The sequence below is a fragment of the Haliotis rubra genome, unplaced genomic scaffold, assembly GCF_003918875.1.
Source record: "Haliotis rubra isolate DU_JTF1 unplaced genomic scaffold, ASM391887v1 Scf396, whole genome shotgun sequence".
Lineage (NCBI taxonomy): Eukaryota > Metazoa > Mollusca > Gastropoda > Lepetellida > Haliotidae > Haliotis > Haliotis rubra.
Genome location: NW_025767075.1, coordinates 510,809 through 634,893, shown reverse-complemented (window position 1 = coordinate 634,893; position 124,085 = coordinate 510,809). Strand labels below are relative to the sequence as shown.

At 40.3% G+C, this 124,085-nt stretch overlaps 4 protein-coding genes across 6 annotated transcripts; 3 read left to right on the top strand and 1 right to left on the bottom strand.

Moving 5' to 3' along the window:
* Positions 1-8,786: 8,786 nt before the first annotated feature.
* Positions 8,787-22,106, top strand: LOC124286937 (ankyrin repeat and KH domain-containing protein mask-like). The gene is made up of 3 exons (XM_046723393.1): positions 8,787-9,179; positions 20,282-20,366; positions 21,328-22,106. Exons 1-3 carry the CDS (start codon positions 8,787-8,789, stop codon positions 22,104-22,106), a joined length of 1,257 nt encoding a protein of 418 aa, XP_046579349.1.
* Positions 22,107-34,048: 11,942 nt separating this feature from the next.
* On the top strand, positions 34,049-46,616 carry LOC124286930 (hemicentin-1-like). Of its 2 annotated transcripts, none has more exons than XM_046723385.1 (11): positions 34,049-34,189; positions 36,884-37,210; positions 39,094-39,369; positions 40,726-40,980; positions 41,504-41,776; positions 42,107-42,403; positions 43,694-43,996; positions 44,375-44,491; positions 44,827-44,857; positions 45,061-45,125; positions 46,012-46,616. In XM_046723385.1, exons 1-11 carry the CDS (start codon positions 34,132-34,134, stop codon positions 46,140-46,142), a joined length of 2,133 nt encoding a protein of 710 aa, XP_046579341.1. In that variant the 5' UTR covers positions 34,049-34,131; the 3' UTR covers positions 46,143-46,616. The 2 variants fall into 2 exon arrangements, with proteins under 2 accessions (XP_046579341.1, XP_046579342.1); XM_046723386.1 differs by lacking the exon at positions 36,884-37,210 and adding an exon at positions 36,516-36,833.
* Positions 46,617-57,111: 10,495 nt separating this feature from the next.
* On the bottom strand, positions 57,112-88,363 carry LOC124286910 (hormone-sensitive lipase-like). The gene is made up of 9 exons (XM_046723355.1): positions 87,666-88,363; positions 80,051-80,206; positions 78,625-78,702; positions 77,705-77,887; positions 71,365-71,496; positions 70,025-70,189; positions 63,230-63,449; positions 61,570-62,717; positions 57,112-59,388 (listed from the first exon to the last, which is right to left on the bottom strand). The coding sequence occupies exons 1-9, from the start codon at positions 88,215-88,217 to the stop codon at positions 59,191-59,193; spliced, it is 2,832 nt and encodes a 943-aa protein (XP_046579311.1). The 5' UTR covers positions 88,218-88,363; the 3' UTR covers positions 57,112-59,190.
* A 288-nt stretch (positions 88,364-88,651) lies between these two features.
* Positions 88,652-123,012, top strand: LOC124286947 (DDB1- and CUL4-associated factor 8-like). 2 transcript variants are annotated; one of them, XM_046723404.1, is made up of 15 exons: positions 88,652-88,743; positions 89,015-89,545; positions 89,660-90,022; positions 96,144-96,253; positions 99,154-99,294; positions 99,663-99,757; positions 107,217-107,324; positions 108,003-108,030; positions 108,783-108,827; positions 109,839-109,896; positions 111,050-111,157; positions 116,724-116,854; positions 117,625-117,744; positions 119,062-119,178; positions 120,598-123,012. In XM_046723404.1, the coding sequence occupies exons 2-15, from the start codon at positions 89,149-89,151 to the stop codon at positions 120,703-120,705; spliced, it is 1,929 nt and encodes a 642-aa protein (XP_046579360.1). In that variant the 5' UTR covers positions 88,652-88,743; positions 89,015-89,148; the 3' UTR covers positions 120,706-123,012. The 2 variants fall into 2 exon arrangements, with proteins under 2 accessions (XP_046579360.1, XP_046579357.1); XM_046723401.1 differs by having other exon boundaries at positions 89,015-90,022.
* The last annotated feature ends 1,073 nt before the right edge of the window (positions 123,013-124,085 follow it).

Below are 124,085 nucleotides of genomic sequence, written 5' to 3'. Positions count from 1 at the left end.
TTCTCAGATCAGTACAGCGTGATACCGCGGTTGGTCAGTTTCATTTAGCCGAAGAATCGGTAAATCAAGGATCCGTTAGGTCATTCAAAGTGGTCAACGGCCTATGACGTTGACGCACACGTCTCCTGATCATGTCCCATACGTTTTCAAAGGGAGAAAGAGCTGGCCACCAGTAAGATACATAGCGATTCCGTACTGTTCAGTAAAAATCTAAAGGGTTTAAAAAATGATAATGTGTCCAAAACAAAAGTAGTAATCTTCGGAAGCAGCCCTGCGAAATCTTCAAAACTTCACTTAACCTATGGAACTGAAACCATCAATATTGTAGGTTCATGCGATTACCATGGAATTGAATTCCACATTAATGGCGACTTGTCCAAGCAATTTAAAGCACTTACAGAAAGCGCTACCAGAGCAATGCATTGCCTTCTAAAGAAATCCAGGAATGTTAATTTACCTTTAGATTGCCATCTACATGCATTTGATGTCATGGTTATTCCAATTCTCTTGTATGGTTCAGAGATATGGGGACACGGGAATTTAGAAAGAATAGAATGAATCCACTTGCAGTTCCTGAAAGTAGCTTCCGGTTTGAAACATAGCATCCCAAATAACATGCTTTACAGTGAATTTCGAAGACAGCCGTTATGCATCCAAATCTATAAGAGATTTATTTTACACTGGAATAAAAGAGCATCTGAGAACACATATTGGAAACAATCCCAGATTATATATTATGGTAAAAATATCTGTGCCAACATCTGTGACCATTGTTAAGTTCTGTGAAGCATATCCTAGATGACTGCGGTTTATCAGTATGTGTTTCTAAATCCGTCCGTATGCTCAAAGCCTTGGCTTGTCTCCGTCAAGTCAGGATGGCGGCCGGTTGGCGCTATTTGTTGCTGGTTACTCTTAGATCTCCGTAAAGTAAATATTTTAACACTTTTTGGGATAGGCTCCATCTGCGATTCGAACCCACGCTCTCAAAGTTAGGCACAAAGTCCGAGATTCTAGCACGATATTGTGTGATACTCGATCAAAACCGTACTTAAATGATAGTTTAAGGACCGCTAATTAACGTGACCGATTCACCGCATATGAAAACAATGAACTCGTTAACACTTTTGTTTGTAAACAAACATGTCGGACATCGGCGATTTCTACCTCGGCAGCATTGATGTTTTTTGAAGTGAAAAGCGAATGGTTTGAAGAATTTCTTCACCCTAACCCCACTGAAGAAACTTCGAAACAGGAAAATTCGTCAGCAGCGCAAAGGCGGCAGTATTCCGCTATACTTCAAACCGAGTCTAGATCTAGCGGGCATGACGACGACAACACACATCGGCCCACACGTCCTAACTTGTCCGCTTCCGACCCGGTCGTAATGCCCAGTCCTTCCACTTCCACTGTCCATGTTTCCCACATAAAAGCTGGCATGTCAGGGCCTAGATTTTCGAAGCTCTCTTAGCGCTAAGGGAGCTTCGAAAATCTAGGCCCTGGTCTTTTCCAAATCTGGCATAGTTGCGTGGTTATTAACATTTTTTTCCGTGAATAAAGTTAGCGGCGACTAAACTTAGCGAGTTGGGGGCGAGTCCATTGTCATACAGTAGGGGAGATTAATGATACGATTGAGAAAAATCAAATAATCAAATAATTATCCCATTCAGCCACTGCTGCTTCCACAACATGGAGTAGTCTAGACCAGTAATCAGGATAACGAGTCAAAATCGGCTTGGCTCATACGGCCGGAAGCTATGAATACAGAGTGTCGCTTAGGAACTGGTCAAATATAACATATGCTATTCTTGGGATTACAGATACATATATCTATTTCATTCAGTATAAAGGCCAAAGGCCCATAATACAATAATACAAATAAATTACAGAGTTGAAATAAGCGCGCATAAAAGTGGCAGGTGTATGTTTTGACAGTTGTAGCTCTAGTTTTATGTATACATTCAAAAATGTCCAAACATTTATGATAACATTTTTATCTTTACTGTTAATTATATGTGTATTAAGTTTTGTTTGCTGACAGTGGTATACAAAAATGGAGTAATAAACCTTTTTCTAGCATCATTATATATTTTACCATCAAAGAGGACATGTGTTTCATCTTGAATACATTGAATATCATCTAGTTTACAGTAAAAACAGACTCTGTCAGCCATTGGTATGTTATTATATGTTCCTACCTCTATACCTAACCCAAAATTGCAACACCTGAACTTTGCTAGAATAGATTTTAAATAGGGAGAGATAGATAATGATAGGCAGGTTTCTATATGCAGTAATGATTTATAGTGTTTGTAAGCAAAGGAATCTAAAAGGTAGTGAATAGTTGCAGACCATGATTGTTTTAGATTATCAGAAAGCCTAAGTTTAAGCTGCAGCATAAATACCTTGCTATCACCGACATCCCAACACCAAATGTAAATACGATATTTTTTATATTTGTAGCCCATGTAGTCCTACCTGAATCATCAAGCGATTTCAACATGTGGTATACCTGAAATGGGAGTCGATGTGATAAATACACCAATATTTAACCGGTCTAGACATTTAATTAAATTGTAATGGAAGCCTGACACATCCCCCTAGAACTATACCACTACCTACATTTCTACCAACTCTGAGGTATTGTCTGCAAATCTTAATCTGAAGGCCTTCAATACTTTCACAATATGATGTGTCCATACCTCAGATCCATAACACACAATATGCAGGATGACATAATCAATCAACTTGAAGAGATCCTGAGCTGACAGATTGCCAAAATGTTTTGAAAAGAATAGACAGATATAAGTGCTTTATTACCTTCAGAGAGCCGACAGTGTTGAACCTTAGCCCATGATAGCCTAGGAATAAAAGGAGCACTATGCCAAGATACAACTTCAATTTGTTTACCTTCGAAGAACCAATTTTCATAATGCCTTAAATATCCTGAGTTTCGAAACACAATAATCTGTGTTTCCTCCAAGTTAATGTGCATAGCATATCTGTAGAGCATTTTGCCTCTTTTGCAACTTAAGTGCAGTATCAGCAACTCCTGACACATCATCAGCAAATATTAATGCATAGAGATTATCAACATTAACACTGATATCAACACTTTTTCCTCAAAAACTTTCTTGAACTGAAAAAAGTTGAGATTACACATAAAGTAGAGATTGTAGTGCCTTGGGGCTACTGCACTTCCTACTTTACCAACAGAAAATGAAACCATGAATCAACAATGTTATTCGCGGTGAAATATGTCATACATCCAACTTCATGTTAACAAATGCAATACAAAATGTTGTGCATTTATTAAAATATCAGTCAAATATCACATTCAAGGATGAGAATAAATTGGGGTTGTGGCTTTCCTATTCTTTGGTAAATACGAAAAATATTTAGACATGGGAGTTAAAAAATACTTTCTTCCACCGTAGCACTTGAGTGAGTAGAGTGATTCCTTAGTTTCAGTGACTGCGAGTATTACAGTACTTATTCGGGTGACTACGGTGATCTATTTGAAGGTGATATTTCTGTTGACGCCGTACATTTACTATAGACACGGGTTTAAACAATAGCAGAATAATCGACTGAATACGGTAACTGAAAACTTGAACATTGAGAGTATAGGTTTATATGAAACATGTGAGAAGGTAGTAAGTGTATTTTAATGACTACGGTAATGAAACTGGCGTCTATGATGTGTAATACTTCACGCAATGTTATATCCGAATATGCAGGATTCATCATTGCTATGGCAGCTTCTGTAGGCGCCTAAAATGTAAATCTACTCATATAGCGTCTGATTGGCGGACCCGTGAAGGTCCGGGTTAGAATGAACCTTCAGCAACCCATGCTTGTCGTAAGAGGCGACTAACGGGATCGGGTGGTCAGGCTCGCTGGTTTGGTTGAGACATGTCATCGGTTCCCAGTTTCGCAGATTGATGCTCATGCTGTTGGTCACTGGATTGTCTGGTCCAGACTCGATTATTTTCAGACCGCCGCCATATAGCTGGAATATTGCTGAGTGCGGCGTAAAACTAAACTCACTCATTCACTCACTCTGTTTGACGGGATGCACAAAAATACAAAATAACTAACTTGACTATGATGAAGTTGATTGAACTACATGAACGTTTATCTGTTTCACGCAACTAGTGAGTGAGTGAGTTTAGTTTTACGCCGCACTCAGCAATATTCCAGCTATATGGCGGCGGTCTGTAAATAATCGAGTCTGGACCAGACAATCCAGTGATCAACAGCATGAGCATCGATCTGCGCAATTGGGAACCGATGACATTTGTCAACCAAGTCAGCGAAACTGACCACCCGATCCCGTTAGTCGCCTCTTACGACAAGATAGTCGCCTTGTTATGGCAAGCACATGGGTTGCTGAAGACCTATTCTACCCCGGATCTTCACGGGTCTTCACGCAACTACTCTGAATACACATCTGATATGCCATGCAAATGACAACAAACAAGGAATGTTAATGGAATCACAGATGTCCAGTAAAAGAATACAGGTTTTGTATATTAAGGAAATATACTGAGTCAAAAAAGAAACTTCACATTCTTTCTTCAGGGCACTAGAAAAGAACAAGAGATAGTAAGATGGTTAAATTGTTATTATTTCATTGCTGAGATCTGTGTGATGTACTCGATACACTGACAGTGCCATAATCAGTTCCATTAGGCTACACCGCCGTTCCAAAACATGGGTATACAGAATGTCAAGTCACAAGAATAAAAATGCGTATATTCTCAGTTCAATATCGTGTATGGCCGCCCCGCGCATTCACCACTGCCAAACACCGTCTCCTCATCGACTGCCTGATGCTTGTGAACACGTGGTTGGGGATTCTGCGCCATTGCTCTTGCAAGGCAGCGCCAAGTTCCTGCAAATTCTGAGGTTGGTTCCTAAGACCACGAAGCCTTCTCCCAAGTGCATCCCAAACGTGCTCTATTGGATTAAGGTCAGGGGACCTCGATGGCCAGTCCATGACGTTGATTCCAGCGTTTTGAAGGAAATTTCGTGTCAACATCGCGGTATGCGGCCGAGCATTATCATGCTGGAACTGTAGACCTGGGCCATGAGCTGCCATGAAAGGAACGAGTTCAGGGGTGAGCACCTGGTCGCGGTAAGCAGCAGCTGTGAGGTTTCCACGGATGACCAGAAGTCGGGAACGGTTGTTCCCACAGAAAGCACCCCACACCATTCAACTTCTTCCCCCGAATCTGTCGACTTCCTGTACACAACATTGGGCATACCGTTCACGACGTCGTCTCCAGACTCTATGCCTGCCGTCCGCGAATCTGAGGGTAAACCTGGATTCATCGCTAAAAACGACTCGATTCCAGTCTCTCTGGGTCCATCGGAGCTGACGTTGGGCCCACAGCAGACGTTGACGTTGATGAAACGGCGTCAATATTGGCCCACGATATGGACCTCGAGAATGGAGATTGGCAGCCCGCAACCGATTTCGAATGGTCTGTGAGGACAGTCGACCTCTAAACATCTCAGCCCTGGTTTGTGTAGCCGGCAGAAATCTGTCACGTAGGTGACGTAGGACGATTTGACGGTCTTCTGCTCGTGACGTCACACGTGGACAACCCGACCTTGGGCGATCAGAAGTGGTGCCAGTTTGTTGTAGACGACCTCGCAAGTCATACACAGTACGACGGCTGCATCTCATTGCTCTTGCGACGTCAATAACTGATCTTCCCGCTTGCAACATGCCAACGGCACGTTGCACGTTGCACATTTGACAATCGTGGCATTTCAAGTACCGTTAGAACTGTGGTTTTAAAGTTTTTTCAATTCTTGAGGCCAATGCAAACACGTGCATATGAAGAAAACTTCGATGCGAAGATCACGTGATCGACTGCACGTGCAAAACCTGATTTGGCACTAACGTCATTTGCACGACGAATGGCTGGGTTTGAGTGGGTTTTGCTAACGTTTTTCTAGAGTCGAAAGATAGGGATCCCATTTTCGGATACATAGATGTATCATCAGAGAAAAATTATTCATTATTTTTCAAGTTACATTCAAGTTTCTTTTTTGACTCAGTATATATACGTTCTGGACGACACAGTACACCTGAGAAACATTGAATGGAGAAAAGTACAAATAATGAATAATAAGTTAATGCCAGCCATTTGATCATAGCGTGTACATATTAAATTAAGCTCCACAATGCCGTAGTATTGATTCAAATACAACTGATCATTTTCTGGACAATAAGGACAATGAAATAGGAAACCTCACAAATAGAAAAAAAGCCGTTCAATTTTTTTTATGAGAGGGGATGCTTTGTCTTTTCAAACATGGTGAACCATACTGAAAAAAGGTCAAATCACTGGGTTGGTTGGAGGTCGAATTAAAATAGGTAGCTTACAGCTACACACTCGTTCTAGGCCAATCATTTTAGCTATACAAAGAGGCGATTCAAAAAGCAAAGAATTTAGCTATACAATGAGGCGATTCCAAAATCAACCAAAGCTATGCGTTTAAAATGTGTGTGTGTGTGAGTGTTTTTTGTTTTGTTTTTAAAAATCCCTGTTTAGACTAACCTGTAATAGCATCCATGAGAAACATGCAAGATGATGATTATCATATATTGGGTACGTTTATATACACACGTATGAAAGACGAATCCTCGTTTAAGATAGTCATTGGAATTTTCCTAAAAGAAGCTTCAAATGCAAATCACATCCTCCCTTGTAGTCCCCGTTGAAGGGGCAGCGACATTTATTTTACGTCAACTGCGTGAACCAATTGAAAGTATTTTCATTTTGCTTCCAGTGTCAGCAAAGTTTTATAATTGTATGGTATCCAAAGAAATTGGAAATCTCCTAAAATAGGCGTCATACCAAACATCCTGTGTAACACCTGATTAAGGTCCAGGAACATTTATTTTGAACCAATTAAAAGTATTTGTATTTATGTTTCTAGTGTCAGCAGAGTTTTCAAAGTGTATGCTGTACCAATCTCCCCCACCATTTCCCCCCATGCGTAAACTGTCACGTGATGTCTTATGAATAATTGAAACATAATACCTCTGAACTTCTGGTCTCCTGACGCAGTACGCCTGATCAGTTTGTGAGTATCATCCTCTGTGAGCGCTTCAAGACGTGCTCAAGTGGCAGTATGCAGCGAGCAGTGACAGCTACTGTTTTCTTCATGTCTGTACTGTCCACATGCAGCACAGAGAAATGTGGACTGCAGATAACAGCGAGGATGAAGAACAGGTCCGTCACGTTAAGAAATATCGACATCAAGTTGTGCCAAACGAAATGCACCCAAGACACCTTCATTTTTGCATCCTGTCGTCAATCGAGTACTGAAACAGGGCAGACAGGAGGATTCAGCGATCACTCTAAGAACACCCCTTACGTAAGTAATTGGAATCGTTTGATGGCAATGTTACATGTTACACATTGTGTTTTAAACAGTGACTGTAAGACATTGTTTCGTTTAGGATTCCGATGATGGGAGTAGTGCGTATGGTGCTGTATGAGTGAGTGAGTGAGTGAGTTTAGTTTTACGCCGCACTCAGCAATATTCCAGCTATATGGCGGCAGTCTGTAAATAATCGAGTCTGGACCAGACAATCAAGTGATCAACAGCATGAGCATCGATCTGCAAAATTGGGAACCGATGACATGTCTCAACCAAGACAGCGAGCCTGACCACCCGATCCCGTTAGTCGCCTCTTACGACAAGCATGGGTTACTGAAGATCAATATTCTAACCCGAACCTTCACGGGTATGCTGTATGAAGTGTGATCGTAAATATCTATAACAGTTGGACCAATCCTGCATACTATGTATGATTTTGAAAGATCATTCAGACTATATAAGAGGGCAAGAACAAGACTCTATCATTTAATTTTTTATCAAAAAGAGCGGTTGTGTGAAGATCATCTAATAACAATAGATAGCCAGTCTTGGCATATGTCGAAAGCCTGACCCTGTTGCTGCCAGGCGAATATATCTATTACTTACTTTGGTATTATTAATGGTATTTTACACTGCAATGTATAGTAAGTTTGATTTCATTTGAGACCGATGAATTGCTCACTAACACATAATCTAATACAATGTACATGCAACAAGATCAAGCTTGGCAGTCACATGAAATCGACAGACCAACTCTTATGATGATTTGTCTTATAATTTTGGACACCCGAATAAAAAGGTTGTTTAGCAAACGATCGTTATTTTGTTGTCACTTTTCACTATTTCTTACGAGAGAGTGCCACTTGCTGGTAGAACAGCCAGTTGTGCGAGTTGCACATGTGAAATTTAAATTTCACTACGCACACTTGTTGATATGAACGTGTTCAGCTCCACGTTGGGAGCCAGCGAACTGGTCCTAAATCGTCTTATCCACATGGCCTAGTCGCTTGACTAGCAGCAGGACACAGGACGTAGATGTCATCATGACTCCAAACCTTATAGTGTGTTGATAAACACACCACAAAACAATACAAGTGCAATACCCTAATTAAGATGCATGTTTGTACAATCACATAAGCCACATTTGTAATTGATATTGAAAACAGAACGTTGTGTCAAATGTTTTGGCATGTTATGTGAACAGAACCATAAATTGTGTTACAGCAGCATTGACTCGCTTACCACGAGATGCACAAGCAGAAGACGATCTACACCAAGCCTGTGAGACCGGGAATCTTTCAGCTGTACGACACATCTTATGTCAGAGGCGGGTGGACATTAACTGCAGGCAGTCTGGGTGGACACCGGTGATGCGTGCAGTACGAATGGGACATCTTGAGGGGATGAAGTTACTTGTGAACAAAGGTGCTGATGCATCACTCCTTGACACAGACGGTGACAACATCCTTCATTTAGCTTGTAACACTGGACTTTTGAAGGAGGTGCATTATGTCCTTTCACTGGACGTGGTGGACATAAACAGTAGAGGATGGAGACTGAAGACACCAGTGATGATGGCGGCGGAAGAAGGATATAGGGACTTGGTTGAGTTACTTATAAATAAAGGAGCTCATGCGTTGCTTGTTGATATAGACGGGAACAACTTCCTTCACTTGGCCTGTGAGAACGGATTTGTGGAAGTGGCGCAATATATCCTGTCTCAGAACCTAGTTAACATTGAGATCAAGAACTCACAAGGACAGACAGCAGTCATGATGGCACGAAAAAACAAGCTAAAAGGCTTATTTGATCATCTTTAGTTGCGTTACGGTACGGGAATTAAATATAATTATTGCCCATACATCTATGGTCTTTACATACATCAAGGCCCTTGTATCCAGAGATCCAGCAGTATGATGACACGCCACCATCAACCAGGATGCATGTCCATTCTGACCTCAACATTCACTTCAGCTCATCCGAAAGTCCGGTATTAAAGGAAAACACCTGCTTCGGCAACCTTGAACTTGACCAAGGACTTAGTCATCTAATGACACCCAATAGCATGGTCCTAAAAGATAGTCAAACGGGCCATCTCAACCTCACACCAGGCAAACCACGAAACGGCCAGACTTCGTCGCCATCAGGATCACCCAAACAGCCATTCAAAAGATCGAGATGAAAAGCTACCACTCATCGAAGTAATCTTAAATGACTACAAGAAAATATGGACAGGGGCCCCGAAGAACATGAAGCTCTAATATATCAGACATGAATGGTGTACATATTTTCAATCTGCTTAATCAAGCATATGACAACGGATGACTTTGTGAAAGCCTTAATCAAATCTATATGTGTGTCTAAAACTCTAGCCACAAACTGGTCTGAAAATATGGACTTCGAATAAATTTGTCAACTAATTTATCAGGGTAAAGTGCCCCAAAATCATTAGCGGTATGTACAATATGTACAATCCTGTGTCAGTCTGTACAACCCTATGTCGTAAAGCCATCATTACTATTCAGTACTTCCCCTGAAGTGAAGGTGTACGTCAGGGGGTTTCTGTTTCTGTTTCTACATTGTTTCCTCTGGAAATCTTTTGTTCTGAACGTGGCTCTCCCATGTAAAGCTTGTTTGCCTTACTTGCCTTACAAGCTAGATGCCTCCGTATGCATCAAATTTTAACCTCGCCCATCGAGTGCACCGTAACTCACCTACCCTCAATCCTGCGTTTATATTGCCATCCCCACAATCATCTGTTACCCGAAATGCCAGACCTGGAAACAACTTGGGCGAGTGTTCAATAAGCCTTTGTCCTTTAGCAAAGGTCCCATTTTGTCTCTTCTCCACTATCGTTCTTTTTCTTTCCTTGAAATCTTACTAACTTCTGCTATTCCCACCAAAAACAGTTTCAATAGAAGAGCGTTTGACTTGTACTAATGATGAAAATCTTTGTATGTCACATGGCCACACGCAACTTCCTCTGGCTGTGGAGAGGGTGAGGTCGTGTGACTTTGTGTGCTGGCGAATGCGTCCCTTAATCTGAGCGTGTTGGTTCGAATGACTGAAGAGACACAATGTTAAAAGATTCTAGAATCTGAGAAAGTGTAATCCCAGGTTATTTATTGTGCTCCGTGTTTCCATGAACGTTTTTTTGTCGATACAAGAGATAATATTTCATCAAAGAACCACGAATGAGGCAATTTCGGAATGTCCCTATTTTGGGACCATTGTTGCAGTGAGAGGAATATCACCATCGTTATTTTTGTTACTATGTTACTATGCTTTTGTATTGCCTTTGAATGTGTACCACTCTATGTATTACTACATTGGCGCCTTTGTTGTGATTTGTACAGATCTATAAGGTTACGTAATTAAAATTCTTCAAACGTATTAAGAAGTTGGTGTAGCAATACAAGACAAATCTTACAACTTCTCTATTTGTTTATCACGACGTTTCTGGGCTATTTCTTGCCCCTTCTTCAGGTGGATAGTGACCATGGTGAATAGACCGCCTTCGTGGTGTAGTGGTTAGAGCATCCGCCCGGAGAGGTCGCGGGTTCAATCCCCAAGAGACGTAAAAATATGGTACTTGTTGTTCCCTTCCTGGCGCTCGGCATTAGAGGGTAAACAAGGCCTGGCCGGTTCGGAGTCAGTATAATGTGTCTGGGAAAGGTATTCATGCTTAACTGCGGCCTGATAACTCACTGAGCTAGCACTATAGAACCAGTTTAAATCTGGGCTAGTACAAGCAGCCACACATACACATGAATGCACGTCGTCATATGATCGAAAGATTTTTTTTTTAGCACGACTTTAAACTCCATTTCACATCACAGTACGGTATACACATACCAATATACATATATGAGCACAACCATCCTATCACTATCACCATCAAGTCAACATTTTCACCACTGACATCACCATGACTTCAAGAGGTACATCAACGGCATGGCGATGAACAGAATAGTGACATCAATGACATCACCATGAACCCATGAATCTAATCACATGCACCACCATCGTCCCGACATTTCCATCAATGACATCACTATAAGCTCAGTTGGTACATAACCAACGTTGTCATGAACTCAAGATTCACCACACCGACAAGTAGATTCAAGATTATGCAACGAGCAAAACGGCTTCCAGAAGAAAAGAAGTACAACTGAGCATATATCTACGTTGACGTCACTTATTGAGACAAGAAAAAGTATGGGAAAACAGACATTTGCCGCCCTCAGCGATCTCAAGAAAGCTTATGACTGTATTGACAAAAATGTTCTGTGGGAAACATGAAGCGACTCGGGTATAGTTAAACAGTAGCGTAGCGGGTGATATGGGCTGGGTTGACCCGGCTGTACGTCAGTGGAAAAGTGTGAGCTGAGTCTACAAGAAGTTGTGTGACATAAATCAAGATAGACTTTGTTTTAAAGTTTTTAAGTGGGCAAATGAGATGGCTTAACAGAAACGGCGTAACTGGAATGTTCGTGTCCATATAGTTACACAGTATGGACCTAGAACATTATATTCCCATAGGCAATTCATTTCATGTTAACCATGTCACATCAGAAGTTACTTGCAGAGTAATGGGAATTTTAAGGAGGAATGGCGGGCGACACTGGAATATCCTAACAGTAAGCACGGCGATGGCGGCAACAAACCTGTATACCTGCAACAAAAACTTCGGCTGTATAACCAGTTTAAACGTTCCTGTGGTGTAGAACGGTATATACAGAGCTCCCTCCCCATGACATATCGTCGTGCGCTAGCCCTCTTCAGATGTGTTGTTGCCTGCCTACGAGCTGAGACTGGGCGGTATTTCTATTTTACCTCTAGCTGAGAGAGTGTGTTTTAACTGCGAGAATTGTGTGGAAGATGAATGTCACGTATTATTGCATTGTCCTGTGTATACTGATATTAGAGAAGTTCTTTTAGTTAAATGTAGCAGTATATGTGATAGTTTTAATCATTGGAGCGCCTGTGATAAAGTGTTTTAGTTTATTGTCTAACCCAGATATTGTATTTTTATCAGCCAAATCCTGCAAATATGTTTGAGATATAGGAAGGGACATTTTATACAACGATATGTAAATCATGTTATGCATTTTATTGTCTATAATGTTCTTACATTCTTTGAGTGTCTTTCGTAACCCTAAATGGGTGGCTCGGCAATGTATGTTTGTACTTAATTGTATTTTTATGTTGTATTGTACGAGGTGGGACCGAAATAAACTATCTGTCTGTCTGTCTGTAAATTACATTAACACAACAAATGAAACATTAAGTAATTAGAAACGCATGTGACAAAATACATACTTGCACATCATATATATCACACCCTAATTGAACGTTTATTATCTATAAGAATAGGACTTTTCAAAGTACAGGCTTAGAATTGAACAATAATAAGGAAATACTAGTATACGTTCTGGAGGAATCTGCGACACAATACACTTAAGGAACATTGAATAGTGCAAAGTACTAAACACTAAATAATAAGTTAATAACAGCTATTTGAACATAGCGTGTTCAAACAAACTGGGTGCCACAAACAAATAACAGAACCCAAATATTATTTGTCTTTTGACCTGATCTTGTATGCTGCCAGCATAGCATTCTCATGATATCAGGATCATTGATGCGTCTTGTCTCATGATAAGCTTTGTCATTGTTGCTGATAATTCGGGAAGCAGGGTTGTGTCTGTCGTCTTTTCGTTTTCCTTTCGAGATGACGCAAAGTATAAACGGTATATATCATTACCCACATCGTCCACTTATTTTGGGCAACTGTACACGTGCTCGTGGACTTTACCGTCAACATGTGTCGATTTCCACCTACACTGAGCTGACATCCCATGTAATAAGTAAACCTTCTATCAGCGTTCAACTCAACTCACTTACAGTTGTATACTTAACACTAATGATTGATAACATTGTTTACAGACACACTGAGAACCTGTACCGCTTTCATAAGAGTTTCATGGCAAAAAACAAATAACAGTTTTGTGAATTAATGTCGTATCAGTTTCAAATTGTATAAGAAATATGTTTCTGGCAATGCGGTCAACGTTCATGCAGGGGTTTTACATGTAATTTTTGGTTAGACAAAATATACGTTCGGCCAGTGTAGAGTGACTGATTTCGATAAAAGATGTATCTGAGTTTCAGTGATTGCAAATATTTCAGTATTTATGCATGTGATTACGGAGATGTTATTGTAGACGATGTTGCTGTTGCTGTTGACGGCATACATTCAAAATAGACATGAAGCTAAAGATGGATATATAAATATGAAGTGAATATGGTAACTGTAAACTTGAACACTATGAAGAAGGCTGTAAGTGTATTTACATGACTACGGTGATGATAATCGGGCGTCGGAGATGCCTAACACTGTACACAATGTTTTCTCCGGATATCCAGATACTTATCCATAGTGATGTTTTGGTGTGTAACACAGATATTGAATTCGTTGTTGCAGTGGCATATTCTGTAGGGGTGTGCTAAATATACTCATATAACGTCTGACTGGCGGACTGTCCGAAAATACGATATAATTGGCACGTGGAGTTCAGCGGTAAACATTGCTTAAATGTATACAATTGTGTGAACTGTATGAAAAGTTTGTGACTAAAGTACATGAATATTTCTCGACACTGAATATACATTTGGCATGTCATACAAAATTCACAACTAACAAAGAATGTGAATGGAATCACAGATGTCCAATCAAAGAACACTGGTTTTGTATATTAAGGAAATATACGTTCTGGAGGAATCTGCGACACAATACACTTAAGGAACATTGAATAGTGCAAAGTACTAAACACTAAATAATAAGTTAATGACAGCCATTTGAACATAGCATGTACATTTTAAATTGAGCACCACAATACCGTAGTATCGATTCAAATACATCTGATCATTTTCTGGACAATATGTACAATGGAATGGGAAAACTCACAAATAAAAATGACGTTTAAAATTTCATACCATGAAACAAGAGAGGGTTAAGCTTTATCTTTGCAAACATAATAAAACGGCTCGAAAGAGGTCAAATCACTGAGTTTCGAGGTCGAATTCAAAACGGTCCTGCATATACTTGTTTACAACTACACACTCGTTTCAAGCCAATCAATATAGCTATATAAAGAGGCAATTCTAAAAACAATCAAAGTCGTTTTGGTGGAGTTTCGAAAATCCCTGTTTAGACTAACCCGTATATGCATCCACCAGACGTGAAAAGATGCTGAGACCTGATGTTGAGCATATAAGTCAGGCCTGTAAGATGGTGTCGGTGATGAAGTTTTGGTTGATAGTCGTTTCTTGTTTTGAAACTCTTTGAGTTCATTGTAATATTATTTATGTACCCCTTGAGGTCATGGTGATGTGATGAAATTATTGGTTTGAGGGTGCTACATGTGATTAGTACCTTGGCTTGATGGTGATGTCGGTGGTGTACCTTTTGAGTTCATGGTGATGTCCGTGGTTTTTATACCCGGTCACAGGTAGGCTCGATCCCGACACCTTATCCAGCGGCATCACTAGCCTGGCGCCTTAGGATCTATAGCCCTTTTTTATACTGTATTGTCCTAATTTAAAATCCAATTTTAGAGAGAGATGCTAGTTTTATTTCTTGATACTGTGATATTCTTGTCGGTTTTACTGCCCTTCGATGATAGGTTTTTATAATTTTACATGTATTTATGGTGAATTCTAAACATGATTTAGTCACGATATGGCTGAAATATTGCCGATGTGACTTTAAATTTTAACTCACTCACTCACCTGGCGCCTTAGATCGCTCGCCCACCGCGCCCACCACGCCCACCGCTGTATCGATTTCTCCAGTCATTGTCTTCATGTGTTAAGGCGGTTGAATGTTATGGTGATGACATGTGAACTGGCGGATACAGGATGTTTAATGCAGCCAGATAGTCTTTGCACAGCACAAACTAAAGGTATTGATTATCAATATTGGTACTTTGATTTTCCGGGATGGAAGACCTGTTCTCGATTTTCAAAAGTCAAAGTAATTGGAATTTTCCTAAAAGAAGCTACAAATGCAAATCCACCCTCCTTTGTAACACCCACAGAAGGGACAGGAACATTAATTTTACTTTAAACAGCGTGAAGTATTTGCATTTTTGTTTCTAGTGTCAGCACAGTTTTAAAATTGTTTTGAATCCAAAGAAATTGAAATGTTCCTTATAGAGGTGTCAAATGCAAATCACACCCTCCTGTGTAACACCTATTAAAGGTGCAGCAACATTTATTTTGAACCTGTTCAAGGTATTAGCATATACGTATATTGTGTCAGCAGAGTTTTTAAAATATACGCTGTATCAATCTCTCTAGTCATTTTCTCCATGGGTAAATTGTCACATGATATCTTATAAATAATTCATATATGAGTTTCATCCACTGTCAGCGCTTCAAGACGTGCTCAAGTGACAGTATGCAGCGAGCAGTGACAGCAACTGTTTTCTTCATGTCTGTACTGTCCACATGTAGCACAGAGAAATGTGGACTGCAGATAACAGCGAGGATGAAGAACAGGTCTGTCACGTTAAGAAATATTGACATCAAGTTGTGCCAAACGAAATGCACCCAAGACTCCTTCATTTTTGCATCCTGTCGTAAATTGAGTAATGAATCAAAGAAGACAGGAGAAGCCAGTATTCGCCCTAAGAATCGTACCAATGTAAGTTCTTTGATTTGTTTATTGACAATGTAGCATGTTACGCATTGTGTATAACATAGTAATTGAAGGGCATTGTTTCCGTTTAGATTCAATAGATGGCCGATGGACCAATTAGCATACAATTTATCCTTCTGGAAGATTATTGAAACTATAAAAGGCGGCAAACACATGACTCTATCATCTCACTTTGTATCAAAACCAGCGGTTGTTTGAAGATCATCTTGGCCAACTGGATATCCAGTCTGGGCATATGACGGAACACTGGTCGCTGTTGCTGCCAAGCAAATATACCTTCTGCTGACTTTAGTGGTATTATCAATGGTGTCTGATATTTCACACTGCTAATTAGTTCTGTTATATAATACTATTACCTTGCAGTGGTTTGTATTTAGTTGTACATTTAGTTATCCTTACACTACAAATGTTTATTGTACAGCAGTTCCGTTTTTGTTGGTTGAGACCAAATCCATTAGCGTACAGATTTCTGGAGGACCGTAATGTTTCAATTTTGAGATCGGCTGTTGCTATTTAGTTCAGTTATGTAGTACGATTACTTTGCGGTGGTTTATATTTAGGTGCCGTGCTCAAGATACGGTTATCTTTAGACTACAGATGTTTATTTGCAAGAGTTTCATTTTTGTTGCTTGAGCCCAAATCCATTTGCGTACAGGTTTCTCGAGGACCGTACTGTTTCAATTTTGAGATCGGCTGTTGCGTGGCTGGTTGTTTATCTACGCTGGTTTGTCGATCTTACCTAGACGCACAGAAATATCAGAGCATACCACTATATTCAGTTCTACACTACGTAGGCCCAAACGTTGCCTAATAATATCTTGAGGGCTGTTTTGTGATAATTCTGTCTATTACAGCTGCAACACTGAATTATATTGTCATTGTTTATGCTCAATCAACTAATATGGCCGGAATCGTACACAGGACATACGTCGTGGGAGATACTTCATATGATTGTAGAAACACTGTGCTGCTTTTGTATATTGCTAATGCCAAGAGATAGCAATAGATCTTCTGATCAGAAAAACCTTTGTCTACATGACTACAGAGCATACCCCGTCAGCAGCATGGTGTCACGGGGAGGACGTCACCTATAGGACGACTCTATGCTCTGCTACATGCGCCCCCGTAGGCAGAAGGCACGTCAAACTGAGGCCCCACTGTTGGGTACTAAGGATTAATTTCCTCAAATATGACATGAACGTACATACATGCATGCATACATACAAATATTTGTATAGCGCCAATATCCAGTACAACTGCTCAAAGGCGCTTTGTTTTCCCTTGATCATTAAATATCCATCAGAACGGCACATCGTTTTTTTCAATCTCAACGCCCTGGGGAGCATACAACTCTTGCTGCCTACTAGGCGCACAGAGTTAGTGTGGCTTTCCCATCCTTACAAGGTACCCATTCACAGCTGGATGGACTGGGACACATAGTCACAGTACTTTGTCCAAGTTTACTGCACGTTGCTGTGCCCGCAACTAGGTGTTTGCACGTATTCATGTGGCCACCATCTGGTCATGTACTAACGGATTAGTGGGTTCTTTTAAGTGCACAGGGTTGTGTACTGTACACTAGGGGTTGTGACAAAACTGAAAGAGTCTGCACACAAAGTTGACTCCAAGGTTTTTTACACTCGGTCACAGGTGGGCTCGATCCCGGCTCGCGGGATTACTAGCCTGGCGCCTTAGACAGCTCCATGTTGGGAGCCATCGAAACACCCCCAAAACAACAACAACCCCAACACACACACACACACCCCAAAAAGAAAATCATCCAAAGGAGTTAATCATGCCAGCAAGCGGACAAGGTGAGGATGTCATTTTTTGACCTAATGCGGCTACTATTATATTGTGTGGTAATCACACCATGAAAAAAAATTACAATTGTGTATTATCCGGTAGCCTACGATGCATGTTTGTGTAACCACTCAAGGCTTTGCTTGTTTGCTTGATTGGGTTTTATTAACTCTGCACTCAGCAACAATCCACCTATATGGCGGCGGTCTGTAACTAATCGAGTCTGGATCACACAATCAAGTGATCAACAGTATGATCATCGATCTATGCCACTGGCATACGACGACATGTGTCAACCAAGTCAGCGAGCCTCACCACCCGATCCCGTTAGTCGCCTCTTACGACAAGCATGGGCTACTGAAGATTCTAATATTAATAATAATAATAATGGCACCATGGGTCAGTGATTATGACCATGCAATTCATGAGAAAGTAACAAGGTCGTTTGTCTGTTACATCTCACCAGATTGCCTGAAAGTGTTATAAAAAAGTCCAAATCTAATACAGCTCCAGGGCCTGATGGCATTGGAAACCAGTACTGGAGACTGTTCCCCTGTGTCCAAACACTATTACTTCACTGTTTCAATTCTCTTGTGGACACAGGTGATGTTCCTCCATGGTTCTGCACAGAACGCACAATACTCCTTCCCAAAAGAGGAGACTTGACTGATCCCAAAAACTTCCGCCCTATCACATGTTTGAATTCACAATACAAATTATTCACAGGGTGTTTGACAAACCTCGTGTCATCATACCGCTCTTTAAATGATATAGTTTACAGAGTGCAGAAGGGAGCGAGAAAGGGGTGTTGGGTGTGCAAGGATCAACTTCTTTTACAGATGGGGGTAAACCAGGTGAATTTATTTACCAAGTCTGCCCAGAGTCCTTTTTTTTGTGGAGAAGGTTTCTGAGAAGCCATTGCATCCTGTGTACATGCAGTGTGTGGAACAGAATAGCAATCCCACCGACTCCTTCGCCTGGATGAAGTCGGCTGGTCTCAAATGTGAAACTGGGGGCTTTCTTTTTGCTGCTCAGGACCAGTCACTTCCCACTCGTAATCGCCAAAATGTGATTATGAAAGAAAATATTAACATGAAATGCCGACTGTGTAATGAATTTACAGAGATTGTCCAACACCTTATCAGTGGATGCCCTTCCTTGGCACTAACAGCATATCTTAAACGACATGATGGCATGGCTCGTTGCTTTTACTACCGTCGCCGCCATGTCTGTGGGTTTGACTCCGATGTCCATCCATGGTACAACCCTGAACATGTCCAAGGCGTCATGGAAAATGATGCTTTCAAACTTCGCTGGAATAGGCCCATATACAGTCTCAGAACAATTCCAGCCAACAAACCTGATCTTGTCCTTTTTGATAAAGCCAATGAATTTATACATATCATTGAATTTTTTCTGTCCCTTTTGACAGCAATGTGATTGGCAATATTCAGGAAAAGCGTGATAAGTATGCGGACCTCGCCTTTGAAATGTCTCGCTTGCATCCCAAGTACACTGTCGTCAGGCTCCCCATTGTTCTCAGTGCCCTTGGTTTGGTACCTCCTGATCTCTTGGCGCAGATCAGGAGAGTGCCCGGGTTCTCCACCAGGAGCACAACCCTTCTGACACTCTGGGCAATGCAGAAGGCTGCAGTGTTGGGGAGCCTTCATATTCTCCGGAAAGTTCTTGGTGGGTTCGACTAGGCAGCGTTTCCTGGGAGAAGTCCCATTCGCTGTCTGGGCTGCGTGTAGAGGGGGCGAGGGCCCTGAGCTGATGATGAACCTTACCAGCCTGACTGTGCCAGGATCACCCAAACCCTCTCTGATGAATTTTCATCTTTAATCTGTAAAACATAATAATAATTCATTTATATAGCGCCTAGTATCCATCTGACTAGTTGCTCACTGGATGCTGTAAGCAGAATCTGATTATTATTATCCTGGATAACCCAAGCTGCCTGTTAGGCGCTAGAGGGTTATAGTCACATGACTTTATCGAACCGGGTACCCATTGTCTGCTGGCAATTTTGAACAAACTCACGTGCCTAAGGTGAGACCACATGTATCACATTTGCTTCGTTGTGGGGCAGTACTGAAGTCCTAGAAACTCTCAGGAGTCAAGCTACCAAACACGGTCACCCATCAAAGGACTGTCCGAGCTTGACGTTGCTTAACTTCAACTGATTCGTGACGTGAGCTCTACGCACAGGACCACACACCACCACCCAGGTCTTCACGGGTGATCACATAAGGCACTTAAGAACCATGTATGAACATTTGGAAATATATCAACCAAAATATTTTATACTAATATATATTTGTCTCTAAGTTATCTTACTATTGGTGTTAACAGATACCAGTTAGTCCATGTCCCCCTAATGACTGCAATCTGACCTCCCGATGCTTGGAAACCGGATGTGGAAACGATTGCGAGCAACGTAAGTGTTTCACGTAGAGTCGTGTTAAGGTTAATCTTCTTCTTTATCGTCTAGTGGAGGGTGTTATCGGTGCAATGAATCAATCTGATAAACTTGGTATCCAACTCTGATAACTATGCAAATTACGTCAATCCACGAACTACTTTCTCAAAACTCCATACATGCCATGCGAATCCTAAAACGTTAACATTTCAGTGTACATTGCGAGTTACATTGTTTGTCAACAAGCCACGCTGTCCCCATTATCAAAATTGGTGATTCTGTAAGAATTAATTACAGAGGTTCTGGAGACTTGGAAACCATGAAACGGAGAACTCCGTTTAAACTGAACGCACGGATTATTAGGCACGAGTGACAGGCCAAAGGCTCGCATAATACAACTTTTATTCCTAATATATGATATTAATGATACGGAAACACACTCGGTTAATAATCTCTATATCAGTGTCATCACTTTGGGCATACACGGCACCTACATTACAAAAATCGAAATGTGTTTGAAGTAAACTTTAATAAACTTGTAATATTTTTTTCTACGTTTTATGAGAAAACAGTGAGGCATAATATGGGTCCTATGGAGAGGCTGTCCAGCAAAGATCCAACATATCTCTCACCATTACATAACATCCTGCACATTCTAGTCCAATTCACATTCATAATTGATACCCGTGAAGGTCCGGGTTAGAATGAACCTTCAGTAACGGGATACGGTAGTCAGGCTCGCGGGCTTGGTTGACACATGTCATCGGTTCCCAATTGTGCAGATCGATGCTCATGCTGTTGATCACTGGATTGTCCGGTCCAGACTCGATTATTTACAGTCCGCCGCCATATAGCTGGAATATTGCTGAGTGCGGCGTAAAACTAAACTCACTCACTCACACATAATTGATATTGAAAACAGAACCTGGTATAAAATGTTTTCTGTGTCTTGTGAATGGAACCATAAATTGTGTTACAGCAACGCTGACTCCCTTACCACGAGATGCACAAGCAGAAGACGATCTACACCAAGCCTGTGAGACCGGGAATCTTTCAGCTGTACGACTTATCTTATGTCAGAGGCGGGTGGACATTAACTGCAGGCAGTCTGGATCGACACCGGTGATGCGAGCAGCACGAATGGGACATCTGGAGGTGATGAAGTTACTTGTGAACAAAGGAGCTAATGTATCACTTGCTAACACACCCGGTAACAATATGCTTCACCTGGCCTGTGTGGATGGCCCTGTGGAGGTAGTGCAATATGTCCTTCCATTGGACGTGGTGGATATAAACAGTAGAGGGTGGAACGAGAGAACGCCACTTATGATTGCAGGTATTACAGGAACGCTAAAAATAGTTGACGTCCTAGTAAGTAAAGGAGGTGATGTGTCACTTGTTGACAAAGACAGTAACAACATCCTTCACCTTGCCTATGAGAGTGGACAAGAAAATGTAGCGCTCTATGTCCTGTCATTGGGCGTGGTGGACATAAACAGCAGAGGTTGGAGACAGAAGACACCAGTGATGCTGGCAGCGGAAGCAGGCTATAACGAATTGGTTGAAAGCCTGGTGAGAAAAGGAGCTAATGTTTCACTCCTGGATACAGACGGCAACAACGTCCTTCACTTGGCCTGTGCGATGGGAAATGTAGAGGTTGTGAGGTATGTCCTTTCACAGGCCTTAATAAACATCGACAGTAGAGGACACGATGGGAAGACACCATTGATGCAGCAGAGGAAAGGCATAGAGCTTTAGTTGAGTTACTTATAAATAAAGGAGCTCATGCGCTGCTTGTGGATACAGACGGGAACAACTTCCTTCACTTGGCCTGTGAGCACGAATATGTGGAAGTGGCGCAATATATCCTGTCTCAGCACCTAGTGAACATTGATGTCAAGAACTTGAGAGGACAGACAGCAGTCATGATAGCAAGCGAAAAGAAGTTACGAGGTTTATTTGATCATCTGTAGGTGAGTGGCAGTGACGACAATTAGGTGAAATCATTGTCCATACATTTATGCAATATAAATACATCAACACCTTTGTATCCAGAGAGCGAGCAGAATGATGAAACTCCACCATCAACCAAGATGCCTGTACCTCACCATTCACTTCAACTCAACCTAAAGCTAAGTCTGAAATTAACCGAACAAAGAACACCTGTTTCAGCAACCAGTAATATGACCATGAACTTACTCATCTACTGACACCCAAAAGAAACGCTATTTAAGAGTAGTTTCTCAACCACACACCAGGCAAACCCCTATACGTCTTGAATTCGCTTCCATCAGGATCACCCGAAAGTCTGTTATCATCAGGGCCAATCGCCACATTCTTTCACTACCAACAGCCATCGACAGGATCGAGATGAAAACCTACCACTCTTAGAAGTTATCTTATGTGAGTGAGTGAGTTAGTATTTAACGTCACATCGGCAATATTGCAGCCATATCGTGACGAGAAATGTTTTATATAAATAATAAATTAGACTTGCTAAAGAATCAGTCAGCGAAGGACTGTAAAATAACTAGAGCATCACAGATGGAGTTTAAAACTAGCATGAACATGTAAAACTATTTTATTTACGAAGACAATACAATATAAAAACGGGCTATAGATCGCCAACAACTGAAGGTAGATCACCATACTAGGAACCATGGGGACTTACATTACCTTTGCTACCTGCATGGGCCCTAGTTGGATTTACACCATCCCTTCAGCCATTGGCGACAGAAGAGAAATCGAGCCATAAATTAAAAACACACTTATTCTACGATTAAAAAGCAGGTACACTTAGATTGACTCAATGTTTTGGGACTTACGTACCCTCTCAGGAGGACAATAATTTTACAATACTTCAACCCCCCTTTGAGGATACAGCCACTAACAATCTCAGTTGCTAATCTAAACTACCAATAATAAAATATATATCTATTTACAAATCACTCAACAAATCTAATTTTTTTTTAAAATGCAAGAATTAAATGAGAACTGACATTATAAAAAGATCCTTCAGAGTTTTGGATTTGAAATAGATATCCCTTTGTGATGGAATATTCAATGCAGTCAAGCAAGACATGCTTGACTGTGATTCTTTCGTCACAAGGGATGCAAAACGGAGGATCTTCGCCTTTAAGCAAATATTCATGGGTATATCTAGTATGGCCAATGCGACATCGCCGCATAATGACCTCTTCAAATCTGGACTGATAACCCAAGTAGGTGTAACCAATGTAGGGTTTTATTCCATGTAATTTATTAATACCTACTTGGGTGTCCCACTTCTTCTGCATTAGATCGCGGATGTATGTTCTAATGCTGGCTTTGTAATCAGAGTATGGAATTAGAAGTGGTGTCACAGATTTGTTGAGGGCTGCCTTAGCAGCAAGATCGGCCATTGTATTCCCAGAAATGCCAACGTGACTGGGTAACCAACAAAAGACGATGTCGCATTGGCCAGTAGCAAGTTCATTGTACAATTCAATAATGTCTAATAAAAGTGGATGTTTGCAAGAAAGATTTTTAATAGCCTGAAGACACGAAAGAGAATCTGAAAAGATGATATATTGTTTATATTTACGATGTTTATTAATATATTTAAGAGCTGTTAAGATGGCGTTTGCTTCTGCTGTGAAAATAGAGCTGTTTTTTGGTAGTCGAGAAGATATTGTTTTGGATCCAATGACAGTGGCACATGCCACCGCGCCACCATCCTTGGACCCATCTGTAAATAAGGATTTATATGTTTTGTATTGATTTCTTAATTGACTAAATTCTTGTTTATACTGTAATTCATTTGTTTCTGATTTTTTAAATGTAGTTAATGTAAGGTCAACTTCAAACCTAACCAACTGCCAAGGCGGAGAAGAAAGAAAACGGGAAGGAGCTATATATTCTAGCTCAATGCCAGCAGCAGAAAGGAAAGGTTTCAATCTTATACCAAGAGGCGGAACAAGAGAAGGCTTCTTGTGATACAGATCTTCATATAGTGGATTAAAGACACAGTTATATGCAGGGTTTGACTCATTGGAATAAAGTTTTGTAATATACTGTAAAGTTAATTTTATACGGCGTTGTGTTAGAGAGGGCTCATCTGCTTCAACATATAGACTATCAATAGGAGAGGTTCTAAAGGACCCAAGACAAAGTCTTAGGCCTTGGTTGTGGACAGAATCAAGTAGTTTTAGGTTGCTTGTGCAGGCTCCACCATATACGATGGAGCCATAATCAAGTTTCGAGCGGACCAATGATCGATACAGGTGGAGGAGGGTAGCTTGATCCCCCTCCCCACTTTGAGTTGGAAACAACTTTCAACAAATCGAGTGCCTTCAGGCATTTGGCTTTAAGTGATTTAATATGTGGCAAAAAAAGTTAAATGGGAGTCGAAAATTAGACCCAAGAATTTGGCCTCCTTAACAACTTTGATAGGAGTGCCATTTAAAGATAGTTCTGGATCTTTATGCGGTTTATATTTTCTACAAAAGTGTAGACAATTAGTTTTGGATTTGGAAAATTTAAAACCGTTTTCAAGACACCATTTATTTATTTTATTTAAACACAACTGCAATTGCCGTTCAATAGTATGCATATTTTTACCACGACAAGAAATATTAAAATCATCCACAAAAAGTGATCCATCAATGGAATCGTTTAAAACCTTGGATAAACTGTTAATCTTGATACTAAATAAAGTGACAGACAAAATACTGCCTTGAGGGACACCCTGATCCTGATTGTAATGATCAAAGTCATGTAAATCCCTCAAAATGCTATGCTTCCAGGTCGTATCATAAGCTTTCTCAAGATCAAAGAAAATTGATACAGCATGTTGTTTACTTACTATAGCATTCTTAACAAAGGATTCCAAGCGTACCAAATGATCAATGGTACTACGATTTTTCCTGAAACCACATTGAATATTGGTTATAAGGTTATTGGTTTCAAGATACCAAGTTAATCTATTATTCACCATACGTTCCATGGTTTTACAAACACAGCTAGTTAGAGAGATCTGTCTGTAATTAGACGGATCTGTATGATCCTTGCCAGGTTTTGGTATTGGGACTACAATGGCATTACGCCATGAAGGAGGAAATTCTCCAGACGTCCATATTTTGTCAAATATATCTAAAAGTGTCATCAGACATGGTTCCGGTAAGTGTTTCAGTAGCAGGTAATGTATATTGTCATCACCCGCTGCAGTGTCATGAGCTTGCTCAAGAGCAGTATGTAGCTCATCTAATGAAAACACTTCATTATAATCTTCACCGTTATTTGATTCGAAATTAAGTTTTGTCTTTTCCTGTTGTTTCTGATAGCTCTGAAACTCAGGGACATAATTTGCCGATGATGAATTTTTGGTAAGGGTTTCGCCAATTTTATTTGCAATGTCAGATTTATCAGTTATCAAGTTATCACCATCTTTAAGATGGTGTACAGCTGATTTTGAACCTTTGCCTTTTATTCGCTGAACCATGTTCCAAACCTTAGACATTGGCGTGCGCGAATTAATTTTGGAGACATAATTTCTCCAAGATTGTCGTTTGTTTTGTTTAAAGGTACGACGCGCCATTGCATTGAGTATTTTAAATTTATTTAAGTTATGGACAGTTGGATGATGGCGGAAATAACGCTCGGCCTTTTTCCTCGCTTTTCTGGCTTGTCTACAATCTGTATTAAACCATGGTTTTCGTACATGTGGAGTCGTAGAGGACTTTGGTATACACTCATCAGCTATTTCATTTAAAACATCAGAAAAAGTCTGAATGGGATCAGTTATATCACTGAAACAATCAGGTCGCAGTTTCGATTTACAGTTTGTTTGAAACGAAGACCAGTTAGCCTTCGAAAAGTTCCATCTCGTGTACGAAGGAGAATCAGATGGAGTTATTTCTGAAAGAATAGTTGGGAAGTGGTCACTTCCACAAAGGTCATTATGAACAGACCAATCAAATTCATTCAGGAGGTGTGAATCTGCAAGAGATAAATCCAAAGAAGAATAAGTGCCAGTTGCAGGATGCAGATAGGTGCTTGAATCATCATTAAATATGCACAGGTCATTATTGGAAATGAAGTCTTCAATTATTTTACCTTTAGTATTAGTGGTAGTACTGCCCCAGAGTGGGTTGTGACCGTTTAGGTCACCCATGATAACACATGGCTTTGGGAGTTGGTCATAGAGTGATTGAAGATCAGTCAGCTGAAGTGTCGATGAAGGTGGGATATACAGAGAGCACAATGTAAATGCTACACCCAGAGTAAGTCGCACTGCAACAGCTTGGAGATTAGTGTTAAGAGTAACAGGGCTGTGAATTACATTCTGTCGAATAAGGATAGTAGAACCTCCAGTGGCTCTATCACCTGGAGGGGAGAAATAATTATAGGCTTCAAACTGACGCAAGTTAAAAATATCCGTCTGTTTCAGATATGTCTCTTGCAGACAGAACGCTGATGGCGTTAAATCCTGGAGTAATAGCTGTATTTCATTAAAATTTGTCCGGAGTCCTCTACAGTTCCACTGCACGATATTGGTAGATAGACCTATCTTGGAGGCGGATTAATTGGGGATCTACCCCGCACCGTTTTCGAGGGCGACAAGCTATGTGCCCTAGAATGGACGTTTTCGGACACGTCCATATCCTCAAGTGATCCGTATTTGTTAAATAACTTGATTGTATCATCTGACCCCTTGGGGGCTCTGCCACTTTGTTTCTTTGAATCTGGCTTCGATTTGCCTTTGTTTTTAACGATTGTTTGAACCTTTGGCGTTGATTGAGACCGTTGAGTTGACTGAGAAGAGGTGCCACGGTCACGAGATGGGTCTGATTGGACTTGGGGCGTACCAGGAAGTGGTTCTGCAGTTTGTGTAGATATTGCAGGTGACAAAATCTGAGGAGTAGACATAGCAGGTGACAAAATCTGAGGAGAATCGGTTGTGAGCCAGGTTAGATTCGTCTGACAGCTCACAGACGATTTGGTTAGTGGAGGAGTTGAATCAGACGATGTTTTGGCTATGGATGCATAGGATTCCTTAATTTCAGATCGTAAGACAAGCTTTTTGGCATCAGTAAAACTAATGTTTTGGGTGAACTTGATCTTATTGATCTCCATCTGCTGTTTCCAGATCGGACAATCTTTTGAGAATGATGAGTGATTGCCTGCACAGTTGGTACATTTCTTAAAGTCACTGTCACAATCTTCTGTTGTATGTGTCTTCTCACCACAGTGAGCACACACAACAGCCATTGGCAAGTACTAACCCCATGACCAAAACTTCTGGCATTTAAAACACCTTAAAGGATTAGGTATGTAGGTGTCGACATTAATGTGACAATATCCTGCCTTTACTGATCTGGGAGCATTTGGAGAGGAAAACGAAAACAGGTACGTATTAGTCTGAATGGTTTCCTGGTTTTTACGTGTTGTAAAACGCTTAACGTATGTGACCCCTTGATCTTTCATTTCGGAAACAATATCAAGTTCAGACATGTCAGCAAACAATCGATCTCTATCTCTGATGATTCCTTTGCTGGTGTTCAGTGTTCTATGAGGAGAGACTGACACTGGAATGCCGACGAATGTTTCAGTTGACATCAGGTTATTAGCCTGCGATCTTTTGCTGCACTCAACAAGTAATGCACCTGAACGTAAACGTTTGATATTTTTAACGTCACCGGCAATGCCTTGTATGCCTTTCTGTATTGCAAAGGGGTTCAATTTTAGTCTTGTGCTATCTTGAGTCTCAATCACGAGAAAACGTGGCCAGTTATCAATGGATGTGGACAGTCGTTGTTCGTTATCATCTGGATCAGTGTCAAGTGGACGTTTTGTTTTTTTAAAGGGGGTTTCGTATGCCATGGTTAGTTTTTAATGGTTCATCATCCGAGCTCCCCACCCACCACGGAGTATCACAAGGACAATGCTAAACACAAGTGGGTCTCCAACTTGTAGCACCAAGGATACTCGGATGATATACTCAAGCAGAAATCCCGTCCTCCACTGACACAGGGGCGCAACCCACGGCATACGGGTTGGTGGACCTAATATCCCCACGGGTCCACAACGGGGGTTTGAAGGGCGCTTAGCGTGACCCAGCACCCACCACGAGGAGGTGGCCCTTCATGGGTGCCTATCTTAAGTGACTACTTCAAACAATTGAATGAGGAAGCAAATATTGACAATGAAACATTGATATTTCAGACATGAATGGTGTACATGGTTATAATAAATAACAAAGGGTGACTTTATGAAAGAATTACCACAAACTTGTCACTCTGTTTCCACGCTTGTTTAGTAAGATAGTTCCTAGACATCTGGCCACATGTATAATAAGGTAAAAGGACATGAAAACCAGCATAAGTACTATTGAAGACTCACGTTACTCAACTGTCTTGAAATCCCTCAAATATCTTTCGAATAAATGTCTGAAAACAGTTCTTGATTCCTCTCATTTTCTTTCGGAAGGACAGGATGGATTAAAATATGGATGCTCAACCTTAGACCACATTTATATCTGAGATAATCTGCTTATAGACAGATAAAGATAAACGCAAGTTGTGCTTTCTATGGTTTTTAAACTTCGTACGAATGAAAACTGAAGAAATAGGCTTCGGAGAACATTGTCGGGATAAAGTGTCCACGCACCATTACAAACACGCATCAGTCAATACAATCCTGTTTCATATTCAGATTTATGGATACAGATTCAAAATGACAAAAAATTCTCCACAATGCTGTATGTCTAAAAAAGGATGGTTTCAACTTCCCAATAGGCAACTTCCTTTTCATGTCGAGCAATATTCCAACAGCGCTAGCCTTTGGCTTTTACATTTCACAACGATTTAGCTACAATCGACCATGTTCCGTTTAATAAGACTTTAAAGAGCGTCATACCACTCTTGCTCTGAAGTTTTTGATCAAGGTTACAACATTGAAGGCCTCAGTAAAGATTTCAAAAGGTTTTATGGTAAACATGAGGAGCAAATAATGATGTCCAATGCAATTCCCTATTTTGACTTGTATCATACGTTCCCGAATTATTTCAGATGGAAAATTGACTAGACTTAGCTTATGTTTATGACTGGTGCCAGCGGTGGGGCAGGATACCTTACCTGGTATCATCACTACTTTATCGCGATCCATAAACATATACTCATGCGACTCGAATTGTTTACAAACAACATCGTTCAGCTGTAATACTGATGAAACAAATATATACTCATGATATAATCCCAAATGTACAATCAACTCTGCTTTTTGCAGAGACATCATTACTATTTAATACATCTCTGAAGTAATGGTGTACGCCAACTTGAAACATTAATTGTTGCTACATTGTTCCCGATGTCCCCTCTGATGATCTATTGCCCTATATGTGGTTCTTCCTTTGTTAGGCGCATGTCCTTTACTTCCATTACAAGTTGAATGCCTCTGTAAGCGTCCACTTTTACCCTCGGCCATCGAGTATACCTTTGCTGAGCCTGGCGTTCCGATTATCAATGTGTCTATTGCCGTCCCCACAATCAGCACTGTATACTAGAAATAACTTGGGCGTATGTTCAATAGGTCTGTGTCCTTCACCAAAGGTCCGCTATTCTTTCCTTCTCTACTTGTCTCTACTTTAAAAATCTAAATGTCAAATTAAATACCTTCCTTTCTACTCTTATCACCGAAAGCGTTTTAACACAAGAGTGTTAATCTAGTACCAATGATGAAAAAGGTTTGCACGAATGAGTGAGTGAGTGAGTGAGTGAGAAGGTGAGTGAGTGTGTGAGTTGAGTTTTACGTCGCACTCAGCAATATTATAACTATATGGCGGCTGTCTGTAAATAATCGAGTCGGGACCAGACAATTCAGTGATCAACAGCATGAGCATCGATCTGCGCAATTGGGAGCCGGGAGGTTACGAAGCCGGTGGCGGTGAAGAAGCTCATCTGTACATTGGTTGCTGGCGATTGCTTGCATACTCATAACTAAGGTATACCGATGACACAAACTGGTTATGTTATCTTCTCAGTAGAACATAACTCATAAACGTTGCAGTGATTTAATGAACATTATGTCTTTTTATTAAGGTCAGTATGGTCAACATTGATGCAAGGGATTTTAGACGTAATTTGAGTAAACATAAATACCCATGATTAGAGCAGGGTTTCAATAAACAAATGTAGTTGAGATTAAAGTAAAGGAATACTAGATTTATAAAGGAAACACACGTCCAGAGGAACGCGAGACACAATACACTTAAGGAACAATGAATACAGCAAAAGTACTAAATGTAAATCATACGTTAAGTCGGCCATTTGAATATAGCAAGTACATATTAATTTGAGAGTTACAATACCTTAGTATCGGTTCAAATACAACCGATCATTCTATGGATAATATGTACAATGAAATACACACACTCAAAAACACACTTAAACTTCCATTTCATGCTTGTCGCTGACTTAGTTGACACGTGTCATCGGTTCCCAATTGCGCAGATCGATGCTCATGATGTCGATCACTGGATTGTCTGGTCCAGACTTGATTATTTACAGACCGCCGCCATAAAGCTGGAATTTTGTTGAGAGCGGTGTAAAACTAAACTCACTCACTCACTCCATGCCAGAGAGAGAGAGAGAGAGAGAGGGGTTGCTCTTTGCAAAGATAATGTACCAATTCGACAATTAGCAGTAGTTGAAGATTTCTTTTCTGACAATAACATATGCATCTCTGATGAGTGCTACAACACGAATTTACGTCCTGCCACAGCCATTTATTCAGCACTAGATCCGACTCCTACAGATGCTGATTTACAAAATGAATTTGACTGGTCTGTCCATGATGACATATGTGGAAGTGTCAACTTCCCTACGATGCTTAAGACTATCACGCCTACTGATGAGACACCTTCGACAAGATGGTTTCACCAAAGCACAGTGGCTCTTTTCAAACCCTTTGTTCTGAAATACTGCAGCCTGATACTCTCAAAGGTACTCTTGCCCTATTCAGCTATTCGCAGAACAACTGAAAATATAGCTGATGAAGCTATTCCTAAGTCCTCTATTAACCCACACATACGTAAACCATGGATTAGTGATGATTGTGAAGAGGCAAGAAAATGTAGAAAAAAGCAGAAAAGTACTTCCGCCAACACCCAGTTCAACACATACAGTTCATAATCTAAATACTAGTAAATAGCGCAAGGGCTAGACGAACCTTTAAACAAAATATATGTCAGTCTTGGAGACATTATATATCCAAAATCAATTTGCGTACACAATATCAAAGGTAATTGTAATAGTCCGTTTATATGGCGCTCATATCCAGGCACATTACCTGCTCAAGGTGCTGCGTACAGTACTATTCCCGGTCATAGGACACTATCGTACTATCCGATTCTTTTTCAACTTCCTGGGGATCATACAGCCATGCTGCCTGTTAGGCGCAATGAACTAATCACTTACATTGCCAGCACATCCTCACGGGTACCCATTTTACAGCTGAGTGAACTGAGACAATGTGGATCTAAGCACATTCAAGTTCGTGTTGGATCATCCCTGACTGATCATTATAATGACGATCAGGGTGTTCGACAAGGCAGTGTTGGACTATCACCTTATTTAGCATTAAGACAAGCAGCCTCTCCAACGTACTGAACGACTCAGTTGATGGGTCACTGTTTGTAGATGCCTTCAACGTATCTTGCTGAGGCAAAAATATGCACACGATAGAAAGGCAAAATTTCAAATTTACCGTTTCAGTATGTTACTAAGTTACGTTCCAATCAATTAAATCCTGCTTATAACTGTGTGTTTTGTCCTTCCTATGAAGAACTATTTCTAAATAAACCAAAACATATCCCGCCACTTGGTATTTGGATCAACCCTCACATTACCAAATGTAACATCTCCTTACCACCGACTCCTCCTTGGCAAATGATCTGATCTGAAGTAGGCATTTCACTCTCTGAGTTTAAAAAGATCTGACACAAATCCACTTATCTATAAACAGATATATGTACTATAGCGAGCCAAATATAACACCCATCGGTCAATTTTTGCAAATGGTTGAAAAGATAGTGCCTTGAGCATGTGCCTTGTACATGGAAAAGGCGCGTTACAAATGTACAATTATTATTATTATCATATAGTTACAATGTTTCAAGTGCAACTGTCGTTGGATCTAATATCATATCTTCCAGGATTCCTGATAATAGATCTATTTTCACTGCTGAAGCCGAGGCGATCCAAATAGCCTTGGAATACATTCAAACTAAATATAAGACAGTTACCATCTTCTCTGATTCTCTTTCCTGCCTCCAAGTACTTTAACTCCAAAGAAACCCTTTATAAGTGGGTTTATAAGTACGTGTATATAATCAGCTCCCAACTGATGGCTGCCCAGCCATGCTGGCATTGTAGGTAACACACGAGCAGATGCTACAGCTCTGGATGAGTCTCTCGGTCTCTCACTTACTGATACCTTATTCTAGTTGTAAGCCATACATCAAAGAATACATCAGACAACTAATGCAAGCAAAGTGGGACACCCAAGTACAACACATTTCATGAAATTAACAAACTTTAGGTTATACCCACTTATGTTTACATCAAGGGACGATTAAGGCGATGTCGAATTGGCCTCACACGTTTTACTCATGAATATTTATTAAAATGTGATGAAATTCCATTTAAGTTCCCTTATGTTGAGAGAGACACAGTCAAGTACATTTTGCTTGACTTTAGAATTCTCTCTCATAACGAATAAACCTATCACCAATCTCCATCTTTACAGGATCTTTCTATGAATGTCAATCCTCATTTAATTCTTGTTTTTCTTTTAAAGAAATAAAATCATTTCAGAACTTTTGAGCATTTAAATGGTTTTAAAATTGTTTGGGTGTTTTCACGAACTGATGTTATTGATAGTAGTGGAACTCAGGGCTTAATGTGGATAGAGGGGATAGAGGATGGTTATCAAAGTGTGGGACAACAGCCCTCTCATGGATCTTCTGTTGATACCAAGGCCAGTTAGATTACCAAGAATGTTAACGCGGTCCATATTGCAAACCAAGGGGATGCATCACCATATGTCGCCATCCTCATGGAGTTTGAAACAACGATCAAGTCATGTTGCGAGGCATGGGACCTAAGCGTACTTACTGCTGACCATCAAGGAGTGGCATATGGAACGATTCCTATAACGATAAATAGAGGCGTCTTTCCTACGTTTGCAAGTATTAAGACCTCATTGAGTAGAAATAATAAGCGCCTGGTTATCTGGCCTTTTTAAAATAAACATTGCCATTTTTATCGAATATGCCGTTTCGTGCAATTCGAACAACTGCTTCGTTGTATTCCTTCCACTATCTTAACACACTCTATGGTGTGTGCATGTATGTACGACATGTACATTTGCTTCTGTATACGTGCTAGATACAGTCATCTGATAATACTGTTTCATATACAGTTTACTTATTACATGTCCGTGTATGGAGAAGTGTTACAAAAGGCGTTTTCCCCTTGTCAAGTGTGATTTCTTTTGATATATTGTTCAATTTAATCGATCTGCGTCGCCTTGCTCTTTCTCCAGCACGTCGTAATTCAATCTCAGTACTGACGGACTCTGTACAATAATGTACAAACCGACCGCCTCAACATGTCATGGACATCAGACGGTGGTAGATATGTAAAGCAAGACACCCGGAAGTAAAAAGGCTTGACCCATCCACCCGACAACAAATATCAGTGTATGTTGGACAACGTTCAGAAATATTAGTCTGTGTAAAGTATTCATGGAGATCCCAAGATGTCGTATGTGGATTATTGTCCTGATCTCATGCTGTGCTAAATGTAAGTATCTGTGCACTATAAGCTTGAAGATAATACTATTACGCTGCCTAGCTGCAATAGAGCGTATCCGGTATTACGTACATGCTTAGTCAGTGATTTCGCTTATTCTCAGTTCAACTTTTAGGATGACATTGCCTTGACAAAGTTGGACAAGCAAGCAAAACAAGCAGCCAAACACGTGATAACCAGAGGTGGATCCAGAGGGGAAGGGGGGGTTAGGGTGAACCCCCCTTTTGTCCTGAAAGTTTATTAAATGGCCCCACAAAACGGATGAAAATGAAGCGTGCACTCCACCCCCAACCCCTACCTTTCTCAATAGTGCGCACCCCTCCTTTTTCAAAAAGCTTTATCCGCCCCTAATAACTCTCTAACGTGCAGGAAATTGGTGTTCTAAGATAATATGCATAGCTATACATATATTTTCTAAAGCCTAAGCCAATGTATACATTGAATAATACATGTCGCTATATGTGTCAGTGTTCCTCTGTCCTGTATACACCAACGTTATCGCCACCCTATACACAGCACTGTGCTATATCTGGGTGGGATAGCACGCATATGTGAACTTCAATGCAAGGCTATGTATGTGTAAGCGGAGAGGGCATTGCTCCCAGCTTTGTGACAGCTCTGTGCAGGGGATATCACTGTATAATTGTGTATCCGCCTGCAGGTCACAAGTGTCTTTCAGTGAACCAGTCACGGGGGTCTTTGTTAACAATGCAGGTCACACACGCACACAAACACACACACACACACACACACACACACACACACACAGAGAGAGAGAGAGAGAGAAAGACACATACAACGTGTCCAATTACATTCAACACACTGCAAACACGTCAAGGGATGCATAATTTCATACCTTGCATAAAATACACGTTTAACTGTACGACATATAAACGTTACCTATATTGAACTGGTGTTATCTAAAGCTGGCTTTATGGTGTAAGCAAACTGATAGCATGCCTCAGTTTAACAATAATACGCATTATAATGGTTTCATGCTATTGATATTGCAGTTGGTTCTGCCCCAGGAATTCAAAGGCCATATTGAACATGAATTTTGCAGTTGTATAACTAACCTCCTTGTACAGAATTATAGATAAATGTATTGCATGTCTGTCATAATGTTATACATCTACCATAATGTCGTTGATTCAGGACACAGAGTCAACAAGGCCCGAAGGGTTGAACTGATTTCGTTTCTGAGTTTGAGTCAACATATTTTCTATTATGAGTGAGTGAGTTTAGTTTTACGCCGCCTTTAGCAACATCCCAGCAATATCACGGCGGGGGACACCAGAAATGGGCTTAATACATATTCTACCGTGACATTTAAATATGTTCGTTTTTGATTGGCTGTTACTAAAAACTTAGAAGTGAACGATTTTCAATAACGACTTCTGAGAGCCGGTTCATTGCGCGTAGGAATATTTTGCACTCATTAACTCTTACAAAGGTAAACATACATGTCGTCTGAAACTGTTACGTTTGAGCTCGGCTATTGCTTTGATCTGTTTGGATCGGATATGGGGGAAAATATTGACCCAGCCTGGTTCCAACATGTAAGTCAAATCACACAATCACTGCTTCTTCATCTTCGATTTCTGGTCTTTTCAAAATTGACAACAGTCAGGTTGTCATAAATAACTACTTTCGGAACTAAGCAAAGCACTGACACGCATCCAGGAGAGTCACGTTTCGAAAATGGCACGCGCCAATGACGTCAGAACGAAGGTCAAACCAGACGAATCTATTTTTGAAGTTACAGGGATGTTCCTTATTACATAACTCATTCCATTAAAGTTGTCCATAACATAAGAAGTAGAATGCCAGTACAGATGTTGCAACTTGCAATGTATTTGAAGAAAACTTCGTTGTGGAACCGCGTTCGGTTTTAAATGACATTTAGCAGCGTTCAACCATCTACGATCACTTCCAAATGTAAACACAATAGGATTATCCCCTAAGTACCCATGTAGGAAAACGAACCAGCGTCTTCGGCGCGACGAGCGAAGGCTTTAACCACTAGGCTATCCCACCGCCCCTTTCTACTATGTATCATATGTAAACGTCCATAGACGTGATGGCGCGCCAAAATCAAATTTGATTTGACTAAGGAATAAAGTCGACTTAGATGGTTCACCTACCAGCAGAAAGCATTCTTAGTACACATATTAAAGGACTCGATATTGCTGCATGGTTGATATAGTTAGGTCGATGTATGCAGGTTTTTCCGTGATATTTGACATCAACAGTTCGCCATTATTTAAAATCATAAGGTATTTTTCTTCAGTGTGTTGGAATTCCGCCTTTGTTCTAGTCACAGATGGTGAGAGTGTCATCGTTAGAGAGACGGAGACAGCTAGATTCGGGTGGCAGGTGCCCGGAGGGACATCAGTCGCTGCAGTGTATGTGATTAGCCCAGGTGGGCCCGCTGTTCTCCTCGCTAATATATTAAACCGGCACATGATTGGTCCTGTGTATGAAGCCCGAGTCAACTACACTGGGAACATGACAGTGGGGATGATGTCCTTTGATATGAGCAATGTAAGCAGATCTGACGCTGGGAATTACACATGTGGTCGAAATGGACTGAGTGATATCATTCCGAACTGTGGACAGATGCTGGTCGTACTTGGTGAGTGTATTTAAATAAAAGTTCACTTTTAACCCCTTTTTCTGTCTCAGATGCTGCGAGTCAGACTACAGTCGTTGCCTTTCCTGGAGATAACAGCACAATCAGCTTCATCATCCCACAAGGTGGTCTAGGGACAGGATCTTCTTTCTATTTTGTTACACCAAACAGTCTTGTGGCTTTTATTGTTACAGCATCGGACACATTCGTGGCCACTGATCCTTACAAAAATAGAGTTGTTTTTGAAGGAAGCTACTCCTCAAGGAACATGACATTTGTGCTGAGGAACATCACAAGATCAGATGCTGGATATTATACCTGTGGTGGTGGGGGTGGTGCGAATCTCATTCAGGGTTGTGGTTTGAAGCTTATAGTCATTGGTATGTGATTACAATTTGATAGGTTAACATAAGTTAACTTTTGAAAGATATCCCTGTCTCATGGAGACATGCGGTCAATAATTCTATTAATGAGACTCAAAATCTGGGTATTAATGACATAGTGTATGAACTTATTATACCTTCAGAAGGTTGTAGAAGGTTCTATAACAAATTGATTAAAACATGTGAGCTACCTGATGTGTGTAACAGGTGGGAAAGTATGACTCAGATTACATTGCCTTGGAGTATTGTTTCTACAAACTATAGAAAGTGTACTCGGGATGTTAAATTATTGGATTTCCAATTTAGATTCATCCACAAGATTATATATACTAAAAAAGAATTGTTGAAAATGAAATTGATTGACAAAAATATTTGTACATTTTGCAAATCAGAACCAGAAGATATTATCCATGTTTTTGTATCGTGTGAACATGTACAGATGTTCTGGAGTGAATTAAGATTTTTATTATAAACACTTTTAGCATTGACATTGTACTCTCAGATTTCACAATCCTGTTGGGACTTAACACTGGCTATGACTTTATTAACAACATTATTCTTGCTGGGAAACGATTCATTTATGTCTCAAGTATAAACAACAGATGGCTGCAAATGTCAGGATTTCTGAAAATAATACAGAATATTGTATTTGTCGAAAAATACATAGCTAAGAAAAACAACAGGATTAACAAATTTCACCAAAAAAATGGCCTAATAGCTTTATTTCGAACTTTGAAAATCTGCAAGTCTCTGGGCCAATAAATAATCAGCTCCAACATGCCTACGACCCATGAGTTTGCTGCTGGAGGTTTGCGCGCTGTCTTTCCATACCCATCCTTGCAAACTTTGAAATTAGTAACTCTCTGTTGTCAATGATAACCAGGTTTTAAAATCATATAAATATCCTAAAATAATAATAATAAGAAGAAGAATAAGAAGAACAATGATAATAATATTAATTACTCAACATGCAGGTAACCCATGCGCTTGTCGCTGGAGTCATGTATTCCCCGACTTTTGTACCTATACCTTCACACTCTGAACATTTGAATTCTTTGTTGCTGATGTATAACCAGCTCTTACATGCCTGTAACCCAGAGAGTCTGTTGCTGGAGTGGTGCACTCCCTGACTTTGTGTACCTATGTTTCCACACTTCAAAAGTGCTAGGATATTAGAATTGTAGAATGCAGCCCATTATAATTATTGTGGCAATGCAATTTCTACTTCAAGTACTGAAGACAATCTTGAAGCTTTTAATAATATGTACGTCGTTGCATTTGATAAATTAATAAATTAAGGCGATTAAGATATGTCTTGTTTGTAAGCTGATGTGTTTATACATGGAAAGCTGTGAAATTTCAATATGCAGCAAAGTCTGACACAAATCAAAAATAAATAAATGTGTAAGGGATGACGGTGTGTCAGCAAGCATGCCTTGACGTTTGGGATCGAATACGTATTGTCCCTGACTCGAAGGGTTACAGACAACAGGTATATACTACGGAAATTTAGTCAATTAATAACCAGTATAATACCATTCAATCACTCAATCAATGCACTTAGCATAAAACATGTGCATGTCTATGTCAACTTTTTCAATATACATACACGTCGTTTAGGGACTACGTCTCGCTCTGTCGTCAGGTGAATGACAATGAGGGAGGGCAAGACAAATATTTCAGTGCACAGATGAAGCCAGTTATACCTGGATACATATAGTAAGACAAGGGACAACATGAAGTTAATTAGGAGGAACTTGATTAGTATGTCAGATTTGTAGAATAGTGACTACAGGGTTATGTTGTGGATAATGGATCGTAACTCCTTGATGTTTGTGTTTCTCATACAATAAAATGAGAAAATGAATAAATCTTTCCAGGCGAGCCGACCAAGCCAGTCATATCACTGCAATCAACTCCCGTGGTTGGTAGGAACGTCACGTTGACGTGCTCATCCACGTCTACAACACTACCTGTACATCACGGACTGACCTTCACCTACACCTGGAAGATTGACGGACGTAATCTTACCTCACCAGGTGGCACTAGTATCACACTTCCGGTTGAGAGTTATAACCCACCAGGTGTTACGTGTCACGTGACAGAAAACGAGGGACTGGGGAGAGACAGTGACGTTCGGGTGTTAACTCCTGATTGTAAGTACATACAAACTGGAATATGCACTGTGAAGTACATACAAATTATGGAATGCTATATTTACTTAAACTGTTTTAGATGTATTCATCTTATGTTCCTGTTTTTCTTCACAACAATGTTTTAATCTGCCTACACTGCAAAAGGTCCATAAGGTATATTACGAAACCAAGTGTAGGAATATGTGTAATGTTCTCGTTTTTGCGCCGGAAATATTATAAGTGTCATTGTTCGATTCCGCCTTTAGCATGAACTCTTGTTATTATGAAAGCGACAAATTTATCGATAAGAAATCTCTGCCAATGCAAGCCGTAATAGAAAGGCGGTTGTACGATTTCGCTTATATCATTAGCACGTGTTTATAAATCACAATGAAATGGCGGTGAAACCAGGTGTTCGCGAAAAAGACCAAGGTCACCTGTAGCACCCGTCTTAAACACAGGCAAAGGCCAGTCACCTGACAGAAAAACCTTGGAAATGTATGGCTCAAGCTAAAATAGGCGATTCCATACGACAACATTGTCGTCATTGTAATGACGGATAAATATTGAAGTGTCGTCCACATGTCAACCATAAAACATTTCATGCAAGGCAGCCATGCTTTGGATGGCTGCTGACTGGGACAGAATGGGTCCATTCCACTTCTTTTAACTTTTTTTTCAGTTTGACCCGTGAAGATCCTGATTAGAAAGATTTTAAGCAACTCATGCTTGTCTTAAGAAACGACTAACCTGTTAGAGTGTTCAGGCTCGCTGACATGGCTGACACATGTCATCGTATCACAATTATGTAGATCGATGTTCATGATGTTGAACACTGAACTGTCTTGTCCAGACTCGATTATTTATTGACGCCATAGCTGGAATATTGCTGAATATAAACAACAAAGAATTTTGTTTTCTATTTAGGCATCCTATTAAAAAATCACGAACCAACTGCACCCACCCTGTCAGACATTCACCAGGTTTGTCTCTTTTCGACTAAGCTAAGATAGCAAATATATTGATTTGGAATGAGGCTCACGACTTTAGTATCCATGTTTGAATAACTTGTAAAGACTGTTATTAATTATCACCAATAGCCTAGTCTGTGAGTGTTTGACCAACAGGTTTGTGGCAGTAATCGTCCCACGTCCATCAGTACTTTCCTGCAACTGAGCAAGTTAGATGATATTGTTTACGTATAGAAGAATACAACTGTTTGGGGTCCTGAAAATTGAAACACTGAATGCACTTTTACAATACGATTTTATCTGTGCTCCGTTGTGCCAAGCATCATTTCCTCTATATTAATCTTTCTACGTGGAATTTTGAAATTTATCCATTAGTTTGATTTGATACAAAATATTGAACTTTCAGATCCTCCGTACAACATAAGCATCTCTGCAACATCGGTGCAAGTGAAGGAGACTGACGACGTACCCCAGGTGACGTGTGTCGGCACGTGTCGACCTACATGCTCATATTCCTGGAAACAAGGATCCCAGATAGTCGTGACTGGACAGGTGCTCGATCTTGGTGCCGCGAACAGGACCATGGCTGGCAGCTACGTGTGCACAGCGGATAATATATATGGCACATTAGAGAGTCGGGCTATGGAACTTGATGTACAGTGTACGTATTGCAGAATGCCATGTTTGTTCTGGACCCACTAATTCTGTGTCTGTTAAGAGTTACACCAGATGTTACGTATGTATACAATCGAGCCTGGACCAGGCAAACCAGTGATTGACATGGTGAGCATCGATCCACGCAAAATGGAACAGTACGACAAGTCATGTCACTGGGCTATCTGATCCATCTGGTCCAGACTCGATTATTTACAGACTGCCGTCATATAGCTGGAATATTGTTGAGGGCGGCGTTAGACAAAAAAAACAACCCGACCAACATAGAAGCTGATGGGTGACAGTATGAGGCTTGCATGAAAGTAGAAATTTTACACCACACATGGTCGTACGTAGATCGTATATTTCACGGTGTTTCACATTGTTTTACTAATGGTAGGTGTTACTGCTTTATCCTCATGGCTGTTTTGTTACAATACAAAATCGAAGTAAACATTCATATTTCCCTATTTCCTGTTTAACAATTTCGAACAACTTCTGTGTTCAACTAAACGCCTTTCTCTGCTCAGATTCACCAGCTGCAGTTGTAATGGCTAACGGCTTGTCTGGTACTGCTGAAGTTGATGAAAGAGGTTCCGTGGTCTTGTCATGCGCAGTAGACAGTAATCCTTTGTCCAGTATATCCATCATGAACGGCACTGTCCGACTAAACCACGTGACCGAAGCAGCCACAGCCAGTTTCAACTGGACTGAAGCAGATTGCCTTGACAGTGGCGTCTACACGTGTGTTGCGAGGAACATAGCTGGGCAAACGACAGCGTCAGTAACAGTGAATGCAAAATGTAGGTACCTTGATGAAACTATGAGGTATTTGATTAATAAACTCCAAACACACACCTCATGATAGACTTTCCGGCTGTACCTGAACAAGTATGGGCCGGCAAATGTTACAGGAAGTTATTTCGTCATATCTAAAGGACTGTAAATAATAAAATCTATCATTAATACGCCAATGGGATATCGAGGTGTTGATTATTCATATTATAAATCGAAAACCATAACACTGCATTTAGTATCTACAGGACGTTTTAGTCGTTTTCCATGTAAGGAAATACTCGATAAGGGATAATTTCACTACACGAAGAAAAACATAAAATGCTCTGTTCTTGAAGGTTCCCCACGACTCAATTTTCAATACCCAGCACAGAGAGATGTGTATGTTGACATAGGCCAGCCAGTCAGATTACAAGCTCACATCCTGGCTTTTCCACGTCCGACCTTCACCTGGTTAAAACAGAATGGAGGTAGTGAAGAGCCTGTCGACGTATCAAAGTGGCGCCAGTACGACGAAGCCATGACGTCATATATCGTTACGGACATTGCAGAAGAGAACGATTATGGAGTTTATCACGTAAACGTCAGAAATCCTCTGGGAAGGTTCCGAATGCAATTTCAACTAGGAAAGAAAGGTAGGTTTGAATGAAATACGTTTTAGCGGAAACGCCACTTATTAAGATATCTTGTTATTTGTGTCGATGTTCTGCAGATGAGGAATGAATGAATGAATGAATGAATTAATGAATTAATTTCTTTATTTGCTCCAGAATCTACATCCGAAGATTTCAATAACCCTGATGTTACTCAGAGCAAATACTTGATGTTTGTATTAGGGTTGGGCATTGCCAAAATTTTCGTATTGCGATATATTGTGATATGTGTTGGCGTATGGCAACATGGGTTAAGGTAATGAAATTACTGTTTCCTTTCTTTTGACACAATGCCACTGGCTCCTGTCAGGACTCAGATGTGATTGTACAAGAGATTTCAAAATTGAAGACTTCGCTCTAAAGTTTGGAACTCGAAAATAAGCGTCTGCAGCGGCGTCCGCCATTTTTGTTTGTTTAATATCCTTACAACGAGTGCCGGTACCCATCTATATGTTTTGTTTATATGGTTTAAAAGTCACGCAAATGCAATTATATGACCAATAAACATTCTCAAAATTATTAATGTTTAATAATATAAAGGAAATACAAATGTTATTAGTAGTTTTGACTACATCACGAAAATTACCGATCGTATCGGGTGAACTGGTTTGCGAAAAGTGTACCGCAATATATCGTATTGTGAAGTTCGATTTGCAATTGGTAATATCACCCACCCCCTAGTTTGTATGTACATGAATATAAATATGAGTCCTAGTAACACAAGCTGTATAAGTAAATAGTCGATATCACATATGTACACAAATGACAGCTATTGCTGCACAGCAGATGAACAGAGAGGATGGTCTAATACATTTTTCAGATGAAGTACATATTTACATAATAATAATGATACACTTTCCCAAGTGGTCTGGCTAACAATTCCGGGTACTAGTGGAGCCGAACCCCAAAATAGTGCAAGCATCTCATTTTCATCCAAACGTAAACATAAGATCGTAACATACTTTAAAGAAAATAAATCTTTATTATGATATAGATTTTATTTCAAATAGTGAACCTTCTCTGTTTTGTTGTGATATGTGACTCTATATTCTGTGGTATTTTGCCATTATTGTTGTTATCATATACGCATGCTTTTATTACTTAATTCTCGAATAGCTGCCATATTGCTGTTGGTGCGGCGTAAAGTAATAGATATTCGTTACACAAAACTCACACATAGAGATGACCTGTAACTCCTTAGTTTTTCGCATGATCAAATCAGAGCACATCGTGTCATTGTTCAATCTAATCAATGCTCCTCCTCACACACAGCTCCATTGTCTGTACCGGAGAACTTCCAGTGTCAAAACAAGGTCGGCGGTTACATCCTTCAGTGGACACCAGGTGGTGATGCTGAGACACGGGGTGTCGGCTTCCTGGTGGAGCAAAGACTGCCACAGGCCAACTGGACTACAGTCTCGGCCCGTGTTGTAAGTGACGGTATGCTGAGGCAAATACACCTGCCTCAGTATGGAGGCAGTACCGTCTTCTTCAGGCTCTATGCTACAGAGGATACTGCAGTGACGTCACCTGTGACAGCGTCATGCACAACATTCACTGCCGTAGTCCCCAGTGGTACGTCACACTAATACTTGATTTTAACTGTCCATCGTTTCCGGATTTTTGCTGCGCTCGCGCTTATAACATACCAATAATCTTATGCATAATTTAGCAAAGAAGAATTAATGTGCATTAGGCATATCTTTTTATTGAAGGTTTTATATAATCTCATGGCTCGGGAATTTAGTGAACCAAGTTAAAGGTTTTGCACTTCAACACCAGACCAACAGATATAGCAACGCGATTTAATGCTCTTATATGGTCCATCATCAACCAGTATCCTATCTGTAGTCCAACGACCTACGGTCAATAATCATCGATACAGTATTCCTACCCGATAAGTTATTTTGACAGATGAAGCACTCCAACACTAACATGTTTGTCTGTGTCCAGGTGAGCTATCGTTCGGTGCAGGGGTGGGCGTCGGCTTTGCTGTTGCAGTAGTTGCTGTAGCTGTGTCGCTGGCTGTAGTTTGTATCTGCAGGAAGAGGAGACGGTCAATGAGGAATGGTATGTTCACATGGCTTCTGGGATATGTATCCCTAACACGGCATCTTCCCAGTATGACTACTCCCAGTATGACTACTCCCAGTATGACTACTCATGAACATAAACATATAATGGAGCACCCCGACACTTAATAATGCACTGTACCTGTTGCTGATTACTCCCAGTTTGTTTACTCTTTGAAATAAAATAATAAGGGAGACTCCCAGGGCCTACCAATAATGATTAGCGTCAAGTTAATCGGGGACCTTGTGATGATATAAATACACAGTAATAGAGATGACTTATTAACTATAACACAGAAAGACGTTGTAATTACACGCGAGGTTTCCTTTCAGATTCGCCCAGGAAGAAAGAAGAGGAGTCTGTGTAAGACATTTTCACTACTTAAATAATTAGGAATTAAAACATTATGTTGCTTAATAAATGAAACCAGCCCAGAAGTATATATCATTTGTATAGATATTAATGTATTTCAAAATAACCAATTACTTGTGATAAAACGCGATTTGTATAGGGACGTCAATTCATCCAATATGGAAACTCTATGTCAGTGCAATCTGTTTGTACAGGTACCATGAAGTAGCAGCTTCTACTGCGACAGTCCAACACAGTCGCCAGCAAGACAGGCAGCCAGGTAGACAAGGCTTATACACTTTGTAGATACATAAGGAAGAAAGTTCTTATGGATGTCAACTTCTTTACTACGAGGAACGCAACGTTTCGGAGTATATCCTTACTCCATCAGGTGAAGGAGTAAGGATATATACGGAAACGTTGTGTTCCTTATAAAGAAGTTGACATCCGTAAAAACCCTCTCTTTTATGTGTATCACGTCTAAATGTCATTAAAAGATCTGATTTGTGGATATTGTTTGTAGATGGTTTATTGAACCCGAATATAGATCTGGGGTGACGTCCGTGATCGATACTGTTTTGGTCGGATCCATAAATTCATATGCTGATTGTTATACAGTAGAGACAGAGGTAGATTCTACATACGCTGGAAGTGACCAAGCTTCTGTCGAATGACTAGTTACTGCTTCTAGGCCAATGAATATGGCTGAAAATCCAGGCATAAAATCGACATATCCAATCTTCGTCAAATCAGGAGGGTATTTGTTTGGTATAGTATTTCGAAATTAGAAACGAAGAAACATTTTAAAAGAACAACTAGCTGTTATGAGGCATCGTTGGTTTCTCTGGTTTCTGATAATGTTTACATGACATCACTCACTCACTCAATCAATCACTCACTTATGTGGCAGTGGCTTATATTCATTGTAAAACAATGTTGTAATCATATTACATTTTGCTGTTACGATCAGTTGGAGGCAGTGGTTGGGTAGTTACTATTTGACTAGGAGCCAAGATTGGTTTGGAAGCTTTTTGAACAGCCATATCATCCAGAGTAGTCTGACCAAGCATGTTACAGAATCTTCCAGATTAAGTAGTTTAAAAAAAAAATAATTAATTTGACACGTTACCTGTAACAGAAGGATGATGTGACTAATACTATTACAGGTGAGGGAACATCCCGGAACACTTACGAAGCTCTGACATCGGACAGGGATACGCCTGTTGAAGCGCCCCCTTACGAGCAACTGGAGAAGCAATACGTGAACATGGCGGTGTCTGCAGACGATGAGACCTAACTGGGATAACAACAAGAACAATTTACAGGGTCCGGAGGACATAGCAATAGATTCACGCAGCACAGAAAGTCCTACTCTACGGCCCCCGTGAGGTGTGGGCGTACGGCAGTCGTTTGAGTATCGTATCAAGGGGTATCAGCTTGATGTAGGGGCCATGGAAGGGCCAATCTTCTAAGGCGCCATGAATCAACCCGCAGAGCTGCGTCCCTTATACATGTCAGAATCTTGTGAGCATGTGTATCTCAGATTCACCCTGATCTGGTTTCTTGACTTTGCAGCCCCTTGTTTGTAATCGTCGGTTTCACCACAACGGTTTCCCCTCCACTTAGCTTTAATGCCGCATAACTGAACCACTCTTCCATAGATGCGTTAAACTGCTCACCTCACTCACGAACTAATACCATCGCTGAACAGCCGAACTGTTTCTAAAGTATATGGACACTGTCAATACAAGTCCTATTTAATTCGTTCAGAAACTCTTGTCATCGAGGGGCGGTGGGGTAGCCTAGTGGTTAAAGCGTTCGCTCGTCACGCCGAGGACCCGGGTTCGATTCCCCACATGGGTACAATGTGTGAAGCCCCTTTCTGGTGTCCCCCGCCGTGATATTGCTGGAATATTGCTAAAAGCGGCGTAAAACCATACTCACTCACTGTTGTCATCGATAACCTACACTACGACAGATACACATATTGCTAAAGGCAGTTCACTTATTGGTTTATAGCTTGACATTAAGCTTGGAACGTTAGGTTTTATGTTTAAGCCTATATTTCAGTCCTGTTATAGTGGTACATCGTATCAGACGCCAGTTCTCTGTGAAATTCACATTCCATTATCGTACCAGAAAGCTATGACCTGGGCTCGAAACAATATTAGTCTTGTGTATTATATAACACTTATTTGTCAGACCATACCCACGTTCGTGAGTTTCAGGAAAGAAAACACGGAAAAGTATTGTCCAAAGCAGCAAATCACTCACCTAAAATAATTTTGAAATATCCGTTCACGCTAAAATCATGAGTATTGTTTGTAACAAAGTTTTACTTATATACTTTCAAGCCTCGTGTCATCTTTGGCTATTACGAAAGGAAGATTAGGTGGGTGCGTGAATATTGTTTAACGCCGATAGTTAAAGGTCACATGCAACGCAAACCACAACTGTGCAGATTCTGATACCTTTCGGTATTGACTTACCGAAACAAATCATCAAAAATGCAAATTCAACTTAAAAAGTGGAAAAATAACGCGATGAAAAAAACCGCGCGAAATCGTAGTTCAAACGATTCACTAATTTCCCCCCAGCGCTTGGGGGAATTCAAGTGGTTTCAACAGCTGGGCTGCGCTCATAGCACGTGCGCAGTGAAATAGGTTCGCGCAGCTTGGAAGTGGGTTGTCCGGTGAATACTCGGTGAAGACTTTGGTGTGAGCTATTTTTCTAATGTTTTGTTGATATTTCACAGGCGCGAGCTTTTTATATGTTATGACAGTAGATTAACTGTTTATATAATTTCATTTGTCTATTTCACCACACGTTCTTCTTACCGAGTCTCTTTCTCAGTTCGATATTTAAAAGCAATGTCATAATTTAGCGTTGACAGAATTTCTAACTGTGATATAGATATGTCGTTGTCACAGACAAAACTCAATGTCTGTTTTATTGACACCTATGTGTCTGCCTGCCTGTCTACTAATGACCATATTCAATACACAACTGCGATCACTGACCACATGCAATTTGAACTTAACACCAATCAGGCTATACTCCATAAACAAAATGCATTGATTTATGGCCCGAGTTCGGTCTCTGTCACATTATGTAATTACACAGACAGGCAGGTGTGATACTTGTACACATGACATGTTATGATGTCTGTTGATTGCAAAATATTATACACAAAAAATGAGCATGTATTTACAAAACCCAACATCTCTATATATACACACACAATGAGCCATGAGGGCATCTGCAAATGAACCAGCCGTTACACTTGAGTGCACACCCACCCGCTCTGACTGGGTTCGGTATCCCGGCTGCTTTGTTTCTTGGGAAGTAAACCCAAGTACACAATATTGCACTTTTGATTTGCGATTGTACGCTTATAATCTTGATTTTTCATAACCAGCAATGTATATTATATGTCATGAATAAGTGATAATTGTGTTTTAATTATTGTTTGATTTTTTGGTTGCATGTGACCTTTAAGAAAGAAACCAAAAGTTGATCACTGACATAGACTCCCCCCATAATGCAGAATGAACCATGTACAACTTGAAAAGCGTGTCCCTGACCGCTCCTGTGGTATCATGGATAGAGACTCTGCCAGGAGAGTGAGCTCCCGTTGTCACATGGATAGAGCCTCCGCCAGGGGTGTTAGCTCCCGTTGTCACATGGATAGAGCCTCCGCCAGGGGTGTTAGCTCCCGTTGTCACATGGATAGAGACTCTGCCAGGAGAGTGAGCTCCAGTTGTCACATGGATAGAGCCTCCGCCAGGAGAGTGAGCTCCCGTTGTCACATGGATAGAGACTCTGCCAGGAGAGTGAGCTCCCGTTGTCACATGGATAGAGACTCTGCCAGGAGAGTGAGCTCCCGTTGTCACATGGATAGAGCCTCCACCAGGGGTGTTAGCTCCCGTTGTCACATGGATAGAGACTCTGCCAGGAGAGTGAGCTCCCGTTGTCACATGGATAGAGCCTCCGCCAGGAGAGTGAGCTCCCGTTGTCACATGGATAGAGACTCTGCCAGGAGAGTGAGCTCCCGTTGTCACATGGATAGAGACTCTGCCAGGAGAGTGAGCTCCTGTTGTCACATGGATAGAGCCTCCGCCAGGGGTGTTAGCTCCCGTGGTCAAGTGGGTATAGCGTCCGTCCGAAGGGCGGACAGTCGGTGTTTCGCAGCGTCATACCACAACAAATGATGTCACTTGTTACCCAGTCTGGATCCTGTCTTAATGGGAATGCAGAATAATAACTCATATTCACCACTTTTTAAATATTTTATTTGAGATTTGAAACAACCGAGTTGAGAAACGAGTGTTTTATCTGGCAGAGAAAATGATAATGTAGCTGGATAAACTATTTACTTTATGATTATGTCCCATGGCAAGCTGAATAAGCTGTTGCCTCCATGCTTCAGTACTCTCCACCGACGTAGTGTTCACTTTCTCACAAGTCTCTTGTGAGTGGGACGCAGCTGTTTTATCTACAGTGACAGAAACTTTGCTCAACATCTTCTTGAGAGGTAATTCCAGTGCACAAACAGTCTTTCTTGTTTAGAGTGATACCTAACTGGACAGGTGCTGCGCAACCTAAGCTTTTGTTAAATGTCACACTAAGCAATATTGCAACTATATGGCGATGATCTGTAAACAATCGAGTTTGGACCTGACAATCTAGTGATTTACATCATGAGCATTGATCTAGTCAATTGGGATACATGACATGTGCCAACAAAGTCAGCGAGTCTGACCCCCGGTAGTCACCTCCTCTGACAAGCATGCTTTGTTGAAGACCAATTCTGACCCGTTATGGAGTGCCAGCTTGTAAATGAACAGAAACAAGCCGATAATAACACACAATCAACCAAGTCACCTACCAAACTAGTGGAACTAGTCTCTTGTATTCTTCATCTCAATTCTGATACGTGACCATTGCTCCACTGAGTCGCACTGTCTACAGCCATGTTCGCTTATAAAAATCACACAAAGTACAATGTAGAGTTAAATATATTTAATTAAAATAGTATCTACAGGCTTCCAGATCATCTATGCACAGAACAGAATGAATATTTATCACATTATAAACCATTCACCCACAGTTTACCGCAGTGACACAAAAGACATATACATATATATATGTACATATATTCTCCAATATCTTTACTAACACTGTCTCATGATATACTTTCTTAACCATTTTAACAGTACAAAAGAGTACCTTGGGTGTAAGTACAGCTAACCAGCTTGTGGGGCTTGGTGATTGATGACCTCACAATGGTCTACAGAATATCATGAGGCAATTTCATCTTAGATTCTGTGAAGGTCAGTTTGGGATGATAAAAGACAGACACTGATCAGGTTTCGAGTGATCCTGTCATTGACCATCATCAGTTCTTAGAACGAGATTCAACAATTTTGCCAGGTAAATATAGTCATTACTTACTATTTAAGATTATACAGAACATACCTATTTACACCAAATTTCTCCAAATTGTTTTAGGGCATCAAAGCAAGGGGGCACAAAATATGTACCAATTGCAAATATTTAAAACTGGTGTTTTGACAAGTGTTAAAAAAGTGTCATTTGTGAAAATCCACCAAAACGCAATTGGAATAATAGAAGGTACAGTTGAATTCCCCATGGAGAATAACAATATCCAGGCCAAATCTATTTTCCCTGGTTCACAGATTTAGTCAGAAGATTGCAAACTAAAACACAATAAAACACACTGTACAGCATTTGTGTAAAGTTTGCTTAGGATTGGTGTGTGATGAAAAACAAAACATTCATGACCTGGTTTGTGTCCTTATACACATAATACATCTGAACTCTGACAACACCAAGCCAAAGCCATTTTTGTTGTAAAATTCATCTTTGTAAACACCCTTGTCAATCTGAATTCCATTTTTGATAAAGGAGCATCTGCAAAGTGACAAGGTTGTAAGGAATCATGACTGTACATATGACTTCCGGAGGAGTCAATGACACTGGTGGTCCCCCACGGTCAATGACACTGTAATCTCACACAGATCTGTGTACGGGAGATACTCCACAGCTTGATATGACAATCTGAACATGTAAACCAATCTGAAAATAGACAGCACTGTACAACATAGTTTGACAGGACAAGATCTTAGAAACACCTGGAGACCAGTCTCATAAATATAAGATCTCACAGGTGGTAAAACAAGACAGTAAAATGTCCACTGAAAATAGTTATAAAAAAACATTTTTCACTGAACAAACATTTCACAGTACAAAATCCATGTTTGCAAATATTTGCTGTGATGAAGCATCTCTAACTAGAAAGACTGTTGTGACCATATACTGCAATACAGCACACAAGATTGTACATAAACAATCATATCTGATTCACATATTTAGTACATACATTAAGATTGCAGTTTGAACAACTCCATCATTCAATCTTGAGAATGAAAATAATGGTTTAACATCTAAAAGTGTACCTGTTCACAGAAAACAGATAAACCTTTCTCATTTTTGACAAGCATCATTCTGTAAACAAGGGTAGTTACAACATACCAATGTACAATGTAACATATATCACAGGCTAGTAATCTCCACACAAAATGTGAACTGAACAGATTGAGTTTGCCACAGGTCAGTATGCAAGAATGAGGTATATGGAAGCATACCACAGACTGACTTTTATTTGAAAAATATCACAAGAGTTTTCTTGAAGCATTTGCTCATGTTTTGACAAGTGTTAAAAAAGTGTCATTTGTGAACATCCACCAAAAAGCAATTGGAATAATATAAGGTACAGTTAGATAGAGAGCTGATGGATACTGTCATGGCTCATCTGGAACCAATGTACAGGACTCCATCATCCCTGGACAGAATCCATTGTCCGGGCATTAGGATAAAACAGATGTTGTGTGAAGACATCTTTTGAATGGTTGTCCACAAGTATATTTTGATCATGTGCAGAACTACTAAAGTTTTTACATTCTGCTCCTTGATATTCCTGTAACAATGTCTCCAGTTTGTAGATAAAGAAGAAAACATACCAACACATGTATTACACAACAACATTGTAACATCTTGTAATTGAACAACAAAGAGTAATATAAGTTACAGAAACAATCTGGCCTCCTTAGCAAAAGTTTATGGTCATATGACCTGGCAACAGACAAATCTGTTGTTAATCAGGAAAATGAGTTTCCTAAAACATATCAAACAGATTATTATTTGGTGGATTTGTTTTCTTTGGAACCCAAATTGGAAATTCACAAAATTCCATGACAATGTATACCCAAAGTATATCATTTGGCACGATAATGATATTCTGTTCATGCTCAGTTAGACACTGTCTACTAAAGTAAGGAATTTTAGGAAAATAACAATAACCAACCAATAACACTGGTATTCGAGTGTTAACATACCTTTGTACATAAACAAGACACGGGGCAAACACATGGCACAAATAGTCTCATCAACGTGCTGTAACATAACTTATGTTGTAAAAAAAAATGAAAACAGCTGAAATAAATAAACATCAAACACATTTTTTAAACTGAAGAAAATAAAATTGGAAAACAACATTTGGTGATAAGGAATATAAGGTACATTATTTAGGTGAAACAATGCAAGCCAGTGAAACAACAATGAACTATAAACATAATTAGTATATGACTAGACTGCAGATAACAGTGAGACAAAGCCTGGGGTGGAACAGAGGCTGAGAGTGGATACACTCAGGTTGAACAGGTGAAGTAGTGAGGAACATCTCACATTCAGAGACAAATGTCCCGATTCTTCAGCTTCTACTCCTGTGAGAGGATGAAGTGGTGTCCGAAAGGTGCAATATTTCACTGCATTCCTTTGTCACTCAAGGATCAACAGACCGTGGTTCAAGTACCAGGTTAACACTGAAAAAGGCACTTGGTTTGGGTTTTACACGTCATCAGTCAGTGATGGAAATAACAGGGCTGGTTGTTTCCAAGTCTGGTAGCCCTAAGTATATCACTAATTCAAAATGAATAGTGGACAGGTTTGATCATTCATGACTGCAAATAAACGACTCATAGCTCAAACATGCTGACTCACCATGTAATGTGTGAAAATAAATATTGATACAGAAAATTGCTTTCTAAACATCACAACCATTATAGGCACCATCACGTGGTAGAGAATGAAACATTTTTAGTTTCAGGTAAGAACAACTGGGTACACGATGGCAGATAAACATAACATTTCCAAGGGTTGTTGACAACTGGGAATGACATGGAAGGTATACAGAGAGAATGGCATGCTGATGGAACATATGCAAGACAGATTCAAAAATAGTTTTATGGAGCACTGGGAACACAATGAAAGATGTGCATGACAGATTAAAGCATAGGGGCATTTTTAACAGGGAACAATATGGAAAATGTGCAGGATAAATACAATAGGGTTATTGAGCACTGGGTACATGATGGAAGATTGACATGAGAGTCTCAGGGAACAGGACTGGACTTGAGGGTGTATCATGGAAGACTGACATTAAGAAACCAGTCAGTGATACTATAACCTGGCTATTTCGAATTGAACAGCACACAGGACTTGTTGAAACTATCTCAGCTACATCATCCCGAGAACAGTGGTCAGACTGAGTGCCTTGGGAGAAGGGTTCAACAACCGGACACCTAAGGTAACCTTGCATGCTCTCACACTGTCAAGATCCACAAAATCTGAGCACAGACTCTAGCAAGCCTGAAAACAAGGAGTTGCAGACATCATTACAATCAGATGTTAGTGCTCACGACTATAAATCAATGTGTGGACATCCCATTCCAGGTCATGCCAGAATGACCTTTCATCCATCAGACAGAGCATCACCAACAACATGGCCACAGTGACAACCAAATGAGTTTCCTAATCAAGCAGCTTGAACAAGGTGAATGCATGGTATTCTTAACGACAGTATGATTAATTCTGGCAAATTCAACATCTGCCTCTAACATCAACTAGATAAATATTTGAAATCAGAGAGCTTTCCCATAGCTCTTCAAAATTGCTCTCATTCAATCTTAGTCGCCTATTTAACATTCCAGATAATAATTTCTTCAGTTTTCAATATCTAAATGGAGAGCATTGTCAAAAAAGGTGGGTAGTCTTGAACAGTGGTTGATTGAAACTTGTGACATAAAGTCTAAGAAAGCTGCTTTCTGACTTGCTTAAACCAAGCTCCTGGTAGTCATTTCACAGGCTGGTCAAAGTTCACAAACCATCATTCAGATGTGACCTTAAATGAATTTTCTCAGATCCTTGCAGTAGCAGGCACCAGGGTCTGACTACAGTGAGATTGCTGCAGGTAGCTGTAGCATGGAAGTGGAACGTGGTCTTTATATCCAGTGGACTGTGTGAAGACCACTGTATTGATAAGCACTCTGCACAAATCACAAAGCGAACACGAAAGGAACAGCACCCTGTCCAGGAAACAACATGGCCACAATCACCGGGGTTCCTGCTGAGTGACAGTATATGGCCAGGTGGTAATTGACTAGAACATTCAAAGCACCTTACGGAAAAATGTTCCTCACTTTTCCCAATGGACAGTCCTGACATGCAAAAGTTGATGAAGAACATGCAGGGTCTTAGAACATCTCTGTCTAAGTCCCCTAGGAAAAGAACATTGCCTGAGACTTGTTTGTTAAACACCACATTTACAATTGTTCAGGCTATGAAGCAACAATTTTTTTATATGTTTATAAAATCAGGGACAGCAAGTCAATCTATCATGATAGTGGATGGATGATGATCTTATTGTAAACACTAGATCTATTTATCACTTGAATTCTATGTTCTTCCAGGTATTGTTTTACTACAAGAGCATCTGACAACTGACACCTGAACACACATAAGTTGTTAAGGAAACAGGACCCCCGCCTGATGATGGGTTGTCCCATGTCAGTGACAAGAAATGGGAGTCCACTACATTAGGACCACATCATCATTACAGGATTCCATGTGCAAGAAAAAGTGTTCCAATGTTAATATAGTCAGGGTAGAATGGAGATACAATACTGAATGTTACATTTATACACATCATGTTAACATGTCCGGTTGTAAGTGATATTGATGGGTGTTGTATCAAGGTTTTATCTCATAAATGTAAAAAAAACACCAGCTTATCTGAAACCCTGCACTAGACAATGTGCAGAAAATAAGTTTTAACCATCAAACTTGCCATTAAGACAAGGATTCTTCCAGAGAGGAGTTGATATCAGTTTGAAAATATTAATATAAATTGTATATTTATATACTTATCCTATGTCACGGTATGCACCTCTCTTCTTCTTCTACGACCAGGTGTGGAAACGTGCTGTAGGCTAAGTTGAATCAAAAGTTATCTGGCCTCTGATCCCCCGACCTCTGCCCCCACTCCGATAGCAGTACCTGTCAATCATCACAATAAGCGTGCAGATCGCTCAGATGATCATCTGACGGTCATTGCCTGTCATTTTGATTCAACTTAGCCTACAGCACGTTTCCACACATGGTCCTAGAAGAAGAGAGGTGCATACCGTGAGATAGGATAAGTTTAAAAATATGATGCCTTTTCAAGGATTTGCAGGAATCAAGGAACATTACTGCAATGTATTGCCAGTTGGATCAATGGCCTCCTCCAGAGATGGTGTAATGCCATGGAGATGTGCAACTGATTAAAACTGGGATTAGCATGATTAGAACTTCACATTTCCCACAGATCCAAGTGATCAATGTATACAAAAATATAGTCAGGGGCTCCTGATATCACCATTGGATACTAACTACGCACTACTCAATACTTAAATTAACATGCTTGTTTGAAGCCACTGTAGTGTCCATAACAATGTATGCAGCACTACATCAAACAAGTATTACCACATTAACTGAGACTCGATGCTAAGTATTAGATTCCAGCACAAACCTATATCTTAGTATTATAGTGATCATTATATTCTCATCTATAATTTGAACATATTCTGCACTATCATCGAGGATATTTGTTGTACAAAAATATTGCTATTCCATAGAGAAGACACAAGTTTTGACATTTTGGCACTTTTGTCCTGCTAAATCTGTTGAGCTATAAACTTATTTTTATCTAATATCCTTGTATTTCTGACTGTGTATCTATCTCTCTCAACTACCAGATAATGGCTTGGAGTATCATGAAAAACAACTCCCGTTTCATGCATAATCAAGAATTCAAGGCTACTTCTTGTCCCTCCCTGAATGACAGAATGGGGCAAACATGACATGCTTACAAGTATACAAATCATGCCAGCTAAATAAGATTCATATAAGAGAAGCCAGTTGTGATAAGTTTTCCCATCCTGTCAGTACTCAGTGGGACTGACTGACTGACTGAGTTTGGTTTTACGCCGCTTTTAGCAATATTCCAGCAACATCACGGCGGGGGACACAAGAAATGGGCTTTATTCACACATTGTACCCATGTGAGGATTCGAACCCGGGTCTTCGGCGTGACGAGCCAACATTTAACCACTAGGCTACCCCACCGCCCCTACTCAGTTGGAAAAAGTGCCAGGTAGCCCTGAAGTTTTTAGTATGCCTAAACTAGAAGTTGAAAATGCCTATAGAGAATCTCATCTGACTTCACTGTTGTAAACAAGCAAATATACAATGAGTACAAAATACTGCACTGGTTAGCCACCTGAAATGTTCATTTTGGCTGGTATCGTTTAAATTCATCACATATAAGGAAATGTAACATTAACAAGGCATCAATTATTGTATTTGAATTGACGTTCTATGCATGAACATGTTAAACAGCGTTTTAAATTCCTGCTGGTCTTCTAGCACAAGACAACTACGTTGTGTTGAGGATAAGGTGGGATGGAAGTCCCATTGACTAGTAGTGTTTGTCAGCAATTATTGTTAACAATTATTCAATGATTCAATTTTGATACCAATAAGAACTGAATAAAAGTCATTGGTGGATCCAGAGGGGGGGTCCAGTGGGTTCAAACCCCTGACACACACACCCCCCAAAAAAAAAGAAAAAAAAAAAAGCATTCCTGGATCCGCCTCTGAAACTGATAGAAAATGTACATTAAGTAAACAGTTTTCTCTTCTTCAAGCAGGCCTAGCCACAAACTCTAAGGACTATTGAAATAAGCTTTCCACTACATGGCTTGATTTTAGCATTTAGAACTTGCACTGGTGCAACCTGAAACTGCAAAATGCAACCACATATTTATACTGACTTGCCCTTAGTGCACGTTGATATATTGCTGTTGAAATAACACAGACTTCATCTGGGAAACAGAATGATGAGGAACTGGCTTAGAGCAGTGGCTCTGATGACAACACAGACAGTGTTTGAATAACTGCTACTGTTCATGTCATGAAATTATGAAGTAAAATAAAATCACAATAATTTTGCTACAAGGATGTTCTAATTCACCAATACCCAAGTTCAAGCATCATATATAATTATATATTGAGAAACAGGTGCAACCTGTTTTTGTCTGGTGCAACCAGGTCATTACCTAGGGTTGCAATAGGTGGAAATTGATTTCATTTCCTTAAATCAAGCCCTGCACTATTTTTCTGGACTAGTCTAAAACAAATGAATTTCTGGTTTAATTTTAGCAGGTTCTGGTGATGGGAGACATGGAACTGTAACGTGTGAGGAAAAACGTGTTGAGGTGAGGTCCTGTCATCACCCTGTATTGGAAGCAGCACACTGTGGATACCTAATGTCATGGTAATTAAGAGCTGAACATTTGCAGGGGTACACTTGTATACTGAGTGAGGCAGCTGTATGGTAATGATTGACTTTACCTGAGTCAGCTGTACAATCTCCAGCTGAAACACCAGCTGTCAGCAGCAAGTAAGACTTACACCTATACCTAAGTGATACATGTGGTCTCACCTTAGGCAAGTGAGTTTGTTCACATTGCCTCTGTTCACCCAGCAAGAAAATGGGTACCCGGTGGAAAAAGTCATGTGACTATAACCTTCTAGCACCTCACAGGCAGCTTGGGTTATCCGGGGTAATAATGTGCTGTGCTATTGGTAGTTAACGCTGTGAACATACCTAGCGTGGAGTTTGGTGTTATATATATGGACACAATATTATTATTATTATGTTGACAAGTACAATTGGTGTGAACTTACAAATCCATGCATATTCAAGTTAAAGGACTTCGTAAAGCACTTTATCAAAACAAAATTGCACAGTTATAAAACCAATAGTACAGCTTTACACCGTTCTCTGTTCTCATACTGGTTCCATACTAATATCATCAACTACTGGCAATCATCCTGTGTATAAACACAGAGAGACTGATGCTATATAATGGCACATTCACAACAACAAAATCTAATTACCCTTTCTACATGTGTGCAACCTTTTTTACAACCCTTGGATTTGTTCAGAACACTTAAGCATTTAAGAGGTGACATTTACCCATGGGAGAAAATTTGACTACATCTGTAACAACAAAAGAATGACAGATGTTACGATATATTTTATATCACATCACAATTGTTTGCCATAATAATTTTCTTCTGTACATGCACAGAAACACTAATGTCAGTTTCATGTCCCCCACCATGACCAGTTTCAGGGACTCCTTCTCAGCCCTCACTAACCCTTCCAGTCCTAGAACACTGGCCCATGGTCAGTATATAAACCAACAGTGTGTGTGTCTTCCAAGGTGTGTGTTTAAGTTAATTGAGATCAGTGAGATGTTAAGTAACGTATCCATGTAACTATAACACTGGCAATGCATTTCCTTTTGGAATCTTAGATATTTACATCATGTACATACAATTAAAACATTATCGGATTTCCAAAATTATGTTTCTTATCATACTATCAATTTTCCTATCTGAATAGGTTCAATCACAAAGCCATGACCAGAGAATTAACAAATTTGGCATATTAACATGAAGGTTTATCAAGGCTTTTCAATCATCCTATAACATCACAAAATATTATTAGCAGAAACGTAACAAAATTTACAGATAGATAATTAGATAAGTTAAGATGTCAGAATTCAAATCTAAAAACACATTTTGTAAAAATCCAGCTATAATGAATATTCCTTTGCCATGTATGAGATCACTTCCAGCATGCAATGCACATTATATTTCTAACAGACATGGATACGAGGCATAAATATATATTTAATCACATCTGCTACCATGTCATGAACACTTATCTGCATGAAATCTGCATGAATGACAAATACACCAATCGTTGCTGTTGCCGGGTTGTGGTTTGCGTTGAAGCACTTGTGGACAGGTACAGCAGTGATACAACCTGCGTACCTGTGGACTTCAGGGGCGTGTCAGTACACGTGGCTGGTCTACCTGGACGCCAACATGTCCTGCAGTTTGGAAATACAGACTTCGGATGCTTGTCTTGCCTCCTTGCAAACCAGGGCGAAGTTGAGGAAACCATGAGGTAGGTCATCTACAAGGTGAAGGTCAACTGAGTTCCCCAGCTTCCTGAGTCTCTTCGTAAACATGATGGAGTCGTCCAGGATAGGGTCAAGGTGACATGCCTGTGAAATTAGGATATCATTACTCATATAATTACACTGTGCTAGCCATGGTATGGATGTAGTGATATGCCTTAGACATATAGAATTTGTTAACCACTATATATACAATACCATGGAGTTACTCAAGATATCATGAAGTATAATGCCTGGACATGTTGGAACTTCTAATAACATCATCATTATTTGCACAATATCATGCAGTAATCAAGTTGGAACTTATAGTACCAATATCATGTTTTGATGACATCTTGCAGTATAAAGTTGGAACTTATAGTACCAATTTCATGTTTTGATGACATCTTGCAGTATAAAGTTGGAACTTATAGTACCAATATAATGTTTTGATGACATCTCGCAGTATAAAGTTGGAACTTAATAACAATAACAATATCATTATTTGCATTATGTTATGCAGTAATCAAGTTGGAACTTCTAATAACAATATCAAATTACACAATAACATGGAGTTATCAAGGATAACGTACAGTACACTAATATACCTTGGAACTAACAACAATAATTTGATGACAATATTGTACATTAATCAATTATGGGGTTAAAGAGGAAAATATAACAACTATAACTAAATCATGCACATCAACCACTAACCTACATTATATTAGAAAATACTTTTGAAAAATGACCAGCCCACAATAAAACCTACATTTGAATGCAGTAAACCTGAATTCAAACGACTACAGCATAGTCATGGTTGTACAGCAAGGAATGAACACTTCCAGTGTATAGTAACTGAAAGATATGCAGCATGTCACTTACAACTCCCTGCACAGAGAACTAGTGAAAATGTTTGTGTGAATGAGTTAACAGAAAAACCTGATGTCACATATTTCATCCCTCAAGGCTTCCAAGGCAGAAGCTCCTGTCTGTAATAGGGATCCAGAAAGTCTATTTACAACAAAAATGACAAAGAATTTCTACAGAATTTATTTTAGTGTACGAGTTGGGTTTTAGGCCATTTTGATAAATCTTCCAGTCATAACCCAGTGTATATCCATAATGAGGAAGTATAACCCAGTGACAGTAAACACAGAAGCACGGGAAGCCAAGGGAAGCGACTCTACACAGCAACTTGCATGACTTCTTTGAGAGGCATTTCAGAAGTTGTGAAGATGTAGGAAAACTAAGTTCTATGGATAGTCAACTTCTTTATTGCAATGAGTGTGACGTTTCGGTGTACATACTAACACCATTATCAAGCAAGTGACTTGCATAATGATGATGTTAGTACCTACACCATAACGTCGCACTCGTTGCAATAAAGAAGTTGACTATCTATAGAACTTAGTTTTCCTTCAAATTGCATGACTTTAAACAACTAAGACCCAAGAGAGCATCTAAAAGTGGGATTTCCAGATATAAGGATAATTTTTTTGTTTTCACAATGACAATCATGCTAATTCTGTCCTCTTGGGTAGTGGAACTGGTCAAAGGTAAAAATATATTATTATTATTTAAGATGAGACCACATTACACTTATTTTTAGTGAACTGACGGTCAGGTTGAGAAGTACTGTCATGGGTACTATCATTAACATGAGTGACACACTATCATTAGTGTCTCAGTAAAATGTAATCTTCTGATTAAAATTGATATTTTATACTTATCCTGACTCATGCTAAATGCTTGTCTCCTTCTTCTTGCGAATGATAGTGGAACACTTGAAATCCTTGGTTAGTGATGATTTTACGTCCGCTTTTTTAGAAGGGAACTTCAAGGGATTTCAAGTGTGCCACTATCATTCGCAAGAAGAAGGAGACAAGCATTTAGCATGAATCAGGATAAGGAAAAATTACTGCTTTAGCAGCAGTATGACAGCAGGGGCATAGGAAATAGACAAATACTTTGTGGGAATACAGCCTTTGTAGTGATGAAGAACACATAACCAATGGGGAGTCCTCCCCTCACTTAGTGTTTGTTTATGGTTGTACTCGGCAACATTCTAGCTATATGCTGGTGGGGTGTAGATAACTGTTGCTGGGCCAGACAATCCACTGATTAACATCATGGATGCAACTGGGATACAATGACATGCTGATCCCAGATTTGGGCTCTTATGACAAGTATGTGTTGCTGAAGGGCAACTTTTTAAACAGGCCTTCAGTAAGTGTCCACATGATACAGATAGTCTTGTTAGATACAGCTACAAAGGTCTCTACTTACCACCAGACTGAGATGAGGCAGCCCCTTCAACATGTGATCTGGGGCCAGTAGTGGAGACATGAAGGGGTTCTTCACTATAGGCAGGCGCCGTATCGCATGCAGCGGGCTCTGAGCGGTGTGGCGGTGCCGGAGGAAGTCTGTGGGGGACCCAGGATTGTTGACAGTGGTCTTGAAAACACCCGCTGAGGCAGATCGATGAATATGAGTTGCTGGGGGCTGATTAGTTTTGAGGGGTGACTCCGATGTCTTTTTCAAATTTAGATGCAGTTTTGATCGGAGGGCTGATGGTGAGTTCTGAGCTGAGCTTCCTGCACTGCTGGGTAGGTCAGTTATATCGACAGTATTGGCATCAGTGTTAGAATGAGCCATGTCTGCACTATGTGTTTGGTGTTCCTGCTGTGTAGATGTCTGTTCCTCAATATGACAGCCACTGTCTACAGATGGAGTGGACGTCATCCTTAAGTCAGGGTTCAAAACAGGAGCCTGTATCACAAACTGGCCTTCAAGTTCAGATACACAGTTATCTCCCTGTTTAGAATGGCCTTCGGAGTTATCTCCCTTTTTAAATGCACCTTCTGCTTGATTAGACTGTCCATTAGCAGACTGTGGGTTCTTATCAAACAGAATTTCATAACCAGATGATGTATCAGAGTCCCGATCTAGATTCATCTGACTGATCTGTTGTGTAGAATCTTCAGCTAACACATCAGCAATCTCCTTACAGATTCTCTGCCCTTCTGACACTGGTGTTGGACTGTCCAGCCTAATGTCTTCCAGTGACTCACGCTGCACCTCGGCCATATCCTGGAAACCTACCTCCCCCTTGCCCTCTCCCGGAGTGAAGAAGGTGTCCGGTGACGGGGAGTCCATAACGATGCCTGATCCCTCATTCAAGTCCAGCACTTCACTTTGAGTGATCAGATGGTCCATACCATCGGCACATGGAGATGGAGTCAGCTGGTCCATCTGTGAAGAGTGGATAACTGGACCCCTGGTCTTGGCTGCCTTCTCATCCTGGGAAATGATGACCCAGTCTGTGTCTGTCGACTCATCAGACTTGAGTTTGATGGAACTGAGCGAGTCCTTGTCACCAGGAAACACTGTGCTTGCCAGTCCGGATGCCAGCTCATCTGACACACCGGCATACGCTGCCAAAACAAATTATGTGGGTGCTGTGAGAGTGAACAAAGTATTTCTCTGTGGATAATTGTTTTGGCTCTGATTGAGCATAAAATTTAAAGATCTCAATTGTATAAGAGAATACACTGAGGAAATCAATGAAAGCAGATATTTGTCCTGAATTCTATAATATATCCATGATATAACATGCTGTGACAGTGAACAGGTTATCCTTGCAATCCTGGAACAATCAACTGTAAGATATGAGCAACAAGATAGAGATATATCTTGCCCTTTTCAAACAGTTTCAGGAAAGCACTAACAATTTCACAAAACACTTCATGCTTTTCAAATGAAAAACTGTTTGTAATATGTACTGCTATTAACAACTAACATTCAAATGTCTAACAAGACACTTTCAGCCATCTATCATCATATTCATTCCTCATTTTGCAAAAAATTACATAGTTTTTTCAACTTCCTGTTATAACTTCCACACTAATGTATATATGTTACTATGGTTACTGACACCATGACATACCTGCGAGACACCTGGACAGAATGCCGACTGGCAGCAGTGGGTCCATGAGGCAGAGCAGCCGCGACGGAGAAGGTGTGTAGCGCACCAGTACAGGGGTGTAGGCAGCCATGATACCGTCTGGGCAGCGGATGCCAAACTCAGCGGCTCTCATGGCTGTGGATATCATGAGGTTTCCCCCCGCACTGTCGCCTCCCACACAGATTCTCTCCCCCCGTTGTACCTGGTCAACAGTCAGCACTCGTCAATCTCTACTGTACATTAGTGACAAATTGTAATGGGACTTTGAGTACTGAGTACAGCTACCTTACTTCAAATGGCACATGACTTCTGAACTGACCAGCTAAACTGGTAGATATACATTGCTCGAACTGGTACAAAAACATTGTCCATGCATTTGATAACAATTCATTTAACAATTCTGAAACCTGAAACATGTATTACATCTTACTAACAGAAGGTACCTCATCAAAATATGTAAATTGTATTGTTTGTCACACAAATTAACATTTCAGCAATGTTGCTATCACCCCGTCTGTGTATATTAATGCACTTATTTCTAGAAGGTGCATTTTTGCAGCTTAAAGATAAATATCACATCATTCTTCTCTGTCCTTTTTCCAGTTTGTAAATATGTAATTTTTTAAGTAAAATTGATATTTTATACTTATCCTGACTCATGATCTTTGCTTATCTCCCTTTCCCTTTCGAATGGTAGTGGAACACTTGAATCCCTTGAAGTTCCCGACGCGGACGTACAATACTCACCCACGAGTTACCTCCCTTCCTCTTTCCCATGCAAACGTACCATGTGACGTGCCCAGACTTGTCATTCTCTCCTTATAATTTCACCCATGCACTTGGATCTGCTGTGAAATCACAAGTGTCTTTAATGGGGAGGTTGGGAGGGCTTGTTCGTCATGAGTCAGGATAAGTATAAAATATCAATTTTACTTAAAAAATTACATATTTTTCCTTATCCTGACTCATGATCTTTGCTTATAGAATCCGCCGGTATAGGTGGTGGGTCAAGCCACTGGATTCAACAGCTGTCCTTAGATACGTCCTGTATCCCCCCCATGGGAACTCCAAACGGCATTTCCGTGGTCCTATTCTTCCAACTTGCGTAGTAACTCGGGGGGACCACTTCTTGTCTTACTTCAATCTCAGACAAGTTGAATCATGTAGATTCTTGTGGTTATAGATAAACTAGTGTCTCCTGTACTAGATATCTTATAACAACCCATGGATTATGATAAGGTCTTTATCATAAATGAGTTGCGATCCCTTTATATGTAGGTAAGGTCATTACCCACACAGGATCTTTAATCACTCATGCTAGTCTGTCCTAGACTGTGCGCATGGACTTTCAAACTAATACTTTTCCTAGTAAAAGTCATCTTTAAGTCAACGTGATAAAGGGTGAGATTTCAACTCAGCGCCTTTGAGGAACCGTTAGTTGCTGTGCTACAACGAGAGGCCAAAATTGGTGAATGCCTGAGACGTCTTCAGTGGCTATATCTCGGAGGTAGTGGTTGGCAAACACCGTGTCCGACTTCCAGAAGCAGCCCTCCATTATTGTCAGTATAGAGCAATTTCCATGTAGAGCTAGTGTTGATGCCAGTGCTCTCACTTCGTGTGGGTTGGAAGCTCTAGGAGGTTCTAGTCCTGCTGCTTTGTAGGCTCTCAATATGACGGCTCTCATCCAGAACGATATGGTCGTTCTTGAGACTTCAGTTGATGTCTCCGTTGATAATGGGATGAATAGGCGCTTGAATTTCCTTCTCCTCGTCTTAGTCTTTTAAAGATATATCTTCAAGGCTCTGACTGGGCACAAGGATAAGTCCTATATATCTTGTGGGCCGAGGACTGTTGACAGCGCTGGTACGTGGAATTATCTATCTGGTTGACCAGGTAGTTGATTCTTGGCAATAAAGTCCCATCTACGTCCTTGATGAACTGCATCATGTTGCCCTCTGTCGAATGTGGTTCGACCGTAGTCCATCGCATGTATTTCCGATATGCGAGCTGCCGTGGCTAACGCTAGCAGGAACAGCGTCTTCTGTGTTAGCAGCTCGATCGTGATCTGGTCTAGTGGTTCGTAGACATCACTGGTAAGATGACGCAGAATTACATTCAGATCCCAGGCTGGAGCTCTGAATTTCTTTTGCTGGTCCTCCAACTTAAAAGATCTGAGAGAGCGAGTAATTCTGGTACTTTCGTCAACTTGATGCCTGTTTTCATGGTAATTACTGTACTGATTGCAGCGAGGTAAGTAGATAGAGGTGAACCCTTCAGATGTCTGGTCTGTCTCAGATGACATAGATATTCCGCCACTTTGGCTGCTCTGGCGGAGTATCCTCTTTTCTTCAAACACATTTTGATACGGTCCACACGTGTAGCTGGAACACTGCTGGGTTTCTGTGGACTTGCTTGGTGTGCGGATGTTTCAGTAGGTTCGGCCAATCTGGAAGCTTGATTACTGGGCTTCCTAGGGTTTCTAGTAGACCTGGGAACCATACTCTCGCTGGCCAGTAAGGCGCGACCAAAGTCAGTTGTAGCGTCTGTGTCTGTTTGATCTTGACCAGTACTTTGGGCAGTAGTATCGGGGGTGGAAAAGCGTAGCTGTTTAGTCCTTCCCACGACATGCTCAGTGCATCTGTTGCCCAGGCTTGAGGATCTGCAACTGGTGAGACGAACGTCTGCAGCTGTTTGTTGAACCTCGTGGCGAACAGGTCTATGGAGGGGAATGCTATTTCCCTTACGTTCAGAAACGCTTCTGGATGGAGCATCCATTCTGTTGGCGATGGGCGTAGTGGTCTTGAGAGAGCGTCTGCTAGTACATTCTTTGCTCCGGGTATGTGACACGCTTTTATCCAGATCTCTGCTTTTTGCGTGATCTGGAACAACTGGAATGTGAGCTGCAGTAGGCTTGGTGATCTTGTGGATCCTTGCCTGTTTATAGAGAACGCCACTGTGGAGTTGTCTGTGTGGATCATCAACATCTTGTTGTTCAGCAAGCTCGACCATAGTTGTACTGCGTTGATCACTGCTTTCATCTCTAGTAGATTGATGTGGAGCTTTTGTTCTGTATGAGACCACTTTCCCGACGCTACTTGATCGTTGAGATGTGCCCCCCATCCCTGCAACGAGGCATCCGCGTAGAGGTGTGTCTCGAAGACCGGCTCTTGTAAATAGACTCCTTCGCAGACATTCGACCTGTGTGTCCACCATAGTAGATACCTCTTGAGGTTTTCGGGCAGCAGGATAGGGTCGACACTGTTCAGATGCTTTATGAGGAACCTTTGTAGCGGTCTTAGCTGTAACCTTCCTATGTGCGTCAAGTCTTGCGCCGAGGTTAGTAGACCGAGTAGAACTTGCCATGATCGTAATGTTAACGGAGAGGTGACTGCTGGCAGAATCATGGCTTGTATCTTGACCCATCGATCCTCTGGGATGATGATTCGATTCTCTGCAGTGATGAATCTTATCCCCAGGTATTGTAGATCTTGTTTTGGCTCCAATTCTGACTTCCTTAGGTTCACCAACCATCCCAGTTGAGTGAGCAACTTGATCGTGAAGTTCAGCTGTAGTCTGAGTAGACTTGCATCTTGGTGGACCTGAATCCCGTCGTCCAGGTAGAAGGCATTGCGTAGACCTCGTAGATGAAGGTATGCGACTATAGGCTTGGTTATTCGTGTGAATAGCCATGGAGCCGAAGATATTCCAAACGGTAGCACGCTCCATTGGTAGTGTTGCCCTTTGAACAGGAATCGTAGATATTTCCTTGATTCTCGATGTATCGGGATGTGCAGGTATGCATCCTGTAAGTCTATGCTTGCCATGTAATCTGCTGGACGGACGAGTTGTTTCAGTTGCGGTAGGTGGATCATGCTGAACCTCTCTGGTTTCAGTAGATAGTCTCTGTTGAATTTGCGCATGTTGTAAATCAGTCTGAACTTCTCAGTGGAGTTCTTCTTTGGTACTAGAAAAATTGGGGAGTAGAACCCTGGGGTGAGATGATTCTGGTCCATTATCTCTACTGCATCTTTCGAGAGAAGTGCGTTGATGGCTTCTTGTAATCTGTCTGCCTGCTCCTCTCCGTACTTGAAGACCATCGGGCTGAGGGTTAATGGAGGGGCATCTTTCAGTTGTACTTTGTTACCTTCTCTTAGTACCTGAGAGGCGTAGTCGTCTCCTAGAATTCCCAAATTTTTCCAGTACCCTTGTAGACGTTAACCCACTGTCGATAGTTTTACAGGAACGGCTGGGGGTGGAAGACTCCAGTCGTTCCGAACTGTGGCTTCAGCGTCTGGTACTTCTGGAAGCTCTGGAGCCGCGGCCTCTTCCTGAGTCTCCTCTGTAGTTGCCCGAAGGGCGACGACAGGAGTCCTTGCCATCTCTGGAGTTAGAGTACTTTCTGTCTTTAGCTCTCTGTATCCCAGCGTACTTAGACTTGTTGTTGTATCTCTGGGAAGTATGGCGGATGACGCTGGCCAAGGTGTCTATGGTCTTGATCATCATGACCTCTCTGGAGTCTTGTGTAGCTTGTTTAGCTGCATCATCCAATAGACCTCCAAAGATGGTAGGTGCCTCCCACGGAGCTCGTAGTAGAGGCTGCGTAAATCTGTCATTCCAGGCGCAGGACGCCAGTAAACCCTGTCTGCGTATTAAGGTGATTGCCGCCGAAATTGATGTGAGGTGGTCCGATAGGAAGAACTGATCCTTCTTTTGTGTGACAAGGGCCGAGTAGATCATTTTATCCTCTTCCGCTGTGGAATTTTGGAATTTCTGTATCAACGCTTCGTTGATGGCCCTAGATCTTGCTAGTCCGAAGAAAGATCTTCTAGAAGCTGTATCCACTTGTGATAACTTCTTATCGTCCACCTTATACACCTTAGTCCTGGCATCGTTGACCAACTTGATGTTGTCGTCCCACTCCGGCGCCTTCACAAATGTAGGGGGGAATCTCTTTTTATTCAAAGATGGTAGTTGCTGCGTCTGGAACTTAGAGGCCTTCTGTCATAGGAACGTTCCCTTTCGCGAACGTCTCTCTCTGGAACCTCTTCACGAACCTCCTTGTGGTGAGCTGTGCCTTCGCGAGCTGTGACTGCGTGGTGATCTACATGTGGATCGGCTAGGCGTCGGGGCAGGCTTCTTAGAGGTTCGCGAACCTTGAGGGTTCGCGAACGTGGACTGCATTTCATTTGGGCTGTCTCGTAGTATGATGGAGTCATCTGGTTGTGGAGCCCTTCGCGGAGGAGTATGTTCGCCAACGTCAACTGCAGGTGTAGCTCTGATGGGTGTAGATTCGTGTAGGCCAGTGGGTTTGCGCACTGTGTCAGAAGACTGTTGGGTCTTTCTAGATTCTTGCTGGAATTTCTGCTCCATCATCTTGTTGGTGAACTGCGTCATGAACTCCCCCGGGTCGAAGTTCTGCATTAGTTGTGTCAGCTGCGATGCTGTTTTCCTTGCCTCAACCTCTGTCCTCGAAGTAAGAGGTCTTATGTCGTACAGCTGGCCTGCTGTGACATTCATAGGTGATGATCTAGTAGCAGTTGACATCGACTGCGTCATAGATGGCATCGATACCTCAGGTAGAAGTATAGGGGGGTCGTCAAACACGTCTTTCTCATGTGGCGGTACGATCTCATCGTTGAAAGATTTCTGTGTAACAGCGGTAGCATGTGTAGTAGGATGACGACCTTTTCTTAGTCCCCTTTGCCGCAGACTGGTTCTGTAATGTACTAGGCAACATATCACTATTATGAACATCAGCAGCAAGCAACATACGGTTTTTGGCCTGATCTCCAGATTTATCACATGTGACTAGAGATGTCTTTTTCACCCGATCCATGGCACGTCTATAAACATAAGACAGATATTGATTAAACTGTAATTCAGTTAAATCAACACAGTAGCTACAACACAAGGTGGATGAACATGGATCTGTACATGATGGACATTGGGGGTGAGGATCAGCCAGCGACAACCTGTGTTTACACACACAACACAATTTCATGAATTGTAAACAAAGTTACAACACGATGAAAACACGACTCAAAGTCAATAAATTTCAACAAATTTGTACAAATATTACATTGTAATTATAACAAAAACCATACACAGCTTAATTTAGAAGAATAGGCCTAAATATAAATGATAGATTGCCGTATACGGGACTCAGTGCTCGCCCAACCATCCGCTTGGGCGAAAAGGGAGAGAGTGACAAGTCTGGGCACGTCACATGGTACGTTTGCGCTCGGGAAAGAGGAAGGGAGGTAACTCGTGGGTGAGTATTGTACGTCCACTTCGGGAACTTCAAGGGATTCATATGTTCCACTACCATTCGAAAGGGAAAGGGAGATAAGCAAAGATCATGAGTCAGGATAAGGAAAAATGATTATTTCTGAAACATAATACATGTTTACCCAGTGGGAGAAACTTCTGCCAGAGGTTATGTTGACACTGTACATGATTAGTACACATAACAAAAATAAAAATTTTTAAATTTCTACAAAATCACTATTGATTAATTCATTAACTGAAGCTTGAGTCAGAAAGGAAAATATTATCACACATCTCCCACTCTGCAAGCTCATAGAGTTACAGGTGTGTAGTTATTTGTAGTTGTCACAAGGGTTGGTTAACTGTATCAGGTTGTCAGTGATTTGATTCACTGTACAGTACACATCTCGTTTCAACCATGCTGATTACTGCCCACGGGCATCAATAAATTGCATGTTTGGACTTGTTCACAGATCTGTGTCATATTGTGTGAATATTGCTGTGGTACACCAAACAACAGGCAAACATACCCAGCTTGTCACAGTTCTGCGTGGCCCATGCGTAGGCGTAGAAGCACTCCTCCAGGGCGCGGGGGAAGGGGAACTCAGGTGCCAGGGAGTAGTCTATGGACAGTATGGGTACGTTCAGCTCCTTGGCCCAGTGGCGCAGGTACACCTGGAACAATCGGAGGAATGACTGGTTCTCAAACTACAAACATTCTGCTGTGGAAATCCATCACAAGTTATTCCCATATACTGATACCTTTTCTTCTAAAGGTAAACTGCATATTGGACATGCAGGTGAAAACAAAGAGTTGCAGCCAGATACCAACACCAGGATACTGAACGATGACAAAATTCAGATTAATTATAGAGCCTGTTGCAGGCTTCTGCAACTAATTTGATCCATCTTAAAGTGTGAGTTAAACATAATTTACTGATTATTTAATGAATTTGGGTTATCATTTATTCATATCACATCATAATTTTGCATGAACCAATTTAAGGGTATATGACTGACTGACTGACTGAGTTTGGTTTTTACGCCGCTTTTAGCAATATTCCAGCAACATCACGGCGGAGGACACCAGAAATGGGCTTCACACATTGTGCCCATGTTTGGATTCGAACCCGGGTCTTCGGGGTGACGAGTCAACGCTTTAACCATTAGGCTACCCCACCGCCCCTTCAGGGTATATGACATAACTTAGCCCCTGTTTTCCTATTTGGACATCTTGTCAGTAACAGAATATGTGTCAGTTCCATGCAAACATTCAATAATAAGTGGAGCACAATAGTGCCTATCACGCTAAAGGCCCAGGTTCGATCCCCGGTGGAGGCACCTAGGTTCGGGTCCCGAGTGGGCACATTTGCATAGTATCCTTGGACAAGATACTTAGATCCAAATTGTCTCAGTTCACCCAGCTGTAAAATTGGTACCTGTGAGTGTTTAGTTCATTGCACCTAACATGCAGCATGGCTGTATACTCCCCAGGGAGTTGAAAAAGTATCGGAAAGTATGATAGTGTCCTATGACCGGGGATAGTAATGTACTTAGCACTGTGAGCAGGCAACGACCCTGGATGAGCGCCATATAATCTTCTATTACTAATAAGCAACCAACCTAGTGGTATTTTATCTCAAATTTCAATTCTTTATTCACCAAGTTTATATGTTTGTTGATACCTGAATTCGCTGAAGGCATATGATGTAATTTTTATTTGTCTGCATGTAAAACTTGAAATATTTCACCTTCCGAAATACTGAATCCCCTAGAGAGGGGTTGTGCATTATACTTGGTGCCAATTATACTTAGAGAAATACGGCACTTTAGCCATCAAGTCTTGTTACCTCATGTGACTTGGATGACTGAGCCACGAATCCTCCCCCATGACAGTGGACCAGCAGGCCAGGAGCTCTGGGAGCCAGCTTTGGGGCTGGACGGCCATTTCTTGACTTCGGAGGCTGCTTCAGGTGATATTCCTACAACATCAGCATGTTAACCTATCACTGTGTACTCACTGTACATAAAGATCTGAGCTACACTGAAATCTGGAGTGAACTTCCAGACCTGTCACTTCAGTACTTTCTACACTAAATGTTCCATACTTAAAATCTTCCCTGTGTCAGACATATCGTAACTATCTACACTACATATTCCCAATTCTTCCCTGTGTCAGACATATCGTAACTATCTACACTACATATTCCCAATTCCAAATCTTCCCTGTGTCAGACATATCGTAACTATCTACACTACATATTCCCAATTCCAAATCTTCCCTGTGTCAGACATATCGTAACTATCTACACTACATATTCCCAATTCCAAATCTTCCCTGTGTCAGACATATCAGAACTCTACACTACACTATCTTCCCTGTGTCAGACATATCTACATATATTCCCAATTCCAAATCTTCCCTGTGTCAGACATATCGTAACTATCTACACTACATATTCCCAATTCCAAATCTTCCCTGTGTCAGACATATCGTAACTATCTACACTACATATTCCCAATTCCAAATCTTCCCTGTGTCAGACATATCGTAACTATCTACACTACATATTCCCAATTCCAAATCTTCCCTGTGTCAGACATATCGTAACTATCTACACTACATATTCCCAATTCCAAATCTTCCCCTGTGTCAGACATATCGTAACATCTACACTACATATTCCCAATTCCAAATCTTCCTGTGTCAGACATATCTACATCTACACTACATATTCCCAATTCCAAATCTTCCTGTGTCAGACATATCGTAACTATCTACACTACATATTCCCAATTCCAAATCTTCCCTGTGTGTCAGACATATCGTAACTATCTACACTACATATTCCCAATTCCAAATCTTCCCTGTGTCAGACATATGTCAGACATTAAGAATATCTACACTACATATTCCCAATTCCAAATCTTCCCTGTGTCAGACATATCGTAAATCCATCTACACTACATATTCCCAATTCCCAATGTCAGACATATATCAATCTACATCATTTCCCAATGTCCAAATCTTCCTATGTCAGACATATCTATCTACACTACATATTCCCAATTCCAAATCTTCCCTGTGTCAGACATATCAGAACTATCTACACTACATATTCCCAATTCCAAATCTTCCCTGTGTCAGACATATCGTGAACTATCTACACTACATATTCCCAATTCCAAATCTTCCCTGTGTCAGACATATCGTGAACTATCTACACTACATATTCCCAATTCCAAATCTTCCTGTGTCAGACATATCGTGAACTATCTACACTACATATTCCCAATTCCAAATCTTCCCTGTGTCAGACATATGTCAGACTATCTACACCACATATTCCCAATTCCAAATCTTCCTGTGTCAGACATATCGTGACTATCTACACCATATTCCCATTCCAAATCTTCCTGTGTCAGACATGTCATTCACTATTCACACCACATCCCGATTCCAAATCTTCCTGTGTCAGACATATCGTGAACTATCTACATGTTCCACCACATATTCCTGTGTCATTCCAAATCTTCCTGTGTCAGACATATCAGTAACTATCTACACCACATTCCCATTCCCTGTGTCCATATCGTGAACTATTCCTGTGTCAGACATCTTCCTGTGTCAGACATATACATACATATTCCCAATTCCAAATCTTCCCTGTGTCAGACATATCGTAACTATCTACATATTCCACATATTCCCAATTCCAAATCTTCCCTGTGTCAGACATATCGTAACTATCTACACCACATATTCCCAATTCCAAATCTTCCCTGTGTCAGACATATCGTAACTATCTACACCACATATTCCCAATTCCAAATCTTCCCTGTGTCAGACATATATCGTTGGCTATCTACACTACATATTCCCAGTTCCAAATCTTCCTGTGTCAGACATATCGTTATCTATTCACACCACATATTCCCAATTCCAAATCTTCCTGTGTCAGACATATCGTATCCATCTACACTACATATTCCCAATTCCAAATCTTCCTGTGTCAGACATATCGTGTTCCATCTATCTACATATTCCCAATTCCTAAATCTTTCCTGTGTCAGACATATCGTATCTATCTCCACATATTCCTGTGTCAATTCCAAATCTTCCTGTGTCAGACATATCAGAACTATCTACACTACATATTCCCAATTCCAAATCTTCCTGTGTCAGACATATCAGAATCTATCTACACTACATATTCCCAATTCCAAATCTTCCTGTGTCAGACATATCGTAACCATCTACACCTATATTCCCAATCCAAATCTTCCTGTGTCCAGACATGTCTGTGTTATCTACACTGTCCAAATTCCCTGTGTCAGACCATGTCGAATCTATCTACACTACATATTCCCAATTCCAAATCTTCCTGTGTCAGACATATCGTGAACCATATCCACTACATATTCCCAATTCCACTTCCTGTGTCAGACATTCCAAATCTTCCTGTATTCGAATTCCAAATCTATCCACTTGTCCAGACATATCGTAACTATCTACCCATATTCCCAATCCAAATTTTCCTGTGTCCAGACATATCGTGAATCCATCTACACTACATATTCCCAATTCCAAATCTTCCCTGTGTCAGACATATCGTGACTCATTCACACTACATATTCCCAATTCCAAATCTTCCTGTGTCAGACATATCGTGACTATCTGCACACATATTCCCAATTCCAATCTTCCCTGTGTCAGACATATCAGTGACTATCTGCACTGTTATTCCCAATTCCAAATCTTCCCTGTGTCAGACATATCAGAACTATCTACACTACATATTCCCAATTCCAAAATCTTCCTGTGTCAGACATATATCGTGTTCCATCTTCACTGTCATATTCCCAATTCCAAATCTTCCTGTGTCAGACATATCGTAATCCATTCACACTGCACTGACATATTCCCAAGTTCCAAATCTTCCTGTGTCAGACATGTGTGTCTATCTACCACTACATATTCCCCAGTTCCAAATCTTTCCTGTGTCAGACATATCGTGAAACTATCTTCACACCACATATTCCCAATTCCAATCTTCCTGTGTCAGACATGTCGTGACTATTCCACACCACATATTCCCCAATTCCAAATCTTCCTGTGTCAGACATATCAGTCTTCCGCGATGGGACATATGGTGACTCCATGTTCCATCTTCCTGTGTCAGACATATCGTAACTATTCACTGCACATATTCCCAATTCCAAATCTTCCCTGTGTCAGACATATCGTGAACTATCTGTCACTTGATAGGACATATTCCCAATTCCAAATCTTCCCTGTGTCCAGACATATCGTAACTATCTGTCTACATATTCCCAATTCCAAATCTTCCTGTGTCTACACCACATATTCCCAGTCAAATCTTCCATATGTCCATATCTTTCCATGTTCCATATTATCTACACTTAATTCCAAATCTTCCTGTGTCAGACATATCGTGAACTATTCACACCACATATTCCCAATTCCAAATCTTCCCTCTGTGTCAGACATATCGTGAACTATCTACACTACATATTCCCAATTCCAAATCTTCCTGTGTCAGACATGTTCAATTCAACTCTTCCTGTGTCACTGCATATTCCCAATTCCAAATCTTCCTGTGTCAGACATATATCTATCTTCACCACATATTCCCAAATCTGTGTGTGTGTCAGACATCCATGTGTCGTATTCACACCACATATTCCCAATTCTTTCTTCCTGTGTCAGACATATGAGACATATCTGCACTTACATATTCCAATTCCAAATCTTCCTGTGTCATATCGTAACTATCTGCACCACATATTCCAAGTTCCAAATCTTTCCTGTGTCAGACATATCGTATCTACACTACATATTCCCAATTCCAAATCTTCCCTGTGTCGGACATATGGTGACATCTGCACTTTCATGTTCCCAATCCAAATCTTCCTGTGTCCATCTACACTACATATTCCTAATTCCAAATCTTCCCTGTGTCAGACATATCGTAACTATCTACACTACATATTCCCAATTCAAATCTTCCCTGTGTCAGACATATCGTAACTATCTACACTACATATTCCCAATTCCAAATCTTCCCTGTGTCAGACATATCAGTAACTATCTACACTATATTCCCAATTCCAAATCTTCCCTGTGTCCAGACATATCGTAACTATCTCACACATATTCCCTAGGACATATTCCAAATCTGGCCTGTGACATATTCCCAATTCCAAATCTTCCTGTGTCAAGACATATCGTGAATCTGCACTACATATTCCCAATTCCAAATCTTCCTGTGTCAGACATATCAGAACCCATCTACACCATATATTCCCAATTCAAATCTTCCCAGAATAGTGTGATATCGCGTAACTATCTACATACATATTCCCACAAATTTCCTGTGTTCAGCTGAACGTATTAACTATCTTCCCCTGTGTCAGACATACAGATATTCCCAATTCCAAATCTTCCCTGTGTCAGACATATCCAACTGTCTACACTACATATGGGAATCTTCCCTGTGTGAGACATATCAGTAACTATCTACATGGCAGACATATAATGTCCCATGTAAATCGTAATCCAACCCAATTCCAAATCTTCCCTGTGTCAGACATATCATGTTCTATCTACACTACATATTCCCCATTCTTCCTGTGTCAAGACATATCGATATCTACACTTTCCCCAAAAGTGTGTCAGACAGGTTTGATGTAGTTGCATGTGGCTGAGCAGCTCCTCCACTTTCTATAGATGCCATTCCATTCTTAGTTGATAACATTGTCAGCTTCATAAATCTATGTCAAAAATACCAGTGCTACCGATACAGACAAGGCTATGAAATCATGACATCACATCCATCTTCCCAAGGGAGATAACAGTTCACCTGTCAACAATGCATGATTGGCAACAGCTAAGCCCGATACAAACTATGAATTCATATCGCCAATCAGTTCGCCAACAACTTCAGGATGTGTATGTCAAAAGATGTACGCCACCAATTTTCCAAATTTCTTATTCGACTTGTTAACTAAAGTGCTCAAATGCATTTGGTAATTATTTCAGTTGTTTTCACACATGCTACAAAATGCATAAATATTCTTGAACATACTTTTTATTCTGACATAAAATCATTCTTGATCAAATCTTGTGCCTCTGGTAACTAAGCAACTTATTTTTCATTTTCTTGAACAGAACATGTCTTGTTTCAGTGCCATCATGTTTTTACAGCCAATGCAAATGGCCAGTGAGGAAGTAGGGCTGGGACGGGTCCCATCCCGATTTTCTACCCGGCACCCCACCCCTTATTACCCTACCCTACCCGGATACCCGATATGTTAATTCCTGACGCCAAATTTGTAAGAAAGGGCAATATATTCTTCAGCCCGAAGGCTCATTGTTTTCTTTCAATGTGTTAACCATGTATTATATTCAAAAAGAGTGATTGTAAATAATGTCTAAATCTTCAAACACAATACAACCTTTAAATCATGAAAAAATAACATATTACATTGTTTAACCTATTAGTCACATGATCATAACGGGTCCGGGTACTGAGATAGGTACCCGGGTGCAACTCATTATCCACCCGACCCGGGCATCCGGGTTACCCGTCCCAGCCCTATGAGGAAGAATCGGGTCACAGTGAGTCAGAAAGTGAATCTAGTTTTACGCCGCACTCAGCAATATTTCAGATATATGGCAGCGGTCTGTAAGTAATCGAGTCTGGACCAGACAATCCAGTTATCAACAGCATGAGCAGTGATCTGCGCGATTGGGAACCGATGACATATGTCAACCAAGTCAGCGAGGCTGACCACCTGATCCCGTTAGTGGCCTCTTACGACAAGCATGGGTTACTGAAGATCAATATTCTAACCCGGACCTTCATGGGTATATTGGGACACACAAGGGACATAACTCTTAACAGCCATTACTGGCTCTATCGAGCAACAAACCTAGAGGCTAGTTCAGCAAGGGAAGAAACTGGACATTTACAGTAAGTTAACTCCCTTGCCTCAGGAAGACGTAGACAAGTGTGCCTTGCCTGAGCGACGTAAACCACTGTCAAGCATAGAGGTAGAAATATTGCAAACCAAGGCAAGTATCTCTATAGATGTACCCAATAGAACATTGATCACATTAAGCAAGTTTAAGATGGACAATCGCCATCAGCCTGGAAGTTTCCTTACCTGCCCCTCCCTGATGATTGATGAGATGAGTCTGACTTGCACGTGTCCTGGGCCAGTGTGGGAACATGGGGGTGTGATCACAACAATGTCAGACCCGTCTGCTGTGGGCATTTCAAAGGAATCTGGCCCAAGGGAGATAACCTCGTTCACCTGAACTGGTGGACACACCAGGGACGGCAATGACTGCAACACAGGAATATGTCCAGGTCATGCCTACATTCCATAAACCTGTAATCCTGCTGTTTAATATGGAGCCTTCTCTACTCAGTATCAAATCTTATCAGGAGTTCCTTCTGGATATCCTTCTCTCTCAATGATATGCTGTAGAAAAAAGAGTGAGTATGGTTTTATGCTGCTTATCAGTGTTCCAGCAATATCGCGGGCGGGGGACACCAGAAATGGGCTTCACACATTGCACCTATGTGGGGAATCAAACCCTTCGCATCTTCGGCGTGATGAATGAACACTTTAACCACTAGGCTACCCCACCGCCCCCAGTTGAATAAAGAAGCACCTCTATCGCACAAATAACAACATTAACTGAAGAAATGTGGGGAATGACAAGAAAACAAAATGTTACTCATATTTCCATGGATATGCTAGTATATTAGCAACGAGACTAGAGGTACTGATAAACTACATTTAGAAATCTCTCATACATGTACATTAACAAAAGATCTATAAAGTCTGTTTTCTTGGGTTCAAGGAAAGTGATGGAAACTGAAAAATGTTGTTTGAGCCTTTTTTCAATTTAAGTAAAAGCCCTGCCTTTTTCCTGAATTTCCTGCCTTATATTCGCAGTCCACAACTTGAAGTCGATTTTATCAACAAGGGCGGATATGGCTATACAGCTTCTTAATTACAATATGCAATATTTCAGAGTAGACACCTTTATCAAACAAGTGATGTCAAGGTCATACCTTCATTATTTCAGTTTCAGTGATCCCCCAGAATGCTTTGCAAAACTTGACGTCTGCTGTCCGAGTTGTGTAAACAACCTGCAAGGAAACACATTTCAAAGTAGTCTATACATTTATCAGCAATGATTAATATCCTTTTTTTATATCAGCTTTCCAAAATAAGCAAAAAGGAATAGCCCATGACACATTCTTTCTGTGTGCCAATCAGCAGAGACGTCAACACAAGGCCCTAAGTCATGGTTGATAGCTGACTTGCAGACCATCTCTGTTTCTCTATAGTGGTTGGCAGATTACCAGCAATTGACAGAGCATTACCACACAATGACACAGCTGTTGAATCTTCGCTCAATGATCTTACACTTATCCATGCACATCAACATCAGCTAGTGCTAAGTCAAATTGACAAGAAGACCATCACACTTGTAAGATTGCAACATGTAAAGGCTTTTCAAATTTGAAAGTAAAACATTCATTTCAACATAGAAATACACATTATTTTTAAAATATACAATACTTTATTGTAGTACTGTTGTAAAAAATGTGAAATTCCGATTAATACTGATTTAAATTTTTCCAAACAGAAGGCTATGCACCTTTCTCCAATTTTGTCCTTGCATTTTCATTTGTCTCGATCTCTCTCATGGGCAGATGCCTCAAAAAGCAAAGGACACAAAATCACAAGGGCTTGTAACTCAGAAAACTGGTATCAAGTTGGATATTGTCACTGATGGGGCCCCAGTACTAAATAAACACCATGATGCCAGTTTTGTTGTGTTACCAGCCTTTTTACACAAAATGATACGTCAAATTCCATTTCTTTACTCTTCTTTATGCCGACAACTGCTATATCCAAACTAAATTAGTATTTTCACTTTAAAATGATACTTGACAAAATGATACTTTTGTTTCGTGAACTGCTACACCCATGTAACACAATACACCATTTCATGTCTTCAGTAACCCAGGAATAATGGAAAATCACTTCTCTGTCCTCTGTCTTGTGGATTAATACACCGTGAACAAAGGGTAATGGCACGTGTCTGTCCACTATGATGTCATAGCTACAGATCAGCATTTAGCAGTAGAGGTGTGACAATACAGAAATTTCACGATACGATATGTATCGCGATATCTTGGAACGATATGATTCGTTTCGAGGCATATCACAATATGCTTCTTTAGTTATTTTCTTTTAAAAATCACATTTTAATAGCAAGAAATTTTGACATAACCGTCAATATCTAATGAAAATTAACAATTTTAAGGTCAACGATACATATCACGATACGAAAAAATGTGTCGATATATTTATTGTCAGATAAAGTATTACGATTATCGATACTACGATATATCGTCACAGCTCTATTTAGCAGGGATTTCATGATACCTACGTACTTGATACCTCATGGCTGCCTCCCACACTAACCTGCTGTGCTCGGAGTTCAGGGTTCATCCAATACTTCCCACTGCTAACAAGGGAGGTGGCTAGCTGCATCACCTGCGAGTTTTCTTGATAACCCTCAGAGAAAGATGCCATTGCTATGGCAACAGCATGAAGAGGACGCTGCATTGAGTCACAGAACTGCAAAAATGTTCAGAAAGGCATTAGTAAAAATAGAAATCAAATGAATGACTCTGGAAGAAACCAGTTAGTAAATATAGACATATTGATGTTGTAATCTTACTCAGCAGAGGACTACAGTATGTAATTATCTCATGACTGACAGACTGACTGAACTGAGTTTGGTTTTACCCCGTTAGCATCATTCCAGCAACATCATATAGGACATCTAAATGATGTTGTAATTGTACTCATAGCAGATTCGTGTAATTATGAGTCAAGACTGACAGAAGGACTACATAAATGGTCTGCAGAGATGGCTAGTCTGAAACTAGTACTCAAAGTTTTCTCCCAAAGCAGTGTCATCATGAATTAAGATGTGCCATCCCATGACCCCACCCCACCCCACCCCAGATGATATTGAGAATACTGATAAAAGTGGCAGCCATATACCCCAACAAACTTCACCATGAACTGAGGACATGTCCTGTGTGGGCATGTTGCATCCTCCCCAATGCAGGGGTGTACAAGGACTCTAAGTCTTATGCAAGAAATGGTAAAATGTATACAAATGATGTGCTTGATATGTTGGTTGGTTGCTTGTTGGCTGTTTTTTAATGTCACTCTTATCAATATTCCAGCTATAAATACATGCATCTGGACAGGACATTCCAGAAAGCACCATCATGAGCATGGATCCTGTATCGATCAACCAAGCCAGTGAGTCAGACTGTTTAACATCTTCTTAGCATGGGTCGTTTCCTCTTACGACAAGCATCTGTTATATTGACAAACTATGAAAAGTAACTTCTTGCAATATTTCGATACAGATTCTTGTATAGTTTTTCCTGCTTGACAACTCATGAAATAATACAACTTATTTTCCATAAAGTTTGTCAATATAGTACTTCCCGACTTCTGGAACGCAACTCAAAGAAGCATGTGTTGCTGAAGAATGACTATTCCATTCTGCTTGTAGCATGTAAAGCAAGTGAACCAGTACGTGTGTCTGGATGGTGAGAGCATGTGTTGCTGAAGAATGACTATTCTGTCACATCTATATCATGTATATTCAATAAAGTCCAGTCTGTAGCCACTAAATGGAAGCACACCTGGGTTGGAAATGTTTTGCTTCAGTTTGACACAGGACACTAATTACAATGCTCTGGTGTGCCGTCTAGTACCTCTGTGTTTCAATAAGAATACATTTTACATGGATTCATCTTCAACATTGTTTGACTTCGACCCATCAGTAGTGGTGGTCCGATTAAATGAATAATCGAAGATTGGACGCAGGGACTAAACGACCAAAAAAGTGATCATGTTTTCTCATAATCGAACACAAACAATTTTGGAACACTTGTTTGCATTAACAATATTTTCACAAGGTTGGTTTTTGTCTGTGTCATTAAATTTATATTTCATAAGCACTACACACTTGTTCCAAGTCATGATTGAATTTATTTTAAAGACTCCAGGAGGTTTATGTTCCTAACATTCTAGTCATGCTTTAAAGATGTGAAATTTGCAAATCCATTTAGTTCAATTTGCTAAAAACACCAAAGAACTACATGTTTTTTTGTGTGCATTAATAAACATAACAGGAAAATTTTATAAATGGCGCAAACCAATTATTTTTGATGATCGATGGGATGTAATGAACCAATCATCAATTATGATATCTTAACCAATTCCCAACACTACCCACCAGCAGTAGACAATTTTGCTCCCTTCCATTTAACGGTGTACATGTGCTCTATTACCATGTGTTTGTACTGTTTAGTCCAAATGACATTGTATAATACACATCATCAAAAGTTATTTTGTTGGGTCCACTTCAATTTCTACATGTGCCCTAAAACACCAGGAACATAGTTCATCATAACCATGTGTTTGGGACTTAACTACCAGGTCTCTCAAACCTTGCAAAATAATCATAAGTAGAAGTAGTAGCAGGCCTGATGAGGTGAGGCAACATCATGATGAAGCACCTGTGAGGTGAGGTGATATGGGGTTTAACGTCGTGCTTGAGAATATTTCGCTCATATGACCACGTGCATGCGTGTGTATGTGTATGTGTGGCTGCTTGTACTAGCCCAGACTTAAGCTGGTTTTATAGTGCTAGCCCACTGAGATACCATGCCACAGTGAAGCATGAATACCCCACTCAGACACATCATACTGACTCCGAGCCGACCAGTCCTTGTTGTACCCATTAATGCCGAGCGCCAGGCAGCGACCAACAAGTACCATATTTTAACGTCTTTTGGTATGACGCCGTCCGGGATCGAACCCGCGACCTTCTGCTCTCCATGCGGACGCTCTAACCACTACACCACGGAGGCGGTTGATGAAGCACCTGCAAAGCCATGTGTGCGTGTGTGATGCTTGGACAAGGCTGATATTATAGTGTTACTCCTCACTGAGACACCATGCACACTCCACTCACACATAAAAGACCAGGACAACCAATCCTCTGTTTATTCTCTTAACACCAAGTGTCACTGTCAGGCCGGGAAACAACAAGTAACATCTGCTTATGTGTGACACTGCCGGGACTCAAACCACTTACTTGACCACATAGGAACTTTGTATTTAGTACTGGGGATGGCCGCGAGTTCATTTTCTAGTGTGCTAGAGATCACTTCATAAGATGTTGGGGTGTGCCCTTTGGATTTAATGTGTAACACGGCATGATTTAAATGTGTGTCCTACTTTCTTGCAATTATAGTGTTTCACTCAATGTCACCCTGGGTCACTGAACAAAAGGTCAGTCTAACATAACATAATACAACAGATTATAATCCATTTGCCGGGGAAAACCTTCAAAGATGATTAATAACCATGGATGACATGTTACTATGTGAAACATAATAAATTGCTGAAATATATACACGGATAAGTTTTTCCTTTCCAGTGCTACTGGTACCATCTTGTTCAGCATGTAGAGGTTCATGTTTATAATCATCATAGATCATGCTCGGAGTTGTGGTCGTGTGAATGGTCAATATACAGTAAACATCAATTAATTTCACATTTTGTTTTACTGTTTTAACTGTGCAGCTGTCACACTACAACAAAGTTCAAAGTCTGCATTAGGCCGGATCCGTTATTTCTTGTTTTACAGATCCGCCTTTTGTATTTTTCCAATAAATAATAAGAATAAGAAAAAAAATAAAAGTTAATTTTTCCCGGTCAAATAAGAAATTCCTAATGTTAATGTGATATAAGAGAAATACTCTTGAAATCAGTGTGAAATCTAAACTCACTCAACATATTTTTAGTTGATCTAAACAAACCAAAAGAGTTAACGAGGGAACTCATGTGGGTTTTTGCTTTCACTGGTGATTTAGGTTTTCAGAGAACAAAAATCCGTAAAACAAGAAATATAATTGGTCTGGCCTTAATTGTAATAAGATTTGTTGTGAAGCATTGCAAGAAAATGTCAGTTGCAGCTGATAACAGTTCACTTTGATCAGTGACGTATCTTGACCTGCTCAAAGGCTTGAAGCCAATGTTTCAGCAAAGTCAGAAAAAAAATAGCAAATAGGAAGAAATATGTTTCTCTTTTATGTAAATATAGATAACATATATCAGCATATGATGGCATGGTTAAATTGACCTGTATTCAACCGATAACAGTGCCATAAAGTAGGAAGAGGCTTAACGAGTTGAATTGTTACATGGAACACCATGTTAAAGGGCAGTGCTAAGATACATCATAACAAAGTAACTTAAAACAATCCAATTTTGATAGAATAATAGAATAAACAATTTGACTGCCGATGGAAGTTGCTTGAAATAAAAACTACTTCCCCATCAACAGTACAAACTACAATCTGCAGGAAATGATGCTAAATATCATCTTCCAGGAAACTCAATGAGTGAACTGTTATGTTATGATGATAACAGCAAATCACTTTTATCATATAACACACAATATAACTAGGGGTGAAATGGTACACTCTTACCATGGTACGGTTCGTATTAACGGTACAAGGCCTTCGGTTCGGTATATGAGATATGATCATAATGCAGAAAATTGACAAGAGCAGTCTAGCTAAAATATGCATAGATTTTGACAAAATGATTCAGTTTCTAGACATTTTAGAAAAGGTTTGAAAAGGTTAATAAAATGTCGGTACAAAAAAAGAAAATACCAAATTTTTGGATTGCATTACGGTTTACTGAACTGAGGACAAAATACTGCGGTTCTACTAATATCGCAGTATACTGTTTCATCCCTAACTGACTGGGTTTAGTTTTACGTCGTTTTTAGCAATATTCCAGCAATATCACGGCGGGGAAATGGGCTTCACACATTGTGCCCATGTGGGGAATCGAACCCAGATCTTCGGCGTGACGAGCCAACACTTTAACCACTAGGCTACCCCACCGCCCCTGTTTCATCCCTAAATATAACCAGGTTTTTATTGTTCTTTAAACATGATTAAAAACTTTTTTCCCTTTTTCTATTTCCATTTCACGTCAACATGTTCAACATATGGATTAATCATACAGTAAACATAAACACATAATGAACTGAAATAGCTTCTGGTTGATCTCTAGATACAGTATCTCTGTACTGACACTGATGGCCTATATTATATACATGTGGATATATGATAACTGTGGCACACTGACCATCCCTCACATGTCCACCCACGTTAGATAGATAAACATGATCATGGTCCCTTAATACCAGTCAGTGAGTGACTGTGTATAAACATTGGATCATTGCCATTTTAACAGCAATGATATATTTAATTGGAGATCATGATAAATGCATAATAGATATCTGGGTCCAATATATCTAATTCAAGCAATTTATCATGTTATTTTACAGTTTCATTGCAACCTTTCACATCCCCTTTGACACAGACTGAGTATTTCCCAGAAACAATGTTGAACTGCATCATGTGCTGTGTACCAGGTGGCAGGCTTTCAATAACACGTTAGATGGTGCCTAGGTGGATAATGATATTAATATGATGAAAAAATATACTTTAGCATCAGCAATGTTACAAGCGACTACTTCGTCTGCCAATCTGATAATGTATATTAATGTAAAGGAAATACCTACATGCTACTTTCATTATCATACACAAACACCTGTGGTTATTTGTTGTGGTACATAGAGTGCTTCATTACTGAATCTTCAGTGCAGGGACAGATAATTAGAAGAGGTCAGTCGGTATACTGTACACATGTCTAATGGTGAGTGAGTCAGTTTGGTTTTACGCTGCACTCTGCAATATTCCAGGTATATGGCGGTGGTCTTTAAATGATCGAGTCTGTACCAGACAATCCGGTGATCAACAGCAAGAGCATTGATCTATGCAACTGGGATACGGTGACATGTGTCAAGCAAGTCAGCGAGCCTACCGATTGTAGGAAAAAAAGTCCTTGGAAAAAAAGTCCACGGTAAAAAAGTACCAGAAAAAAAGGATTCCAGAAAAAAAAGTCCTGATGTAATAAAAGCCTATTTATTCATCAACCTTGAGGTCAAAGATTTAAGAAAAACATTGATAACTCACACATATGGGTTATTAAATAGATAATTTGATCTTTCATCTTTTTTCAATGATGCTCATAAAAACATGAAGTACTCACATACAAAGGGTGATTAAAAGGACTTATTAAATATTTAGATATGTCTTTGATCTTTTTTTCCTAGCCAAATTTAGGATTTTTTCGGTACGTTTTTCGAAGACTTTTGTTCCGCACACCACCTGACCCCATTTGTCGCCTCGTTATGACAAGCATGGGTACTGAGATCAGTTCTAACCCGGATCTTCACGGGTCATGTCTAATGGACACCCGGACCAACATAACTTAATGACCACAGTCAGACATATTTTACTGGTCAGTATGTCACATAAAACATAAACACAATTTATCATATTGATGATAATGATGACAGACAGTGATTCAAGACAAGAACACGGAGTAGCCTCTATTGGTCCAAATTTCCCTCTTAAATTATCTGGTCAGTTAACATGTATGCTTATTTAATCATCAAGACTTCATTGTCATGGCCACCATTTTAAATTGCTTGTAACTTCATTTGTTTGCTTGTTTTTTCACTGGAAATATTTTGTAAATATTTTATTCAAAATATAGATACAACTGTTGTAGGAATTTTACATGGACATTTAAATGTTTATAAGCACCCCAAGAAGGATCTCCTTTGAAAAAGAATTCATTTGTTTGTTTGTTTTCCACTGGACCCTTTGAAAACTTGGAGTCCTTGATACTATCAGAGAGCAAGTTAGAGGGTGCATTAGTGTAACTTTCAGCAAGTCCCTAACATTTTGAGATTAACACAATATAACATTTGGTGTATGTTGGTGAAACCTAATAAAATGTTTACACATGCTTCTTGTTTACACAGCAATTAATCATCTAAAGAATGAGTATGAGAAGCCTGTGACAGTGAGACCATATGTAGCAGATTTGCTCAGAAGGTTGAAGGTTATTATGTAACACTGACCTCTGGTCATTCTCCGGGTGATGTAATCTACCTGGCCTCACCCCATGTTTCTCAGCCAATGACAATGACACTTTTGTGTGACCCCACATCACACCACATATTACACCAACATAGCTAAAGTCTAATTATATAAACAAATGAATATGTTTTAAGAACCTGTTTGACATGTTTGTTTTACTACTTCACAGCATATAACATATTTATTATTATGTTCATACAGAATATACAGAACTTGTTTCTTACTCCAAACATGATGTAACTTGATTTATATGCTTTGTACAGCAAATACATCTTATAGACTTTGTTTATCATTTTGCTCTTTATCAGGAGCATGCTCAGTACTCTGTTTATGTTAAAAATGATATGGCACATGAAAATGGCAAATAAACATGATAGACAACATCCAAATTCACAGCACAGGATTATATATTACTTCTTTGAGTTTGAGTGGCATTTTAGAAGTTGGGAAGTACAATACTGACAAACTTTTTGGATAACAACTTCTTTTATTTTGTGAGTGCAATGTTTCGATAGAGATTCTTGTATTAGTAACTCATGCAATACATGAAGTTGTTACACATACAGTTTGTCAGTATTGGCTTATATATGATCATGCAAACTTACAAACTGTAGTTTCCTTTTAGCATGTTTGGTTTAATATAAGTCTGTACATGTACTTGCTAAAAGGAAACCACTGTTTGTAATTTTACATGATCATATAAGCCATTACTGACAAGCTGTATGTGTAACAACTTCATGTATATGGTGAACAAAAAATACATATTCACAAATCAAGTAGACAATACATTCTCATTTCATCTTGTTCATAGGATCTTTTATTTACTTGGTGCCAATACCATGGGAATACCATCACACATTGTTTTGAATGTAAAAAATGGAATTACCAAGTAAAACTGAAATTGAAAGTGAGCCTAAATTTGAGTTCGGTTGGGAGTACATTCATGAACAAATTAAGTATGTACTCACCTGGAATCCAAGACAACGACCATAAAAACAATCTTGATTTAACATCTCAACTTCCTCCATCAATTGCTCTGCAATATTTTCATTCAGATTTTCCTCATCTGCAAACAGGTTTCCATCTTGACAGTAGTTGATGAGCTTGTTAGCATAATAGAGACATGCTCTCAGCTGGCCTATGGTGCTGACATAAGCTTCAACCTCTTTACAGTAGTGGGCTCTTCTGAACAGTATTGAATCTCTGTTCACCACAATATACCTCAGCAGCTGGGCTAAATGCAAACAACATTTATAAACAATCCTTATCAAACTTCTGTAACCATTTCCTTTTAGGTCCGGTGACACGTCAAAATCAGACAGTCTTGGCAGTAGGCCAGCTATGTTAGGCTCGATACCCATGTCCAAATATTCGTACAAGAGACAAAATGACGTGTGATATTTAGCATGGTGGCTCTGGTTCCCATTTTGAAAGTATTCAATATTGCTCAAAGCCAGTGATTTCAGTTCCTTGATAAGTGCTGACAGCAAGCGACCGGGATTGTCGTTTTCAAGAGACATCTTAAAGTTATTGTTTCGTCTTCTTCTATCCACAGACTTGCCTGTGTTGATCTGTTGCTTCAAGCACGCTACTGTCACACCACCTCTTCAATTCTCAGCGACAAACTTGACAGCTGATAAACAGTGTTTACTTCTATCAGCAGCCATTTTTTAAGTTACGGAGCGAATGTTGTTCGCTTCGTGTCATTCGGGAAAGCTCGTTGGAATCCGTCAATCGGTTGCATTTACACGAAGAACGAGTCATATAAGATCAGTAAAAGAATCATACATGTATTGCGCAGTAATAAATAATATAAATTGTGACAAAATTAAATTAAAGATATAGCGATAGAACTTGAAATGCAATAATACATACACAACCGGGATAATTTTATCTTCATTGGAGTGTAAAATTTTGACCAATCGCCTCGTGGTTTCTCATTCACTGCCCAAATGCGAGACGAAAACAAGGATTATCTCGACACAGCTGAGAAAGCTTCGAAACATTTCCTGAGAACGCTTTGCGCAGTTCGTCGGAGATAAATTGGTGTGCGTGTACCTCTCGCTCGTTAATAACAATACATCACAAGACACGGTCTAGCCTTTCATTTCATGTAATGTCATTGACAGTATAGCCAATAACGTTTTGTTTATTTTGACATTTTGGTCCATGTAACTTGTTATTGGATGTAAATTCATGTCCCAATATGGCCGCTTGATCACTCAAGACGCCTAACCTACCTACACATATAATTCAGTGTTTGCACTTCAAATTAATGTTTATGGGCTCAGCGGTACCTTGTCTTTCTGCATTTCAGAGCATGAGATCATCGGGGCATCATGACAGTTGCAATATTTTAAAAACATAAAGGAAACCAAAGGGAGATCGCGTTCGTCGTCTCCAATTAGTTGATCCAATCGTCTTGATAAGTGTCTTGCAACATCTTGCAAGATGGCAGAAGCATCAGATCAGGAGGTTTCAAGCACAAACAACAACATAGAAGGAAATGGACTGTGCAGTGGCTCAGGGAGCAAGAACGATTTTGTTGAGTTTGACGACAAATCCAACCTCCCAACATCAACCACAAGCGATGATTTGTCAGAGTCCAGCATGACATCGAGGGACAACTTCACGCTAGGAACTCTGAAGAAAGATGACAGTGGAATTGACATGGAGAAGTCACCAACTACAAGTGCGAAAGAGATGTCAGATGCAGAGTGCAGTGAATCTCTGAATGACAGTGCGGCTTGTTCACAAAGTGAATCGGTTAGTGATGTCAAATGGGAAGATGTGAAAGCTAAATCTGATGAAACTTCAGATGTTGGCATTGATTCATCCGAAAGCACAGGTATGCGTGATTGTAATGACACCGATGATAGTGAAAATGTTGCTACTTCCAATATGACTGAGTCACCCATTGCTAGTCCAAGTCATGATGTCAGTGATACAAATATTGTTGCAGATGACTCTGAAACTAACACCGGATCCCCCGGAACACGGAAACGAAGGCATGAACGTAGCAATTCATCATCAAGTGACTCTGAAGACAGTGATAATGAAACTGCCGACACCAGCAAGAAGAAAGAATCTGAGTCTGAAAGTGAGGATGAAATGGACATTGATGATGATGGTATCAGACCGCGTCATAAATGGCGAGCTGTGTCAGACTTGCGTGATCGGGAAAATGGCTACACCAATAGATCACCTCCATCCTTATTTCGTGAGAAGATTCATGCTAGTCTTCAAATGGTACAAAGACTAAAGTTACAGTATAGGATGGAATATCACGAGGGATGTGTCAATGCTTTACACTTCAACAGAATCGGTAACTCTTTCAGCACTTATTGTTTTGCTTTCTTTTATGATACACATTGCAAATACAGTCAAATCCCGATGAGTCGAATCGCTGAGGACCAAGTAATAAATTCGACTTATCAATGTATTCAAGACATAGGTATGTCTATGAGGGTAGAAAAAAAGATGATCCAGTCCTAATTCCTCCGCCTAAGCATTTGTTTATCTAATGATTTCCATATCACTAATAGGGACACCTTATCAGTTCCTGTCTGATTAGCACAGACAGTGATTTCCGTAAAAAATCACTAATCTGCCATTTGAACTCACCCGTCAATGGCGGAAAGGTGTGAGCCGGGCTGGTTTGTTAATTGGATCAGTTTGCTACACCAATCAACTTCTCATTGACTGACTTCGGCTTATGTATACAAGATTGCTGTTGTTTTAATCTCATGGGACCAAATTTCCTTCTCGAGTCATCGTGTGTATTTATGAGACGAATTCGTGTAGCCGGTATTCAAATGATGACAACTATAACAGGGAATGGTCGGGACCGACAGGTACTTCGAGTTATGCATAATATTCGGTCGCCCAGGCATTCGACTCATCGGGATTTGACTGTATACCCTTCAGGTTTTTACCTAGCTTTACAAAACTGGGGTTCCAAATCCAACTAGAGCAACTCCTGACAATAAATTTCAGCAGGACGTACATGTATGATATATGAGGGTACTGTGAAAAAGTGTATTACTGTAGTGTACTAAACTGCAAGTGACTATAACCATAGGACCTATGTTCCTTTTCAAGAATTTGGTAAATCAGAAGCACATTTCTGCATCCCGTGAAACCATGGCCCCAAACTCGTTACTCATGCCCACTATTCATGCCATGGCTCTTCCCAAACTTCTAAAAAGACATGTAAGCTTAATTTGACATTCTTGGAGAATTGCTCAGTCATTACAAAGAAGCTTGGTAATAAACTAGTTGAAAATAGACTGGAAAGACTTCCGCCCGTATCCCCCCTTATATTTCATTCTTGTCAAATTATATCACCAGAAAATATATACATATATCCTCGTCCAGCATCAGGATGAATTTTAACGTGTTTCTTTAATTGTATCTGAACATACTGAAAGATACATCCAACTTCTGAAAATGCCACTCAGAGTTTGTTTTTTTCTTTATCGTTAAAATTAAGGGGGATATGGGCGGAAGTCTTGCCAATAGACTGACAGTGACATGATGTAAGTGTCCATCGTATTGTTACAAAGGAAATTCCATGCAACTTTTCAAAATCTGATCAGTAGATAATTTAAACTGATTTGTTCCCATAACAAACACTGTGAAATGCAGTGCTGTGTCTTGGAATATTTAAGATGGAGGTAGAAATTCTGTCTGTTATCCCTTCCTCAGAATTTGTATAAGTCATTAGCCCTGGGTAGAAGTATTTTAAAGTGTTTGTGTAAAACATGACTGATATCTGGAACCACACGCAAACTGTAGCACAAATAGTGTTGCGCAACAGAGAAAAATGACCAGTCATCCTATGTGTGAACAAAGGTTGGTAACATACTTCTCTCGCTTCAGATTGAAAAATAGTCTCAATGTCAAAATAAAATTTGCCACCATCAAAGGTAGACAACCATTTCATCACAGGGTTGTGCTCTCAGATTTCCAAGCTCATATTTAATACCTACTCACGTAAAATATATTTCATTCAACATTTAAGCGCCACTTGTGGCATATCAAATCGTTCTTGGCCTCCATTACCATGATCACCCCTTCCAGCTTCCGGTTCAACGAAGTGAAGGAACAAGAGTAAGCAGAAATTAAAAAGAAATATCATATTGCCTAATTTTACCATTAAACTGTTGAAGAATATTTATCTTATCTGCCATCGTTATTGTTAGAAATTTCGTAACATGTATTCTAAAAAACAACACTTCTGACATAGTGAATGAAAGCAAGGGAGGTAAGGATGATTGTCTCCTGCGAACTTTCCATATGGTGGATATGTGATTGAACAAGTATGTTTAGTTAACTCTCCTGTTCCTCCACAGTGGCAATATTATAGTTTGACATCAAACAAATTTTGCTCGCTTCACTCGCATATAGGAAGACTGGTCATTTGTCTCTCTGTTTCGCAACCCTCTTTGCACTACAGTTTGACTGTGTTGAAACAAACAATAGTAAAAAATATGTACGGATAAAGCTTTCAGTTAATTGTAAGCAGTGTCTGTGGAAGGAAATCTTTCCATCACCATGTCCAGGGTTTTCACCTACAAAATAATGTTACATGTTGGAGATATAAGGGTCTCGTTTACATAGTAGGGATGGGTATTGCAGGGAATTTTCATATTGCGATGCGAAAGCATGTATTGCGATATGTATTGCAATATATTTCAAGAATTATTTTTAACAAAAAAAATACTTATAATCGAGTTAATGCTTGATTTGTAAAGCAAAATCACAATGCTTGATTAGGCTTTAAGAAAACTTTTAATCATGGCAAAATATAAATGTAAATAATGTTTGGCACAAATGAAACAAGGAAAGGAACAATTTAAAAAACGGAAATATCCGAAGATTTCCGAGTGTTACGAAGTTTTCCGAATGCATGTCAAAATACCGGTTTTCGATCAGCATATCGCAAAACATATCGTTTCCATGTCTGAACCGGTAAATACCTGTAAACCGGTTATATTGCGCAGCCCTATTACATAGCAATCAAATGCTGCAGAGTACTTTAATGACAGATTTAATCATTTGTTTGATTGCTGAAGTTTTATATTTCTTGTCAAGAATTTGGTTAGTGAATATTATTGTGCGTCACTCAAGATGCAATGTGTAATTTTCTGTAAACTTTTCAGTTAGTGTGTACTGGATGCACATTGTGCATTGCATAAAACCCTGCTTGTCTAGTGCATTGATGGATCTAGGCACAGGATGATCGGGGTCTTTTCTGCTTTAAAATTCGAGGGACCTTCATATATATATAGGGTATGCAAAACCAAAGCATATTTTATGCAATATCTCCATCAGTATTTACAAAGTCTTTGAGAATAGAAATGAACAAACAACTACTTTTGTGCAAGGCAGGTTTTTTCGTCATGGAAATGTCATACAATTCATCAGCTTGAATTGATTAATATTCTGCATTGTGAAGGCATTTGTCAGTGAGGGGAAGTATCAAAGAAACACTCTTACCTTCAAAATGTATGAGCAATCAGTATATATTTCTGGGGATTTATCGGAAACACATGGGGCCTTTGAGAGTGAAATATATAGGACATTATGGATTTTCCTTTGCCAAAGATGTCTGGTTATGGTCTAGATTCACAGGCTATCGAGTCTTTGTGAGGATTGAAGATTTTAAAAAAATGTTTTTGAGATGACCCCTGAATGGAAATGCTTCTCAGTACAATACATTATGACAAGGCCGGACACTTCGGTACCATCGCATGCAATTGATTAAAACTTCATGTAAACATAATCATGGATGATTAGCCTCTTGGCCACCACTCATGACATCTACCAATTGTTTATTGTTATTTCTGCAAGTTGATTGAAAGTTGATTTTGATCCTCAAATAAATGATGTACTCACAAATGGATGACGATAGGTCTGCACAACAACAAAGAATAAAATTATTTCTAATCTTTGATCCTCGAAAAGACACAAGGACCTGTGTCTAGATCATGTAGATTCATCACAACTCATGTTAAAAAAACTTTTAGTGAAAACTAGGCTCTGCTCATGAGTATATGAATATCAAAACTGTATGTTTTTATCCTCTTTTTCAACCATTGAGCCCACAAGAGCTATTCATGAGGAACCACCTTACTCCTCACCATTTTAGCAGTGTTTATCTATGAATTGTACATGAAAGTGCAGCAGTGCAGTTGTTGAAAACATGTTTGCTTTTTCAACCTAACTAATCACTCTTAAACTGCTTAAATGCCTAATGTGGTTCAATATTTTTTGAATTATTTATACAAATTCCCTTGATTTGCATCTTGAAAAATAACAGCCCAGACAATTTTCTTTCTTTCTTTTATTGATTTTACTAAAATAAGTGCACTGGATTGTCGATCACTTATAAAACTGTAAACAAGTTTGTATTTGTTAGGGTTTTACGTTAAGAAATTTATCTCGACTCAAAACAGCAATGTACTAAACAATTTTCAATCAGATGCTTGATTGGCATTTTAGAAGATGATATTTGATGAACATAGAGATTTTTCTGGGTTACATCTTCTTTTTATTCTCGAGTACAACGTTTCAGGGCTTGTTCTGGCCCCATCATCAGGTAAACTGAACAGTAACTGTTAACTCTGGCCGTGACGCCACAATGCTTATGACGTGGTCAATAGATACAGATGACATGGCTAATAGAATACATGTTATTATGAATATATAAGATGTCATTTACTGCAAAATTAATGGATCAATTTAGAACTGTGCAGATACAAATGGTAAGGGGCAATCACGCTTATATCCAACCCTAAAAGGCTGTGTGTATAAAAACTGAAATGTGACTGTGGTGACATCTACATTGGTGAGACAGGCAGACCAGTAGCTACACGTGTGAAAGAACACAAAACTTCAGTGGACAAATCAGATCTGAAATCTGCAGTTTCTGAACACATTATGATTAATCCCCGATCATGAAATTGACTGGGAAACTGAAGTCCTCTCAAAAATATCAGTGACTGGCGAAACGCAAGTTGATTGAGGCTATCTTCATCAAACGCACAAAACCAGCAATAAACAGGGACCAGGGTGTCTACCTCCCAAAATGCATGGTACATAAAACAATAAGACAATACCCTACCTGCGTCCACTGTTCCCATGTATAAAGCTTAATTTCTATGTATACACTGCTATTAGTATTACTTTTACATTCTATACATTTATAAATACGCCTCTGTACATTTCTAATTCAATCAACAATTTTGTATAAGTATCTGCACAGTTCTAAATTGATCCATTAATTTTGCAGTAAATGACATCTTTTGTGAATTAACAGTTACTGTTCAGTTTACCTGATGATGGGGCCAGAACAAGCCCTTTCTTGGCAGTTATGTACACCTTTGACACTTCTTCTGTTTTTCTTTAAATACTCGCTAATATACACAGGAAAATACCTACTGCCATGTAAATTCTCACACTTATTTGAATCTTATAAGGTTCCTTCAGAGGTTTGTGAGGTTGACATTTATAAGTTGTGACCATGGTAGTGGCAATGTTACTCCTCCCCAAGTCTTCTCTAAAGGCTTGTTTTAGTTGTTTTGTTTCAATCTCTAGTTTGCTTTATGTCTATTTTCGAAAATATTGTTGGCTTCTTTTTCAATTGGTAACTCGTGAAGATCCCCGTTAGAATAAGTCTTCAGCAACCCATGCGTGTCGTACGAGACATCTAATGGCATTGGGTGGTCAGACTCCCTGACTTGGTTGACATGTGTCATCATATGCCAGTGGTGTAAATCAGTGCTCATTAGTGCTGGGAATTGGTTAAAATCTCATAATTGATGATTGGTCCACTACAACCGATCAATCATCGAAAATAATTGGTTAGCGTCATTTATCAAATGTTCCTGTTGTCTTTGTAAAAAATAAAGAAAAAACATGTAGTAATTTGGGTTTTTTGCAAATTAAACAAAATCCATTTGCAAATTTTGCATATTTAAAGGATTATTAGTATGTTAGGAACACAGATTTCCTGGATTCTTTAAGATAAATTCAATCATGACTTGGAACGAGCTTGTTGTGCTTATGAAATGTAAATTTAATGACACATACAAAAGCAACCTTGTGAAAAATATTGTTGATGCAAACAAGTGTTCCAAGATTGGTTGCGTTCGATTATGAGAAAACATGTTCGATTGCTTGGTCGTTTAGTCACTGCGACCAATCTTTGATTATTTCAATTAATCGGACCACCACTAGTGCTCATGATGTTGATCACTGAATTGACCCTATTCTAATTATCTGTCCCTGCACTGTAGATTGAGTAATGAAGCTCTCTATGCACCACAACAAATAACCACATGTGTTTGTGTATGATAATGAAAGTAATTGGGTAGGTGGCTTCATGGACAAGTCCAGGGTGGAAGCCACGTTAGTTATACTGTTGTTGTTTCTGACTGAAGGCACACTGCTGGCAAGTGGGTCTGATGATCTCAACATAGTGCTGTGGAACTGGCTCAGGAATCGACCGGCCCTTGTATATGACAGCGGCCATCGGAGCAATGTCTTTCAGGTAAACACTAGTACAGATTACTGGGTTGTTCTGTCACCTCCTGGCTGAAGTGTCTGTGATGCTGAAGGCCCTTGTGTGAATATCTATGTTGTCAAGCTGGCCTTGTTTACAAAGAGATTTGTTGCTAGGCAGCTCCAAAGCAACAACAGCAGGGAGATTACTGTTATTCAGGCACCAAGTAATCAGGCGTTTTTGTCTTTTTTTGGAAAAGTAAATACTTCCCGCTATGATAAACATTCAAAGAAAGAAATTTTCCAAAAAACATAACCAGAGTTACAGATGTTAAATCATGTGGATGGACATGCTGGGCGTCTTAAGATAAGTAAAACGTATAAGTACATCTTAAACGGCCTTCGCTATTATTGGTTTGTATTACAAGGGGGTAAGCGCAGTAGATGGAACAGTGAAACAAATGCATGTGCGGTACGTGATGAGCGTTAACTTAGACCAGCCCTACTTGTTCTCAGTGTTTCATCTAATGTGCATACCCCCTTGTAATACAAACCAATAATAGCGATTTGAAACTATCATCGCTTGTTAAACAACTTTTATCCTAAGTTGAATAAAATTCTGAGATTTGAATGTTCAATTGGCAAGGTAAAATTATGAGGATTGGCAATCTTAATTTCGCTTTAATTGATTTACTTTTTTTGTTTTGAGTGAAATTCATCGGTACGTTTTCACTGCAAACAGACTATAGTGAATTATTAAGTATTCTATCTGTAATACAGATTCTAGGCTCCCCATCAGGACATTTCTTGACTGGTATCTTTGTTGGAGCAGGTTAGTGGATAGTGTTCTTGTGATAGTGAAACATTTCCATAAAACTAAGAAGAATGGAGATGTGTCTATACAACAATCCTCCCCAGGCAAGGGGGTCAAATCACTGTTAATTTCAAGGTTCCATCCTGGCTGTCAGAGGTTGGAAATCAATGGCTCAGTATGAGCGCCACCATTGAGTTATTTCTTTCTATGTCCCTCCCTTCAATCAAACGTGAATCCACCTCTTATGTAACTAGGTTTTGTTTGAAACAACTTAGCAGAGTCCAGTCAATAAAATTTGATTAATAATCAAGATCCATATTGTAATGAAGCAGGTCCTACCTTTCAAAATACTTGAAATCACCTGCAGATGTTTAAATAAAGGAAAAGACTTGGAAAAAGTCTGTTGATGTCATTTTGGCATTGCACAACTTTTGCAAATCCTGCATGTCAGTCACCATGTTTACAAAGTGGATGTCACTTTCTTATGCTTTGACTCTTTAGTCTCACCAAATATACGTCCAATGTTCCAGCCTACTTCAGCTATAAAACCAGGGAATTGCAAGGGTCATGTGAATGAACTGGTGTATTGTTCAATGTTCAGTACTGTAAGATTAAATAATTACTTCAACTACAGTAACTACCAGTATGTGTTTCTTGTCAAGAAGTGAGTGAATATTATTGGGAGTGTCTGAGGATGCAATATGTATTTTTCTTTGCCCGTTCTGTATGTTTTTGCATAGTGGATGAACATTACTCTGTCACATGATACACCGGGTCAGTTAGGGTGGGTACAGGATGGTTATAGCTAGTTAACCTTCTTGCCTTGTGAAGATAAGGAAATATATGTACAGCAAGATTTCTCAGTGCCTGATATTTCACATTTAATTCATCTTCATTAATGTTCTGAAAACATGTCACAGAAGGTTAAATCAAACTGAAGCCTACATAATGTACATTTCACTCTGAATTGTGATTATTGATCTCATGGTTATGATCATAATTATATCATATATGTAATGTGTTTACCCCATTAGGAAATTCTGGGTGCAACACTGACAGTAGCGTACAGGTATCAGGGGTGGAAATAACTTTAAAATTGATTTTTGAAATCGGTACAGTGGCAATGTAAAATCACTTGCCCTAATAATTTTCCCACTATACTGGCCGCTTTCTTATTGATTTTTGAAATAAATAACATTATTAACATTGGAAAGTCAACTGGACACCGGTACAGTGTGATATACAAATTAAAAAAACACTGGACTCGGACATCAGGCAATGGGTAATTTCCACCCCTGCAGTAGCGTACAGGTACATGACACAATAATGAACAATCCCTGTCCTCCGGTTACCTCTGGTAACCTTGTCACTGTTTCTTGAAGATAGGGAAACAGACATTTGTTTGAATATTGAAGACACCTTGATGGTCAACAGTATACATTCTGTATGAAATGTCTCTTGACCCTTGGTAGACAGAAGTGTACAATTTACCACAAAATAGTCAGCAGTGAAAGAAAGGTTGGTATTCATCACATGCACTCTTACTGTGGTCATATTGTTACATTGTGTTATCAGGGCTCCAGATAATTTTTCAACGTCAGGAGTACGTACTCCTTATTTGTTCAATATACGAGTACTGGAAAACCTAAGAGTACATTTAGAGTACTGAATGGAATTTAATGGAGTACCAGTACTCTTGTTTTTCGTTTCATATATGCACCACAACATTGCTACTCTTGTGTAAACAGGTCAATAAACAATAAAACAATCATTTTTCAGATAAATACATCTGTAAATGATTCTAAGACCGTACACCACTGCTGTGGTGCGTATCTGCTACGTTTTCTAAATTATTTCCTACCGTATCGTGCATATTTTGTATCCATACATTCTCCGATACGGCCCTTATCTGGAGCCCTGGTTAGTGTATAAACCAGTGATTAATTAGCACACAGAAAATCTAAATAACTATTAAAATTTTATGAAGTATCTCTTGTTTTGAAAACTGAAGTGAGGACATCGTTGTCCTTAAGTTATCCTCAAATTAAAAAATATGTATCTGAAAAGAGGCTCTTTTATTCCTGTCCCCAGCCTTTATTGTTGTTGTTGACACTGGATCACGCTGACTGTTGCAGGCAAAGTTCATGCCATATAGTGGTGACTGTCACGTTGTGAGCTGTGCACGAGATGGGCAAGTGAGGCTGGCAGAGTTATCTCTGACTGGTGTGTGCAAGGGCACCAAGAAGCTGGCCCAACACAAGGGGGCAGCACACAAGGTAAAGGACATATAGTGACCTCGACCCTCCAGTGATTCCAAGCTGAGTGTATTGCTTGTACATGATACACTTAAGATCCCATAAGGGTACTCTCAGAAATGTCAAAGAAAACTTTTGACTATATTCTTGTATGAAGCCTCTGATGAATGTGCTTCAGCACAAACAGATGAAACAAAGAAGTCTTAAACATGCTTGTTATGTAGCTCATTTGAAATCAGACTGACCGATTCCAAAGATTTCTAAAACATATTCTACCTGTTGGCATTCCAATGGACGCGGCTCATCCTAGTAATATGTTCCTTGTCGTACAGCTGAAAACAAGACGTTTCTGTCCTTGCTGTTAACCAGATTATTGTATGTTTGTGCAGCTGGCCCTGGAGTTTGATTCACCTCACTTGTTTCTCAGCTGTGGGGAGGATGCAATGACATACGAGATGGATCTGAGACAGGACAAGCCGAACAAGTAGGTTGGCTTCCATCTTTCCTTGGGGCGGTGGGGTAGCCTAGTGGTTAAAGCGTTGTCTCGTCACGCCGAAGGCCCGGGTTCGATTCCCCACATTGGCACAATGTGTTAAGCCCATTTCTGGTGTCCCCCGCCGTGATATTGCTGGAATATTGCTAAAAGCGGCGTAAAACTAAACTCAGTCAGTCCATCTTTCCTTGACAGAATCACTCATGTAGACAACCAGTATTGGCCCCGGCACCAAGTGGAATGGCCAGGTGGTGTTCACACTTGTTGTTTGTTCTTGATGCCTCTGACCTACGAAGGTGATGTGTTGCTGACTGTGACATGACACAAGAAGCATGAAATAAAAAAACTGATTAATCTTCTGCTTCTCACTAGTTGTCCAAGCAACAGTGCACAAGACTGGGAGAAGATGGCAGTATCATATATTTTTCCTTATCCTGACTCATGCTCTTTTTGCTTGTCTCCTTCCTCTTGCGAACATAGTGGAACACTTGTATCTCCCTAATTGAAGTTCCCTTCAATGTAAAATCACTAATTAGTACACCACGAGTTACCTCCCTTCCACAAGCTCGGGAACGAGGGCGCCACCTCTACCCATGTGCCTCACTCTCTCCTTCCTTGCCCAGTGAGCTGGACGTGAGAGCGCCTGTGTCTCCCGACACACTATATCCTTTGATTATATTTAGTTAGTTACCTCGTATAGAGATCTATAGAGGTTTAGCTAGTATCTTTCAACAATTATATATTGATATTTAGTCGTGTTTCTACTGTTTATGCACGGACGCCGCTGTTGTTGCAGTGGATTACGTTGATAAAAATTCTGTACTGTTGCACATTACGCTTTTATTCTGCTGCTGATCCGCATTTAATATGCCCTAGCTGTACTGCGCCATGTTTCATGTGATTCACGCTTGCAGTTGCGATACTAATTTATCCAATTCTACCTTTAATAAATAATTACTTTATGCTTTTGAGCCACGCAGCAGATAGGTCAGCAGATGCAGAGTCTAGCGATGACTGATACACCTGAACCCTCGCCAGTCTACTGCTGTTGGTCGACCCTCCCCGCCTGGTGTTCCGCTAGAGTGGTAGAGAGGCGCGGAGTCCGCCGCCTCCAAGAAGCGTCCTGCTTCCCCAGACATCCCATCAAGACAGCCGAAGACTAGAGGGTTTCTACTGCATCTCAACGCGACCTCTGAGGGGAAATCAACGAAGTCTACTTGAACTTTCTCAGCCGAGATTGTTCCCGTCGCAGATTTGGGCCTGTATGATGATCAGCCAATCATCATACCTGATGTACATCAAAAGTATGACCGATGTCGACAACAGTGATGTCAGCGCAGATCAACATGCAGCCTGATGTACCAACGCTGATATTCTATGATCTTCCTGAGGGTCCCGTCACTACCAACACTCAACGCAGACTTCGCACCCCCAGGGCAGCGTCGACCTCTGAGGGGAAATCAACGAAGTCTACTAGGACTTTCTCAACCGAGATTGTTCCAGCTGCTGAACTGGGCCTCTACGATGATCAGCCGATCATCATCCCCCGACGCATACAAGAAGCGACCGGAGACAGCTACAGTGACATCAACAGAGATCGCCATGCAGCCTGAGGTCTCTACACTGACGCCAGACGACTTCCCTGAGGGCCCCGCCGCTAACATCGCAGAGGGCACCGACTAATTGCCGCGAGACCATCCCAGATGAACTGTTGCGCAAATCATGATCATGATGGAGGGCCACTACAGACTGGGAAGCAGCCAGCCTAAGGCCTGAGCCTCAAGGTTCCAACGCAGACGACACCCCAGAGGCACCCCCATCAGCGCAACAGCCACGACGAAGCCACCTTCGCTAAGGAAGTCACAGACCACCTCCACGGCGGACCCAGATGTACAGCTCTTCGCGAAGGCCTTCGCTGGCGGGATAGATCATCACCTTCCTCGCTTCATCCTTAGATGCGACTCAGACCATCAGACCTCACGGAAGCCTTCGCTGGTCAAATCGCCGCTCCCCAGGACCGGACGAGAGGAAGCTTCTAAGGCCTTCTTCGCTGGCGACACCTGACTACACAAGAGCTTCGGCTATCAACATTCTCCTCACAGGTCTCCGAGAAGGTCAACCCATAGACGAGATCACCAACACGATCTCCGCCGCCGTTAACCGCGCCGATCTCTTCGCACATCACCACGCCGATCGCCTCACAGGTCACCACACAAGTTCTGCACAATAAGTCTACAGTCAGGTCTCCCCGAAGGCCACCCGACATAGAGATAGAAATACACAGTCCACCATCAGAAGAGCATCAACATCTCATCAGCGATGTTGGGATAGAAAATGATGGAGGCATCATTTTCTCAGACGCTGAGATACGATATTGGATGGTAAACAACCTAGATCTCTCTTCACCTTCCAAGAGTGGCAACTCGGGCGCAGACATACCTGATAAAGGAAGACGAGGCAGACGCCATCACCTTACCTCCTCGATCGACTCGATTGCCGCGGTGCCACAGTATGTGGACACAGCCTACCATAAAGCCATAACAGTTCAAACGCCAGAGGCGTGATGTTCTTGGCATTAATAGATCTAGAACGATCAATGAGATTCTTATCACCAGATTTCGTGGACACGACTTCTGAAGATGATAGGATGATCTACTCGGCTCTACTTATGCAGAACCAGCAAGAACCACACCCTGTATGAAGCTAACGCCATATATTGATCGGATTCTAGACACTTCGCTAAGGAAGTCCCAGGCCACCTCCGCCAAGGAGCTAGAGCCTCACCAGTTACAAGGGACGCCACGGAGGAGAAGCGCTTCACCGACCCCACATATTGTTGAGTGGGGTAAAACAAAAACACTCACTCACTCACTCCTGTTGAACACAGAGGTCGCTCAAAGCAAGCGCCATATATTATATATATACTGATCGGGCTTCTGATTTCGATACCTTCGCTTCGCTGGGTCGCTAAGGCTAAGTGGCTCCAAGTCTACCTCACACAGGAAATCTAGAATGGATACTTCGAGAGCTTCATGAAGTCTCCGGCCCACCGAGGAATTCTCCTCCAAGGTCTCCATATATTAGCCACTCATCATATATAGCTACTGTCAGTCCGCTCAAGACATCGCGATAAGTTGTCTATCAACTGTATGCCATATGCCGCCTATAAGCCTACGCGAAGACAATTGCACAGGCTATTTACAACACAAAACGCCGCTATATTAATTAATCAACGACGCTGTGCATAGATCTTCACAGAAATCAACCTTTCCGTGATAGATTGCTAGAATATGCAATCCCGACTACGATACGATTATCTACATGCGACCATTACGCAGATCTGCAGACAATTCAATATCGAAATTGAACAGCAGCCTTGTTACAGCGAGTATAACTCATAATCGCCAAAGTTTCTGAGAAGAAATATGTACAAGTTCAGCTTTAATTCTACAATTATGACGATACATTCATGTATACAGTCTACAAGCTGACAACTTGCAAGTTTATTGTACCTTTATATAAGGAAGTCGGAATTATATTCAAAACTGAAGTTACATTCACGCACAGCCAGGAAAATAACCTACCCAGCATTAATATTACAGAGCGAGGTATTTCGCTACCGAGGTTTCACAAGGCAAGTACCTTTAACCTCAAACACGTGGGTCACTCGGGTAACTTCGAAGCTTACGTGAAGACCGACGATTATGCTAATATCAACGACGGCAAGATTTTATACAAGGTTTTTCCTGCTACACCGGTGACATCACAGCTGGTATTCTACAGAATCAAAATGCCTTGTTCTGATTGGACCGCTGTTGGACAACGACTCCACGAGAGGTCGATCTTAGTTCACAGTTCAAGACTTACGCTACAAGTGACAACTATATATCAGTGAACGAGCAAGCCTCCTTACAGTCCAGTTAATCTGAACCTTCATGATTGGGCTGCCTTCTTCAGGTTAGAGACCTCCCCTGTCAAGTTAGGACGAGGCACGGCAGTCAGGCAATTTTACATAAAGTTCAACGAGGACAGACACACCTGGTTGTGCACCTACATCGCCAAGGACTTCGCAGCTAATAACCTAGACGACGGGATACAAGTGGATCTAAATCCACAGCGCCTCAGACTACAGCTGAATTTTATCATCAAGCTACTAACACAACTAGATGGTTAGTAAACCTACTTAAACTTTCTGATTGGAGAATTAAACGGAAGTTTCACCCTCCAACTTGGGGATCTGAATATAGTGTTCAACACCTCACAAGTGAGGTTTATGAACACGCCTGGATGACATACTTGGACTCCATGATACGATGATTCTATCACGATGGCCAGCAAGAGCACTGTAAATTTATCTCCACCGAAACAAACAGAAGGGAATAATACAATAGATTATTTCCTCTATCATCAACTTATGCAGAATGAAATCTCACGCACTATATCTCCGCTTGGATCAGAACTGTCATACTACGTGCATACAAGACGGATGGACCCAATCCGACCCTCCATGAGCTTTTAATACTCATGATATTAGAGCGCTAACTTCTACAATTGATCTACACAATATTATTTGAAATAATGGAGGGTTTATTTTCTGAGATCCGATATGGTGGTTGCCAACCATTATCTGAGAGATATCATCACCGAGGACGCCTCTGGGTATCCACCAATTCGATCCCATGGTCCTCGCGACAACAGTTGACAGTTCCTCGAGAAGATAAGTCAATCTTACAGATTTCTACTTATCTTATAACAGTACTAAATAGCTACATGCTATATATAATTTGCTTAAGTTCTTTTTATCATCACAGTACTATGATTATTACATCATACAATATATAAGTTAACAACTCTACAGAGTTGGTTATTATATATTTACCTTAACTTAATTATATCTTAAGCATAGTACTATACTCAGATTGTAAAAATATATAAGCTAACAACTCTACAGAGTTTGGGCTATTATATAGGTAGCTTAAGCTTATTCATATCTTAAGCTCAGTACTATGTTTATATCATATCAGTATATTAGCTAACAAACTCTAAAGAGTTTTTGCTATTTGGCTTAAGGCTCATCATATCTTAAGCAATATGGTTACATTATAACATGTATTAGCTAACAAACTCTACGGAGTTTTTTACTATTATATATGTAACTTAAGCTTATTCATATCTTAAGCTCAATACTATGTTTATATCATATAGGTATATTAGCTATCAAAACTCTAAAAGAGTTTTTTGCTATTATATATTTGGCTTAAGTTTCATCATAATTTAAACTTTATGGTTACATTATAACTTGTATTAGCTAACAAACTCTACGGAGTTTTTGCTATTATATATGTAGCTTAAGTTTTCCTTCAAATCTTAAGCTCAATACTATGTTTATATCATATAAGTATATTAGCTAACAAACTCTACGGAGTGTTTGCTATTATATATGTAGCTTAAGGTTTCCTTCATAAACTCAATACTAGGTTTATATCATATAAGTATTTTAGCTAACAAACTCTAAAGGGTTTTTTGCTATTATACAATTAGCTTAAGTTTCATCATATCTTAAGCAGTATGGTTACATTATAAAATGTATTAGCTAACAAAGCTCTACGGAGTTTTGCTATTATATATATAGCTTAAGTTTAATTATATCTTAAGCTCAGTACTATGGTTATAACATAAAAGTATATTAGTTAATAAACTCTAAGGAGTTTTTTTGCTATATACATTTAGCTTAAGTCTAATCTTATCTTAAGCTTAGTACTATGGTTACATTATAAATCTATAAGCTAATAAACTCTACAGAGTTTTGGCTATTATATATGTAGCTTGAGTTAATTATATCTTAAGCACAGTACTATACTCATATTGTAAAAATATTAGCTAACAAACTCTACAGAGTTTTGCTATTATATAGGTAGCTAAGCTTATTCATATCTTAAGCTCAGCACTATGTCTATATCATATAAGTACATTAACTAACAAACTCTAAAAAGAGTTTTGCTATTATATAATTAGCTTAAGTTTAATCATATCTTAAGCTTAGTACTATGTTTATATTTTAAAGTAATTTAGCTAACAAACTCTAAGGAGTTTATACTAAGATATTAACAAGCTTAAGTCTATTAGTCTTAAGCATTGTATTAATGTTATATATACTTTATCATAATAAGTACATTGTAATAACCTTTATATGGCAGCTGATAAGTTAGCAGCAGGAATTCATCAATTCAGTGCCTTTATGAAGTTCCCATAGGGTTATTACAATCATCACAGTTCAAATCACTAATTATTAAAATCCAAAGTATTATATATTCCCACCTCCTTCTGTTGGATTCTACAAGCAAAGAGCATGAGTCAGGATAAGGAAAATATGTAATTTTTTGAGTAAAATTGATATTTTATACTTATCCTGACTCATGAGGTCAGCCCTCCCATCCTCCCCAAATAACACTTTGGATTTCCCTGTAAATTCAAATGTTGGGCTCAGTATATGAGGAGAGAGTGAGGCACATGGGTAGAGGTGGCGCCCTCGTTCCCGCGCTTGTAGAAGGGAGGTAACTCGTGGTGTACTAATTAGTGATTTTACATTGAAGGGAACTTCAATTAGGGAGATACAAGTGTTCCACTATGTTCGCAAGAGGAAGGAGACAAGCAAAAAGAGCATGAGTCAGGATAAGTATAAAATATCAATTTTACTCAAAAAATTACATATTTGAACTGCCATTTAGGTGGATTTGAGATTTGTCTCATATCTCCGCTTGGATTTCTTATTGAAATTGGCAACCTGTGTCGGTGTACATGACTTAATGGTGTGGATGGTCAGGTTTTGTGACCAGGCTGCAGCATGTCATTTTATCATGACAATATGACAACTGAAAAATGAAATGACATGGATGGAATATTTTCAGTGTTCCCTGGCAACACGACTTGAACACTTAAAAATATCAGTGGCACTCTCAGTCCCACAGCTTAGCATGGGTGAGGCTACTTTGAATGCCAGTGGCCATAACAGGAAATCCTGTATTGGATGGTAACATAGATTGTGGGTTAGTTTATGGTACAGGACAAATGAAGCTGAACTATGCTCGACAGTCTTGATGGTGCTTACGAAAGCCAGCTCTCAAGTTTGAAGGTTTTCATCATATTTACTGATCAATTAAACAGTTAATTGAAATGACATAATTGTGATGTTTTAAGTTAAATTTGATCATCAAAGTATATGGCCACACTTATTTTCACAAAGGAAGAACTAAATTGTCCGTCTGGTGCCCTGTTGCACCTTTTGAAAAAATTGCATTTGTATCCTAGATTTCTTGTATCCCTAGATTTCTTGTAATTGCTGCTTTCTCTCTAATACAGAATGGATTATTCTTGGACAACTTTGATGAAATTGGCAACAACGAAGAAAAACATTTGATGAAAGAATAAATGAGGTGTTCTTGTTTCACAGACTGATAACAACCAAAGAAAATGATCGGAAGGTAGCTCTGTACTCCATCCACTCCAACCCACGCAACTCTTTCGAGTTCTGTGTCGGAGGTCGGGATCACTTCGTCAGGTCAGTGTCTCTGCAGTGAAGGCAGTATGTGCGTGAAATGTTAGATTGCAGATACAATGTTCATGTCGAACAAAATTATCACAGCTCATTCTTTGAAAAGAAATGCAGATTTGTTCCTCATTCAGATCTGTATTCTTTCCTTACAAACTTTTTGTTGTTTTTAGTCATATAATAATCTCTTGCATGAACCTCGGTGATGGGTGTGGAACCCGTGAATGTCTGTTGACAGCATGTGTTACAGACATACTGATTAAACAGTGCTAACACGAGGATGAAAAGTCTGAAATTGTGCTTGTCTGTGGATTCCCAGAAAAAGGCTGAACTGGCTGTCTCACTCAGTAAAGACCTTGTCCACTCTCCCTTGGTTGCAATAATTACAATCATTATCATGGTGCTGAAACATGTACTTGTTATTCAAGAGACTACATACACCCCACTAGTGACATATGAAACAATTTATTACGAGTAATGATGATGTGTTTTACATGTCATTGATGTTTAATATTATAATCAACTCTAGTTCTTTGGTTGAAGCAACAGATGTGTATTGTGTATTGTTTGTGATAAGTCTAAAGTTGTATGCCACAGTACCAGGACATGAATTGATTGTGTTTTGTTGCAGGAGGCGCGTAATGTTTTGAAGCTTGTACTAATGTTATGTATGGGCTTACTTTCCAGAATCTATGACAAGAGAAGGATTGCTGAGGTGAGAGACTGTGTAGTGTCCTTGTACAGTAACCTCATCAGGAAGGAACTGAATACTTGAACATTAATCGATGGGGTCTATTTTGTCAACCTATTTAAACCATGTGGTTCTTCTCAGTGACTGACATTTTTATGATATGGCTAAAAGCGGCTTTGATCCATACCGACTCGTGAAGTGATTGATTACTATGTACTAGATCAGTAGTAGCCGTGGACTTGCCATGAATACAGTGTTCCCCAAGTGAGTTTCTGATATCAGAATAATACTGTTGTAAATCACCAACTGAACATACGGGAAGGGCAAAATTGTGTATTAGGAGGATGATGATGTTAAGTTTTTCCCTGTCAGTTCTGTCAGAATCTACAGATATCCTACCCAAGCACCCAGCCCATGCTTTTGGATTTTACTAAAGTGGTTAACGTCTGAGATCTACTTTCACTGCAGATGGCGCGGTGGGGTAGCCTAGTGGTTAAAGCGTTCGCTCGTCACACCGAAGGCCCGGGTTCGATTCCCCACATGGGTACAATTTGTGAAGCCCATTTCTGCTGTCCCCCACCGTGATTTTGCTGGCATATTGCTAAAAACGGTGTAAAACCATATTCAGTCAGTCCACTTCAGGTTATCCTTCTACATTTGGCAGACACACCTTAGTATAACAGAAACACTGTTCAATGGGGCATTAAACCAGATTATTTGTAAATGACCAGTTGTATTTGCTTGTTGCCAGGCTAAAAGACTTCTTTTGATTGCAGGATGTCAATGGCGGGGTGCTGAAGAAGTTCTGCCCTCATCATCTGGTATGACATTTATTTATCTTCACAAGTCTGTAACTGCTGCCCTGAACGTAGGGCTCTGCCATATAGCTGGAATATTGCTGAGTGCAGCGATAAGAAACAAACCAACCTGAACACAGACTTGCAGTAGTCATAGGCAAGTTCTGAGTACATGGGTAATTGAAGTGCTCTGCTTTTGTTTGGAATTGACCACTTCTGTAGCTGGTGATTATTCATGCCTACTATGCAAACATATTATTAGAGATGATTCTTCAAATTACTTTGAGATGGCCCTGTGGAATTTGTATGTCATTGAAAGGTTAAAGGTGAATGTCATGAGATAAAAAATTGTGGTTTCATTACTCCAGAATGAATTAATGCATTTATCATTCAACTTGGCATTATCTTCTCGAGGATGGGATATGCTATGAAAAGGATGTAATCAAAACAAGTGGAAGGTTATCTTTGGATTTCTGTATAACATGGTCTGATGATGGTTGTTTTCTGAGGCACGGGTCTTTATACTCACGTGTTTCAAGTCATACTATATCAAGTGTAATTTCTATTTACATAATTGGTGAAGATAAGCCTTCAGGTAATTACTGAAAGATTATTGAAGTTAGATATCCTACAATAGACTAATTGCACATGAACCTCTGGTATTTTTGCCACATGCAAGGAGGTGTAGGTCAATGTTACGTAAATGTTTGTGGTTACATATTTATCAAATACTGCATGTGTGACTTTGTATACTTTCTCAAGGGTGGGGCCCTGCACTTAAAACAGTTTGATCAATATTAGTAAAAAGTTGAAGCTGAAGATTGATTGTTTTGTGTGTGAAACATGGTTTTGTGGTGGTCAGTTTCTGAATCATGGTTACACAGTCACTCTGTCCTCAAACATGACTCAACCCACTGACTGGTCCAGATGTGACAGGCAATGTTGATGGCTGTTCTTACATACTTACTCTAAAACCAGATGATCTGAAGAAATATTGTGTGAAATTGTAAATGCAGCATAAGGGTATTGTTTCAGTTGGAGAGTGATGTAAAGGCCAACGTGACCTGTGCCTGCTACAACTACAACGGAACAGGTGAGAGGGTTGTGTGGGGGTCATTTCTTCATTGTCTGTAACCACTTGGGTCAGCTCGTCTGTGTTTATGACCTTGTTGTCAGCTTGTCCACTCACCCCGACAGCATGAAATTTTGCTCATAGTATCAATCACTGGATTGCCTGGTCCTGATGAGACATTTTACAAGCTGATGTCAGATAGCTGGAATGTTGTGGAGTGCTTCAGACAAACACAATTTCATTTCCTCAGGTGGGGCAGTCTGTCGGTGAAAGAGTCACTCGTCATGCTGAAGGCCCGGGTTAGATTCCCAATGTGTGAAGTCCATTTCTGGTGTCCCCAGTCATGATATTGCTGGAATATTGGTAAAAGCAGCGTAAAACCCAACTCTTTCATTCTTTCGTTCGTTCATTCCCTCTGGGTTTGTTTAGTGTTATGTGGGATGTGTGAGTTCTACCTGTAAGATAATGCCAATACATTGATTCTCTCCAGGGCTGTTTTCAAGTTTTAGGGCTTGCACTGTATGATATATTATTGTCAGTGTTTCCAGAAGTCAGTGTAACAATCCACTTCAAACAGAACCCACTCGGCCCTTGTCTACTTTGGAAGAAACTTTCAACAAGAAATGAATAATAAGCAAATGTGAAGAAAACAAAAAATAAGTTTTGACTAAAATAATTCTGATCATGCAAAACTGAATTAGAATTGTGAACAATGTCAAGGTTCCATGGTGGGTTTTCATGACAATAGATATATTCAAAAGAATAGCAAGGTGTTTTATACAAATGAAGTGAGTAAGTGAGAATGTTTTTAAGCCGCTTTTAGCAATATACCAGCAACATCACGGCGGGGGACACCAGAAATAGGCTTCACACACTGTACCCATGTGGGGAATTGAACCTGGGTCTTAGGCATGATGAGCGAACGCTTTAATGACTATGCTACTCCACCGCCCCTCAAATGAAATCAAGTTCTTTGATAACTGGTAGTAAATCAGGACTTGGATTGCCAGCATCACTGAAGTCATCATTGATGGTGCTTCAATATGTGAACATTATGAGTGATATTTTCAGGAAGACTTATTTTAGTGGCCAAGCAGGTTTTTCTAGTCGAGTTTGAAAGAATAATTAAGTGAAGAATTGTATATGTAGCATCCTCATGTCATCTTGGTTGTAGAGGTGCTGGGGACGTATAACGATGAGGACATCTACCTGTTCAACAACCACCACTCCGACGGTGCAGAGTTCATGCAGAGGTACCGCAGTCATCGTAATAACGCTACAGGTACAGTCTCAGTGCTCTCATGTAATTTTTATAGTGACATGACCATCATAACTCACTCCTCAGTGTGTTTCATGTTTCTTTCTTCATAGTCCAACAGACTTATTGATCCAAAATACCAGCTCAGCCAAAATACTACAAGAACTAAATGGCCACAGACTTACAGACAAGCCAATTTTGAGTGACAAGGTTACCTTAGCCTTTGAAACAAAACACTATGACAGTTAAACCCTGTTGGTCAAGATTCTATTTGTGATTTAGTATGTTTTTCCTTATCCTGACTCATGATCGTTTGCTTATCTCCTTCTTCTATGTGAATGTTAGTGGAACACTTGGATCCCTTGTAGTTCCCTAAAGTGGACGTAAAAGTTCTCTCACCCACGAGTTGCCTCCCTTTTCCCGCACACACAGTCATGTGTCATGCCATGCTTGTCACTCTCTCCTTCATCGCCCAAGCAGATGGTTGGGCCAGCACTGGAGTCACTTATACGGCACCATATCCATTAATATTTAGATCCTTTATCCAATTTAAACTGTGTATAGTTTTTTTGGTTATATTTAGTTTTCATCGTGTGTCAAACTAGTCATAAAATTATTCATATTTTGTGACATTTATTCATCATAATGTAGTTTGTTTACATTTGATGAATCTTGCAGTGTTACAGGTACTGGCTATCAGTGACTGATCCTCACCTCACATGCATTAATCCATGTTCTTCCAGCTTGCGTTACAGATACTGTATTAATTTGTCAGATTTGCAATTTAATCAATATTTATCTTACATCTATAGACGTACCATGGATCAGGTGAGGAAGTCATCTCAAGTCACTGTTGATAAACCGGAGATAATGCCGGTAACGGTGTGTTGTCTTCTACTGCAAAAATACATACTACTAGTGATTTGCTGAGTACGTTTCAGGGGTAGTCATCTGCTGTTGTTCGTAATTTAACTGCTGCTAAGAAGAGGTCTAACTCGTCCGAGACGTCGTCATCGCAGTCTAAGAAGATGTCTTCATCGACTTCAACGCAGAAGAAGTCATCTGCATCCCGACCTTCAGTGAAGTCATCTCGTTCTGGTAAAACATCTCATCAGGGCTCGTTTAATGAAGACATTGTGCCGTCTGCCAAAGCAGACGGTTTTTTTGCTGACCCGCCTATACTTCTACCTGAAGTACCTCTCAGATCGGCTATAAGAGCGACACAGTCGACCTCACGACGACTAGATCATCTCCTGCAACTACAACAGCTGCTCAGCTGTCTGATGACCAGCCTCCAACAACGCAGACATCAGTCATTAGCGAAGTAGACGTAGACAACACCTCAGCATTCGTGAAGCTTCGTCCACGCCGCAGTAGTTCCAGCCTACAACGCAGAACTGCGACCCGGGCGACTTTATGGGGCAGTTTACAACGCAGATGATGGCCTTGATGGAGCGTTGGTTTTCGCCGAAGAAGCAGCACCTTGGCAGAACTCTACGATGGCAGTCAACGTTCGCAAACCCTCCGACCTGCGCAAACCTGAAGCAGCTACACCCCAGAGGTTTACAACTGCAGATGTGGTTCGCGAACAGCCACGTTCGCGAAGATCTTCACACTCAGAAGACTCTATCATCATGGAAGATGAAGGTTCAATGAACCTCCCAGATGCGTCTGCGAACCCTCAACATTCGAAAATGTCAAGAAGGTCCTCTCCGAGATCCAGTCGATCCTCATCTAGATCCCGCAGCCCATGCACGCGTTCGGGGAACATTCGCGAAAGGAAGGTTCGAGAAGGCAGGGTTCGAGAAAGGAAGGTCGCGAAAGGAAGTTTCGAGAAGGCAAGGTTCCCGAAGGGAAGAGGCAACGCAGACATCTCTCAGATCAACAAGCAGATATCAGCAACGCAGACATCTACAGGGTTCGCGAACCCTTAGATTAACAGGCAGGATGATTACGTCGACTCTATAAAAAGATGAACAACATGTGCGATCTCTACAGCTTACAGCCTGCACAACTCTACAACCTGCACGAACCTTACACCTGTAGTAGGTTCAGTTTCGGACGACAACCTACTTGATGAGGGGAATCCCTTCATCTACACAGATGCGGAGGTCTAATGCAGATGGCCTGCTGATATTGTCGTTCACTCACTCCAACCCAACAGAGACGTACTGTATATATGCTGCTGTATATATGAAGCCGATATCTCAAGTACTGGAGAACCTCAAGGCGACCTTTGTAAAGGGCTTTTAGAATCCTTGGTAGGACAAACAGATGATATTATTAACACTCGTCACTCAGCGTGGGGATTAGGAATCTATATCCTATCAACTAGATTCAACATCAGTATTGTTCAAGATCCATACAGAAATACGTTTCGACAGCCTCCTTCGTCATGCTGGCTTATATTATCCACAATGAGAATACGTGATTAATATCACTGAACAATATTTTGCACTTGGAGCAGCCCTTATTCAAGAGGTTAAAATGAGCGTTGTAGAATTACGCGCACCTTTACTCAACCAACTATTGCACCAGATTTTATGGAGGCCAACTTGCTACAACACAGGTGACGTCATGCATGGAAGCTGATTTGTCCAGGACAGACAACGCCTCTTACTGTCAGATCACAGTAAACAAACCCGTTGTACGGGGAAATATTTCATCTGCAGCCTTGAAAACAGCATACAACTACGGGGAATCTAATCATGGGAATCTAATAGATGTCTAGCCTTGACAGCAGGATAAACGATGTTTATCTGGGAAGTTTTCGCTGATAAAAGCCTATATGAGTACCTGTCCCCTTCGATACTACACTGGAACCAGTCTTGCTATAAATAGGCAATGATGTATGCTGATCAACACAGATCGTCTGTGTATATAAGGGGAAGAATGATGTATCATCACTAGGGCTGCAATGAATACACTATGTGGCGAATATGATACGTATCATGAATATTGGGTTACGAATACGAATAATTATTCACGAATACAATATTGTAGTTAAGTGATTGATGTGCAATATGGAACGCCCATGTTGACAGTTTTGATTTGTCACAGCAATAACCAGTGATCTCATGACACTCAAATTTGGTTTGTAATAGTTATAATCGACAGTACCATGTACGGCCTTGGCAAACTAACATGACTTGAGCTACTGCAATGCAAGAATATGTTCCATTCTTGCATATCTCACTTTGGAAAAGGACATAAGGGTTCAAGTAAAACATGCTCCCTTAAAAAAATCGTAAGTATTCGTTAATATTCGGTTCTGGTGACCACGAACAACGAATTGAATTCATGAAGGGCTACGGTTCGATTCACCGAATATGCGAGTGAATCGTTACAGCCTTAATCATCACTGCAAATTGCCATTCTTGACAAGGTTATTGTCATCGCTGATGCCTATCTCCGAGGATGAGAAGCGCACAAGAAGAAAGAAATGGCGGTGATACTCATTTTGCGATCGTCTCTGTGAGTCGCGGTGAAGTCAAGATAGACTTATGTCCCTTGCTTGCCTGTTGCAGAAATGAAGGGTATTTTCCCGCTGGAATTTCTTGGCCCGGGACTATTTACATGTGTAACCTAGCCCACTGTTGCATCAGCGGAGACTTTGTAGTGCATTCTGCCTGGACAATGCAATCTAGACGCATCAACAAGCAGATCAACTCAGACGACAGCTGCAGTTTATGTTTGAACTACTGACACAGTTATGCCGATGGTTGAGCATCCAGGCGTGTCCACCAGACGCCATCAACACTCTACTAGACATAAGAGCGTGGCAACGACTCCTAGGTCTTCTCACATCGGCTCAGGCTCCCATCCACAGAGGAAGGTTACAGTTGAGACCATAACAAAGCTTTTTCAAGCCTCATCTCTTCAGTCTGCAGAGTAATGCCATTCCTCCACATCTAAAGTCGTACCTACTGTGGTGGACAGAGAAATTGAATGTCTACGGCGGAACTTATCTACAAGGGCCGGCATGCAACGTTCATCTCTTCGTGGATGCATCACTACAAGGATGAGGAGCGCATTGCAACAAGGACACGTCAGTAGGGAGTTGGTCACAACAGGAGAGACGATTACACATAAATCAGCTGGAATTCAAGGCGGTCATAAACGCAGTTCAACTTTGGGCTCAGCTACTAATGAATCAGTTCTCATGATTCACACAGACAACTCGACAGTAGCCTTCTACATAAGTCTACAAGGCTCAACAAGGTCAGCACCTCTACAAGAATTGACGTTCCAGCTATTCAGCTTAGCAGACAACCTCAGCCTGTGGCATAAGGCATATCACATACCGGGAGCAAAATACGTGTTAACCAACGTCCTATCCAGACCACGCCATCCATCACCCACAGAGTGGATGATACACCCGGAGGCATTCCAACTACTGATAGCAGACAAAGGTCGGCCTCTCATAGATTTAATTGCGACACTTTTCAGTCACCAAGTGACAACGATGTTTCACCAGTACCGGATTCTCAAGCCTGAGTTCTCGATGCACTGTCAATCCCATGGGAAGGACTAATTGCATATGCATTTCTGTCGCCGGTCCTGGTACTGCACAAAATAGCACAGACCAGAGTACTACGTCTGCTTTTGGTCTCGCCCTACTGGCCAGCGTGAACCTGGTTTCCAGACCTAATACAACTCAAAGGAGAACCAACAATGCGCCTACCAGACTGGCGGAATCTACTGATCCATCCAGACACACGACAGTGCCAACAGGATTCCGACTTCACGTGTGGACCATATTAAGCACTGCTAGAAGAAAAGAGGTTATTCCACGAGAGCAGCTAAAGCAGTCACGATGGAAGATTAACTTGTCTGAGAGAGAAGTAAGACAAGATTGTGGTCCCCCCGAGTTTATAACGGAAGTTGGAAGAATATGATCTAGGAAGTGCCGTTATGCAGTTCCCATGGGGTACTACTACAGGACGTATCTAAGGACATCTGATGAATCCACAAAGTGGCTTGACCCACCACCAATCTGTCGGATTCTATAAGCAAAAGATCATGAGTCAGGATAAGGATTTCACAGTAGATCCAAGTGCATGGGCTGTATTGAGGAGAGAGTGGCAAGCATGGCACATCACATGACAGGAAAAGGGAGGCAACTCGTGGGTGAGAGAACTTTTACGTCTGCGTTAGGGAGCTACAAGGGATTCAAGTGTTCCAACATTCGCATGATAGAAGGAGATAAGCAAAAGATCATGAGTCAGGATAAGTATAAAATATCAATTTTACTTAAAAAATTACATTTTAGAACAAAACATCAGCCTGTTTATGAAGACAGAAAGTACATTCAACAGGAGATGCTATTGCCTCTTATACACATGTTATTTATATCAATTATACAGAATGTAATGGATTACATGTACACGATAGTGTATATACCAAGCTATCAGTTGTTTCAATTAGATTGTCACATAACCTTGGCATAAAGCAACACAGTCCCAGAGCCTGTACTATGATCAAAGAAATAAATAAATTACACTGTTTTCCTAGGGGACATAAGTCAACAAATTCTCTGAAATTTGTATTGGGAGTGATAGCATTTATCTGCAGTGTTGTTGTATTTCAGTGAAGGGAGTGAACTTCTATGGGCCTAAGAGTGAGTACATCGTCAGTGGCAGTGACTGTGGCCATGTGTTCCTCTGGGACAAGGAGACAGCGAAGATCGTCAACTTCATGGAAGGCGATGAAGGGGGCGTGGTGAGTTCATTGTGAATACATACTTCAAGTGATTTCTTATGCTAACAGTTCCAATCCCTCAATTTTCCTGTACAGGCGCAGTTGCAAACAGCTCGATTGTTACATGTAGCTGAAATTTCCTAAATGCAGCTAGGCAAATAAACAAAACTAAAACTTTGAGTCCTCTGAAGACAAGGTTTGCATATATACTTCTGTACTTTCAATCCCATGTTTAGGTACAGGTGCTTGTCTACCTACAACTGGGTAGGTACAATACTCACCCAGGAGAAATTCTAGGCCGAGATCCACACCAACCTTTTCTAGTTGTTAGAGGCAAATGGATTGACATAACTAATCATCATACCCGAACACTATGTATTATTTGCACTATTAGTTACCAGACCCCACGATTTGCATGAAGCCCATTTCTGGTGTCCCCGTCGTGATATTGCTAACAGCAGCATAAAATCAAACTCACTCACTCTCTCACTATTTGTACCCGTGAAGGCCCGGGTTAGAATGAACCATCAGTAACCCATGCTTGTCGTAAGAGGCGACTAACAGGATCGGGTAATCAGGCTCGCTGGCTTGGTTGACACATGTCATCGGTTCCCAATTGCGCAGATTGATGCTCATGCTGTTGATCACTGGATTGTCTGGTCCAGACAGATTATTTGCAAACTCTCTCACTCACTCTCACTATTTGTACACTGCCTTAATATATTCTAATGCTCTAGAGCAGAACTAAACAAACAAATGACACCAAACTATCTTCTTCTTTTTGTGACCAGATCAATGTGTTGGAGCCCCACCCCTTTGCTCCTATCCTGGCTACCAGCGGGTTAGACCATGATGTCAAGGTCTGGGCACCCACAGCAGAGGAACCCACCAGACTGAAGGGACTGAGGAAGGTAAATATACATTCATAGCTGGCAATGGTCATAAAGTCGTTGTGTTTATTAGGAATTTGAAACTGAAATATAAAATTAAGATTTGTTATTTATTTCATTCAAGTAATGTCTTGATTTACCTGAGAAATATAACATATTTTTCGTAGCCACTAGTATTTATAGAAAGTGTGAAAATTTAACCTTACCACCAATTATGAATATGTCAATGGAGCAGATGAATATGAAGTGGATGGAATGGAGGTAGAAACTAAGGGATTAATTGATTTATCAAGTTTCTGAATTTGAATTCTGAGTTCCTGGATTATGTCATAGATGATACATATCGTTTGGCTTTATTGCCCTGACCAAAAGATCATTACTAAGTTGGTGGGATTTGGAAAGGTTGCAGTTCTATGAATAGCACCTCCTTGCTCTCCTGTCCCTCCTCCTGTACATCCTGTGCTGGCTCTGTGCAACCTGTGCGTTAAGTGAGTGAATTACCTCACATCGGCAATATTTCAGCCATGTCATGACAACAGAAAGTCACACACCGAGAACAAACATGTCTATATCTTACAGAAAGTTGGACACTAGATTATCACAGACCATATTAAAATCTAGTTTGAGATCATCATAAACTAACGACTACCGGCGATCAACCACTGGTTGGGCTGACTTGCTTGGATTTTAACACCGCACTCGGCAATATTCCAGTTATATGGCGGTGATCTGTACATAATCCAGTCTGGACCAGACAATCGAGAGATTACCATCATGACCATTGATCTACGCAATTGGGATACTTTGACAATTGTCAACCAAGTCAGGTAACCTGACCACCCGATCCCATTAGTCTCCTCTTACGACAAGCGTGGTTTACTGAAGACCAATTCTAACCCAGATCTTCAAGGGTGGCTGACTGATTTTTAAATATTTTGCTAAAAAACTTTTAAAAAATAATTAATTTTTGCTAGCCCACACAATTAGCTTTCAGAAGGAAGAAAGATCTCCTGGAATATGCACCAGTCTTGAATAAATATTCGTATTGAATAATTCACTCCAAAAATCTAACCCAAGCGTCTGTGACAAGATTCAAGATATTTTACCCCAGTTGGGGTACAACCCCACTGACTTTGGATTGTTTTAAGGGGTGAATAAATAGATAAGTCCTGGTTGATGCATTCTGTATTTTTTACACACTCTTTTCCATATAAAATACAAGTTTAGACATGTGGTAAATCCCTGCTTAGGTTGTCCTGACTTGGTTATTTAGAGGCTGTCGTTAGGTAACTAGAATTGTTAAGTGCAGTGTTACACAACAAGCAACATATTTTTTAGGCAGTGAAGCGGAACTGTAAAGAGAGAGATGAGGAGAGAACGCAAGAACCAGAGATGATTGATGGACAGATGCTATGGTTTATCATGCACCACTTCCGGCGCTCAGCCAGGAGAAGGGTAGGTTCCATATTGCTGTAATCTCTATTCTAGGACTCGGCCAGGAGAAGGGTAGGTTCCATATTGCTGTAATCTCAATTCTAGGACTCGGCCAGGAGAAGGGTAGGTTCCCTATTACAGTAATCTGTGTTCTAGGAATCGGCCAGGAGAATGGTAGGTTCCCTATTACAGTAATCTGTGTTCTAGGACTCGGCCAGGAGAAGGGTAGGTTCCCTATTACAGTAATCTGTGTTCTAGGACTCGGCCAGGAGAATGGCAGGTTCCCTATTACAGTAATCTGTGTTCTTGGACTCGGCCAGGAGAAGGGTAGGTTCCATATTACAGTAATCTGTGTTCTAGGACTCGGCCAGGAGAATGGTAGGTTCCCTATTACAGTAATCTGTGTTCTAGAACTCGGCCAGGAGAATGGTAGGTTCCATATTACAGTAATCTGTGTTCTTGGACTCGGCCAGGAGAATGATAGGTTCCCTATTACAGTAATCTGTGTTCTTGGACTCGGCCAGGAGAAGGGTAGGTTCCATATTACAGTAATCTGTGTTCTTGGACTCGGCCAGGAGAAGGGTAGGTTCCCTATTACAGTATTCTGTGTTCAAGGACTCGGCCAGGAGAAGGGTAGGTTCCCTATTACAGTAATCTGTGTTCTTGGACTCGGCCAGGAGAAGGGTAGGTTCCCTATTACAGTAATCTGTGTTCTAGGACTTGGCCAGGAGAATGGTAGGTTCCCTATTACAGTAATCTGTGTTCTAGGACTCGGCCAGGAGAAGGGTAGGTTCCATATTGCAGTAATCTGTGTTCTTGGACTCGGCCAGGAGAAGGGTAGGTTCCATATTGCAGTAATCTGTGTTCTTGGAATCGGCCAGGAGAAGGGTAGGTTCCATATTGCTAGGACAGAACAGAGAATAGGCCCCATGTACTTCATGCTTTTTATCACTTGATTAAAGAAGACTAGTTAAAATCTGTGATGATGCAATGTACCTGTGTCCTGACATCCTGGTATGTTGCATCATGATGCAGCCTCTAGATGATCTTGCCCACACTTGATGTGGCTGGAATTGAATATGTTAAAGGACAGGCTTCACATGGTTACAAAAAAAGAATGATTCATATATACTGAATGATATAAGTATTGGTACTTGTCACTACCCTGTTTGCTGCTCAGCATTTCAGCTCCGACTCAATACACTGTGTATAAGTAAAACTGCAGCATGGGTGCTCAGTTGGCTAGAATGCACATCGCAGTATACATGCAATAATCTTACATGTGACTCATAATCCTATTTCATGTTATCTAACCAAAGTTTGTTATTGACTCCTGAACACTACTGGTTAGACAAGATCTGCTAACTTGAGCAGTGTCATGCACACTGAAGCAAATCATTTATTCATTTTTTTAAGTGAAAAATGTTTCTTTTTTATCAGTTGCGTCAAGAGGGGGAAGAGGTGTCTAGTTCCAGCGAAAACAGTGACTCTGATTCAGATGAGGAGGAGGCTGAGGACACTGAAAGACTTCAATGTACCCCGTCCTAGTCATGTGACGGTCATGTGACACTTTTGTCAAATGCATAAGATATTCTAGCCACATGTCACATGACATGGATCATGTGACTGTCACATGGTATCAGATGGTCATGACTTGAGATCCTCGGTATGTTGCACCTACTTGTTGCATGTGTGACCGCTGCCAGTTTACATTACACACAAGACATTGTTGGGATGATCATGAAACCGGGAAGCATATAATGTTAGCAGAGCATCACCAATTTATGCTGTGGAATTACAGCTTTGAAGAAACTGTCTGGCTTAAGGCAGGAGGAAGACTTGAACACAACAACTATTTCTGAAGAACCTGCAATGAAACTGTTTGGAGAAAGTTACCCGCAAAATAAAAACATTGTACACAGGAAGTTGCATCGCAACAAGGACTGAGCGATCCTTTTCTGTGAATATTTGGAAAACATTTGACAGTTGAGATTGGTAAGTGTACATGTAAATGGCGTGAATATCACAAACCTGCTAGCTTTTTGTTATACAGAGGAGATGGTGTAACAAGAAAATAAGCATTTCTTGATGTTGGTTGATATTTACGTGTGTACTTCACTGACGGGAAGAAGAATCACTTTCACTTTAAGAAAGACTCCTTGGTTGCTATTTCATGTACTCTGGATTTGCCCAGTGGAAATTGATAATAATGCAGTAAACTATGTTTAAAAATGACATTGGAAACAAAGATTGGTTTTCTTTTTTTGACTGTTATTTTTCTGCCCTCCATCTGAAATGTTACTAAATCTCAATCTTTAATGTGCCATAAATGCATTTGAATATTATATTCAGTCAGAATATGAAGGTGCGTGAATTCAGAAATTGTGTCCTTTGCTCATGTAAAAGACACAATATGTGGTGCCAAGTGTCAATTTGACAGGGAGAGTATAAAGGATGATAGATAGCTTACAGCATGTGTCAAATCATTTATGTGTCCAAATTATATAGTTACTCCACAGAATATACAAACCAAGAGCAGGACATAATGATGCAGGGAAGATAAGACATTGTTGACAGACTTCCACTTCCCAGCAGTTCATGCTATAGCAACCAGGAAATACATTTATTTTTCTTCTATGTTTATGCAGTGCTGTATGAAGTTTGAAAAGATAAATTTAATAGAAATAGATTATTTTTCAAATATTAAATTGAAAATCATCCATAGAGCATTTACATATCGTGATCACAGTTTGGATGTATTATGGCAGTTGATAGTTTGACAGCAACTGTAAATCATAGCTTTAATTAAACATAGACGGTAAACTGCTTCTACTACCTGTAAACTCTGTACATACTGTATGCTTGTATGCTAATATTGTGATGTGTTCAGTTTTATAATGTTAGGTCCTGTGTTCCTTTATAATAATGAATATTTCACCATATCAGCTGGATCTAACATTTCTGGTTTGGTTTCTGCATTTGGATATTCCTAAGCTGGATTGAGTAATGGCAGTTACAGACAAGCTAGGTGTGATTTTGTTATTTTGCATGCCGAGTTGATGCCATGTCGATAATGTTTGTTTATGGCAAGGCTTCATGTTCACTGTTTAAATCGTTTGAGTGATGTGACAAACGTTTTGCCCTGAAACTGTTCACTGTATTGAAAAGTGACATAAGTGTCTCATGTATTTTACACATAAGAGGAAGCTATGGGGACAGGCTTGGTCAGACTTGCTGGCACAGTTGATTCATGTCATTGTAAACCAGTTACATAGATTGTATCTACTGATGTCTACTGATTGTCAGGCCAAGATTTAGTTACCTGTTGTCATGTACCTTGGACATTGCTGAAGGAGGCACAACACAAACCTACATAACAAACCATGTTCTTGCAAGACATGAGGTACATGGAGTTGATAATGACAACCTTGGAGGTGACTGACATGGAGTATAGGGGGTCATTATAGATGCAGAGTATCGTTTGATGGAAGGACAGACCTACTCTCACTTATGTTCACTGATTACAAGATCTGCTGTCCATACCGACATGTAGACTATTGTGAGGAATAGTAGAGCATGGGAGTTGTATCATAAAGATAACATTGTGAAACAGGACCCTGGATTTCTGTTCTCAACAACTAATCTCCCACTGTCACCAGAACACTCCCTCATGGCCTGTCCCCTACCCAAGCCCTATACCACAAGAGCAGTGGAGTACATTATGCTCCCTCACATCATATTGCATATGTGATAAAGGCTGTTTTAAATCCATCTCAGACAAACAAAGCTATCTTATAGTTGTTGCACATCGTGGAATGCAGATGCTGTCGACAGAAATGATAAACAAACATTATGAAAATGAGCAAATTTACAAGTTACTCATTGAAAACTACTCCTGTTTTTCTTCTTGAAAGGGAGCGGTGGGGGTATCCTTGTGGTTAAAGCGTTCACTCGTCAGGCCAATGACCCGGGTTCGATTCCCTACATGAGTACAATGTGTGAAGCCCATTTCTGGTGTCCCCTGCCGTGATATTGCTGGAATATTGCTAAAGTGGCGTAAAACTAAAATTACACACACACTTATTAAAAGGTTGGTGAGTTATACTCACATGGTTGGAAGCACTTGGGTCCCAGTGCTTTGATACAATATAGTTTGTGTTGCAGAGTTACATCCCTTGGTTTGTCCAACACTGCTGATGGGTTTCCTATCAGCAGTGTTCAGGTCAAAGCAGTGTTGAACCCAGCCCACTCATTTCATGATTCTAAGTATCAAGAGAGTTTCAGTGTCTGCTATTTAGAATTAGGATCTTATTCACATGTAAGAATCTCTTGTCACTGCTTTTCAATGGTATTTATTCTGCCATACAGGAACTGTTGTATGTTACACAATACTGATGACTAGCTTGATGTCTTGCCAAGTCATGTTGCTAAATCCTGTAACAAATTCAGTAGGATTTTGTAAATAATTAATCCATGTCAGTGTACATAATATAACAGTTATTTAATGCATTGGTTACGAAACAATTACCTGATCTATGTGTGTTTGCATATGTGGGTGATTTTCAGTCAGAATATAATGACATTTTGACTTAACTTTTGCACAATATTTGGGGCACTAGAACCTGAAATGATCAGAAGAAACCATGGGCGGATCCAGGAATTTTGAAAGGGGGGTCGAACCCCCTGAAACCCCCCTCTGGATCCGCCAATGGAAACCATCCTTCCACCTACCTTCTTTTTTGTAAGAAATATATCATTTTTCTTATCTTAACACCAGGCTTGGTGTAAAGAAAACAAAAGTTTTGAAAACATATTCTTATGTGATTTCTAAATATGTCTTAATGGGGTGAAACGACAAATGGTTACATCCTGAGTCAAAAGCTGTGATGTGAACAACTGTTTTGGTTTATTCCATATTAGCTGTTGCT

Bases quoted from the DNA above. Each gene is read 5' to 3' on its own strand.
- LOC124286910 (XM_046723355.1), bottom strand. From the start codon at position 88,217: ATGTCTCTTGAAAACGACAATCCCGGTCGCTTGCTGTCAGCACTTATC. The intron at 78,703-80,050 runs GTTAGTGTGGGA...GTTTCCTTGCAG, and splicing joins CTGAACTCCGAGCACAGCAG to GTTGTTTACACAACTCGGAC. The intron at 70,190-71,364 runs GTAACAAGACTT...CGATTGTTCCAG, and splicing joins AGTCATCCAAGTCACATGAG to GTGTACCTGCGCCACTGGGC.
- LOC124286930 (XM_046723385.1), top strand. From the start codon at position 34,132: ATGGAGATCCCAAGATGTCGTATGTGGATTATTGTCCTGATCTCATGC. The intron at 41,777-42,106 runs GTAGGTACCTTG...CTGTTCTTGAAG, and splicing joins AGTAACAGTGAATGCAAAAT to GTTCCCCACGACTCAATTTT. The intron at 44,858-45,060 runs GTAAGACATTTT...CTGTTTGTACAG, and splicing joins AAGAAAGAAGAGGAGTCTGT to GTACCATGAAGTAGCAGCTT.
- LOC124286947 (XM_046723401.1), top strand. From the start codon at position 89,149: ATGGCAGAAGCATCAGATCAGGAGGTTTCAAGCACAAACAACAACATA. The intron at 99,295-99,662 runs GTAAAGGACATA...ATGTTTGTGCAG, and splicing joins ACAAGGGGGCAGCACACAAG to CTGGCCCTGGAGTTTGATTC. The intron at 108,031-108,782 runs GTGAGAGACTGT...TTTTGATTGCAG, and splicing joins ACAAGAGAAGGATTGCTGAG to GATGTCAATGGCGGGGTGCT.
- LOC124286937 (XM_046723393.1), top strand. From the start codon at position 8,787: ATGGGACATCTTGAGGGGATGAAGTTACTTGTGAACAAAGGTGCTGAT. The intron at 9,180-20,281 runs GCACGAAAAAAC...TGGTGTTAACAG, and splicing joins GACAGACAGCAGTCATGATG to ATACCAGTTAGTCCATGTCC. The intron at 20,367-21,327 runs GTAAGTGTTTCA...ATTGTGTTACAG, and splicing joins TGGAAACGATTGCGAGCAAC to CAACGCTGACTCCCTTACCA.